Consider the following 144,179-nt stretch of genomic DNA (forward strand, 5'->3'; position numbering starts at 1 on the left):
TGTCCACAACATTAGCAGGTCATTGGATAACTATGAGGGTCTTTCTCCCTCCCATTTTAAAAGGTCAGATTGAACACTAGTGTCTCAGAGTCACCAGGCGGCCCTGGCCTATGTAGGTACAAATTTTAACTACCACTAAACAGCCGCATGACCTTGGACGGGTCTCCCCACCTCTGGGCCTCAGTTTTCTCATCTGTAAAATGAAGGTGAGGTACCTAACATCACAGGATTATGGGGCTGTGTTCAAATGAGAGGATAGAATGTATGGAATTAACACAGTGCCACCATCACCAATGTCGTCCCCATGGTTAAGAGCCCAATGTACACAAGTTCTTGGTAGTGGGGAGGGAACCCAGGGAACCCACCTATATGGCAGGCAATAGCTCTACCACTGAGCTATGTTCCCAGCCCAATATAAAGTATTTTAAAGGTCTTCTTAAATCCCCACCCTGGGGCCAAGTGTGCTCCACCAGGAGGATCCCAAGTTCAAAGCCAGCCTCAGCAACTTATCGAGGCCCTAAGAAACTCATGGAGACCCTGTCTCTAAATAAAATATTAAAAATGGCTGGGGATGATGTGGCTCAGTTAAACATCCCTGGATTCAATCCCCAATACCAAAAATATAATAATAATTTTTTCTTTTAAATTCCCCCTGGGGATACAGCTCAGTAGTAGAGCTGTATCCCCAGGGGTAGTAGTTCAGCCTTCAGGAGGCCCTGGGTCTGATAAGTACCACCACAGAAAGAAAAAAGTAAAGAAAAAAACAGAAAAACAGAAAGCTTCCCTCTAAAAGTCCTGAACTCCCAATATGTGAAAAAGAGAAAAAACGGTGCCTGCACTTAAACTTGGCTCAGCTCTTGATAATAAATGGAAATGCATGGTTTGCTTTTTTACAAGGCCAGAATGGCTTTCTTTCAGAACACTGGAACACAGAAAAAAACCAGGGGAGCAGGGGGAGAAAGGGACATAAGTAAAAAGTCAGAAAACTGTTAGTCCCACCCCCCCACACCAGAGGTGGAAGGGTTGAGCAGAGCTGACTGCTTGTGACCCTATAGGGAGGGATGGGGAATACACTGCAGGCTGACATTAGCTCAGCCTGACACTAGTTCAGCCCAGTGTTTGCAGGGAAGATTCTACTCAGCCCTGGGGTTGCTGGATTCTGCTAAGTGCTTTAGTCTAAATCTTTGTGTCTCCTTCAAAAGTCCCAAGTTGGTATCTTCCAGAAGGCAGGGCCTCTGAGCACTGATGAATGGGCCTTATCCAGGAGGATACCAGAGGCCCTCACCCTCTACCACAGGACACCCTCTATCACACCTCTATCACAAAACACAACTGTGATGGCACCTGATCTCGGACTTCCAGCCTCCAGAAATTCCTGCTGTTGGTAGGTCACCCAGCCCATGGTGCTTTTTCACAGCCAAACAGCTAAGACAATTAGTGTTTATAAGAACCCAGAAATGCAAGCTTTTATTTGAAATCTCACAATCCTCAGAGGTTGGTGACTGACAGAAATCATGACATATTGGTCAAACCAACATATGGGGAAGGGGAGGAAAAGGAAATGTAGGTATCCAGGGGCTGGAGCTGGGGCTCAGCGGTAGAGCTCTCATCTAGCATGTGCGAGGCCCTGGGACCACATAAAAATAAGTAAATGAAATAATGGTATTGTGTCCAAGTACTTCTAAAAAAATTTTAAAAAGTATGTATCCAGTATCATTTCTTATAAATTCCCTATGAGGAAAACAGAGATTGCACATGAAGAATATTGGCCCTACTCTGCCATCATTTAAAAAAAATGCTGTTAGGAATGACAGGGTCAAAGGTCAGGGGCATCTTCCAGTTTCAGTGAAGGTCACTCCATCTTTGCTAACAAAAGTCTCTGGGCCTTTGTGCCTTGGAGTTTTGGGTCAGAAATGCAAACGTGCAATGGACCTTAGGATGTTTTAGTCCAAAACCCTAATTTAGGACATAAACTGAAGCTCAAAGAGAAAGCCACTGATGTGGCCACCTGGTGAGTCCCCCAGATGCCATGAACTGGAAGGATCACGTGTCTAAGAGGAGCACCTCCCCTATCTGTGAATACTGGAGAGGACAGGAAGTGTGCTCAGGCCCTGTGTCCCCCGACCTGGCCCTGCTGTGTCCATGGCCGAGTGCCTTCTGCATCCACAAGTTCCCACCCTGTGGCAACATAGCCCTGAACAGTCACTCAGGCTGTTCTGTCTGTAGAGCCAGGATCTGAGTCTGCTGGTCCAAAGCAGGGGACACCAACTTACAGACACATCAGTTGGTCATGAGGTTTCGGTGCCACAGAAACGGTCTTCACACAGGGTAAGAAGGCAAAGCAGAAAATACCCGAGTGGATTAGCTTCCAGAGGAAAGAACTGTGAGCAAATCCTTAGAAAACTGTAGGGACTCCCACAGTGAGTGTGCATGGGTGTGCATGGGCAGAAGGAGGAGACAGGAAAGGACAGCTTCTGGTCAGGAAGGACATCTGCTCTCAGGACTCCCTGGGAACTGGAAAGGGAGTGTTGGCTCAGGAAGCCAAACTGGTGGTTTAATTAAGGGCTGAGGGTTATCTGACCACCATTTTCTTTCTGATAGCTCTGAGGTGGCTCCAGGGCGACTGCAGTGGGTCCTCACCAGATTCTGGGACAGAAGGAGCAATTCAATCTCTGTGTTTTCAACTGTAAAATGGTGATGCACATGGCCCTTCCTGGCACAAACATTCAGACTGACATAAATGTTTGCAACGGCAGGTGACATGGGACAAATGCTGCTTTGGTATCATCATGAACACTTTTTATTTCCCCAAGTAGTTTTTCCAAGTGCCCCTGAAAACACACATTGGATCCTCCAGTTGCTCCTCCACGGATGGGATCCCTAACTGACAAGGCAGCTACCAGCCATAGGCAGCCACATCACTTTAAACAGAATGAAAAAACCAAGTTGCTCCCTGACACTGGTTGATTTCGAGGGCTCACGAGCCACATGTGACTGGGTTGACACCAGACATCGGGGTCTAGGATACATGTCAAATCATTCTCTGGTGATGGAGCCCAGCTGCACTTTTTGTTTCTGCTCTTGCCCTGTCCTTTAGTCCCATGAGTCTCCATGACAGCCCAGGGGCCTGAGCAGCAGTGCCAAGATACCCAATTCCATGAACGAGGAAACCAGACCCATGGAGGTCCACTTGCCCATAGTCACAGAGCCAAGGGCAGAGCTGGCAGTTCACTCTACAATTTTGAGAATGAAAATAGATTTGCGCTGGACACACGCCTTTCCCAGGCCCGGGCACTTAATGTGGCTAGGGCTCTTCCTGTGAAGGCAGCAGTCTCATCTAATTCAACCTTCCATCTCCAGGGCCCACTCCAGTACCCAATAATGCACAGAACAGATGAGTGGGTCACCAAGAACTGCTGCTCAAGAACCACTCAAGGCCCCCTGACCTTGTAGTCCACACAGGGGTGGACACTTCCGCCAGTGAGTCCACAGTGCTCTCACGTTCCCTATTTGGAATGTCTAAGCTGCACCAGAGAATTTTAAAGCCAGAACGTTCCCTAGATGAGACCCAGGATGGTGAAGAGGTTTTCCTGAGCCTCAGACAATCCTGTCAGCCAAGGGGACAGGGAGCCTGTGCTCAGGAGAAGGGGAGGTGACCCCTGGGCCATGCCTCTACCAGGGGCCCACACCCTTCATTTTACAGATGAGAAAACGTGACCAGCAGGGAGCTATGTTGCCCAGCACTGGTCAGCAGGGGAAATCCTCAGGCCACCCGGGAAAACAGTCCTAAGAATATAGAAACATGAAGCCAAGAAGAAGCCCCAGCCCCTCAAGAACAATATCCTCATCTCCTCTGGGTCATTGCTCTGTCCCCAAAAAGATCTGAGAACCTGCTGGAAACCTCACACAGGCCCCTCTGAGCTGCCCTTTCTACACATGCAAATGACAGGCAGCACCAGGGCAGCCTGCTAAACAGATGCCAACCTAGCTCCAAGGAACAGAGCACTGTTGCCCACTGGCGGCCCGCTGCACGGCCTTACCTGACTCTTGCTATTGCTGCTCAGTAAGCCGGGCTTCTTTTTCTTTTTAATAGGTCTTGTAAAGGTGTCCTGCGGCAAGTGGCCATAGGAAGAATGTGGGGGGTTGGGGAACTTTCTTTTCTGGGCTGTTCTGTCTGCAGAGCCAGGATCTGAAAGAGACACATAGGACCACACATTTTAAAGCACCAGGGTAGCCAGGGTCCCATAGGAGGGTGAGTGTGATGTGGTACATTTTTCCCCAAACTCAAGGTCATTTGAAAGTATACTCCTCCTCCTAGAATATACTTGCCCCCATTTTTATTGTCCAAGGTCAAGGATGTGCATGACTATTTTTTTTGGGGGGGTACTATGGATTTAACCCAGGAGCACTCTGCCATTGAGCTACATCCCCAACCCTTTTTAAAAATTTTATCTTGAGACAGGGTCTTCCCAGGCTGACCTTGACCTTGTGATCCTCCTGCCTCAGCCTCCCAATGAGCTGGGATTACAGGCATGAACCACCACACTCCACTCCTACGTGATATTTTTATGAAATCTTGGTTGGTTGCCAAAACAAAAAAGTTCAAGGCCCACAGGCCGTGATGACACGAGAGAAAGTTGAGCAACAATCCCACGTTGGGGTGAGAATGAGTCTCCACCTTGCACACTCATCATTGTTCCCGACTGTGTCCCTGTTGACAAGGCTGCAACCAAGCTCCTAGGAGGCGTCACATAGGCGCCCGCTGCTGTTCACATGCCCAAGAACTTCTTTTCCACACCCACAAAAATGGCCAATCAGTAAACGATGAAAGGCAGGTCACCAAGGCCACACACCAGGGCAACAACAGCACCTTTCTCTGTGCAGAAAAGGAAAGCTGCTGTGTATACTCACAGCTGAAAAAACAGAATGGGTAAAAAGAATGACACTGCCCACCGGAAAGTTCTCCCAGCTTTCAGCAGTGGGCACTCTGAGACCTTCCTCCCAAGAAATCAATACAAATTACATTCTTATTGATTCTCGCCTGAAAAGTACCAGCCCCGCGTCTTACCAGAACCCCCTCGTTTCCAGCCTTTCTCCCAGTCAGAATCTCAGTGTATCCTTCTACCACCATCCATTCAGTCTTCACCTGCAAGGACCAGAGTCCATCCCATGACCCAAGGTGGCCTCCTCGGCTTATGGACAATAGTGGCGTATCTTGGGACAGCTGGCATCCTGAAGAGCAAAAGCTACAGACACAGGAGAGTGGAGAGTGCATCCTGCACACCAGGGCTGGGACAGGATGTGAGATATGGGAAGATGACAATCCCCAAAGATGTTCCTCCTGCAGCTCAGCACGGGGCAAGTCTCAGCACACACCACCCTGCACCACATCTCCTGCCTTCAGGGTCCAACACCACTGAATGCAAGGCCTCCAAGTGGCTCCCTTTGGTTTGGGAGGGCAGGCAGCCTCTAGCAAGTGCACAAGGCCTGACAATGAGTGGACACTCCTGCCTCACCACCAGGCTTCCAGAAAGTTCGGAACCAATGATCAGCAGAGGAAATTCAATACTAACCACAGGTGTCCTGAGGGTGAAGAGCCCAGGGTCTGGGGGAGCATCCCACAGACACCAATTGGAGGCCCAGAAAGCCCAAAGGGTTGCCCCCAAGGCACAGGAGCTAGTTAGTGAGAAAGCTAAAAGACAGAAACTGGGACAGGCTCCGGGAATAGGGACCGTCCCCAGGGAAAACGGCTTTCCCAGAAGGGTCCGCTCCACTGTCTGATGGGAAAACTCACTTTCTCCACACTGCCTGGCTCCACAGAACCCTCCTGGAGCAGAGCAGGAACAAGAGGATCCCACTCAGACCTGGACAACTTATGTGTCCACAAAGAGCCAGTCCTCAGACACAATGGAATGTTCCAGCCCTTTGAAAAAAACAGGCAGCCAGTTGCCGTGACCCACCCCTGTCATCCCCAGTGACTCAGGAGGCCGAGGCAGGAGGATGGCAAGTTCAAGACCAGCCTCCACAACTTAGTGAGACCCTGTCTCCAAGTAAAAATTTTAAAAGGCCGGGGATGTTCGAGACCCTAGCATGTTCCCTAGCACTGCAAAACAGAAAGGATCCAAAGGGCACCTCCCCATGAACTGAGATTGCCAAGCTTCGGTGCCACATTGTAAAAGCAACAGGTATCCAGCACATTAAGGGACCCGTAAGGATGTGATTATACATCGGTGCTTGTGCATCCTCAGAAGACTCCCACATGAACACAAAAGTACAGCAGGGCTCTACATGGGGACAGGTGGCCGCCTTGGAAGGAGATGTGTAGGGAGCGGAGAGAGATTATTTTTCACTGTACACCTCTGTGTATTGTATTCACTATGTGCCTGAATGACTTTATCAAAATAAGGGAAATTAAAAGTATTTACAAAGTTCAGTTACACATTTAAAAGAAAGAAAGAAAGTCCCTGATGAATGAAGGAGGAGGCCCAATTCAGGATAAAAACATCCCAGGTGGATAAATTTGGGACTGGATTGAGAACCACAGAAGGCACTTGGGATTTGCACTATGTGACTCTAGTACACCCCCATATTCTGCTCAAGTGTCAGAGTATAAATGTTTAAGGAAGGTGTTTTGAGCCAGAAGTGATGGTGCACACCTGTTTTCCCATTGACTCAGGAGGCTGAGGCAGGAGTATCACAAGTTCAAAGTTAGCCTCCAAACTTTGCAAGATCTTGTCTCAAAAAGTATAAAGGAGCTGGGCCCGGTTGCACACGCATATAATCCTAGCGGCTCATGAGGCTGAGACAGGAGAATCGAGAGTTCAAAGCCAGCCTCAACAATGGCGAGGTGAGGTGCTAAGAAACTCAGTGAAAACCTGTCTCTAAATAAAACAGGGATGAGCATGTGGCTCAGTGGTCAAGTGCCCCCCAAGTTCAATCCCCAGAACCAAAATAAATAAATAAATAAGATTAAAAAGGGCTGGGGTACAGCACCCCTGGGTTCCATCCCAGCCACCAAAACACATACATAGAGAGCAATCAGGCAAAGGCTTTGGTTGGTGTGTTTTCAAGTGCATTGTGAGAGAAGAAAAGCTCACCAGAGGGAGAGAGAGTGAAGATTTTCAGTGTTTCTCAAGAGGATTTTGGAAGGGAAGGCTCATCCTCACTGCAAGGACCACCTCAGCAATCTGCCACTCATTTCCGTCAGTCCCCAGACACACAGGGTCTGGTGATCGGACCAGCCCAGCCAGTGCTTAGATGGCTGCTGGGGCCAGAGCAGCGCCAGCTCCCCCTGGCACCCTGTGACTGAGGTCCCCTGGGGTGATGGTAACTAGCAGAAGTAGCAGCAGCAGCACCTGATAATACACTAGAAATGACAATTTGGGGGCCCTGCTCTGGATCTACAGGATTAGAAACACTGGGGCAGGTCCCAGCCACCCTCTTCAATGGCCTTCCAGGACTAAGAGGCACCCAGTTTGAGATGCTCTGGGTGGTGTGTGTCTAGGGGGACTGTGAGGTCTCGGGGCTGGGGAGGCATCTCCTCCACCTCCCATCACCCTGTGGGGGCTGGTCTGGGGCTCCACAAACAGCGCCAGGCAAGGTGACCAGGCCGGAAAATGAGGCTACATCAAAAAGAACCCTAGGAAGTGTCTTTACCTCTCAGGGCCTCTGCGCCTGGTCTGTAAAGTGGGAAAGGAAGAAAGAAAGGGACCCAAGTAGAAGCTCTTCCCTGGAGTCCACCACCAACAAAAGGCACGTCCTGCACACAGACACAATTCCCTAGGCTGTGCGGCCACAGCCTACTCAGGCTTCTCAGAGGTGTCCTAGAGATCAAGACCACAGGGCCAGAAGATCTCAAAGTCCCTCTGGGACTTCAAAATCCTTTAATTCCATGGGAAAGATTCAGATCAACACTAGAAATCAATATTCCCATCAATCATTTAGAGCGCCCAACGCAAGTTTGCCCAAGTCCACCAGAACACCAAGAGGAAACTGGGGTGCTGAACTGTGGAAGGATAGGTCTGGCCCAGGGTCACCACACTGAAGAGTATTCCAAACTTTCCAGTCTCAGCAGAACATTTAAATCCCAATTGTGTGCTGGGATTGTAGCTCAAGTGTTAGAGCGCTTGCCTAGTTTATGCAAGGCCCTGGATTCAATCCCGAGCACCATATAAAACTAAACCAACAAAATAAAGGTATTGTATTCATGGACAACTAAAGACATTTTTTAAAAACATAAATAAATGATTTTAAAAAATTGTCTGTGGTTACAAAGGCCCCGATTCCCCCCAGAGTTAATGAGAGTTGAGTGGCTGTATCCAAGGGACAGAAATTTAATAGCTTCCAATCAGCAGACACATCTGGCAAGAGCAGGGCCTTCTGTGAAGCTTCCGAGGTAGAAACCCTAAGAAACGTCCGCAGGATCCCATACCCTTCAGAGGTCGGAGATGGCGGTCAGCTCTGATGCAAGCCCTTGGCTGAGACCAGACCTCTGGTGGAGACAAGATGGTGGTAGAAATCTGGCTGTCGTCATGGTAATGAAGCCACCACGGGGAGCTTTTCCAAAAGGCTGAGTAAATTTCTTTTTTCTCTTTTAATGATTTAATTCTGACGAGGCCATATTGCTAAGCACATTTCATCCATGAACTTGGAAGGATGACAAACCGCCACTTGGACTGTGGCGTGGGGAAGGGTTCACTTTTGATTTGAAGGGTTTCTTGGTTCTCTTTCGGTCTGGGTTTTTCTGGCCACTTTCTCTGGGTTAGGGAGACTGGTGACTCTATGGGGCTGGCCCACCAGCAACCCTGGGCCCCTACCCGCCCTCCGTGTAGGTCTGGCCTGTGAGGGATCATCTGGGTGAACCCGGCCAGGGAGGGGCAGGGTAATGACTCTGGGGTACACATTCAAACTGATTGGTTCAGGCCCTCTATGCCTAGTGACAAGCTGCACAGGGCCCTAGGCTATTAATCAACTAAATGGTCAGTAGGGTGTTGTCTTAACTGCCTCAGGAATTTCAGGTTCTGGGTGTAGCAGAGGCACTTAATAATACCTGGTCCTTCACTTTTTAACTCAGACCTTGCAACTTAGAAACTTTACAATGCCCAGTCTTTTTTAACTCAGGCTTTGCAGCTTAGAAACTTTACCCTTTCACTTTGTCACATGCAATAAGCACAAGGCACCATTTAAAATGCTTCCCTGTGGTTCCCTCCAGGTCACTTGTCCAAGACGGCACAGCTGCTGAGGGGCAGGCAGGGAACTGAACCCAGGCAGTTGTGCTGGCTCTGAGGCCCACGCTGCCAACCCTGGCACCACAGGGCCTTGCACCAGCAGGGCCTCATCCTTGGCTCCGAGTGCGAGGACTTTCTAAGTTAGGGCCCAGGGTTGAACAGGTGGCTCTGATTTTGCTTTTATTTTTGTTTTTTCCCCAACAGCTGTGGGGGCAGGGAAGGTCCCACAAGGAGTTGCGGGAACTGGGCAAAGGTGGCACACCATTCTCTCCAATGACAGTCGCCCAGGAGCACATTCACCTTCCAATCTTCCAATGGTGGCATCAACCTGCCTGGTGCTACAAAAGAGGCTGGGGGCTCCAGGGTCACCTCCCCTCCCTTTCCTGTCTCCACCAAGGCCTCCCGACAGACCACACCAGGCACCTCATCCCCACCCACGCCCAGGGCCTGACTCAGCACTGGATGCTCTCACATATTACAGGGAATCCTTGCCTCCCTCCAGGGGAAGGGCTGAAGCTCAAAGGCCCAGGCCTCCTGTTTCTGTGGGTGTTAACATCTGCACAAGCCTGCTGGGGCCTGCATGCAAGATGACTGGGAAAAGCAAGTCCACCACTGCATGTCCACCACTGCAGCAGGGTACCCTGGGGAAACTGGAACAACTGGTCATCCTACAGAGTAGAGGCACCAGGTCATAGATGACAAAGACAGGTGGTCAGGAAACTGCTCTCTGGCATTAACAGCCTCCAGAACATAGTTCTACTCTCCCCAGCAGTGTGACTGTGACGAAGTGACTCAGCCTCTCTAGGCTGTTCTGTAAGACGGAGACAAAGGGCAGAGTCACCAAAGGAGGAGATGAGTTGATTTTGCTCAGCTTTCAGGAGAAGACTGGGCACAAAGTGAGCTCAATTAAGGAAATATCTCAATCATTGCTCCTTCTCTTCCTCATCTTCCTCCTCCTCCCCACCACCACCCTGCCCCCAAAGCAGAGCATGCCTTCTCCAAAACACATTATCAAAGACACCAGTCTATGTGGAATGTGGAATGAGCCAGGATGGATTTCTGCATTTCAATCAGACCATAAAAATGCAGGATTCCCAGGTAACAGCAGCAGAGGAGGTCAGAGAAGGCAGCACCAAGGCTCAGACAGCTCTTAGTGACCACAGCCCTTGCACAGGCCCTCGCACAGCCTGCCTCAAAAGGGACCACCCGCACCTGTCCTTCCAGAAGCAGCAAGGTGGAGCATGACTGCCCTTCTGGGACATGGAGCAGGGACCCAACCAGCCTCCCACTTCAGGAACCTTGGGGCCTCCATGAGGAGCAACTACTATTAAAAAAAAAAAAGGCCTGGAATTTCCTCCTGGCAGAGAGCAGGAATCAGGGCAAAGGATGGGGGCAGGGAGTGAAACTGTCCTTAGAGAAAAGAATGTTGAGCCTCCAGAAGCATATGAGTCCCCACAGACCTGGGGAAGACTCAGCCTCAGAGCTACAGGAACCCATGGGGAACACGGCGCCCGCCTGCCTGGGCCTGCCAGGTCAGAGGATAGCAGCCTCCTCCATGGCCCTGGTGGCAACTCCAGGACGCCCTCGGTGACAGGAGCTTCCCACCCAGAACCGGGAGATGAGGTGAAAGGGAAAACAAGGCAGTGGGATAAGAGGGTCACTTCCCCGGCAACTTGGGCACTGTGACCTAAAGTGAGCACAGGAATCAGGGAGGGCATGCTTACTGGCCATGGAGGAAGCCTGGCTTCTCTGAGGGCCTGGCCTGTCCTTTTCCAAAGACACAGAGTCTTACTTTGCAGATATTCCTGCTTCCAGCTCCTCGGCAGCCTCTCCCAGGGGGAGGAGGAAGAAGCAGAGGACAGGCTAAGAGTCACCAGTTACTAGGCCAGCCCTGGTCCTGGACATATTAGGTCACCTGGTGGGGCAAGGACACCATCACCTCTCTGCAACCAGGCCATCTGGGGTAGAGGCTTGCCTTCATGTCCCTGAGCCTTCGTCTCTGATTTATCACCCTCGGCAGCAGCACAGCCAAGTTGCAAGTCCTCAGTGCACTGCACCAAAGAACCATTTATTCAGGTGAAGGTGAATAAACACAAGGAGTCTGAGTTGTTCTGCAGGCCAGGAGTGAGGAGGGGAACAGGACTACGGGCAGTGCCTTGTATTTTCAATGTGCTTTCAGTTGTCCTAATAATTGCTTCAAATTGCCTTTGAGTTCTGATGCACTTCCTGGAAGGGAGAAGCCCATCCTGGTGCTGGAGGAATGACCCTGTCCCTGCACAGCCTCCCCCACCCCACACCCCACAGGGCAAAATGGGATCAAAGGGCAGTATGAATGCAAGAGGTGGACCTGCTTCTGCCCAGGGATGGGGGCTGGTTTCCAAATGGCTTCTGTTTTCAGCTCAGCAACCTCACTTCTCCTTGGAGCTGGATTGAGGCCCTGGGGGAGGAAGAGGCAAGATCACAGGCCAGGCATCTCCTGCTGGAGAACCAACTAGGTGCAGTTTACCAAGAGACAGAGCCCAACTCGCTCCAGGAAAGCACTGACCCCGCCACCCTCAGAGGCCAGGCCTCGAGGCCACTCCAACATGGCACATAGCAGGCAGCCAGCCACCTCGGCCAGACCACACAGGCAATGAGGAGGAACCGGTTGCCTCAGGCCATCCCAAGGCTGCTGGCTCTGCTGGCAGAGACCCATCTGCCTGATTCACGTGGCTGCAGGACTCCGTGCCCACCCCCACTGTGCGGCTGGGCTTCTGGGAAGCTCAGGTGCCCCACGCTTTCAAATGGGGCAGTGCAAGCCATGGCGGCGCGAGGGCCTGTTCAGACACAAAAAGGCAATTCTGTGGCGGCTGCAGCTGAAGCCCAGAAGTGGTTCTGCGAGAAGAAAGGGGAAGAAAGGCGCCTCAGAAAGGAGGAGATGAAGGCCGAGGAGCCGCTGGGAACTGAGCAGTGCTCCGCAGGCCTCTGGAAAGTCCCCTTAATGAAAACAAGAGCATGCTGACCAGGAAGAAGGGACAGCCCTCCACAGCGGGAACCCCTCTGGGGAAGGGAAGATTTCAGATGCAGAACATGGCCTACATTTCATGGAGCTGAGGGAGAGAGGGAGGGAGGGAGGCTTCCCATCCCCGGGACACCAGTGGGGTGATGCTGAGATGCCCTTCCTACCTCCTACAGGCAAGGCACGCTCAGAGCGGGCACCAGGGCAGCCACTGCAGCGTGGCCATTGGAGCCCAAGACAGGACGCACAGCAGTGCCCACCCACGGGGGAAAGCGACACAGACAGAGCACCACGGGCCAGCCACATGGTGGGATGCAGAGACGCCTCTGTGTGCTGTCAGGGCATAAAGCCCTCAGAAACCAGGCAGCCACAAGAACTAGGTGCAGGAGGGGCCAGGCACGCACTGGGTTTGCCAAGACCTAGGACACTCAGTAAGTGCTGGGCCCCTGAATGCTCCGACACTTTAAGTGGGGAATGGGGACAACAGATTGATGGAACACTCAGGACATGCCAGGTGCTCCTACCTTGTATACCCAGGATCCAGTATACAGCAGGAGCTCAGGGCAATTCTCCCCCAACCGCACATCCACCTAGGGCCACCTCTAAGGGACTCAGATGTTTAAAACAGTGTGGAACAGAGGTCATCAACTGGGTTCCCCCAGCAGAAACATCTGGAGATAATTTTGGTAATTGCCAAACCCCTCAGAAACCCCATTTTATTGATACGGTAGACAAAGAGAGGGGCTGCTACTGGCCTGTGGTGGACAGAGACCAGGGACTCTGCCAAACACCCCACAGGATGGCCGCAGGACAGACTGATCAGGTCCATAATGTCCACTGTGCTGAGAAGCTCTGTATCAAGGACCTTCCAGTGAGCCTGCAGGAGGCCTAACCCTGAGTATGCTGCAAATGGCCTGGGCTGAGGACACCCAGCATTTCACCTGCATTTCAAAGGGAAGAAAACAATGGCAACAGTCACAGATAGTCACTGAGCAACTTCCAGATATCCAGGCCACCAGCATCAGGGGGAGGGCCTGCCCTCCAGGAAGGACAGCCAGAAATAAATAGCTGCCTCCTGCTGAACACTTACTAGGGGGGTGGATTTTCTAAATAAGAATCAACTTATTTCCAGCTCACCACAATTTTCCAAGACAGTAGGTTCTCAGAAACTCCACTTTATTGATACAGTAACTGAGGCCCAGAGGAAAAGAGCCCCATGGTAACATGGTTAGTAAATTGAAAATGACTGACTGCATTCTAGACAAAAAAAAAAAAATTAAAAAGAAACATCAGGAATGTGTGATTATGTATGGGAGGAAGGTATAGCAAGGGAAGTACTTCTCTATTTTCTTTTTGTACAGGGCTCATACAATAAGTTACTGCTTATTGAGAAGCTACTTTAAGAATCCTCCACCTCCCAGGGTGCAGGGAGTGTGGTGGCTCAGGCCTGATCCCAGGAAATCAGGAGGCTCAGGCAGGAGGACTGCAAGTTGGACGCCAGCTCGGGCAACTTAGCAAGACCCTGTCTCAAAACAAGAACAGGGATAGAGGGCTTGCCTGAAACATGAAAGACCCTGGGTTTGATCCCCAGTGCAGGGAAGGAAGGCAGAGAGTGAGGGAGGCAGGTTAGGATGACAGGTCTGGTGCCTGGCACCTAAAAGGTGCTCAGCAAAGGGTGCTCCTGCCCCTCCATCACTTCTGCCCTTTCATTCCAACCTTCTTGGCTGCCACTTTCCAATCCCATGACTATCCAACCACCGGCTGGACTGCTTACCTCAACAAGACCAGGAAGGGTGAATCCTCCTCCAGTCCTCCTCTGAGAGCCTCTTATCAAGACCTACAGCACCACCAGTGTGCAGCCCTGTACCGCTCTGTTCTTCAGTCACTCAACTCCAACCTCAGTGGCCCCCTTCTGCTGCTCAAACAAGCCATTTGCACATGGATGCACCTCCATCTAGAATGTTCTCTGCAATCTTTTCCATACTGGCCAACTTCGGCTTTGGCCTCAAATATCAGCTCCCCAGAGAGATCTTCCCTGACCACCCTGGACTCAGCCTCCTCATTGCAGTATCCAGAAGTTGTGGTGTATTCCCTGGGTCGCCGTCCCTCACTGACGACTATCAAGTTATTTTCTGCCAGGCGCTTGGGAGGCCGAGGCAGGAGGATTAGAAATTCAAAGCCAGTCTTAGCAATTTAGTGAGGCCCAGAGCAACTCAGTGAGACTCCGTCTCTAAGTAAAATACCACAAAGGGCTGGGGATTGGGCTCAGTGGTTCAACACCCACAGGTCCAATCTCTGGGACCAAAAATAAAATAAATAAGTAAAATAAGTGATTCTCCTCCTTTGCCAGTTCACTGGCTGACTGTGTCTCCTCCTGACTGACTTCCATCTCGGCATGTCTGTCCTTTGCTGCAGTCCACAGCTGCGCACACAACCTGGCCAGGTGCCCCCAAACACATCTGGATGATGAGGTTAGGACCAGAGGGGCACCAGCCACCTGGACACTCCAGGTTGTCTTCCCCAGCCTTCAGGAATGCCTTCAGCAAATCCAGAAGAGCAGGAATGTGGAATCAACAGCCCAAAGGGGACCTGAAAACAGGAAATTCCCCTCTCCACAGGTACAGGACCATTCGGGCCCATTTCCCCCTAAAAGAAAGGGATTAAGGGAGGATTTATACCCTGAATGTGTCAGGGCTGTGCTCAGACACACCACTGGAAGACCAAAGTTGGGGACTCGGGAGGCTTCCTGGCCCCCACTTCCCACTCATCCCACTCTTGGGGACAGGTATTGTTCTGGAGAATCAGGGGCAGTAAAAAAGAGAAGTGACTTTCCCTGGGGAAAACACACTCCCTGCCAGGAGACCACAGGCACCTGAGGCCCCAGCCTCTCTGTCCTTTGTCTTAGGGGCCTTTTAAGCCTGAAGCTCTCTGTGGGGACAACTCCCCAGGTCCTCAGCCACTGGGATTCTCAGTTCTGCACCTGCCTGGTGAAGCCTCCTGCAGCCAGGACAAGGCCAAAGCTGCCTTTCAAGACTGTCACCCCATCCAAGCCCCGGGGCAGGAGTGAAAGGAGTCAAATTTCTTCCTGCCTCCGCTTGGCCTCCTCAGTCTCCGTTGGGCCTCCTCAGCCTGGCGAAGCATCTGCGGCCCCCAGACTTGGTCCAGATTTCACAGATGCCCACCTACCCTACCACACAGCCCCTCGCTCTCCACAGCCTACTGTTTCTGGCCCCACAAAAATAGCCACTGGTTTGAAAGATGGTCCCCAAAGACTAAAGTGCCACAAAGGGAATTAGGCTCACTGGGGAGGAGGAGGTGACAAACCAGTTCAGCATGGTAAGGAAGGAGAGCCCTACTAGGGTAACAAGGGAACCAGTGATCCAGGATGGCCACCACTGGCACTCAGGCCAGGGAAACCCCCAGCAAGGCCTGGGCCAGAGGTGGCCAACAGAAGCCCCCACAGCTGGACATCACTATTCTAAAATTTTTAAATTGGAAGCTGGGCACAGTGGCACAGGCCTGTGATCCCAGAGACTCAGGTGGCTGAAGAAGGCTGGCCTCAGCATCTTGGCAAGAGTCTCAGCAACTTATTGAGACAAAAAGGTTTGGGGACCTGGCTCAGCAGTCAGGCACCCCTGGGTTAGCCCACAGTATCCCAGATAAATAATTACTTGATTTGATTTTTAAAAATTGGCAGAAACTAGGGTGCCGCTCAGTGGTACAACACCAGCCTAGCACGTGTGAGACCCTGGGGTTCAATCCTCAGCACCACCAAAGAAAATGAGAAAGAAAGAAAGGTAGAAACTAAATTTTAAAAACAAGATGTGAAGTCACCAAATCAGGCCCTGCAGGGCCCCCATTCCACACAGACCACTGTCCATCACTGCCCCTCAGGTGGTACTGCAGACTCCACTGTAAACTGCTCACAGGGCATGGAGAAGATGCAGCCAAGAGGGCAATGAGGAAAAGTGAAAGCCAGAGAAGCAGAAGTGGGGGACATGGAATGGGGAGTTCAGGTTCAGCCTCCTAGGATCTGAACAGGTTTGTCTATATATGGGGTGGGGAGTCCAGATACAAGCACACAACTGTTAACAATGGTCACCTGCCATAGAGGGGTCTTTGCTTTTTCTCTGAGCGGTTTGACTTGTTGTAAGCAGATCTACACTGATTTTATTGTAATTGGTAAAGGAAAAATCCAACGAAACATTTTTCCCTTAAAATTATTTTTAGTTCTAGGAAGATACCCTTCATTGAAAAAGGCATGTACTCAGCAGCTACTATGAAGTGACCGCCCCACAGTCAAGAGATGCAAGGGCTGGACCTTGGGGTGCAGGGACAGGAAGTAGGTCTAGCCCCCTGGGTGCAGGGACAGGAAAAACAACCAAAGCAGGGAAGGAGGCCAGGAGAGGGCAGCTGGCTCTCTCCACACCCCTTGAGGAAGCCCGGTACCGGGGTCTGGCAAAAGGCAGTTGCTCAGGACATGGGCAAGAAATGCCAACTTGGGAAGATGGGAAGAGAGATCTCATCAAGCAAAATATCAACTCAACACAAGGTGGAATATCCACCGAGCACTGGGCCCGGCTGCATGCGTCCCCCTCCAAGTGCAGCTCAGTTCACAATGAGCCCATTCACCTCTGGAGCCGCAGAGGAGGGTGGCCGGACAGCACTTGCTTTAATAGCGGCCCTGTTCTGGGTCTCTTCTGCATCTGTGCCATCCACTATGGTGGCCTCCAGCCCCAACGGGCTGCTGTGCACGTGAAGCGGGGCAAGGACTGCTCAGGAATCAAGGGCTCAGGAGGGAGGGCCTGGGTCTCCAGGGATATGGAAGACCAGGGAAAGGTGTCCTCAGAGAAAGGCAGCTGGAAGGAGCTGAAGGACGGCTCAGTAAGGGTGCATCACAGGACCACAGGCAGCCAATCTGCAGAGCCCTGCGGGGCGTCCCCAACCCAACAAGGATTCTGCCTCAGCACCGCCCAATCTGCAGCAGCCCTCAGACACAAAGCAGGACACACACCTGGATTTGTGTGTTAGAAAAAGTCCAGCAGAAACAGTATGCCAAGAAGGAAAGCAATCAGAGGGAAGGGGCCATGTCTAATAGTCCCATGTTCCTGAAGGGAAAAGATAAGCCACAAGGTGTAGCACACAGAACAGACATCTGAGCCAGGGAAGTATTTCCAGGCACTGAATTTTGCTAGAAACCAAGCCAAAAGGATCAAAGTTCCATCCATCAGATAGACAAAATTCATTCATCCATTCAAAATAAAGATTCATTGCGCACCACCTATGACAGGCACAGTACTAGTTAAGAGGATGAACCAAAACAACAGCCAGAACTCTTCTTCTCCTAGAGCTTTAAATGGTTGGGTGGGGAGGGGCGTCAAGGAGAGAAAGGGGAGGAGAGAATTTCCAGGTATGAGCAAAGGCCCTGTAGCCAGCAGTGACTCTTTCAAGGATCTGTAAGATTGAGTATGAATGAAGAAGAGAGGAATACAGGGAGTAAGGAGGCCAGTGAGGTAGCCAGGAAGATGGGCAGTGGCAGTGCATGAGGATTTGAGGACTGAGATCTTCACCCTAAAAACTAAGGAGAGCAGGGGGTGTAGGTCAGTGGTATAGAACAAGAAGTGGGATTTGCTTTTCTTGACCTAGAACTGCATGGTCCTCAAAGTCCTGTGAGAAGGCGTGTCCAGTATGGAATCAAGCCACACACTGGACAGAAGAGGCAGGGATCAATAAAGGCGTTTCTTTAAGTCTGTGAAATGCTGATCTCTAGGTTCCTAGGAGTGTAGGGGGAGGCAGGGGTTCCCAGGAAGTTGAAGGGGACCTTGGGGACCTTACAGCATTGCACTCACTCCCACCACAAGCTATGGCCTTCCCAAATGTGCTCCATATGTCACTGGTAAAGAATCCACTATACGAGCCAGCTCCCAAGGCGCAGACCTGTAGTTCCAACTACTCAGGGGGTCGAGGCAGGAGAATGACTTTAGCCCCGAGTTCAAGACCACCCTCGGCAACACAGCAAGATCCCATGTCAAAAAAAAAAAAAAAAGAAAAGAAAGAAAAAAATCCACTGTAGCCAAATGTAGTAGAGTTTGAGCATCTCGAAAGTACATCAACCCGAAACCCAAGATACTCTAAAATCTGACACTTTTCATGCTGATTTGACATCACAAGCGGAAAATTCCACACCCGGTCTCATGTGACAGGTCAGTCACAAGAGAGGCCCACTAAAGATAATGCCCAAGATGAGCTACAGGACACTTGTGGAAGATGCATACGAAACAGTAATGAACTCTATTAGACTCTGTTTAGACTCGGGTCCCGTCCAAGATACCCCAGTATGCACACGCAAATATTGCAAAATCTGAAGGAAAAAAATCCCAACTCCAAAACGCTTCTGGTTCCAAGTATTTCAGACAAGGGACACTCAACCTGTAACATTACCCAAAACTTCAAGTGAAAAAGTGTCAGGGTCTCTAAAAGCTCTCGGGGGGCCCTTGGGGTTTACTCAAGGCATTGGGAGGAAGAAAGAGATGGGGCTCCTTTTTACGGCTGAAGAGAGTCTATTTCTGACCATAGTCCCTCAGAGTAGTAATAGTCCCACAAACAAGTCCCAGGGTCATGCTTCAAATGTGGAGCAGGTGCAGGGTTTCTGCAAGTGAACCCCAAAGCTAAATTAAGTCACCCAGGCATTACCAACGGGGATCCCTGCAGGGAGGGTCTCTAAATAAAATACTAAGAGGTGGTGATGAGGCTCAGTGGGTAAGCGTCCCTGGGATCAATCCCTGGTACCAAAAAAAAAAAAAAAATGATACCTTTGTGCACACAGACTTGGGTTCTTGAAGTCTCAGCAACCCAGTCAAGCCCAGGTCACTACATGTGTCACTAGCTCACCTGGTGCCAGTGGCTCTGTGAGAAAGGTGTCCTGGACACAAAAGCCACCACCACAGCCACCCTCCCCAGGAAAGAGCACTCAGCTCTGCCCAAGGACAGCCTCCAAGAAACGCCCAGTAAAGAGGAAGGTCATGCTCAAAACAAGGTGAGCCCCTCCAGGGACTCCTCACCCAAGCAAGGTACAGAGCACCTGGGAGCTCATCCCAAACAGCGGCAGAACAGCTCTCTCCCACTGCATTGGGGCCGCAGGACAGGCAGGTGCAGGGCGGTACCCGGTGTCGGGGTCTAGACAGAGGTCCCAAGCCCTCTGAGGGGCCACCCTACATGATCCTTCCCTGTTGAGCAGGGGTCAGTCTGGATACCGTTTTCCCATCTCCCTGCACACCCTCTTCCCAGAGGCTGAAGATGCGGGGAGAGCAGAACAATGAGGAGGACCTGCCCTGGCAGCCCACCTAGACACGCCCGCCTCTGCAAGCCTGTTCCAATGGGGGCCAGCCCCTTGGCCCTCACCACAGCCCAGCTCCACTCTGAGCACTCTACAGGTGGGCAACTTCACCTCAGCACTAACCCTATATCCTTGTTATCCCCAGATGGGGAAACTGAGCCACAAAGAATAAATACTGAACTAGGGAGGAGGCAACCCAGAACCAGGGAATCTGGCTGGAGGAGTTTGGCTTTTGAAACCTTTGTGGTTCCTGACCCCTGAAGGGAGAGGAGGAGTGAGCATGGAGGCCCAGGCCCTTCTAAAAAAGGCATCTGCACTCTGGCACAAAAACAACAAATACAGTATGAGAGCAATATCAGAGTGATCAAGGAACCTTCTGGATGCTGACGATGCTCGATTATCTTGACCTGAGTCATAGACCCAAGTGTTCACTAGGTCATTCATCAAGCTATATGTCACAGATAAGGTTAACTGAGCAACAGGACATGGTACACAAAGGGCAGACAGCAGGAACCACCTTTCTCACTGCTGAAGGGGGAGATTTCAACTAAGGGGATGAAGCTAGAGCTGATCCGTACAGGAATAGGAAAGCATGGAGTCAAGTGCAGGATCTCATGATCTCACATTTAGCTAACACAGATGGGTACAAGCAGGAGTATGGATAGACAGATGCCTATGCCCTGGTGGCCACATAGGTAAATGTTTCCCTCCTGTCAATCAGAGAACCTAGAAGCACAGACACCCAGGAACTGTGAGCATGCCCAGCACACAGATCTTGATTTCTTTTTCTTTTTGGTGCTGGGATTGAACCCAGGGCCTTGTGCATGTGAGGCAAGCACTCTATCAACTGAGCTATGTCCCCAGGCCCAGATCTTGATTTCTATTACCATTCTCCAATTAAGGAAAAAAAGGAAAAGGAAAAAAAACAGATCTGGGTGAAGTGGCATATGCCATAACTCCAGCTACTCAGGCAGCTGAGGCAGGAGGACCTCAAGTTCAAGGCCAGCCTCCACTACTTAGTGAGACCCTATCTCAAAATAAAAAATAAAAAGGGATAGGGATGTAGCTCAGTGGTAGAGGGATCCTGGGTTCAATCCCCAGTTATGGGAAAGGGGCGTTCAACTTCCAAAATGGGAACAATGTGCAATAAAACAGATATTTAGCATTGTATTACAACCCAAAGTATAAACCAATTATACGTAAATTCACACTCACATGAAGGATTAAATAAACAAATAAACAGGGCAGAATAAACAAAACCTGCCACACAGAAAAGCTCCAAATAATTTCCTGAGATCCTCTGCCCTCAGGAGGTAGAGTGGGCCTCCCACTCTAGGTGTGGCTGGGGCCTTGCGACCTCCTTCCAAAAGACACTATATGAACAGCAAAGGAGCTGTTACCATGGCCAGGTGGCCAAGGTCAACATCAGCACTGATGTAAGTCACTGATAACAGGCACCCTTAATGTGATAAAAATGGCACTGTACCTCGAGGGTTCTTCCCCATAAAACCCCTCACGTCAATCCTGAGGTTGGCAACTCGCCATCCACCCTGAGACTCACCACATGAACCCAGATGAGGGGCAACCTACCAAATGCCTGGCCCACGCCTCAAAACTGTCAAGGTCATTGAAAACAAGGCTGAAAACCTGTCACAGCCAGGAGCCTGAGGAGATAAGACAACCAGGTATGGCGGATGGGAGCCTGGAACAGAAAGGGGCCTCAATGGCTAAACTAAGGAAATCTGAACACAGCAAAGGCTTTGATGGTAATGACATGCCACCCCAACTCGGATTCTGACAAATGCTTCACACCCAGGATGCTAGGAGTGGGGTGGGGTGGGCGCTCAGGCTGGGTGACATGGGAATACTATCACTGTCTTCACAACTTTTCTGGAAATCTAAAGTGACTCTAAAATGCAAAAAGTTTATTTCAAAAAACAACAGAAAATGAAGGAATGACTCTTTAAGGCAGGCGGCCAAGAAAAGTCACCCTCGGGAATGAATCCAAGCAACAAGACACAGGCAGCCAAGTCCTAGGGCAGTGTGTTCCAGACAGATGGCACACAAGCCCCAAGGAGGGCCCAGAAGGAGGCCAGAGAGCTAGAGTGGAGTCAGGAGAAATGGCCCTAGGGGAGCAGGATGTCACAAGAGGAAGGGAGCAAGGCTGTCCCGGGAGGCAGGGCACAGGGACTTCAGACGAACGGAGGATGCTGGCAGGTAGGTGGAGGGGCCAGCAAAAAAGAGACGCTTTTTAATATCCTCCTAGCTCCAGCAGGGAGAGTCCATGGTCACCCAAAGCGGTCACTCAGGCAGCAGAGGGGCTGCCACCTGATGACGAGTCAGGAGCACCCAGGCGTGAGATTGAGAAGAGGTCTCCACGCTTACAGGGCCAGAAGAGGCATCTCCACAGGCAGATGGGGCCTGAGCAGGGCAGCACCCTGCTCTAGATGGTGATCCGTGACTGTCACTGTGAGGGTACTTGGGCCACTGCAAGCACATCGAGGATGGAGGCACCTCCTTGGAGCCAGTCTCAGTTCAGTCCTGCTGTGCTGCTGACCACCCAGGAGACCCCACCATCTGGTGCCTCAGGTTCCTCATCTGCAAGGGGAAATGACAGCTCCCACCTCAGAAGGGGACTGGCGGCTGAGCACACAGGTGCTCGTCTACAACCCCAGCCTCCCAGGAAGCTGAGGCAGGAGGGTCACAAGCTCAAACTGTCCCCCCCAAAAAAAATATCAGCTGGGCACAGTGGCGCACACCTGAAATCCCAATAGCTTGAGAGGCTGAGGCAAGAGAATCACAAGTTCAAAGCCAGCTTCAGCAACTTAATGAGACCCTAAGCAACTCAGGGAGACCCTGTCTCTAAATAAAATATTTAAAAGGGCTGGGGATGTGACTTAGCACCCTTGATTTAATCCCCTATACAAAAAAAATAATAATTAATTAATTAGAAACCAAAGGGAATGTGGTGAGGCTAAGTGGCAAAGCACCTGCCTAACATGTGCAAGCCCTACACCACAAAGACAAAAGATTAGAGGAATTCATCAAGAGAAGGCGCCAGGTATGGGCCAAGCCTTTATTAGCACTTCATAGACACAGTGCCATTTTTATAGTTGTGGGGGAAGAAGGAGCCTTAGTTTCTAACTCAGCATCCCTTTCACAATAAGAAAACAGCAGGTCAGACACAGACAGCAAGCAGCAGAGCAAGGACAAATGCCACCACACCTCTCTAGGCTCACTGCACCCAGCCACAAGCAGGTGAGGGGCACAACTTTCTCCAAACACGGCTCTGAGAAGGCACTTCCTCTGCATGAGGTACTCCGTGACTCTCCCCAACAATGGAACCCAATGGCCCTGCATGGGAAGGAGCTGCGACCTCACCCTACTCCCCAGAACAGGCTACTCCCAGCCAGCCCAGCCTTGCTAGTGATCTGAGCCTCAGCTGGGCCCAAAATGCCATGCTGACCTGTCATCATAGTCCCTAGGGAAGCTGAGGCAGGAGGATCACCAAGTTCAAGGCCAGCATGGGCAGCTTAGCAAATACCCTGTCTCAAAATAAAAAGAGCTGGGGTGCAGCTCAGTGGTCAAGTGCTTGTCTATCATGCACAAGGCCCTGGTCACACCCCAGTACTGCAAAAAATGAGTAAATAAGTGTGTGTGTGCGTGTGTGTGTGTGTGTGTGTGTGTGTGAGAGAGAGAGAGAGAGAGAGAGAGAGGCAGACAGACATGCTGCTTTATAAAAATCCTCAAAACATTTTTGTTGTTGTTGTTTCAGGAGCCTTTAGGGAGTCACTGGTTGTGATCCTCTGGCCAGATTAGAATGTTCTTCTGGAATAATCTGTAAGCACCCTCTCTGCAGCCCCTCCCACCTCCCTGAACACAGAGCAGGCACTCAGGGAGTTTCTAAAGGAATAAAAACACTGATACAGCCATTAAGTCTAGGAACAAGCATTTTCATCAACCAGACATGAAAAGGACTCAACAGCTCACTTCTAAAAGCACAATGAGGAAGAAGTGAGGACCTGCTCCCTCTGCAGAGGCCTGTGAGTCTCACAGACTAGCCGAGGAGTACCAATCCCTCAGCCACCAGCAGAGGAGTCCCCTCACACCCTGAGCAAACAAAGTGGATATGCCCTAATGTGCCACGATTTGCCCTAAATGCAAACACTGCCCCCAGCATTCCAGAAAGCCCAGATCTTCCTTCTCATCTCTGACCCAAGACCACCATTTCCCAGGGCACCAGGCCAACTTCATCCCACTTCTGAGATCCCAAAGAGGCCTGTTGCTAAAATCAGGAAGCCAGCAGCAGCTGCCCATCTCCAGGCCCAACACATGCCGAAAACCTAATGTCAGGACAATTCCTGACAAGTAGGTACACCTATGCATACATGCAGGGGAAAGATAATCAAAAGATTTCTCTAGAAGTTGGGTTCAGCCATTAATGGTTCCACATCTCACAATTCACAGACTGTTGCAATGCCAGCTCAGAGGGCCATCCTTCACGGCTCCCCAAAAATAAAAAGAAATCCCCATTCCTTCCTTTGTGCAAAAGTACATAATGCAAGAATTTTACTCACCTTTGGAGTGAGTAGAAATATCCATGCCCTCTACCACCTCCTGATCTGTTTTTATTTCCTCTTCAGCCAAGCTGAAATAGAGCAAATTATGTTCATGTTTAGGAGGGATAGAACCTGCCTGGGGGCAGCTGCTAAGAATCCTAGCCACAGCCCACCGGTAAGACAAGCCCCCATCCTTCCTCCACCATAGGGGAAAGAACAAACCTGATTTCACAGTGTTAAGATTCCTAAAAGACTCCTTTAAAACATCAGATGCTTCTTTAAGTCAAATTACTATTCCAATTGTCATGTTATTGGGTATGCAAAAAGCAAATCTTTTTGGATACACAATTACAACCCACCCCTTTGGGCTCATAAGAACCCAGCCTTCAAATTAACAAGCTTCTCACTGGCAGAACTGGGTTCAAAGTCAGGCAGCGGGAAGGGTTCGCAGAGTTCCCAGAGTTCTCATCTCTATACTCTGCAGTGAGTATTTCCAAGACCACAAAAATCTTACAATTCTCTGATGAGGCAGGAACACAAGGAGGGGGCAAAAAAGATACAGGTTAAATTACAAAGTAGTAAAATATGCCCAGACTCACTAGAAGAAGAAAGAGCTGGTTGCAAAACAATTCCAACAATCAACATCGACTCCACAAATTAGGGGTCTATGCACCCCCCCACCCCTCTATGGTGCATCCTTGTAGAGCAGGCTTGGCTCCCTCTGGAGCTGTGACTAATTATCCTCCCCAACAAAAGTGGAATGAAGAAAGACCCCGACAAGAGTCAGGGATGGGAGAGAAGAAAGGTAAGCAAGTGCCCTTAGCTGGAAAGTCTTCCAGAACTTTCTCTCCCTCTCCCCTGGAACATGGGCCATTCCAGATCTTCCCCCCATACCACCTCCCAAGCCAAGCCCAGGGAAGAAGTGAAGTCATGAGTTTATAGGTGTGAAGAAGGGCTTGAGGCACAAGAACTTTCCACTCAGGCACCACTCAGAATGCGATTCCATCAGACCACAGTTCCACAAGGAGCAAGAGGTACATCGCCAACCGACAGGGCTGGAATTTTCCATTGGGAAGACTCAAGCCAGGGCAGGAAGAAGGCTAGAGAAGAATATCCTGTCTCTGTCGGGCTGTCTGAGACAGACAAAAGAGTCCAGAAAGGCGGCCTGGGCCTGGAACCCCAGTGTAGGATGGAGATGTGTTTAGAAGTACCCCAGGTTTGCTGGGAGGAGAGTTCAGGATGGGTGTCAGGCAGAAAGGAAAAGATGATAGCTCAGGATTAAATTACAGGAGCTCTGGACCTCCACTAACTAGTCCCAGCAGAGGAGGAGGAGGAGGCTTGTCTGGGTTTAAATCAGGATATTAACACATTTAGCATTCTGATATTGGACTCCATTAACAATTTAATTTACACAGCATCTGTAGAGAAACCAGTGACACAAATCACAAAAGAAACAACTGACATGTTGTCACAAATGGTTTTCGTCAGAAGAGAGCAGCCTGCTAAATTTTAACACCTCACTAACATACAATAACACAACAGTGATAGGTGGCTAAGCTGTTTATGCAGGATTCTTAAAATGGCATCTGGCAACACAGCCTCGATTCCTGGATTGAAGCTAAAATGGTAGCAGTTTGTTCAATAGCTGAGCCTGTGTCTAAGCAGCCCTGCTAGTTTCAAAACCACCTTCCTAAATATCAGAACCAGGAAAAGCTCGACCAAAGTACACCAACAACCCAACGTTTAGAAGCTTAAAAAAAAAAAAAAAAAGAACCTGAGAGAGAGTTTGTGAAGTTGCAGGTTCCTGAGGAAAAGCCTTCCCTTTCAGATTCTGAGCCTTCAACAGGAGGCTCTGGGATGGAGCCTTCTTGCCCTGGAACTAGGTGGATGGAAGGTTAGGAATCACACTGGCAGACATAAAGGTGTCTGTGCAAACAGAAAATGTTCTCAGGAAGCAGAAGTGGGGGCATGGTGGGGGTGGGTAGAAGCCTACTCCCCCTTCTCAGTGCAGGGCAGCCAGCTCTGCATCCTTCCCACATGTTAGGTAAAATGAAAGTGCTTCTGGAACAGCAGGCATCTGGAGAGCTAAGCTGGGGGGCTGCACCCCAGGCTGAGGCCAAGCTAAATTTAAAAGGCTGTTTATAAGCCTGAAAACGGCCACCATCCACCCAGCCCTCTGCAGAGCCACCCCTAAGACTTTAACATCAAGGAAAGACAACCCCAGTCTGCAAAAGAGAAACCCCAAGTCCCACGTTCCCCTCTCCAAGGAACAGGATACTCACAAATTCGGTTTTTGTCCACCCCCAAAAGGGCACTGAGAATGAACAATAGGTTTTTCAAAACCCATTTTCAGAGGCCAAACTAATAGCCTCATGGTGGATAATGTCATTTACTAAGGTCTGAGAATTGGCCTCAGGATTCCTCCAGAGCTGGGAATGAGGAGTCTCAAGGTGAATGCTTTTTTGCTCCAAGGGAGAAAGAGGGCACCGAGCCCAGGGCTAAGCCAGGGAGAGGATGGGCACTGGCTCAGTGCCGGCCAGTATGTAGGTGACTATGATGGGGAGGGCCAGCCTGGCAGGCTCAGGCTGCAGAGCTGGCATGGCCACCGCCTGGTTGTTTGTCTGTAAGGATAACAGGGGGGAAGGGCAGCCCCAGTGCAGCAACCTGAGGCCAAGGGTGAATCCTTACTTGTTTTGTGCATTTTAAGAACAACTTGGAGCCTCCAAACAGGCCAGCTTTCAGGTCTCTGCTGCAGGGTGGGGAAGGCCCCCTTGAATGTATCTTTCTTTTCAGAGTCAACCAGAGGCAAAACAAGATCCAGGACTGACTAATGTTTGGCTGCCTCTGCCAGAGGACAGAAGGGGAGAGAAGGCTGAAGAAACAAAGAAGGTCACCCATTGGAAGTGGCTGGTCCTTCCAAAACCCACCCCTGCCTGTAGGTTTTGCTACGCTATTGTCACCCAGCTTTCTAAAGAGTGACTCAGTCTTCTACTTCTAAGATCTCTACTGGCTCTTCCAGGGAAAGAAAAGGGGGATGTTTTGTTTAAAAGAAAAGGGGTTACAAGAAAGAAAGGAAAATAACTATTGTTTTCTTCCCTAATTTATAACCAAGAGGCCCTCATTGTTTCTTTCTGACTCAAATCTTTGAGCTGTTAATTATAAAAGTAGCTGGACTTGGCTCCAACAGCCTCACTATGTTCATGCTCAGCAAAATTAGAAAAACTCTGAAGAAAGTTTACTGAGTGATTATATATAATTAATTCCTAGTTACAGACTGAACACTGACCATTTTCTGGAGCTAATAAAAGCCATTGCTTTCCCCTCCCCCTCCCCCAGGTGAATACCATTTAATTTCCCAAAGCAGAAAGTACATCCATTCTGGAGGGTCTTGGAGGAAAAAAATAGGAATCAAAAGCTCCAGTGTGTCTGTGTTTGTTCCATGCAGCTGTCATTCTCTTTGGGGACCAAGGAGGCAGAAGAAAAAAAAGAAAACAGCCCATCATTATGTTCCTCCCTCTGCAATTTACCAATGTGGCAGAAGAACATTCTACCTTGATGAGAGAAGCAAGGAGGGAGAAAGGAGGATACCCGAGGAATGAAATGTAGGACTCTTCAGCCTGGGGAGCTGCTTTTCCTGAAAGGAACAAAGATGGTAGTAGAAATTTCCAGAACACCCCTTCTCAGTCCGGCCACTGCAATTGTCAATCTTTAACCTTTTCTCCCAGTCTATTGGTTCAAGAGCGAGAGAGAGGAAGCCCATAGGATGCTCCGTGGGCCCACAATGCTGTCTCTACCTCGTCCTGCTGCAATTCAGACATTCCTTCCCTTTAGGAACTGGGAAATAAGGGCTACTTTGAAAAGCAATTAACATTTTACTGACCCGTGCTTGGTGATGGCCACAGTACCAGAGGAAAAGTGACCAGCTTGATCCAGGGGCTGGGAAAGTGCTGGGGCAGCACACTTGAAAACAGGTCTTAGCTTTCCAAACCTGTGGGAGCCATTTTAATGCAAGCTTTTAGAGGACAGATGCTCTGTCCTTAGTCTCCTTGCAGCCCAACAAACACAGTATTATGCAAACACTGAAGGCACCAAACCAGGTGTCTTGTGATTAGATATTGCTTCTAGGGAGACAATGAGAAGCTAAATATGAAATTTCCATTTAGAGCAAGGAGATAAGATCAAAGAAAATAGCTAAGTGTCTGAACTTAAGTTGGGGATGGGATGTTCCATATAAAATATCACCACCTTCTTCGCTTTGACTCTAAGATGCTGGCCCACCTTAGACTTCAAATTAGAATCTGGTGCATTTCTCCTTATTCAATGCACCTTCATCCAACTGGTGTCAAAAGTTGGGTGGCTGGACACTACTTTAAAAAGAAAAAAAATAGAATTAACTGACTTCATCAAGTTGGCATAACACAGATACTGAATATATTTCTAGCACTTAAAATCCTGCTGAATTGGTCTCCCAGCTGGAAATGTATGGAATGAATTTCCAAGGGAATTCTAAAGGTAACGCTAAGCAAAAGTTGACTTTTTTTCACTTTTAAATTCTAGCTACAGCATCCAGAGATCAGAGGAAAAGTAGAAAAAGACAAATAAAGCCAAGTCAGGCCAGCATGCTTACAGATGTGTGGGTCAGGTGTGGAAAAAGGCCAACTCTGTTGGTCAGTTGAGTCCTGAATGGAATCAAGTTTGGTGGTGGATGGGATTTTGCACTACGTTTAAATAACCCTAAAACTAAGTACTGACACCCCCACACCCACACACACACCAACAGTTAGCTCCCTGCCCCCCCATGTTTGTAGGGCTCTGTGACTCTAAGAACAAGCAGTTGCATTAACTAACAAGAAGCAGACCTCCTACGCAGAGTCCTAAGATCCAAACAAACCCAGTTAAAGGTGTAGAAGCAAGTGACAATGCCCTGAACATTTCTCCCCTGGCTGAGGGTAAACAGGAAGTGAAATCTTCCCTCCTAGCTGCAGGTTATCAGGAAAAACAGTGGATTCAAACAGTCACCTGAACTCCAGACTCTTTTTAAAAGCTTTTATTTTGTTCCTGCTAATGAAGCCCCCAGCTGCTGTAGCCAAGACCCCCACTTCCAAACAGACCCCAAATGTTCACAAAAACTCTGGCTACGTAGTCACAGAGGAAATGGATTGCTTTACTTACCAAATAAATGTTCGAGTAACTGTCTCATTTTTCCACAGTTAGGAAGAGAGAACAGCCTGGCAGACTTGGGACTTGATCAAAAATGAAATTGTTTTTAAAGAGTTACATGGTATTATTAAAAACACACACCAGCACCACAACAATACAACCCAACAACTGGAAAGGGAATGCTGTCAGGAGCCACAAACATGATTTTATTTCCTCTGCACTCTATCACACAGGAGCACAGAGGATGATACAATGTTTAAAAAAATAGCCATTTGAAGGAAGATAAAATTAGATCCATATCTTACATCAACCATAAAAATAAGTTTCAAATGAATTAGGGATCTGAATTAAAAAAAAATAAAACATTACAAATACAAGAAGCAGCCATGGAATAAATTCTACTTTAAACTTAGTATAGGAAAAGCTTTTTAAGGATGATTCAAAATCTAGAATCAACAAAAAGCAAGATTGATAAATTTCACTATATAAATGTCTTTGAATGCTTTGTATAACAAAACCACTATAATGAAAAATCAAGAAGCAACTGACAGAGACAAAAGATTCACAATATATATGGCATAAAGGGATAATAATGCTAATATATGAAGAACTAATCTAAGTAAGTATGAAAGATAATGTTGTGATAGGCAACTTGGAGGCTAAAGAAAAATAACTTTGTATACATGCTTTTAATCCAAAGAATAAAATAAATATCCATATGTTCATAATTATATAATAAATAATCAAATAAATAAATGATGAAAAAGCAAGAGCTCTTTCACACAAGTTCCAATTGATAAACATAGAAGGAAAAAAATACAGAATTACCATTAGATAAATGTCACAGTAATAATTGTTGAAGGCAAGATCCACCAATGGATACTAAAATTATTGGGCAATATTTTGAAGACAAATAGTATTTGCATAGTCTGGAAGTATGTCACCCAAGATGCTTATCAATTGCAATAATTTTATAGGGAATAAAATGGTCAGACACCAACTTAATCAACTGAGAAAGGTAAACATGACCAGCAATAAGACATGTCAATATCATGAACTCAATATGACACATTGAGATAGTTATAATATCATTCTTGTAGTATTGTCACCAAAAAGAAACAGCCTCAATCTAATCATGAGAAAATATCAGACACATCCCAATAGAATTGCATTCTACAAAGTAAGGGAGCAATATTAATCAAAAGTGTGAATATCACAAAAGATGAGGAAAGACTGAGAAACTATTACAGGCTGGACTAGAATAAGGAGAAATAAAACTAAATGTTATATGGAATTGTCCTGGGCCTCTACTATTTAAAAAAGAACATTAATGGAAAAATTGGTGAAATTCATAGAAGGCATGTAGTTTAGTTTCCAAAGTTACCAATGTTAACATAGTGTTCTTAACCATTATATTATGGCTAAGACATTAGTCTTAAGGGACATATGGTAAGGAACAGAAAGTAATTCTGTAATATTTTTCATCTATTTTACAGCTCTAAAGCTGGTTTAAAAGAAAAAAAATATTTTTAAAAATCCTAATAGAAAGTAGAGAAGACTGTTAGGTCTTATGATGTTAGGAATACCCAGGGGAGGTTTCCCAGTCCTTAAAACTCTGGGGACATTTTTGTCTATGTTTATATAAAAAGCTTCAGTCTGGGCCTGCTAGTAAGTTAAGGAACATAGCTTCTACTCTAGTGATGAGGATGACATAATTACTGAGTTACAGGGCTCCCTTTACCATCCTGCCTCATCACAGACCTTGAATAATAATAAGAACCTAATAATCAGTTACTAAATCATAATGAATGACCATCTGACCTGACTGAAATTTCACTGTACAAAAAATTTCTAAGAAAATGTAAAAGATAATGCACTCTTAGCTTGTTGTTTTTTTAAGAAAAAAAAGATGTACATTGCAGAATTACTTATCATAGCCAATGAGTGAAAAATTAATATCTCAAACTAGGGAATTGATTAATAACTTTTAGTATATTCATATTGTGGAATGCCAACAAATAATTAAAATATTGTTGTAGACTAAGTATATTATAGATCATGTTCCCAAAAATTAAATAAGTGATATAAATAAATATCACCTATTATATATATATATATATATATATATATATATATATATATATTACACATATATAAGTACTTCCTATCACTCTACTTAGATAACAAGATTGAGAGAAAATTTGGTGAAAAAACATTCTTTAAAATGTTAACAGTAGACACTATTGGGCTGGGATTGTGGCTCAGTGGTAGAGTGCTTGCCTCGCATGTGTGAGATACTGAGTTCAATCCTCAGCACCACATAAAGAAATAAAGATATTTTAAAAAATAGAGTAGTCACTATTGATTGATGAGAATATATCCTGTTCTATTTTAAATGTTATTATTTTTAAAACAAACTAAGGAGACTTCTGGTTTTAAAATGGTGGAGGAAATACATCTGTACCCCTTTTCTTCTCCAAAGTCACCTTGCTACAACAGGCAGAAAACAAATAGAAATGGAAACTATGTCTTTGACAATACTAGGAAAACTAAATCTGAACCAATATATACAAGTAGGGAATTGCCCAATATAGAGACCAGTAGAGAGGCCCACAGGAAGATAAAGCCAAGACCCACCTGAAAACACAGAGCTCAGACAAAGCCTGCAGAGCACCTATTCTCCTAAGATGTGGGAGAACCCAAGAAGAGCAGCTGATAATTCCTTATCTAAACAATGATGTTGGAACATGCAAGCTTGTAGTTGAAATTCTTTGGTCCTCATTTGGCACTCAGAGAAGTAAGGAATCTGGAGCTGCAGAAAGAACCACACAGACATCTCAACTGAAAACAACCTGTTGTTGAGATGGGGCAGAATAGAGAAAGATTCAAACTGACCCCTTTGGATAAAGTGAAAAAGTAAAGTCCAATCAATTATCTTGTATACAAACCCACACTCACACAATCCTGTGTTGTAAATCTTATTACCATATTAGCTAAGATTAGGTTTACCTATATAACAACCAAAAGAAGCCTTAGAATGATAGATGACTATTTTCTGTCATTGAAAAATTTCAAGAAAAGGATTTGTATGATGATTGAGTTTGTCATCAAAGAAACAGCTCCTAACTTTCTGCGCTGATATTCATGTGGTTTACATGTTCCTGATCACCACACAGTCACCTAATAACTTTCAGAGCACTTTTGGATAGTTGAGAAAGAAGACCCCATCCCCTTCCTACTCTGAAGGTGCTTACTTTGAAGCCACAATCAACACTTATGTATTTTTGGACAGAGTTTAGTCACATGGCCAAAACCAGCAGTAAGGAAAGCTGGGAATTTTAGAGTTTTATGCAGGCACAATGACAATGAGTAGAATTGGTATCTGTTGTTATAGAAGGGAGAAATGGATGTTAAAGAATGTAATTAATAACTTCTGAAATGATTGCAAACCAGATGAAAAGCTTCACAGCTCAGAAGCACAACCTTGTCTTGTCTCCTACAAACAGGTGTCGAAAAGAACATATTCAGAAATAAGTAGTTATTACAAAGGAACCAGTACACAAAATACATGAAGATGTCCCAAGCAAACAAAGGAGATATATAGACAAAACAATTTCCACATAAAAAAACTAAATTTTGACAAAGCAAAAATGTTGCCATAAAACAGATAAAATTATGATTAGGCATATTTCCATATAATCAAAGAACTTAATAAAAACTTTTAACAATCTTGAAGCAAAGATACAAGAGCCAGGGAAAGGATGAATAAATGTTACTAAAAATACTATAAAAAAGTGCTACAAAAGTAAGCAAAATAAATGCAAAAAAGAACATTAGAAGCTCACCAAAGTTAAATAAAATGGGGACAATTAACATCTTTGGATTATATGTGTCCAATTCTATATTCAATCAAGATATCATTAAAAATAAACAAAAATAAAAATCAAATGTATGGTATGCCAAGAAAAGATGATGTGGGATAGTTGAAACTGAGAAGATATTAGGTTCCAGAGTTGAAGGATCTGTTGGGTGCCCGCAGGAAAAAAAGATCAGGTCTTGAATGTGGGCAATAAAATAAAAGTGTCAATGGGAATCTAGTTGAAAACTCCACAGCTTTTAACCTTATATGATAGAGGAGCAATGGCTACAAATATCTTGGAGTCCAAAGATTTTTTAAACTAGCTAAACCAGAGGTCAGAGAACCTTTTTCGTAAAGAATCAGATGGTAAATGTTTTCAACTTCGTGGATCATACTGTCTCTGAGTCACAACTACTCAATTCTGTGGTTGTGAAGTAGCCATAGACATTAGTTAAATAAAAAGGCATGGTTGAATTCCAATAAAACTTTATTTGTAAAAACAGTCTGCTGGATTTGGCCCATGGGTCATAATTTGCTGACATCTAAGCTAAATAATCACTCAAGACAAAAGAGAAATATTTTTGAGGCTGCAGGCTCTTTCTTTAGAGGTACAATCCTCATAATCTAAAATATTAGAGGATAAACTTCAGTGGACAAAAGATAAATGAAGAAACTCAAGCAAACATACTGGCAAGAAATAAAAAGCTAAAATATGCTGTACTACCTGGAGAACAGAAAAAGAGACATACCTTCCGGCTTCTTTTGCAAGTGCTTTAGAGGCCCCATGATGTGAAAGGATAATTCAGGAAACTAAGACGTCTGTTGGAACCATAAAAATTATGATCAGTTCTAAATAAGTAAGGTGATATCACTTTCACAGAGCCCTTTTAAAAGCATCTAGAGATTTACAGGGATATTTGGATTGTTAACTCACAGTGACAACTGAAGTAAGAGGACCTCTATATTCTCACATGTAAAATGAAGGGTTGAATTTAATCAGATCCTCAGTGCTGGCTGCTCATTAGAATCACCTGAGGTTTTTTTTTTTTTTTTTTTTTTTTTTTTTTTTTTTTTTAAGTGCCTCTTGGGTCCCATCCAAGACCACTTAAATTAGAATTCTGATATGCCACAAAGGGAAAGAACCAAGGGATGTGATGGTTTTTGAGGTATTTTAATTATTAATTCAGGCATTTAATGTACATATGTGTACACATATGTAAATATATATTACACTTATATGTAAATATATGTGTGTGTACATATATAAAATTATTCAAAATTTAGAAACTTGAAAATGTTGCATAAAAACATCCAAACTACTTAGTAAATTTTCAATGTGTGTTTCTACAACAGAACACTAAAGTGGGCATTTTGGACCAAGCCACAAAAAACCTAAAAACCTAATGCCATCTAATATTAAAGAAACTGGTAATTTTTTTTATGAATAAAGAAAAAATTGGGTAAGCCCTTCTGACAATGTAATTCATTTCTTACTTTAAAAATAAAAGTATCCCTAGCACACAAGCGTAAAATATCAAAATGTTTTGAAAGTTAAGATTCTTAGGATGTTTGTTTGATTTTAAAGACCATCTCCATAAAATACATCCCTAATTTATTTTTTAAACAGCTCATTTCCAGAACTTAGCAAATCAGAGAGAGATTTAAGAATATAAAGGAAAATTAGTAAATCTCAGGAGAGAAATGAGAAAACAGATAATCATAATTATTATGATGACAACAGTTCCAGTTAGCCCAGGGCAAGTCTAGTGTGCACCTGTTATTACAGATCAATTATGAATGGTGCTTACTTTTAGTCTCAAGCATTTTTCTAGTGTAGGCAAAAAATAATATGGCAACTCTGCCATGGATGATTACAATAACAAATGAGTCATGTCTCTTCATTACATAAGACCCAAGAACCCATGCTAAGAAATATATTGGTGATTAATACTGTACCCTAACAAAAGGAAACAAGATCTTTACAAGAATATGTGATTGGGAATCAGTCTTAGTGTGTAGCATGAGGGGTGGAGCTAAATCATATAGCAGAGTCAACAGATAATATTTTCACAAGGGCACACACACAAGAGATACTGAAGGACAGATACTAGAAAACCAAATTGCATTTGTTGGTAATGGGATTGAAGAAGCTTGGATGGGGATCAGAAAAGACTTCCTAATATGTGGAGAGAAAAGCAGATCCAAGTATTGGGGTGCCAAAGACCAAATCTGGTCAGGAACAATAAGGGGAATGAGAAGTCTCAGGCAAGAGCTTGGGAAAGCTTGGTATAGGATGATTTTGCCAAGGAACTTCTGCTGTTTGCTCCAGTGTTTTATTGAACTGATCTCACCACAAAGATATCTTAATGCATTAAGTTTCTGGCACTCAGATAGAATTATAATTTGTAAAAAAAAATTTAAATGAAATCTACTATAAGATTTTATTAATTCAAACCTTTAATTAATTTGAACTCTTCAATTATTTTTCTAAAAATTTCTTTCCAAATCAGGAACCTTGGTTTTTAAAGAACACTAATCAGAAGGTCATTGTCCTGTACTTATGTTATTTGATCGTCTAAAATTTTCATGCATTAGGTAGAAAATTACAGTCTGCAGAATGCACAAAGATAAAGTATCAAGTCAGTCCCACCCAGGGCAATTCTGATGTGCACAGTCAATGGAGGGGCAGATGTCACTCTCACATCTCTTTCATATCCAAGAAGGAGTGTGTGACAATGCTCTAAAAGTGAATAATAATATTTTTTAACTCAACAAATATTTATTTAGCATCTACTATGTAGATGGCTTTATGCCTGCTTGATAATTTGTGGGAATGTGTGAAAATGTGAAAAATGAACTACAACAGCAAAAAGTATTTATTTAACAGTAATAAACAAACATCCCCCGGGATCCTTCATCTCTTCTTTCTGAGAATGGTTCATTGCTTAGGCTCCTTAAAAAGGCACAGGCTTAATCTCTGAGTAGCCTATGACCTTAGAGAAAGCAGAGAGCAGCCTTTAAGCTCATGGCTTCCTGGGTGCTTCCTTTTCAGACACTCCAAAGCCTCAGCTTCTCTTCTTATCCTAAGGGTTAATGAGCCAATTCCCTTCCAATAAATTCTGCATTTGCTAAGTTAATTGCAGTTTGTTGCAAATAAACAGAATTTTCTGTTGACTAAGACAGATAACAATTTCTGTATGCTATAAATAAACAGAAATTTCTGGTGACTAAGACAGATAACAAAGGTGAATTTGATATTTTAATTTAAGAAAGTAACCAATAACTTTTTCTGACATTTGATAAAATTCATGTCAAGAATATAGCAACCAAAGGGAATTTCTTCTAGAAAGAAATAGATTAAATATAAAAGGAAAGAAAAAAGCCCAGTAATAAATAAGGTATAATCTTAGTGAAAATTCTTAAACCTGACACTAGAACCATAGTAAATCCATTTGGGTGAAAATAAAGTGAGAGGGGAATAGTTAATAACTGTGGCAATATGCTAAAGCCTGTTCAATCAAATGGAAGTTATAATTAACAACTTTCTAAAATATACTAGCAGCCCTGGTTTTCTTAATTATAAATCATTACCCCTGAATTTACATTCATGGGTTGAATTTAGACAATGTAAAGGGTTGAACAAATGTTTCAAACTATCACCACTTGACATTGCTTCTTGCTTAGCCCGAACAGCTTAATTTCAGCAACATAGCCACTTTTCACTTAGTACAGTATTTATGAAATTATTTGAGTATCCTATTTTGCTTCTGTAGTTATTTTCTAAAAAATGAATGGGCAATAAAAAGGTAAACATATCAGTGTTACTAATAAGTAATATATATCTCCCAAGCTTATTATAGTGAAAACCAAAATAGAGATCATTAGTTGTATAAAAAATAGCAGATCTCTGCCATCAGTTAACATCCTTGGGGTCAAGTTCTTAAATTGAAACTTAGTTTTAAATGAATAAAATGATCTTACATAAAGTGTATAAAAAGATAGAACTACCATCATGTTTCCTAAAACTTCCGGTATACTTAAGGATTATTTATTCTTCCGGAAACAGTTATCCATTATAATACCCAAGTGAACAATTCAATGTCTATACATCCAATTTCCCTCACAGTCTCAGGGAACTATGATGTGCTAAGATAATGGACTGTCTCTAGGACGAAACTTGCACAGAGGCAAATTATGGGGGAAAACTCAAGTTTTCTTGATGTCTACTAGAAGTCCTTCACAACACAAAGTGGTTACAATTGTTCTTTACTGGCAATATTGTCTCTTAAGTAATAAAAGATACAGAAAGGATACTGCTGTTTTGGATCATCTTCTAACGGGGAAGAACTGAATGGTTACCATGTCATCCTGGAATTTGTAATGTGAAAAGGAAATACTGAAGCTGATGTTTGCTGAAGATTTTAAGACAGCAAATGTCAAAAACTTCAAAGGTAAGGAGGGAATTACAATACAAATGGGAATAGCTCAGAATACAGACTCAAGAAATGTGTAGGTCTGAGCCTCAGTATGACATTGAGCAAAGTGTTTCAATTCTCTGTTTCAGTGTTTTCCTCTGAAAAGTAAGGACACAGACTGCCTGGGAAAATCACTTAGCCTAATTTTTTTAATGAGAAAAATAATAGTATAGACCACATATTTTTTCTTGGAAAAATTAACTCATAAAATCCATGTAAAATATTTAGCACTGAGTTTAGTATATATTAAGAATGTTTATTATTATTTAAATGTGTCTTTAATTAATCTGAACAAACCAATTGAACTCTGTACTGTATTTTTATGTAATAAAAAAAATAAAGTTAAAAAAAAGAATGTTTAAACCTAAACATAATATTATAATTAGCATTTTATGGACTCTAAAATTCTAAGAAATAATTGAAGGATTTATGAAAGAAACTAGTCTAATCTGATAGCTCAGATTTAAAATGAATAGAAGATGAAATAAAAGAAAATGTGGCTAAGGATGAGCATCAAAGGCTATTAACAACTTCTAAGAATAGAATGTTAAAAGGCAAGAGCTCAGAAAGAAATTAAGTTGTATTTCTGAGGACAAAAGGACTTCTCCACCTACATTTTGAGGAAAGGAGAGGGACAGAATTTACATACCCTTTAGGGATTATTTTGCAAATTCACCAAAGGAAAAAGAGAAAGCAGATCTACTTAATTTCAATTTGAGATCTACATTCTCCAGAAGAATGGTTTTCACCTGAGAAAGAAAGATGATGCTAGGTAGAGAGAGTCTGTATCAAACTGTAGGGATAGAAGAGAGGAAGGAAGACATAGAATAATCCTTACAAGGATCCAGTCACCCAGATGTATGAACTAGGTGATAGCTCACAACTATTTCTAGGATCATAAATGCAATTGCTGGGGTAAAAAGATTTTTTATAAAAAGCAAGCTCTGCAATTGCTCTGACAAAGAAGCATCTGTGAACTAGAGATAATGCTCATTTAGATAAATTGGCCATATAGAGCTTTATAGATTTTGTTGTACCTTATGAAACATACTTCCTTTGATGCCTTCTCATGTAGAATATTTAATTATTAAAATGAACAAGACACTCCTAAAGTCAATCAACCATTTATAGGCATCATCCATTATAAAAATTTGCTTTGTTCTTCTGAAAACTGACAAGAAGGCCAATAAAACTAATCCTAAGCATCCAACAAGGTTTTAAATACTTGTTTGAGTGCTTAGTATTGAGTACTTATGTGCCAGCTGAGTTGGAAATGTAAGGATAATCCCATCTTCCTATGAAGTAAGATACATGATCATGTGAGCAGGTTAGTGGTCAAAGCATCATTTAAAATACTAAATACAGTTTTTAAAAAATGGCTGCAGGAACAGAGATGAAACAATAGTTATGATTTGAGATATAAAAGTAAGAGAAAGGGTGTAGGTGGGATTGCTACAACATAGCAACTTGTATGGCACTACAATCCAGAAGGGGCTCTGACAAATCACAACAGACTCAAGATTTTGGCACAGGGATACTTGTGGGTGCCAGCTGGCTCCTAGCCCTAGTTAGACAGGAGGCTCAAAAGGACAGAGCCTCAAAAAGGTTAATGGAATTTTGATAGGTGCAGAACAGGAGGTAAACAAAACAAAGCAAAACAAAACCTCTAAAGGGGAAAAAAAAAACAAACGGACAAAAATAGACCCCATAACCAAAGACTTCAAGCTCATCAATGTGCTGACATCATTAATTCATAAAATTTACAGAAAGATGTAAAAGATGTGGCTGAAAAACCTATTGAAAATCATAAATAACTTTGAGTATCAGAAAAAGGAGTTGGAATTTAATTCTTAATAGCCACCCTAATAGCTATGATTTACTGAGCACCTGCTCTGTGACATAATGTTGATGTGTATTATCTCATTTAATTGTCACAACTACCCTACAAGGAAGATAAAATTTATGACATTCACTTTACAAACTGAGGCTTGAAGAGGCTTATTAAGCTGTATAAGTTCATAACACTAGTTAAGTGCTAAAATTTAGATTCACATCTATAGCTCTGTAAGTCCAAAACAACCAGAACAACTAAGTTATACTCCCTTGACTGTGGAAAAAAATTGGAAGCAAAGAACATTCTTTAAAGAGAGAGACATGATCAAAACTGCACTTGTGTAAGATAAAGCATAGTTGGGGGTAGATTTCCTGCCACTTATTTTTTCAAAGCTAGCAACAGAACCTCTACTGCTTGGGGGTCTCTCGACTCAGAAAAGATTAAAGCCATTTTTTAAAAGGTTCACCTGATTAGAGCAAGCCCACTGAGGATAATTCCCTTTGGTTAATTCAAAATCAACTGATTAGGGACCTTAATTACATCTGAAAAAAATCCCTTTCACTTTGTCATATGATGTAACCTGGCTACTGGAATGGCATCCTTTGTATTCATAGGTCTTACACCACACAAAAAGGAAAGAGATCACACTAAAAATGGTGTTCTAGGGGGTCAGAAATTGTGGGGACCATCATAGAATTCGGCCTACCACATTCAACAACTTATTTGATACAATGCAGAAACAAAGACCAGTCAAATCTTTTAGCCTGAATAATTAAGAAAATATTGATGTCCTTAACAAACATGCCCATCAGGAGAAGAGGTTTAATGAGAAAGATAATGAATCTTGCATGGGGGTATTCATCTTGCAGTACTGGTGCACATCCATTTATCCTAAACCAATTGCATCTGCTCATTTCAATGGTTCCTAACATTCACTTAAAAGGTGTGGAGAGGGCTTCTTACATCTGGAACTGATTCTAATATAAAGTACACAATTTTCAAAAATGTAACAAATGGCCATGAACTTGAGAAACAATTAGTAAGTTATGTTGAAGAGTCATGTCTTCTCTTTTTAATTCAACAACAACCAGACACAGAAGTTTTTTTTAATTGAGTTTTATTAATAAATGCTTCTTTCAGGCTCTGTTATTTCTGAGAAATATCCAAGCATTGTTTTCCCTCCAGGAACGTTTATCTTAAAACATATCCAGTAATAGCTGAATGAGTTGTTCAGCAAGTAGATAAAAGAAATACCCAAAATAACAAAGGAAATATTCAGGTTATACTGATATAAATTGAAATAAATAATCTAAACTCTCATTTTAAACCATCTGAATCAAGGCTTTGAGATTCAAGCAGATCATGTATTCCATGGTTTGCGCAGTGAAACAGAATATTAGTACAATATAGAAGAGAAATTCTTACTAGATGTCTTCTTAATACCAAGCCTTATGCTAGAAATTTCACATGTGCTCTCTCATTTCATTCTGATAACTCTGACATATCATTAGCCTCATTTTTAAAAATAGATAAGGGAGTTGAAGCTGAGAATTTAAACATTTCCCCCAAGCTAGGAAGTAGGAATAGCTAGGTTCCAGGCCCAAATTTATCTTATTTTTTATATTGTGTTCTTCCACTATTAATCTTTCTTCAGTTCTCAGATAAGCTGAAACTTTCTCTATGAGGCCTTTCATGTTCACCCCCTGGATCTTCCAAGACTATGTTAGCTGCACATTCCCACCACATTTTCCTAGAATAACCAATTAGTGTCCATGTTCAATAAGTACTGGAGCTGTAGAACACAGATAGGACTCAAATCCAAGCTTTGCACTTGCTAAGTTTATAAATTTGCAAAATTGACTAAACCTCAAGACTTTTCAGTAAAATAAGAGTAATACAACTCCAGGGATACTAAGCTTAATGGATAGTTAAGAGAAAAATCTAGTGAATATGATACCCCTGTACTTATCATCCTAAAATGTTATTCCTTTTATCAGACTTTGAGATTGCCCATTTACTTTTCTGTGTTTCACATTGAATTATAAAATCATCCCTAAAACAGAAGCTATGTCTTCTGAGGTGTAATTTTTCCTTGAACTTAGCACTGTGCCTATCTGTTACATGGGAGGGACTCAACAACTTCTTTTGGGAGAGGGAAGAGAGGATGGAAGAAAGAAAGGGAAGGAAATAAAGGAGGAGAAAGAGAGGGAAAATGGAAGTAGGGAGGGAGGGATGAGGCTGCCTATTATACAGGTGTTCTTATTTTCCTTGGCACAGCCTCAATAAAAGTGAGAATGCATGCAGATGAAAATAAACTATTATATCCCTTGAATTATATCTAAGCATCAGAAGCCTTAGAAAGTGGAGTTTGTTAACACATCCTTAATGCCAAATACAGTCTAGAAACCTGATAGTTAACTGGTGCCTAAACAAGGACAGAGCCCAGGCAGTCTTTCAAATGTGAACATTCTCCCTCTTCAAGAGGAATGATTGCCATTCTTAGCCTTACATCTAAACATGAGTGACCTCCCTATAGCCTCAAAACTGCTCAAAGGGACTTCACCACCACTGCATGGAACTCAGTTCTGTTAACCAGTTAGGTGAGTTTAGAAGTGGATCCTTCCTTAGTCTCCAGATGAGACTTCATTCAGCCCCTTTGATTTCAACCTCTGAAAACCCAGCAGAAATCCAGCCCCACCATGCTTGGACTTCCAGCCTACAGAACTTCAAGCTAATAAATGGTTGTTTGAAGCCACAGCCCTGGTAATGTTACCAAGGAAAACCCTAAATAAACACTACAGCTTAAAAAATGCCCCCTCCTAGACAACTACTAACTCCAGTGCTCTTATGGAAAATGCCCAAGGCTCACATTATTTATTTGATTCATCTCAGCTATGACTATTTCCACTTTGTCACCTTCAGCTTCTAGGAGGCCAGTCCCTGCTTTTATTTTTCTGATGGAAAGACCACACTTGGATTTGACTACATGTTATTTGTACCAATTTGAAGGCCTGTGTGCCAGAAAGAACAAAGTATCCAAAAGATTGTGCTTCATTAATACAGGGTTAAGTAGTTCAGGAACTCATAGGCCATGACATTTTCCTATTTCTTATAACAAAGGCCACCTTAAAGGTAAAAATGCAAATTAGGCAGAAGTAACCACAGAGAGGAGAAGGGAATAGATGATCCCTATTTATTTGTGATGCAAAAATCCATTATTAGGAACAAATCTCAGACAGATTTGTGGATGCTGCATTATTCACCAAGCCCCACTGCACTCAGGAAGTGACGTTTAAATATTGAAAGTCTGATTGGGAGACAGAAGTGGCTTTCTGCTCTGTCCTGTGATTGCCTTGCCTGATTTTTCTCATGAACAATGTATCACTGGAACTTTTGACTATGATAGAGTGTACCCTCCTGGGAGTTCTGCCCTTAAGACTAGGACTACAGCTCTGCAGGAGCTACCTGATGGAGTACTTCATACATCTCCTCTGCACCTGTCATCTCCTCTTGCCTTGTCAAGCCCTGGAGTGGAACTTATGAGTCTCTTCCCAGCCTGTCTCCCTCCAACCTACTGCCTCTTGCACATTACAGCAGCCTAATGAGTTGAAGAGCCAGAGCCAGCCCCAGATTCTTATTACAATCACATTCCATTTCCTTCAAATAAACCTTGCTCAGAACAAAAGCAGGGCCTTCTGGGCACAGCCTTTGTTGTGGATGTTTAATCATAACATTTTGGTGGGACCCAGAATATTATGATGATTGCTTTTAAGTAATTTGCAACATACATGCTTAGCAGATGATGTAACTGCAGTTTGGTGCTGTGCTTCTTGTTCCGTAGCTTTATGTGGCATAGCTTTCTATGACAGTATACTTTACAAATGCAAACAGATGTATTTCCCACGACCTTAACCCTGACAAATAGAGTTGTTTTATGTATTTCCCAGTTAAATTTTTTGAGTGTTTCAAAGTCTCATATGATCTCTCAGTACTTGTGTTTTTCAGTTTTAATTATTTTAGATATTTCAAGAATGTCATAATACTAATGAAATGGTAGGATAACAAGAATAGTTTTAAAAATATAGTCTATGGCTTTTAAGAATTTATTTTGAACATGTTAATTTCCCTTAAACTTTCCTCTCAACTAAAATGATAGGAAAGAGCTTTTGAAATATAGTATGCTATCAAAAAGAATACCCGAGGAGGGAAAACATGTACAATAAGGTTTGTCTGAATACAGATGTAAAAATCTAGCAAGGATAATTCAAAATACATTAAGATCACTCCATAACAAATAAGTGAGATTTATCCTAAATGAGCTGATATATAGTCTATTAAAACCATCCCATCTCAAATGCCATAAATGTTTCAACTAACCATTTTCTGTTTTATGAAGTTTTTTCCTCATTCTAAGATCTAAAGAGACAAAAAGAGTTTTGAATAGCTGAGAGTGCATCTTATTTATGCCTGCTAATAAAGGCATTTTTCCAATGGATCCTTACCAGTGTAGTGACTAAGAGTACTGGCTTTCAAATCAGATGGGCTTCAGATTAGCACATTGTTTAAAGCTTGTTACATCTGATTTTAAAATTGCAACTTCTTATTTTGAAATAGTTTTAGGCTTCAAGAATGTCCAGAAATAGTACAGACAGTTCTCATGTACCCATCACCCAGTTTCCCCTAATTATATCATCTCACTTAGCCACAGGATATTGTAAAACCAGGAAGCTGATGTTGGTACAACACAGTATAAAGTGCAGAGCTTATTTGGATTTCATCAGACTTTGCATTGACTATTATTTGAGGGGAATGTGTGTGTGTGTGCATAGATAGTTCTACGATTGGTATAATCATTGCCACAATGAAGCTAAAGAATTTCTTTATCACCACAAAGAAACTCCCCTGGAGTATACCCAAAAAGTCATATCCTGCCCCCAAACTCAACATCTCACAACAATAGACCCATTCACCATTACAGATGTGTCACTTCAATAATCTTACATGAATGGAATCATTCAGTATGTAATCTTTTAAGACTGGATTCTTTCATTCAGCATAACTCCTTTAAGATCTATCCAAGTTGTTATTTGTGTCAATAGTTAATTCTATTGAGTTGAGTAGTATTCAGTATTATAGATATTTCAGTTTGTTGTCCATCCAACTTCTATAGGATATTTGGGTAGTTACCAGTTTTTTTTATTTTGTTTTTGTTTTTTGGTATTGGGGACTGAACCCAGTGATGCTTTAGTACTGAGCTACATCCCCAGCCTTTTTTATTGTTTATTTTGACACAGAGCCTTGCTAAGTTGCTTAGGGCCTTGCTAAATTGCTAAGGCTGATCTTGAACTTGCAATTGTCCTTCCTCAACCTCCTGAGTCTCTGAGATTACAGGTGTGCACCACTGTGCCTTGATTTGTCTGCAGTTTTTGACTGTTTCATGTACAAATGGGTTCAGGGTGTATCTCAGTGGTAAAGTACTTTCCTAGTGTGCTTGAGGACTTGGGTTCAATCCCCAGCAGCACAAAAGAAGAAAAAAGAAAAAAAAGAAAACTATTATGAATATTTATATGCAGATTTCCTTAATTTTGTATTAACCCATTAATTGTATAAATTAATATGACATTTCTATACACGCATGTATCTATCATGCCTTGATTGTATCCATCGTCTCTTGTTCTCTTCTTCTTTCCTGCTCCTTCCAGTTACTAATAGCCCCTCTTCTATATATATACACACACTCTTCTAAATATATACACCCTTCTAAAAGTAGAAATATATTATATTTTATATATTATACTAGATATATATAACATAAAGTATATATAATATATTATGTATAATATATATAAAGTATATAATATATTATATATATATATTCCACATATGAGGAGGAATATGGAATACTTGTTTTTCAGTGTATGACTTATTTTGCTTAACATGATGTCTTTCACCTCCATTCATTTTCCTTTAAATGACATGATTTCATTCTTCTTTATAAGTGAATAATGCTCCACTGTGTTTATATACCAAGTTTTCTTTAACAATTCATCTGAGAGTGAACATGTAGTTTGATTCCACACCTTAGCTATTGTGAATAGTGTCACAATAAATATGGGTATGCAAGTATCTCTTTTGTATGCTGACTTCATTTCCTCTGGAGATATACCCAGAGGCAGTGTAGCTGTATCATATAATAGTTCTATGTTTAGCTTTTTGCATAACCTCCATATTGTTTTCCCTAGTAGCTATACTAATTTACATTTTCACCAACAGGATACAAGTGTTCTTTTTTCCTGTACATTCCCATCAGCATTATTTAATTTTTATTGGGTTTTAGATAATAACCGTTCTGACCAGGGTGAGATGCAATTTCATTGTACTTTTCATTAGCATTTCCCAGAGGGCTGAATATATTGAGCCTTTTTTTCATATATTTATTGGCCATTTACCTTTCTTTTGAGAAGTATCTGTTCAGATCATTGCCCATTTTTTGGCTGGATTATTTGTTCTATTATTGTTGGGGGGAGGGGGTTATTTGTTTGTTTATTTTTGGTTCTTTACACATTCTAGATATTACTCCTCTGTCAGGTGAATACCTGACAAAGATTTTCTCCTGTTAGTTTTCTCTTTACTCTGTTAATGTTTTCTTTGCTGTACAGAAATTTTTAATTTGTAGGCCCATTTGTAGATTTTTGTTTTTGTTTCTTGAGCTCTTTGAATTATATTTAGGAAAACATTGTCTGTGCCAATATCTTAAAGTGTTTTCTATATGTTTTGCTTTGTTTTTCCTACTGCTCATTCCTTCTATCCTTTTCTCTCAGGACTGAAGATGAAACCAGGGCACTCAACCATTGAGTTACATCCTCAGCTCTTTTTTAAAAATAATGTTATTATATTTTTTATCCATTTATTTTTTTTATATGGTTCTGAGGATCTAATCCAGTGCCTCACACATGCTAGGCAAGCACTGTACCACTCAGCTACAACTGCAGTCCCTCAGCTCTTTTTTTAAAATTTATTTGTTCATTTTTTATATGTTTACATGACAGTAAAATGTATGTTGACATGTTATACATATATGGAGTGCCACCTCCCATTCTTCTGATTGTACCTAATGTGGAATTACATTGGTCTTGTATTCATATATGAACATAGAAAAGTAATGTCCAATTCATGCTACCGTATTTCCTATCCCCATTCCCACTCCCTGTTTCTCTTTGTCTATCCAAAGTACTTTTATTTTTCCTTACCCCTCCTGTTATTGGGAATTAGCATCTGCATATCAGAGAGAACATTCAGCCGTTGGGTTTTGGGATTGGCTTATTTTACTTAGCATGAAGTCTCTAATTCCATCCATTTACCAGCAAATGCCATAATTTCATTTCACTTTATGTTTGAGTAATATTTCATTATGTATATATACCACATTTTCTTTATCCATTCATCTGTTGAAGGACACCTGGACTGGTTCCATAGTTTAGCTATTGTGATTTGAGTTGCTATATACATTGATGTGGCAATATTACTATTGTAGGTTGATTTTAAGTTCTTTAAGTACATATCAAGGGATGGGATAACTAGGTCAAATGGTGGTTCCATTCTGAGTTTTTGGAGGAATTTCCATACTACTTCCAGAGTGGTTGCAGCAATATGCAGTCCTACCAGCAATTTATTGTTACTTTATTCTTAATAATTGTCATTCTGACTGGAATGAGGTGAAATCTCAGTGTAGTTTTATTTTGCATTTCTCTAGTTGATAGAGATGTTGAACATTTTTTCATATATTTGTTGACCAATTATATTTCTTCTTCTATGAAGTACCTATTGCCCATTTATTGATTGGGTTATTTGGGGAGGGTTTTGGTGTTAAGTTTTTGAGTTCTTTATAAATCCTAAAGATTAATGCTCTATCTAGGTGTGGGTAGCAAAAATTTTCTCCCTTTCGTGGGCCCTCTCTTCACATTATTGAGTCTTTCCTTTTCTGTGGAACTGAACAGACACTTCTCAGAAGAGGATATACAATCAATCAACAAACATATAAAAAAATTCAACATCTCGAGCAATTAGAGAAATGCAAATCAAAACCACCCTAAGATTTCGTCTCACTCCAGTCAGAATGGCCTCTATCAAGAATATAAACAACAATAAGTGTTGATGAGAATGTGGGGGAAAAGACACACTCCGACATTGCTGGTGGGATTGCAAATTGGTGCAGCCAATCTGAATAGCAGTATGGAGATTCCTTGGAAAACTTGGAATGGAACTACCATTTGACCCAGCTATCCCACTCCTTGGTTTATACCCAAAGGACTTAAAAACAGCATACTACAAGAACACAGTCACATCAATGTTTATAGCAACACAATTAACAATAGCTAAATTGTGGAACCAAACTAGAGGCCCTTCAGTAGATGAATGGACAGGGAAGCTTTGATATGTATACACAGTGGAACAATACTCAACATTAAAAGAGAATAAAATCATGCATTTGCAGGTAAATGGATGAAGTTAGAGAATATAATGCTAAGTGAAGCAAGCCAATCCCAAAAAACCAAAGGCCAAATGTTTTCTTTGCTATGAGGAGGCTGACACATAATGGTGATGGGGGGTGGGGAGCATGGGAGGAATGGAGGAACTTTAGATAGGGCAAAGGGGAGGGAGGGGAAAGGAGAGGGCAAGAAGGGAATAGGAATGATGGTGGAGTGAGACAGATATCATTACGCTAAATACATGTATGAAGACTCAAATGGTGTGAAAATACTTTGTGTATAGTGATTTGAAAAATTGTGCTCTAAATGTGTAATATGAAATGAATTACATTCTACCATCATGTATAACAAATTAGAATAAATAAATAATTTAATAAAAAAGAAGCTTTTTAGTTCTGATAACATCCCATTTGTTGGTTCTTGAATTTCAGACTTCTTTAGGAGTCTTGCTAAGGAAGTTGGTTCCTAAGCTGACATGATAGAGATTTGGGCATACATTTTCTTCTTTTAGGCACAGGGTCTCTGGTTTAATGCCTAGATCCACTTTGAGTTGAGTGCTTTGCAGGGTTAGAGACAGGGATCTAATTTCATTTTGCTGCATATGGGCTTACAGTTTTCCCAGCATCATTTGTTGAAGAGGCTCTCTTTTCTCCAAAGTATATTTTTGGAATCTTTGTCTAGTGCGAGATAACTGTGTTTATGTGGGTTTGTCTCTGTGTCTTCTATTCTCTACCATTGGACTACATGTCTGTTTTGGTACCAATACCATGCCATTTTTTTTTTTTTTGCTATAACTGTGTCGTATAATATAAAGTCTGGTATTGTGACACCTCCTGCTTCACTTTTCTTACTAAGCATTGCTTTGGTTATTCTGGGTCTCTTATTTTTCCAAATGAATTTCATCAGTGCTTTTTCTATTTCAATGAAAAATGTCATTAAAATTTTAATAGGAATTGCATTGAATTTGTACAGCTCTTTTGGTAGTATGGCCATTTAGACAATATTAATTCTGCCTATTCAAGAACAATGTTTTTTCATCTTCTAAGATCTTCTTCAATTCATTTATTTAGTGTTCTGTAGTTTTTATTAAAGAGGTCTTTTACTTGTGTTTTTTTTTTTTTTTTTAGATTGATTCCAAAATATTTTTTTTAGGCTATTGTGAATGGGGTGGTTTTCCTAATTTCTTTTTCAGCTGATTCATCACTGATATATAGGAACACGATTAATTTATGAGTGTTAATTTTATACCCTGCTATTTGGCTGAATTCATTTATGGGTTCTAGTAGTTTTCTGCTGTAGCTTTTTGTGTCTTCTAAATATATATTCATGTCATTGGCAAAAAGGGATTGAGTTTGAGTTTCTCTCTTTCTATTCATACCTCTTTCTTTCTTCTGTCTAATTGCTCTTGCTAGAGTTTCAAAGATGATGTTCCTCGGCTCTTTTTATTTCTTATTTTGAGACAGGGTCTCTTTAACTGTCCAGAGTGGGCTTTGAACTTGTGAGTCTCCTACCTCAACCTCTGGAGTCTCTGAAATTATAACTGTGCACCACCATGCCCAGCTTTATCTGTTTACTTCTAGTAAAAATTCAATGTTTCAGCTGTTACCTTAAGGGTTCGGGGGGCATTTGACTAGATTTTTGTACAGGGAGAGACACAAGGATCTAGTTTCAATCTTCTGCATGCAGATATTTGGTTTTCCTAACACCATTTGTTGAAGAGACTCTCTTTTCTCCAATTTATATTTTTGGCAACTTTGTAAAGAATCATCTGGTGGTAGATAAGTAGGTTTTTTTCTGGGTCCTCTGTTCTGTTCCATTGATTTGTAGGTCTATTTTTATGTCAATATCATGCTGTCTTTGTTACTGATTCTGTAGCATGTTTTAAAATCAGGCATTGTGATGCCTCCAGCATTGCTCTTTTTCTTAGGATTATTTTGGTTCTTGGGGGTCTTTTGTGCTTCCATATAAATTTTAGGATTTAATTTTTTTCTGTGAAGAAAGCCATTTTAATAGAGATTGCATTGAACCTGCAGATCATTTTCAGATGTATGGCCATTTTAACAATATTAATTATCTTCAATCATGAACATGGGAAATGATTTCTACCTTTTAGTATCTTCTTCCATTTCTTTATAGAGTATTTTCTAATTTTCATTGTGTAGGTGTTTTACCTGCTTAGCTAAGTTTATGACTAACTTTTTAAAGAATATTGTGGATGGTATTGCTGTTATAACTTTCTCATACTTCATTTATATTTATATATTTATACCCACACACACACACACACACATATGCACGCACGCGCGCACGCACACACACACACACACACACATACATAGAAAAGCTACTGCATGAAGCCAACTTGATCATGGTGTTTGATCTTTTTAAGATGCTATTAAATGTGATTTGTAATTGAAGAATTGTTGTTAGTTCTTCAAAAGTCTGATGACATTTAGCAGTGAATTCATCTGATCATGGGCTTTTCTTTTTTGGTAATTTTTTCTATTACTACTTCAATTTTATTGATCTATTTAGTTTTTTACATTCTATAGTTTGATTTTGGTAAGTTGTGTGTTAAAAAATCTGTCTATTTCTTCTAAATTTTCACTTTATTGGCATATAGTTTTTCAAAATATTCCCTAATGATCCTTTAAATTTTAGTGATATCACCTCAAATTTTATTTACTTGAGTCTTTTCTCTGTTTCTTTTAGTAAGTTTAGTTAGAAGTTTGTCAATTTTGTTTGTCTTTTCAAAGAACCAACTCTTTTTTTCATTTATATTTTACATTGCTCTATTAATCTCTATTCCATTTATTTGTATTCTGATCTTTATTTTGTTTTTCCATCTACTGCTTTGGAGTTTGGTTACTTCAGTTTTTCTAAGACTTTGAGTACATCATTAGACTATTTAATCGAGATCTCTCTCTTTCTCTTTCTCTTTCTCTTTCTCTTCTCTTCTCTTCTCTTCTCTTCTCTTCTCTTCTCTTCTCTCTCTCTCTCTCTCTCTCTCCCCCCCCCACCACCTCTCCTCACCCCCCACCATATGGGCACTCATTGCTATAAATTTTCTTCATAGTACTCCTTTCACTCTATCCACAGGTTCTGGTATGTTGTGTTTCCACTTATGTTTGATTCCAGGCATTTTTAAATTCCACCACCCCTGATTTCTTCAATGACCCAATGTTCACCAGAAGGGTGTTGTTTAATCTCCACATGTTTGTGTTATTTCTATAAATTCTCTTGTGTTAATTTCTGCTTTCCTTCCATTGTGATCAAATAAAATGCAAACATTATCTCAATGTTTTTGAATTTGTTAAGTACATTTGATCTATTGTATAATGTAACTCTGATGTTTCTTTGTTGAGTCTTTGAATTGATGATTTATATACTGGTGAGAGCCACCCACTATTATTGTATTGGGACCAACTCTACCTTTATGTGTAGTAGTGTTTGTATTATAAAACTTGGTGCTCTGATATTTGGTACATATATACTTATAATCATTATGTCTTCTTAATGAAAATGTAATGATTATAAGTATATATGTACCAAATATCAATATTGATATAAATATTGAACAGTTTGTGGCAACCTTCTGTGGTCTTTTAACTGGTCTTATCTTAATCTAATTTGTCAGACATAAGTATATAAATCAGATATGATCCTTATTTTGGATTTCATTTTCCATTTTGACATTTTCAATCTGTGTATGTTTCTGCAGGTGGGGTGAGTCTCTTGCAGGAAGCATATTGTTGGGTTTTGTTTTTTATTCCAATCAGTCAGTCTATCTTTTAATTGGTGAATTCAGACCACTTACATTTCAGGGTTATTTTCAAAAGGCATGTAGTTGTTTTATTGTTTTGCTGATTTTCTTTAGGTTGTTTGGAATTTTTACATTTATTTCTTCCTCTCTTATTCATCTTAGTTGATGGGTTCCTCTCTTTATTCATCTTATGTCTAAAGGAAAGTTAGTATAGTATATATTATATTATATATAGTATAATGAAAACTATATGACAATGTTAAATTCTTTTCTATTTTTCATTTGTGGGTCTACATTTGCAGTATCATTTATTCTTTCCCATATTCTCAAAATTTTGTTTATCTTTCTTCCTGTTATAGGTGTAGGATTCCCTTAAGTATCTTCTGTAATGCTGGTCTATCTGTCATGAATTTCCCTAATTGATGTCTATCTTATGAAGACTATTTCCTCTTTGCTTCTGAAAGATAACCTTGCTGAGTATAATAGTCTTGATTAGCAGTTTTTTTTTTTCTTTTAGGACTTGAAATATATCACAATGCCCTCTTAGCCTATAGAGATTCTTCTGAAAAGTCAATTATAATGGGTTTGCCTTTAAATGTGACTGAGCATTTCTCTCTTATAATTTTTAATATTCTTTGATATACATTTTGACAATTTAGCTATAATAAGTCATAGAGAGATTCTTTTTTGCTCATGTCTATTTGGGGTTCTAAATGCCTCCTGTGCCTGGATGTCTGTCTTCCTCAAGAAAGAAGAAAAGAAAGATTAAAACTTAAAAAGAGGTGAGAACAAAGAAGACAAACAGCAAAAATGTATTAATAGAAAATAAAACTTTCCCCCTCACTTAGCTACTCAAATGAAAGAGCAAGAATGAATGTTTGCAACTTAAGCTAATCAAAGCTTCTGAGTCTTCTTATGCCCTGTACTGCATCAACAAAGCAAAGGCTGGGGGGGGTACTTGCCCCCTCTTCTTTCCTTTGTAATGCTCACCTGATAACTAGCAGGGTGATCTTTAGCTAAAGCTACTTGAAAATCCTCTCAGTTGCCTTGCTCAGTGAAAAGAACTAATGCAGAAAGCAAAGTTCCCCAGGTAAAATTTCTCTCTGGAGCCTTTTGGTCCTCGCATTAGTTCTTGCATTCCAAGGGCTTAAAAAAATGCCAGTGAAGCAGCATGTCAAGGAACTAGAATGGAATGCAAAACTTCAAAAAGAGATTTCCTCCAGAGGTTTTATTGTTGTTGTTGGTGGTGGTCTTGTGTATTTGTGTTTGGATTTTGAGTGTGTGTGGATCTAAGGATTGAATTAAGTGGTTTTTTTAACCATTGAGCTGTATCTCAGTGCATTTTTATTTTTTTTTTATTTATTTATTTTTAAATTTTGAGACATGGTCTTGCTAAGTTGCTAAGGTTAGACTCAAACACAATTTTCCTGCCTTAGCCTCCTTAATCACTGGAATTACAGGTCTGTGCCACTGTGCCTGACACTAAAGGGCAGGATTAACACTGGTGGTATGGTTTATCAGAGAGCTAGCATAGAATACAAACTCTCCAAAGATTCTCTCTGAGCATTTGGGCAGCGTGTTCTGAGAACAGGTCTGACACCAGCTCTGCAGAGTATATGAGGATGCTCATGTAGCTGGAGAAAGATACTAGAGTCATAAAGGAACTGTACTGGGAAGTGAGAGCAACAGGACTCGCGTACATCTGCTGCCTCTGATGCTGGTGCTCCTGGAAATCATGTGAAATCATACCTGACTGTCACATCCCCAGGTTCACCAATTTTAACGGGAAGCTCTTCCACATCATAGTCCATTTTCCTACTCCATAGAATTTTCAGCAGGTTTGTGTGAAGTCTCACTCACAGGCCAAACTGACTCATAAGGCAGCTATCCTTTGATCTAGTACACTGCCATGGACACAGGGTCTCAAAGAGAGGAAAATCCTGAGGCATTTGATTTCCCGAATAGCAAGGTCAGATAATAGGGCCTTTCTCAAGATGGCTCCTGGTCACAGCACCATGAGAATATGTTGGGAAGTGCAGAGATCTTCTCCAGAGCCAGCTCACTATGCAGATTCCATGTGTCTTATCTATTTAGACTACATGGCTTAATCCTGCAGTAGTGGAGCTCACTAGGACTCTCTCTTTTTTATCTATACAGCAGCCAAAGAGATATGCCCCTTTCCCTGCCCTACTGCTTTTGTGCTATTGGTGCTAGGGTGCTCTATTTATCCCTCTATTTAACTATCCAAAAATCTATGGATTTCTTTGCTCTCCTCCATTGTATTCAGAACTCCCTTGGGTCACCAACCTCAACAAGCAGCTACATTCCTATCCTTTAGATTCTATCTCATGAAAAGCAGGTAGGTTCTGGATGCCTCTGATCTGCAATCTTGGAACTCAAGTACAGATTTCATGCACAAAGGAGATTGTTAGGTCAAATGGTTTTTGTATGTTTAAGACAAACAACTCATATATTTTCCAAAGTGGTTAAACCCTTTTAAACTCTTTGTCAGTGCTTGGTATTACCAGTATTTTATAATTTGCCTTTTCTAGTAGGTGTTTTGTGGTAACAAATGTAACTTTAATTTGCATTTCCCTAGAAGACGATGCTGAATATTTTTTATGTATTTATTTGCCAACAGTATATCATCTCTAGACAAGCATCTGTTCAAGATTTTTGCCCATATTCCAATTGAAGTGCTTATTTTCTTACTACTGAGTTCATAAAAATCTTTATGTATTTTGGATACAAGTTCTTCATTAGATGTGGTTTACAAATATTTTATCTCACTCTATAGCTTGTTTTTTCATCCCTTTAGCAAGTATTTCACAAATCAAAATCTTTAAATTTTGATAAAGTCTAATTTATCAATTTTGTTTCTTCATTAGTGCAGGACAGGGTTAAAGATTAGGTGTCTATGCATAGGCTTAACCTGAAAAGAGAGGACATTACTGCAGCACAGGGATTCAAGGGTTGTTGTGGACTGAATTGTGTTCACTGCCAAATTCACATGTTAAAGCCCTAGTCCCAGTGTAACTGTTGTAGTTTAGATATGAGGTATATACCACCCAACATCAAGCAGCTACACTTTTTTCTCAGCAGCACATGGATCCTTTTCAAAAATAGATCATATATTATGTCACAGGGCAACTCTTAGACAATATAAAGGAGTAGAGATAATATCATGCATCTTGTGTGATCATAATGGAATGAAACTGAAAATCAATGATAAGAGAAGGAAGGAAAAATCTGGCATCACTTGGAGAATGAACAATAGGTTACTGAATGATCAATGGGTTTTAGAAGACATCAAGGAGGAAATTAAAAACTTCTTAGAGTTAAATGAAAACACAGACACAACATATCGGAATCTATGGGACACATTGAAAGCAGTTCTAAGAGGAAAATTTATTGCTTGGAGTTCATTCCTTAAAAAAAGAAAAAACCAACAAATAAATGATCTCATACTTCATCTCAAAATCCTAGAAAAAGAAGAGCAAAACAACAGCAAAAAAGTAGAAGGCAAGAAATAATTAAAATCAGAGCTGAAAGTAATGAAATCGAAACAAAAGAAACAATTGAAAAAATTGACAACACTAAAAGTTGGTTCTTTGAAAAAATAAATAAAATTGACAGACCCTTAGCCATGCTAACGAAGAGAAGAAGAGAGAGAACCCAAATTACTAGCATACAGGATGAAAAAGGCAATATCACAACAGACACTTCAGAAATACAGAAGATAATCAGAAATTATTTTGAATCCTTATACTCCAATAAAATAGAAGATAGTGAAGGCACAGATAAATTTCTTAAGTCATATGATCTGCCCAGATTGAGTCAGGAGGATATAGACAACCTAAACAGACTAATAACAATAGAGGAAATAGAAGAAACCATCAAAAGACTACCAACTAAGAAAAGCCCAGGACCGGATGGGTATACAGCAGAGTTTTACAAAACCTTTAAAGAGGAACTAACACCAATACTTTTCAAGCTATTTCAGGAAATAGAAAAAGAGGGAGAACTTCCAAATACATTCTACGAGGCCAACATCACTCTGATGCCTAAACCAGACAAAGACACTTCAAAGAAAGAAAGCTACAGACCAATATCTCTAATGAACCTAGATGCAAAAATCCTCAATAAAATTCTGGCGAATCGGATTCAAAAACATATCAAAAAAAAATTATACACCATGATCAAGTAGGATTCATCCCTGGGATGCAAAGCTGGTTCAATATACGGAAATCAATAAATGTTATTCACCACATCAATAGACTTAAAAATAAGAACCATATGATCATCTCGATAGATGCAGAAAAAGCATTCGACAAAGTACAGCATCCCTTTATGTTCAAAACTCTAGAAAAATTAGGGATAACAGGATCATACCTCAACATTGTAAAAGCAATCTATGATAAGCCACAGGCCAGCATCATTCTGAATGGAGAAAAATTGAAGGCATTCTCTCTAAGATCTGGTACAAGACAGGGATGCCCTCTCTCACCACTTCTGTTCAACATAGTGGACCAATGGTACAGAATAGAGGACACAGTAACCAATCCACAAAACTACAACTATCTTATATTTGATAAAGGGGCTAAAAGCATGCAATGGAGGAAGGATAGCATCTTCAACAAATGGTGCTGGGAAAACTGGAAATCCATTTGCATCAAAATGAAACTGAATCCCTTCCTCTCACCATGCACAAAAGTTAACTCAAAATGGATCAAGGAGCTTGATATTAAATCAGAGACACGGCATCTGATAGAAGAAAAAGTTGGCTATGATCTACATACTGTGGGGTCGGGCTCCAAATTCCTCAATAGGACACCCATAGCATAAGAGTTAACAACTAGAATCAACAAATGGGACTTACTCAAACTAAAAAGTTTTTTCTCAGCAAAAGAAACAATAAGAGAGATAAACAGAGAGCCTACATCCTGGGAACAAATCTTTACTCCACACACTTCAGATAGAGCCCTAATATCCATAGTATACAAAGAACTCAAAAAAAATAGACAATAAAATAACAAATAATAGAATCAATAAATGGGGCAAGGACCTGAACAGACACTTCTCAGAGGAGGACATACAATCAATCAATAAGTACATGAAAAAATGCTCACCATTGCTAGCAGTCAGAGAAATGCAAATCAAAACTACCCTAAGATACCATCTCACTCCAGTAAGATTGGCAGCCATCATGAAGTCCAACAACAACAAGTGCTGGCGAGGATGCGGGGAAAAGGGTACACTTGTTCATTGTTGGTGGGACTGCAAATTGGTGCAGCCAATTTGGAAAGCAGTATGGACATTTCTTGGAAAGCTGGGAATGGAACCACCATTTGACCCAGCTATTCCCCTTCTGGGTCTAATCCCTAAAGACCTAATAAGAGCATGCTACAGGGACACTGCTACATCGATGTTCATACCAGCACAATTCACGATAGCAAGATTGTGGAACCAACCTAGATGCCCTTCAATCGATGAATGGATAAAAAATGTGGCATTTATACACAATGGAGTATTACTCTGCATTAAGAAATGACAAAAATCATAGAATTTGGAGGGAAATGGATGGCATTAGAGCAGATTATGCTAAGTGAACCTAGCCAATCCTTAAAAAACAAATGCCAAATGACTTCTTTGATATAAGGGGAGTAACTAAGGACAGAGTAGGGACGAAGAGCAGGAGAAGAAGATTAACATTAAATAGGGATGAGAGGTGGGAGGGAAAGGGAGAGGGAAGGGAAATTGCAAGGAAAGGGAAGGTGATCCTCAGGGTTATACAAAATTACATACAAGAGGAAGTGAGGGATAAGGGAAGAATAATACAAGTGGAATAAATGTTTTACAGTAGAGGGGGTCGAGAGAGAAGAGGGGAGGGGAGGGGAGGGGAGGGGGGATAGTAGAGGATAGGATAGAGAGCAGAATTCATCAGACACTAGAATGGCAATGTGTAAATCAATGGAAATGTAACTGATGTAACTGTTGTGATTCAGCAATCTGTATACGGGGTAAAAATGGAAGTTCATAACCCTTTTGAATCAAATTGTGAAATATGATATATCAAGAAAGATGTAATGTTTTGAAAGACCAACAATAAAAAAGAAAAAAAAGAAAAGAATGGAAGTAGAAAGACCATGCTCACAATCGGTGTGAATATACTTTGTATACAACCAGAGATATGAAAAATTTGTGTAATATGAATTGGAATGCATTCCACTGTCATATGTAAATTTTAAAAATTAATTAAAAAACAAACTAAAAGGATGCATAGGCTATGTTGTCATGTTAATATACAGAAGAGACTTCAGAACAAGAATTAGCAGAGATTTAGAATACTGTCCTATGAAAAGGTTTCAATCATAAAAACAACATAATCCTAGAGATGTAGGCAACAAATAATAAAGTTTCAAATGAATGAATAAAAAATTGATAGAAAAGCAAAGAAAAAGAAACAAATTCACAGTTACACATATTTCAGTATTCCTGTCTCAATACTTGACAGAAAACATAGAAAAATTTTAGTTATGAAATACATACCTGTTATAAATACAGTAAATTGACTTGACCTAATTAAATTTATTAAAATACCACAAAAGAGCAGCAGAATACAACTTTTTTACAAGTACACATGGGACATTTACCAAGGCAGACCACATTCCAGGCCACAAAGCCATTCTCCATGAATTTTAAATGATTCAAAGCACACAAAATGTATTCCCTGACCACATAAGAATTAGAAAATTCCAGAAAGGTTCCTGGAAATTTTCCAAAGTTGGAAATTAAATAGCATAATGTTTAATAATCCATGGTCAAAGAATAAATTAATGAGGTTGTTAGGAAATTTTTCAATTGAATGGAAATGGAAATACAACATTTTAATTTTGTAAGAAACCACTTAAAGCATTACATATGAAGAAATTTATATAGAAGTAAACAAATATATAATAAAAAAGAATGATTTTTGATGGCCTATTTCTACCTTAAAATATTTTTAAAGTACAGAAAAAAAACACAAAGTAAGCAAAATAATATTAAGGAACTGAAATTAACTAAATGGAAAACAAGAGCAATAGAGAAAATTAACAAAAAATGAAAAATACTTCTTTAAGAAGATCAATCAAATTGACAAACCTCTAACAATATGAACAAAAAACAAAGAGTTTACATATTAACACTATCAGTAATGTCTTTAGCTGATATGGCTAAAGATACTACATAAAGTAAAGAAATATAAATAACATTTGAAATAAATTTTATAATTTATATTAAAATAGACAATGTTTTGAAGAAATTACCAAAACTCATTCAAGAAGAGATAACCTAAATAGCCTTATACTTATTAAAGAAAATGAATTTATAATTTAAAACCTGCCCAGAAACAAAACTCAAAATCCAGTCAAAATACAGTTATCCCATACTAGACAAAGGTACCATAAACATACATTAAAGAAAAGAGCTTCTTCAACAAATGGTTTGGGGAAAGAGGAAAACCATATATAGCAAAATGAAATTAGACCCCATCTCTCACCTTGCACAAAACTCAACTCCAGGCATTAGACGGGAGACCCTGAGCCTAATAGAAGAAAAAGTAGGCCCAAATCTCCATCAGATCAGCTTAGAAAATGAATTCCTCAACGAGACTCCTAAAACACAAGAAGTAAAATCAAGAATCAATAAATGGAATCAAACTAAACATTGAAGATGGTATCTTCACAGTAAAGGAAAAAATCAAGAACATGAATAGAGAGCCTACAGAATGGGAGAAAATCTTTGCCAACTGCACCTCAGATAGAGCATTCATCTCCAGCATATGTAAAGGACTCAAAAAACTTAACACCAGAGGAAAAAAAAAATAACCCAATCAATAAGTGAATAGCCACTTCACAGAAGAAGAAATAGGACCAGATAATAAACATATGAAAAAAATGTTCAACATCTCTAGCAAATTGGAGAAATGCAAATTAAAACCACACTGTGATTTTCTTTCACTATAGTCAGAATGGCATTTATCAAGAATACAAGTAACAATAAATGTTGGTGAGGATGTAAGGAAAAAGGTACACTCATTCATTGCCAATGGGACTGCAAATGGGTACAACCACTTTGGAAATTATGGAGATTCATTAGAAAACTTGGAATAGAACCACTATTTGTCCCAGTTAGCCCACTCCTTCCTATACTCAAATGACTTAAAATCAGCATACTATAGTGATGTGGCCACATCAATGTTTATAGCAACTCATTTCACAATAATTAAGCTATGGAACCAACCTAGTTGCTCTTCAACAGATTAATGGATAAAGGAAATGTGGTAATATACACAATGGAATATTAGTCAGCCATAAAGAAGAATGAAATAAGGACCTTTGCCAGTAAATGGATGGAAGTATAGACTATCATGGTAAGTGAAATAAGCCAATCCTAAAACACCAAAGGTGGAATGTTCTCTCTGATATGTGGATGCTAACTCACAATAAGTAGGGGGAGGAGGATGGCAATTCACTGGATTAGACAAAGGGAAATGAATAGATGGGAGAGGGGATGGGACTAGGAAGGATAGTAGAATGAACAGGATGTTACTTTCCTATGTTCATATATGAGTACACGACCAGTGTAATTCCACATCATGTACTACCACAAAAATGGGAAGTTATATTTCATGTATATATGATATGTCAAAATATATTCTACTGCCATGTATAACTAAAAAGAACAAGCTAATTAAAAAAAACAGTCAATATTATTGGTTGATGAATGAATGCCAATTCTACAAAAAAACTTCCACAAAATATTGGAATATTCCAGAATTATTTTTTAAAAGGCTAGTATTACCCTGATATGAAAAGTGTTAGACTATTAAGAAAAACTGAAAGTTATACATCTCCTAAAGATCTTGACTTAAGAATACAGGAGAACTCTCAAATCTGTAATAAGAAAATAAGGAACAGATTAAAAATTGGTGAATTTAAACAGATACTAGTATAAATTCTCCTTCAAATATTTTATCAAATCCAAATGGTGGAGAAATTTGGGCCTAGACTTTTCTTTGTAGGTAGTTTTGTTTGGTTTGGTTGGTTTTTGATTTGTTTTGTTTGTTTTTGTTGCTGTTTTGCTAATTCCATCTCTCGTAAATCCATTCAGATTGTCTGTATATTTTTTAGACAGTTTTAGCAGTTTTTGTCTTTCTGACATTTTATCCATTTCTTCTGTGGTGTTTATGACAAAATACCTGAGTCTGGGTACTTTATAAAGTAGATGTTTGTCTCATGATTCTGGTAGCTGGAAAATCCAAATGGCACAGCACTAGCATCCTGGCAAAAGCTCTCTGACTGTTCCACAAAATAGTGAAGAAGCAAAAACAAAATTGATCAGGAACACATTTATGAGCTAGGAAGCAAGAGACTATAGAGAGACCAAGTTTGCTATTTTATAATAACTCACTCTTGTAGGAATCAATCCATTCCTACAAGACCTGACCCATTCCCATAAGACAGCATTAATACATCCATGATAACTGAGTTAACATAGGCTAACTACCTTCCAATAGGCCTGGCCTCTTTAAGGGTTCCTCCTCTTCCACACCACCATACTGAATACCAGGCTTCTACCACATGAACCTTTGTGGGATAAACTTTATCTAGACCATAGCATAGCTAAGTTGTCTAATTTATTGGCATGCCATTTCTCCATAATACATTTTTCTTTTCATAGAGTTGATAGTAATGCCCCCTTTCTAAAATCTGATTCTAGTATTTGAGCCTTCTCTCTCTCTCTCTCTTTTTCCCTTTGTCAATTAAGATAAATATTTTTTTGATACTTCCAAGAATCAGCTTTTGGTTTTATTTACTTTCTATTACCTTTTTATTCTCTGTTTCATTAATTTCTGCTCTAATCATTATTATTTTCTTCCTTTTACTTTATTTAGGTTTAATTTGCTCTTCTTTTTCCATTGTCTGAAGTTTAAACTTTAAGTTATTGATTTGGTGTCTTTCTTCTCTTCTAACATAGACAGTTACAGCTATAATTTTTCATTCAAGCACTGCCTCAGTGCATCCCACAGGTTTTGGTAGGTTGTAACTTTACTTACAGTCATTTCAAAGTATCATCTAATTTCTCTTATAATTTCTTTTTTGACACATTAGCTATTAAGGGATGTATTCTTTAATATCCATATATATAAGAGTTTGCCTAATTTTTCTGTGGTTAGAGAAATACATTGAATTATTTCAAATTTTTTATATTTCTTGAGTTTTGTGATTTAGCATATGATCTACCTTTGAAAATGTTCTACATGTATTTATAAAGAATTTGTTTTCTATTGTTGAAAGGAGTGCTCTAAGTCTCCTTAGCTTATATTACTATCTCACTATTTTATTTCCTTTTTGATTTTCTGCCTTACTTTTCTAACCGCCACTGAAAGTAGAGCAATGAAATCTCCCTTCTTATTCAATCCCTCTATTTTTGTCAGTTTTTGCTTTATATATTTTGATGCTTTATTATCTTGTGCATATGAGCTTATAATTACTATACTCTCTTGATGTACTGACACTTTTATTATAATGAAATCTTCCTCTTTATACCTAATAAGATTTTTTTCATTTTAAAATCTATTTTGTCTGATAATACTATAGTTACCATAGCTTTATTGGAGTTGCTCTCGGTATGATATGCTTTTCCATTCTTTCACTTTCAATGTATCTATCACTTTGAATCCAAAGTGTACCTCAGTAGACAGACACAGTCGATTTTAATTTTTAATCCATCCCAGTAATTTCTGCTTTTTAATAAAAATATTTAACCCATTTATACTTAGTGTTATTATTGTTATTGTTGGAATTCTATTTTCCATTAAGTTTCTTATTGTCTATATTTCATGTCTTTTCTGATCCTCTGTACCTGTTCACTGTGTTCTTTACATTAAGTGAATGTTTTAAAGCAGACTATTTTTAGTATTTGCTCTAAAATTTACTACAAATATCTTAATTTATTAGAATCACCTTTAGATTTATATGAACTTGATTTTAATGAGAAGTTAAGCTCTATTCCCTTTTCCTATTTATGTGTAACATTGCTATACATATTTCATTCTATTAATGCTAACATCCAACATTTTGTCATTATAATTTTTACTATAGTGGACTGAAGTTGTGGCCCAGTGGTAGAGTGCTTACTTAGGATATGTGAAGCCCTGGGTTTGATACTCAGCACCACATATGAATAAACAAAGTAAAAAAAATCCATTAAAAATAATTGTTACTTTAGTAATTTTATACATTTTAAAGATATCAAAAAATAAAGACAAGCATATGTATACTTACAGCTCTTATTATATTAAACTTCTTAGCATTTCTAAATCTATTCAACTCTTTTTGTGGATTTGACTTATCATCTGGAATCATTTCCTTAACCCAGTTGAACTAGATTCCCTCCTAACCTGCTTTACTGTTATTGGTAAATATATTACATTCATTATCTATGTATTGTTTTGCCTTATGCAATTGCATTTTAAATTAGTTAAGAGAAGCATACATTTATACTCCTATAGTTACATAATATATTTATAGGTGGTATATGTGTATTCAACAAAATAGAGGGACATGCATTTAGCCTAAAAAACTTATTTTAGTATTTCTTGAAAAGTAAGTCTGTTAACATCAAATTATCCTACTTTTTACATTTTAATCTTATTTTTTTTCTATTTTCAACTTTGAAAGACAGATTTCCTTGAATCTCTTTGTATTTACAAACTAATTGGAGTTTGTTGAGCTTCCAAAATATACAGGTTAATGCTTTCCAGTAAATTTGGAAACTTTTCAACTATTATTTTTTTCACTTTTCAGCTCTTCAGATTGTATAACCTAATGATTTATCTTCAAGTTAAATCTGACGTGGTCATTCAAACAAGCAGTTTCTAGTGTCTGTTTTCTTGGGATCATATTCTCCTGTTATTTCCATGTCTCCTAAATTTTTGTTAGAAGTCACATTGTAGATAGGATAGTATAGCATCTCTGGATATTGACCCCCCCCAGGGCTTGTTATTGTTATTCCTTTTTACTTTTTTAGTAACTGGCTTGTTTTAGTTTAAGTATAGCACCTACCACACCCCTGTCCATTCCTTTAGGAAGACTTTGATGCTGTTCTTGAGGGGACAAAGCCTTGGATAGCCCACAATCATACTGAGATGAGGGTGATCTTGGAAAATTTCTCTTAGCCTCTTTCCCACACCACACCCAGTTGTTAAACTAATAATTGCCAGATGATTGTTGCATCGTCTTCAACAGTGTCTTAGGGTTTGAACTACTTAGCAGACTGATCCAATCAAATTTGGGCATCTTTGATGGGAGAGCTCTTGAAGTCAAATTCTGTTTGAAATTTGTTCTTGCTCAAAGAGGAATCCATCTGGCTGTTTCTTTTCCTGGTTCTGTCTTACAAATTAGCCAATCAATAGTTTATCCTATATTCACAATGCATAAAGAAATCCACCAATCTGTAGGGTAAAAAGCGCCCAATTGCCTCCTTTCTACAATACTTTAGGCTTAAAATTCTACATATTCTGCTGCAAATAAAGTCAGTTCCTTGGGGGAGAGGTTCAGAGCTTTCTATTTTATAGCCTGACTCTCCCATTGGATAAAATCTATGTGCCATGGCTCTGGAGCTGGAATAGGACAATGGTGTATTTCTTTCTCATGAACAAATAATCTGTTTGGGGAGCTTCTTCTCAGTTTGCCTGTCTCCACCTGGAACCTCCACTTTACAAGCCCAGTACTCTCAGTGATGCGACACCCAAGAAGGTAGAGGGGAGGCTAGAGAGAAGGAAGGCGCTCCGACTTCTGAGTTATACTTACCTTCAACTTAAAAGCATAGATAACATTCTATAACTTTTCAAAAGCCACACAGGTAGTAATTTGCTGAGCCAGGTTTTAAAGATTTTAACCCATAAGTATTTATTAGGCACAATTATTTAATTAAAAGTCACTTAGGAAAAGGGTAGCAAGATATACAGGTATAATGAGCTATTCCTGTTTTAATTGTGGAGGGGCATTTCTTTTAAAATGGATGAAAATTCTCTGAAAAGTCCAAGGAAAGAATCGTCTATCCCCACCCCTTGAATCTGGAGGGCTTGCGACTGGTTTCACCAATAGAGTGATGGAAGTGAGAATGTGTGACTTCTGGGGCCAGGAAACTATGACATTAGGAAGCGTCTCCCTGGTCACGTTAGGAGTTTTTCTCTGGGGAAGTCTTCTTCAATGGAGGAATTCCAACTACCTGAGAGAGTCATATGTAGGTACTATCGTTCATATTCCAGCCACCAGCCAGCATATGAGGGAACCGTTTATTACGTCCAGCCCAATATAATCTTCAGAGGATTGCCGCCCTAGCCCTCACCTGACTGCAGCTTCATGAGAGACCCTACATCACTGCACAACTGAGCCCTTCCAAAATCCCTGACCATGGATTCATGAGCAAAGTGTCATGATGATGGTGAATATTTCTAACTTCTCCCCTCACTGATACCCACATTCAATAGCTTGTCAAGTCTTTTATGTCTACAGTATCTAATCATCAGAGACCTTTTCTCCATCGCCAATGCTACTACTCTATTTACATCTAGTACTATCTTAGTTTGGACAGATGCAAAGGCCTTCTACTTTATTTATAGTTCTGCTCTCCCCCAATACAATTTAGTTTAGATATTAATTCTTCTAAAGTATATGTGTGATGCTAAGATTCACTTTATTGAAAGAGCATCAATAGTTTCATGTATTATCAAGAACATTATGATTTAGTACCTTATACTCTGGGTCACCTGATCACTTACCTACTCAAGGCTGGTGGTCCAGCAATTCTTCCTCTTTTCTTACATCATCAATTTCCCTTTTCTATTGAATGGTTTCTAATAGCTTGCTTGCACACTATTATCTCTGCCATATTAACAGAAGAATCCTTCCTTTGACCTCACAGACCCTTTCCGGCTCCTTCTCCACTCTGATCTTCCTTTTACATTTTGTTTCCCTTGCTTTTGAACTCCTTCTGACTTCTTCCTCTACTATCTTCCTGAGTCTTGTCTTCTGAATTACCAATGACCTCCACTTTGAGAAATCCAATGCCTAATTCTCAAAGCTCACCTCACTTTCTTCTGATCAGTGTTTGACACTGTTGAAGCTCTTTTACTTCTGGCTGCCAAGATTTTACATCCTCCCAGTTACCCTCTCTTTCAATGTTCCCTTCTACTCTGGCTCTTTTTCAAGTTTCTCCTTTGCTCCTCAACCCCCACACAATAGGATGACCCAAAGTACAGACCTCAGACACTTATCTCCTTAGACTCTGCTTCTTTGAGTATCAATTTTGTAACTTTGAATATTATTTATACAGTGATGACTCCCAAAATTACAATTCATCCCAAGAACCTTCCTAACTACCAGGCATGTATACTTAGGCTACTGCCCAATGTATATTTCTATTTTGATGCCTCAGGTATCTCAAACTCAGTATATCTCCAAACCCATCAACTGTCAAAGTGTCCCCAGTCTCAGTTAATAGCAGCAACTTCTTTCCTGATCAACTAAAACTTTGAGGTTGTCCTTCACTCCTCTCTCAGTTATTTCACATCTCACCTATTAGCAGATCTACTGGTTCTGCCTTCCCAGTACATCAGAGTCTTAGTTCATCTTCCTGCATCTATTGCTTCCACCTTTTCAAAGTCCCTTAGCTCTTGACTGAATTATTTCAGTAGCTTTCCAACTGGTATCTGTTTCCACACTAGTTCACACACCCTCCAGTCTCATCTCACTACATCATGTCACTCTTCACAAGACTTTCGATAGAGTTCCTTTCTCATTAGAATCCAAGCCATGATCCTTAGAGAAGCCTGCATCCTGGCACCATCATCTTTCTCACCTCACTTCCCATTTATGTCTCTGGCTAGCTCTCCTCCAGCAACACTGGCTCCCCTGGGGGCCATGAACATTCCAGCCATATTTATGCCTCAGAGCTTCTGTACTAGAAGACTGTGCCCCCAGAGAAGCTCCGTCTCTCACTCTCTTTGTGCAGCACTACATAGACATCCCCCAATTTACCATGTTCAACTTACAATTTTTCAACTTTACAATGTTGCAAAGTGATAGACACTCTGTAGAAACCATACTTGGATTTTGCTCTCTTTCTGGGTTGATGTTATGTGGTTAAATACTCTGTCCTGATGCTGGGTGGTGGCAGCAAGAAGCAGTTTTAAGCCACATAATCACCATGATAAACACCCATATTCTACAGAGTACTGAGTTTCCACACTACCCTATGTAGGTTAGGTATACCAAATGCATTTTCAACTTAGAATAGATTTATCTGGATAAAACCCCATTGTAAATTGAAGAGCTTCTGTTTTCCCCGTGAGGTCTGCGTTGACAACTTATTGAAAGATTGCAATTCCCACCTCTCCCCATACTGGTGCTCCACCCCCCACCCTTTTTTTTTTGTTTTGTTTTGCTTTCCCAAAGCATTTAGCATCAGCAGATATTTCATCATCTCCACCACTGCATGCAGGCAGGGGTATTACCATGCTTTGGTCTAGTCTTCTCAGTGGTGTGCAACTGCATGCTGTTGGTTCCCACAACAATTGCTAGAGTGAGAAGGTGACCCAAGAAGACATGACATAGGACATACCCAGCATAGATGCCAATCAACTAGATCATACAAAAAAGCCAGCTTGGTTTTCACAACCTATCTTTTAATGTACTGCCTCTTATGTACCTCTTAGAAGCGATTGTGTGGAAACAGATTTGAAACAGATTTTCTTTTTTTTCTGTCTGCTTAACCCTTTTACTCAGCCCATTGATCTTTTATTCATCATTTCTTTTTAAAACAAATTTTATTATGCTTACTTTGCTGTACTTTCAGTACACAAGGAAAAAAAAAATTTGACATTATTGATGTTTCTACATACCCCAATCTGCCAGTTTGTTATGTCTCTGGAAAGGTGACTTTTCCTGTGAAGGAACAAGGTCATAAATAATTTTAGTAGTATGTTTAATTATTCTTTTGTTGGGATATCTTAACAAATGATTTTTAAACTCCTATTTTAACAACTTAGTACTAAAAACTAAATACCAAAAAATTATTTCTCAATGTGCATTTGCATATGTACATGTTTTCAAAAATAAAGAGAAAATACATAATATTTGGGAATAAGATATGAAAATCATTTTCACAAGTTACAGATGTCCTGATAACTCATAAGTAGTGAAACTATATAAGGTTATCTCTAATGAGTGAAAACATTCTTCATTTCACACTTCCCACATTTTTTATTCTGTTTATAAAAATTGCTTAAGATGTTTTAACATTTAAAAAATTTTAAGTGGTGGTTTATTTAATTATCAAAACTGCATAAATATCTCTTTACACATTTTGGCATTGCTAAGCTTAGACTTGACAAAAAGGGCCTTTGGATTCTTTAAGTTGGTAGCTAAAACTCATTTCTAATAACTCAAAGCACGCATCACAAATTCTGATGTTCTGATTTTTAATTACTGTAAATAAGTCTACCTTATATTCTTCCATATAATGGAGATCTTTTGTGATTTTAATGATGTGATAAATATCTGAATAAAAAATTATTTTCATTAAAGTACTCACTTTTTAAGGAAGAATTTCAGAGACAGAGTTCAGCAGTAGAAACATTATTTCAAAAATATGTTTATCCAACTTGCAAAATTCCAAAAATCAGTGGGAAAATATAAATCCAAAGTTCATAGCATTCACATTAATTATGTACACATTTAACAATGCTACCATGACCTCCATGTCAATGTGCTCACCTTCTTCAAAGTCCTTCTGTAATACAAACATAACAAAAGAACAGAACCCAGATTTGTTAAGCAATCTACTATTTAACAGTACTCATTTAGTCCTCACAACAGCTTTATGGTTTGGGTATTATTAGTCCACTTTGTAGTTACTGAATTAAGTTTCAATAAACTTAAGACATACTTTTAAGGAAGAATCATAATAGAAAGAAAAGACATGGAAAAGCTAGATCCCCATTTCTTAAGAACTTCAGAAATAGGCGGGAATCCAAGATATCCTCCAAGGCATCTAGACAGGGACAGAAAAGGAAAAAAGAAATGAAGAAACTGGATAAGAATCCAGTTTTTGGAACATGGGTATGTTTCTATTCAATGGTCATCCTATGTATACACGGTCCCTACACCTCTCAAAATTTTCATGCAGATGTTTACAGAAATTATTTCATTTCTGTAGGGTCACTAAATTGGGATGATATGAACTGAAAGTGGTTAAGAACTGTATCACTTGCCATATTGAGAAGGCCTTTCTGGAGCAGCAGAGCATGAAACCAACAGAGACAAGGACCAAGACAAGGAAATTTGGGTTACATTGCTTAAATCTTGTTGATTTTATCCTGGAGTCCTACTTGTGCAAATAATCCCTTTGTTTCTATGACAGCTAGAATCATGTTTGTGTCACTTTCAACTAAAAAAAGCTTGACTAAGAGACAATATAAGAAGTGAAGTGTGATTAGGAAAGACCTCTCCCCCACTGGGCATGTGAAAGGAATATGAGTCCCTTTTCACAATGCCAGGTCTTCCCAATGAGCCACACTTTATGTTCAACAACAAAGAGGATAAGGAGGATTCACAAGATTTAATAATCTCTTTTTGCCTACTGGGAAGATGCACTCTGTCATTAGTGACTGACATAACAACTGTCCTCTCTGTGTGATTAATTCTGGACACATATGGGTATTAACTGGTTCTAACATAGTAAAAATGCAATTGGGCCTTTAAGTGACAACTTCATTCCCGATGTTTCAGGAGTAGGGTCCCTCATGAAAGGCAAATGTACTTATAAGGTCATCCATAGTGGCTGTCAAATACCTGAGGTTAGGGGACTGCTTCTTAAACATGTCATGGGGGAAAATTAAAATTATTCTGCATAGTCGTGAATGAAAGTTACAGGAAATTCAATACAAGAATGCCTCTTTAATATTTATCACCACTACCAGTTTTAAAGTTAGGAAAATTTAGAAATAATTCCTCATTTGGACAGAAGCACAACACAAAGATGATTTAAGTGCCGTTTCATGAACTTCCTCAGTGGTTCCAATTCTGGATCTACACGCAACTGTGCAATATGTAAATCATTTAATAGTAATATAAAACTCTGGATAATTAGCATTTTCTCCATTGTTTCATATTTGTATAAAGCATTCAAGTAGTATGAATAATTAGAATGTGTTAAAGAAATATGTTTTATTGCTTTACCTTCAAAGAAATCATGCTAAACATTTAAAATAAGTGGATGCTATCAAGAAATGGATCTGAAGACAAAAGAATAAATCTCAATGATGAATTCAGGTGGGAAACTTTCATGTACATTAGAAAAGTAGGACCATGGAAAAGTATCTTGCAGAAATTTATATTTTCCCAAAGTTTATTTTAAATTTAAATAAATTAAACTATCTGACTCTGATTTCATGTGAAGAATCACAGAGGGCTCATTTTATCATAAACAAAACTTGTAGTCATTCAAACACTGATGACAAAGAATAACACCACAAACCATGCTGAGCGAAAAACAGGAGCCAAATAGGGAGGAAGATTCCTTGTGTCACTCACAACTTAAAAGTGTCCCCTCTTCTACCACATCACCCTGAAGCCAAAGGGGGGGAAACATTCCTACTTTTATGCACAAACTCTCTATTCTATCCCTTGCATGAATTGTGTGTCTTTGAAACTTCGTTTCTTGTTTAAGTATCTAAAGAAACTTTATTTAAAGAGAAATATATTAAATATATTTTTGAGCATTCAGGTGATGCTCAGGTTTGGGGTTCTCTCTGACCTCAATTAAGAGAACAAAGATGCTATGTGGACAAGGAGAGAGAGGGGAGCACATAACTGCCCTGCTGCCGTTGCTCTGTTCACAGTGAGGATTGAGCCATTTTAATCCCCTTGGATTTTTTATCTACCAAAACAGCTTGGGCCCATCAGCAAATTGCAGTGGCATATGGTCCAGGTTTATGAGTAATCTGGCACATGATTAAGGCAGGGGGGATGTCATCCTTCAGCAAATACTGAAAATATTGTAAAAGAATTTGGTAGGTTTTAGAAAGTCAATCTGATAAAAAATTGTAATGATTAAATACTTCTTAAAATCAACAATTTGCATTCTTCTCCAAGTTATAATTTTCTTTAGATACAGAAATTTACCATGGGAAGATTAAAAAAAATCAATGCCCAGGTGTTAACAACTAGTTCTGCTTCTTAGCTTTAGAATCAGCAGCTTGCATGCCCAACATCCAGATCCCATGTGGCTGCACAGTAGGCCTGTATTTCAGGAAGGATCAAGTTTTTACTTTCCTCCAGTCAGGTTACTATTGTATACACAGATGTTTGCAGGTCCCATGGAAACAATTTGGACCTTTCAAAGAAAGATATGATGTGAATTGAAGAATGCTGTAGTGTCTGAAATGACCTCAGCCCTGTTTCTCAAACTTGATTGTGCATCCAGGAACAACAGTGGGGTTCATCCCTGCAGGAGCACTAAAGTCATCTGGGGAGAGTAAAAGAAGTACTGTGGGGCTGGGGCTATGGCTAAGTGGTAGAGAACTTGCCTAGCATGTGGGAGGCACTGGGTTTGATTCTCAGCACCACATGCAGATAAATGAATAAAATAAAGGTCCATCAATAACTAAAAATACATGTCAAAATAACTTTAAAAAAAGAAATAAAAGAAGTACTGTGGCTAAGAATCTACCTCTAGAGACTTGGATATAATTGTTCTTCAGTGAGACCCAGGCCTTAACATCCTTTAAAAGTTGCCTAGCATAACCAATGGTAAGCCAGTCTCAACCCACTGAATTAGGGCAACACACTGGTGTGCCAGGTGGTACCCAAAATTATACAATTAAAAACAAACATCTTCTGGAAAATCCATCTTACTCAAAACTTAGGGAAGAAAACCTTTCATTATTTTTTTATTCCACTAAGACCAATATAAATATGAAGTAAAATGCAAAACTCACAAGAGATTTTCAGGTAATATTGCATCTCAGATGCTTATTAGAATATGTTTATTCATTCATCTTTTCCTTAATTTGTCAGATATCTTCAAACAGCTAATATACATAAGAGACTACTTTAGTGCTCCAAATTATTCTCATTTGTTTTTTCATATACAGAATCTAAGAGCTACTTCCCTAAATATTTGTCTACTCACCAATTTAAGAATATGTATATGTATATGTTTGTGTGTGAGTTTATCCTATAACCAGTGAGAAAAAGAAATTAAAGATCTTTAATGCCAGCCGACATCTTTGCCCAAACAGCCATGAAAGTCAGAGATATAGTCACATAAGCCTGATTTAAACTCTAATTTTCTTACCCACAATTTAACTTTTATGACTGTGAGGCCCCTGAGTAACAAGTCAAGTAGCAGAAATCAAAAAGGAAAATTGTTATCTTACTCTGCTTAATATCATAATGGTCTTCAGCCTCACACATAGCACCAATAATTTTTCAGGTTTTCTGGACATTGTATTCCTACTCTCTCAAGATGTTTCTTGTGGAATTAAAGCTGGTTAGTATCAAAGAAATTTGTGACTAAATACTCTGATATATGTGTAAAGGGGTTAAATTTTCCTAAACTCTTAGTACCTGCCATTTAAGAGACAGGCCAAGTTTAACTTCATTGTTCTCTAGTCTTTGACCCTGCAAACAACACCAGTTAGATTCCAGAAGATATCAGCAACTTCCCCTACCAGAAACTTTTATCCCATTTTCTCTTCAGAGTTAATCCCAAAGTACATATTAATGTACCTTTACAGAAGCTTTCAGGGGAGGAAAAATGGGTAGGGAGGGGGTCTTATTTTATTTTACTCTCAACAAAGTAATTTTTACAAATCTCCTGCCAGGTAAGTCAACCATTGACTATTTGACCATCTGCAGAATCACCATAGCAACATAGTCATCTCAACATGTCTAGACCCTTATACCACCTGGGCTTTTAGGAGGCCTACTGTACCCAGTGGTACAAACTGACACAGAGAAGCAGATATGATAGATTCATGGCCATGGCTGTTAGAAATCAATGTTTCAAATCTCAATTTAAAATATTAATGTTGAATATTATTTGGAAAATCCTACAACTGTGACCCAATTATAAGTTCTCTGCATTGGAGCAACTCTGAAGAATGGTCAAAAGTTCACTGATAGTTGGGTAGGTGGTGGGGGGAGGTGGGGAGATAAGAGAACTAGCAATATCAAGATGGTTTCCAACAGTGAAAGGATTCAAGTTACCTCAGCTGTTTGGCAGGATCAGAGCAGATTCTGATGACTTGCATGGAAAGTTGTTTAGGTAGGCAAGAGCTTCTTTGCAGTCTGGATATTTGAAGCAAGGAAGCAAAAATATCTTAGCATGAAGAAACTATAGGCTTGGCCAGAGTCAGTGTGAAAAGTCCGGGGAGTGATTTCTGGGCTTCCCCATGAGTCATGGACATGCTAAGGATATTAGAGCGAATTTTGGAGAAGGAGTGAACTACTTATTTCCAACAAAGATATTTTCAGGGCTGAAACACTGGAGCCAAAATTTCAAAGGAACTTAAACTTTTAGTTCAAGTGTAGAGCTAAGAAAGCCAAAAGGCCATGAAGACACAAGATCTCACAGCAAACCCAGAGAAGAAATAAAATACCTGATTTAGGTAAGCTAACTGGGTTTGCTAATAGAGGTCAATTGTTCATAAAACTCTGAGATCTTAAAATCCTATATCCACTCTCTGAACACAGTTTGCTTTATTTCTAGCTTTCTCTTCTGTACCATTAATAACTTTGTTTCCTAACTGCAGTGTAACTTGAAATTTATTGACTCTTCCTTTCTTAACTCACCCTTCAGCCTTCTCCTGACCTTGTTTCTCATGTGGACAATAATCGAGCACTGACTCACTCCTTTAACTCTTCCTCAATTCTTTAGCCTCCTGGCCTTGCATCTGCCTACCAGAACCTCAGTCTAGCCAGTACCACTATCCTGGCCACCTTAAATGGACAGGGTGGGAATAAAACATAAAACTGTGTAGAGGTGTGTCACACCGCCAGTTAATGGTGTCCAGTTGGCCCTTAACATTTCCTGAAAATTCTGCTGTGTGTTCCTAATCAGCTTTTCTCCCTCTCGCCAGATTAATCATTCTTATCTTAACTGCTTTTCACAAGCTCCCCTTCCTATAATCACATCCCAGCAAAATGCCTCCTCTCATATTTTTTTCAGGGAAAATGGATAAAATCAGGTGAAAATGTGTCCAAGGTCACATTCACCTATCAGAATAAAGTCCAACCTCCTTACTATAAGCATAGGTTTCATGTGATCCTATTCCTGTTTCTATCTCCAGTCACTTCGTGACATATAACATGGAAGCTAGTCATACCCAACTGCTCGTCATTCCTAAACAAACCTTACTCTGTGACCAACTAGTGCCTACCAATCCTTGACACTCAATTCTAGGAAGCATTTTCCACAGTACCAAGTTTATTTTTGCACTTCTACTCTACAAGCCTAGAGCACCCTGCCCACTCCTGACACAGTTCTTACACTGTTTGATCACCACAGGTTCATCTCTGTAAGGTCACTATGGGTCCAGAGGATACACTGTGCAGTCTGCTTGCCACCTATACTATTATTTATTTAATTAGTATCCTTCCTTCAGAATAACCCAGCCTTTTAAACAAATTTATTTTAATAGAAATTGATAACATAAAGAAATACTATGTTTGATACAACAAAAGTTTTGTAATACAAGCTAAATATATTACTAAAATTAATCTTAAAATACACTTCTGATCACATCAGTTATGATGAACTAGATTCTGAAGGACACTACCAATGCAAGAAAAGCAGATCTTTGATTTTTAAGAAATACTTTTAAGTAATTTCAGCTCATGGAAATACATTTCAGGAGACCCTCTGCCCCCAAAAAGCAGCAAACTTTTAGACAGGAACTTGGCAACCAAAAGCAGTAAGTAGTAGAAAAGCAGATCTTGGATTTTTTAAAAATACTTTTAAGTACTTTCTGCTCACAGAAATATATTTCAGGAGACTCTCTCAGGACAGGGAACCCTAGACCAGAAGCAAAATGTCAGAACTGAAAAGTGGGTCAAATTAAAACTCCTGTCTCCCAACCAGAGCTAATACAAATGCTTTCAGAAAGAAAAGTAACTTCCAGTTAGGCTCGCAAGACACTCACAAATTTCTACCAAATAGATCTTTAGAGTTTATAATAGGGGATCACCAAGCACTGGAAATAACAAGCCATCATGAGGGACAGACAACAGATGGGGAAAAAAGCAATAAATTTGGATCCCCTAAGGATAGAAACATTGAGATTTCCAGACACAGTCTGTGAATAACTACAAAAATGAGCAAGTAACATGAGACTACAATGAATAACTGTATATATGAAAAATAACCAAGCTGAACTTTGAGAAATTAAAAATATAATTGTTAAAAGTGAAAAAAAATGGGGGATTAGAGAGAAAATTAGGCACACCTAAGAGAAAAACGGCAAACTAGACGACAAGAAGGATGAAATTACCCAGCACTAAAAATTTTATTAAGGAGAAATAAGATGAAAAGTATGATGGGGGAAGAGTAAGTGATCTAGAAACAGTTACACATACATATAGCCAGTTAAAACTCCAGAAGGGGAGAACAGTCCAAATAAAAAAGAGGCAATATTTAAAGAATACAAGGCTCCAGAATCTTCTAGATCTCATGAAAGACAACATTCAGAATGAACATCAAGTATCCAAAATAGAATAAAAAATTAATTTCCATCTAAACTTAGAAACGAAATGATATAAATCAAAGACAAAATCCAATGCAGCTATAAGAAAAAGATATTTTCTTCAAAAAAAAGCATAAATAAAACTAGCAGCAGACTTTGCATAATATTCTCACCACATTCTCTTAAGAAAAGGGTTAAAAAATAGTTTTAAATAAAAACTGAGTTGACCACCAATCAAGAGTTTTGAACTAAAGGAACTTCTAATCCTACCAATTAAAAGACACTGATTGTCTGATGGGCCTGAAAGATAAGACTAGCAATATGACAAAAGTGAAAATCAAATGAAAAGCACATTCTAGATAAATTACCACCAAAGACTCTAAGTCAAAAAAAGCAAAATTAGGAATAGAGAGGATCTCAACAGAGTAGATATGTTAAGAGAAAATATTAAGCTTGTATGCAGCTAATATAAGTACCTCAAAATACATAAAAACAAAAACTGTTAGAAGTATAAAAAGTCTATTAGAAGGTAACAGAGGATTCCAACATACTCTTCTCAATTAATGATATGATAAAAACTAATAAAGACTGAACAACACAATTTCTTATCTTTAATGATTACAGGAAAATTATAGAATTCACTATGGACAAGGTCATAAAAATAAGAATGAAATAACAACAAGAATACATTCTCTAACAACATAGGTGAAAAAAAATTAATGTAGATACACCTGAAAATTAAAATAATGAAAAAATTAATGCAGATACATTTGAAAAGATAAAACATTCCAGGTGCGGTGGCACATGCCTGTAATCCCAGTGGCTGGGAAAGCTAAAGCAGCAGGATAGTGAGTTCAAGGCCAGCCTCAGCAATTTATTGAGGCCCTAAGCAACTCAGAAACAGACTGTTTCTAAATAAAATATATAAAATGGCTGGGGATGTGGCTCAGTAGTTAAGCCCCTTGGGTTCAATCCCCAGTACCAAGACAAAACAAACAAACAAACAAAAAGCATTTCTAAATAGTAAGCCAAAAAAATAAAAATTGAACTTTTTATAAGAACTTAATTTCTGAAAATTAATGAAAGCATTAGAAACTTAGATGAAGAAAATAATGAATTTCAAGAAAATTTATAGCATTACATGCTTATACTAGAAAAAAATGGCTAAAATTGATGTTAAAACTTGCAATTTAAGTTAGAAAAAGAAAAGAAAGGGAAGGAAATCATAAATAAAAGAGGGAAATCAGCATGCACAAGGTCCTGGGTTCAATCCCTAGCACCCGCCTTGCCCCCGTAAAAAGTTAGTCTTTTGTGAAGATTAATAAAACAGACAAACTTTGGCAATAATAAAAGAGAGAAATAGAGACAGAGAGAGAAGACAGACATAAATAATATTCAAAATGAGAAAAGGGAACATCCAAATAAAGAAAAGATAGAAAGGGATATTAAAATATTATTAACTTGATGCCAATAAACTTTAAACATGCTAATGAAAGGACAAATTTCTAAAACTAAAATAAATAGAGAACCTGAACACTCTTAGTACCATTCAACTGCTAATGAGTACTCAGCTTCCACAAAGAAAATACTAAATTTAGGTCATTTTCAAATAGGTTTCACCAATTTTTTAAGAAACAAATCAGACCAATTCAAACCTTCTCAGACAACTGAAAAAAGAAAAACTACTTGCTAATTCAATATATAAGTTCAGTATAAAGTAATACCAGAATCAGGTAGTCAATAAAGAAAAAGAGAATTCTATTTATAAAAAGATTCAAAAACTCTGAAGAAAATATTAGCAAATTCAATCCAGGAGTTCATAAACAGATAATCCATCAATACCAGTTTGGATTTATCTCAAGAAGAAAGAATTTTCAAACCCATAAATTGAAATTCACTATATTTATAACAATTACAGGGGGGAAAAGGAAAAAAACGAGATATGTCTCAACAGATGCAGAAAAACATATGACAAAATGCAGATTTCCTGGACACATTCAAAGATGTCTACAAAAGCTCATAGCAAAATGTTATTCTTTATGGGAGAACACTCTCTTTAAAATTGGGAATAAGATCTGTAAGTCCATTATAATGACTCACTTCTAATGAATAATCATAATCACCTCCATTGAACATAGATCTAAAAGTGTGCTAGAACATTAAAAAATAAAAGAGCAAATAACTGTCAGCATTTGCAAATGATATAATTATTCATATAAAAAAGGAATTCCAGGAAATATATTAGAAATATTAGAAGTTTATCAAGTGGATAACTAAAAAGCAATATTAAAAACATTAAATTGCTAGTTACTAATAATTGTCAGAAAATAGATTGTTGGGGCTGTAGTTGTGGCTTAGTGGTAGAGCGCTTGCCTAGCATGTGTGAGGAGGCACTGGGTTCGATCCTCGGCACCACATAAAAATGAATAAATAAAAATAAAGGTATAAAAATGTTGTATCTGTTAAAATTTCTAAAAATAGATTCTTAAACACTGGCACTTATAATACCAACAACAATTTAAAACATTGGATCAGCATTTAAAAAGTGAATAATCTCTATAAAGAAAATTATAAAACTGTATTAAAAGACACTGAAAACCTAAATAAATAAAAATACTATATTCTCAAAATCCTCAGGGTTTTAATTCTCCCCAGAACTTACTCAATGAATTTCAATTAAGTCCCAAAAGGTTTTTCATGTCTCATGTAACAAACTGATCCTTTAAAGAATCCAAATGTCCAAAACCATCTGAGACTCAAGTCCTCCCCAGATATCAAAATTTCTGGTAAAATGATAGCATTATTGATTAAGACCGTGTGAGTATCAACACAGAAAAAGATTGCAAATGATTCAGAACAGGTGACAAGTGATGCAGAAAGGCAAACCAGAAACAGACCCATCATGCACATAGAAGCCAAACATAAAAGAAATAGTACAGCAGACCACTAGTGACTGAGGGGCTGGAACCACATGAAGGGATAAAATGAATGTGAATCACTAACACCATTCCAAAAAAGAAAAAAAATAAATTTCAGATGGATTATGAATTTAAATGTGAAAAGTGTCATTTTAAAACTTCTAGAAAGAAACACAGGAGAATGTCTTTATAAACCCAGAACAAGGAAGGTTTTCAGTTACAGAACATTAAAATTAAGAAAGAGTGAATGAAATATACCATGAAGCGTAAAAAGACTGGCCAAAAACTGGAAGAAGATATTTACAATGTATATAATCAATAAAAGACCTGTTACCAGTTTTATAAGACAACTCAATAGGAAAAAAATGGATAAAAAAACATGACCAGGTATTTCATAAAAGTAAAATATAAATGGTTCATAAATATATGAAGAGATGTTCAATCTCAATAATCAAACAAATGCAAATTAAAACCACAACGATGTATCATATCATATCCATTCCAGTGGCAAATATTAGGACATCTAACATAAGTATTGGAGAGGATACACATCAACTTACACACTGCTGATGAAAATATCTAAGTTGAAAAATCTTTTGGCCAAAATATAAACTGGTACAACCACTTCAAACCCTGGAATCATTCGTAAAGTTGAATATTTACACACCCTTTGAACCAGCAATTCCACCTCTAGCAAACAGCTTAAGTTTACTATTTTTCTTTTCCCTCTCATAAACCACCAAAAATGCTTTTGAAAAATCATTCACATTTTACAGCAACATCTAAAAAATTCTGGCATCAAGCTTAAATAATTTCAAATGATGAATTTATAGAGTAGTATAGTAGCATTTAAAACTAAAATGAATGTTTCTTTTAAATGCATAATTATTAATAACCATACATTTAATCAAAATAGCTATATATACTGATAATTAAATAGAAAAGTGAAATTTTATTGGACATGCATCTCTTGAAATAATGGAGAGGTGTTGCCTGAATTAAAGATGGCTTTCCCCAATGCTATACACTGTATTTTAAATTACCTCTTTGGTTTCCAGAGTTTTCCTACTTAGGGCTATTCCCTAGTTCTTACTTGTAGGTATGTGGTTTGTTTTATGTAAAACACTACTGTGATGAAAGGGAAGGTGTGAAAGTTGAACCAGTAGGACTCTATTATTGGTCTCAGGCATACAGTTTCAAGAAAGATCATACAGAATTTAATGATCTAGAAATTCATTAACATCTCCTGTTCCCATATACTACTTGGAAAATCATATACCCCAGGATGAAAAATTAAAAGAAATTCTTTCAACTCTGTATATACAAGACTCTTCAAAGTAACAAAACCTCAACAACCAGAACACCCACCAATAGGAGAATGTATAAGCTGTGTTATATTCACCTGTGGAATATTACACAGCAGTAAAAATTAAAGACTTACATCCATTCTCAATATCAGTGACCCTTAGAAATGTAACATTGGATGAAATAAACATGTTCCCAAAGACTACAGTACCCAGTAATTCCTTTCTTTTTTTTCCTCCAAACACAGAAAACATACAATACATTGTTGAGGGATATTTACAAATCTGATAAAAATTATTTTTTAAATGCAAAGAATAACACACAATTCAAGATAATCACCTTTTGGATGAACACATTCAATATTGGTTATTTTGATTCTTGGAATAATTCTGGTCAATTCACAGGTGTTCATTTTACTGTTTTGCTTCACAGCTTGCATATGTTATACATTTTCAATATATCAAATATTACATTAAAATAAAGAGAAAAGATTTTTTAAAACATTCATCTTATAAAAAATGCTTTAATTAATTCCCCTCACCTGCCACTTGAGAGATACATATAACATATCATGGAAATCCTATCTTTACATCAACCATCGCAATATTAGGTACATAATAAATGTTCATTGAAATTAATTTTGAGGATCAAATGCATTAAAGATTGAGATAATTAGCTTGAGACAGGAACTCATATGTTGACACAGGGCTAAGGCAAAAGCCTAGATGACTGCAAGCAAATGCAACAGCAAGCTAGTCATAAGGAAGCTGGTCAGTAAAGAGAAGACAAAAAAATGTAGTATAATGACATAGTGTTAGCAAGGATATGAGGAAATGGGTGTTTTCACTCAATACCAACAGTGAAAATTGGCAAAACCGCTTTGAGAGCTTCTGTAATATCTGTTTAAATTGAAGATGCACATACTTCTACCCAGCAAATCTACTACACAGACATACTTCCTAAAGAAACTTCCAGATGTGTGCACAGCAGACAGGTACAAAGATATTTATTGCAGGACTGTTTTTAAAGAGTCAAAAACTGGAAACAACTTCATAGTCCATCAATAGGGGAATGTATAAATTATGGTATATTCATACAATGTAATTCTATACCAGGAATTAAAATGAATTCACCAAAGATTATTCATAACTGATCATTCAATTTATTCATATAGAAATCTCCAAATGTGATACTGGGTGAAAAAAGCAAGTTGCAAAAAAACACACGTAGTTTAATATCATTAGTTTAAAATTCAACAACACAATGTATGTTTGTAGATTCACCGTGAGCAAAGTATAAAATATGCAAAGAAATGATTTACACAAACCTAAACACAGTGGCTATCTCTAGGTAAGGAGGGGGAGGAACTGAAAGTACCTCCACAATCTTTTAATTTTATTTTTTTACAAAAAAGGTTTGAAGTAAATCTGGCAAAACAATTACATCTGTAAAATCTAAATCATCGATTAGATCTCCATTTATATTCAAAATGCTCCACAAATTAAAAGAATGGAAAATTAGTCAAAAATAGGAAATTGCCGCAGAACAGAGACACACCAAACGCAGCCCTTGAGCGCAAAGCAGGAACGAATAATAGTAGTAGTAGGTGGGTCCCTAATGGGTTTGAAGTTTCTTTTCCCATATATCCTTATAATAAATTCCACTATCCTGATGATAAAATACAAATTTCTTTCAACAAAAGGTGTCCTAACTAGGACTGTAATCATAAGCAAACTGTGATTTTACTCCTCCCAAGGGGAGGAATTAATATTTCTACCTCGTTTCCCTCACCGTTGGGCAGAACAGAAAGGCATTTATGTGAACGTCATAAAACACTGTAAACCAGTAAGTATCATCGAGAACGTCCAGGGATAGCTACTACGCATTTGCAGGGGCACATATTTTGGAAGGAGCTGGCATCTTAACGGCGTTCGGAATCTAGGGCGCCTCTAGAAAAGAAACAACTCACTGGTACCATCCCATTCACCCATGTCTCTGATCAATTTTTCCCCCTAATAGGTCTCCCTATTCTGTCCCCAGAACTGTATGGCTCCACTGGCCAAAATGACATAGCCCGACACTGCAGAGCAGGTGGCCGCCAGACCCTTGGATGCCCTCCCCTTCGCGTTGGCGTTGTGGGGAAGGAGGAGGCTCAGCGAAGGAACCACGGAGCGGGAGCGCTGGGGTGGCGTCCCCCTCCCTGGCCAATCCCCTGCGCACCGGCAGGCTCTGGACTGCCTGCCCTTCTCCGCACACAGGTGTCTAGAACGCGGAGAACGCAGTCATGCAAGGGCGCGCGCGTGCTCACGAACACTCGCAAACGCATCCCGGCACACGAGATGCACGCGACAGGCCCTATGCCGCACCCACGCGAAGACGCACACTTTCGCGGGGGATGCGCCAGGCGAGGGTCGAGACCGCAGCAGGAGCGGCCATGCGCGCTGGGGACAAGCGCCCCAGAGGGAACAGTGACAAAAGGGGGGCCACCCACCGAGGCCGTGAGCGCCCCCCGCTGCCTCCGAGAAAACTGGCCACCTACACAAAGGGGACCACTTACACACCCACAGGCGTGTGCACGCACACCTAGCAGGTGTCACCCACGCAGGAACCGAGAACCGGGCGCGGGGCTGCAGGGGGATGCGCACACAGTGGCCGCCCCTACGTCGCACAGGCACCCTAGGCCCAAGATCGCGAAGGGGACGGACAAAGGGGACACACCCACTGGGACAGACAGAAGCGGCCACACCCCCCCAGGGCCGGCACCGGCCCACGCACACACAGCAGGCACCTCTGCAAGGGATGCGGGGCGACGCACACACACCCACACTCACCACACACCCACGGAGGGGGTGTGGAGGGCCCAGCTCCCGGGGCATCTCGACTGCGACGGGACAAGGTGACACATCCGGGAGCCCTGCCACGCGCTGGCTGTGCACTCACCCGGGCCTGCAGCCCGTGAGCCTCAGACGCGGGCCGCCGCCGCCACCTCAGGCCCTCCACGTCAGCCCGATGGCGGGCGGTAGCAGGCGTGGCGCAGGCTGCAGGCGCGTCACGTGGGCTGGCAGCGCACATGCGCAGTCTGGCTGCACCGCCCACCCTTCTGCAGCCGCCAGCTGGGCGGCCCCCACGCTTGCTAGCTCCCTCCCCGCGAGGGTCGCGGTGCGCCTGCGCTTGGGAGGGGGGCGCCGTCGCCCCCGGCCTTTCCCTCGAGTTCCTCTTTTCCTCCCCCCACTGCGGCTCCCCAGTCGGCGCTTGCGCAGAGAAGTGGGCGCTGAGAAGGCCGTGTGGTCAGAAAGGGCAGGTGGGCGGAGTGGGACCCCGGGCCGAGGGCCTCCGCCTCCTGTCCTGGGGAGAGGAACTGAATTAAGGGCCCGCGGCGGTGGAGCGTCCTCGAGCGCCCCTGACCCCAGTGAGGCCGGGCTCGCCGGCCGGCGCTCCCGCTGCAGGGGCGCGCGTGCCCGCGGGGGCGCGCTTCCGCAGCCGGGCGCGGGAAGGCGGGTCGGCTCCGCTGTGGCCTTGCCCTGGCGGAGCGCTGAGGTGATGACAGACCCACGTTGGAGGGGCGTGACCACTGACGACTGTGTTCCTTCTCCACAGATTGTCCAAAGCCTCAGGGAAAATGGTGGAAAATTCACCGTCGCCATTGCCAGAAAGAGCGATTTATGGCTTTGTTCTTTTCTTAAGCTCCCAGTTTGGCTTCAGTAAGTACTTTCCTGAAGAATGGCCAGGGTCCAAGGACCCTGGTGTCCAAGGACCAGGAAATAATGCACTTGCTTAGAGTGTGCACACAGAAGCTATGTCCCTGTCCAAGAAAACCCGAAGGCAGTCGGGTTTGCGCAGTGCTCTGTAGGCCAGCTCTGCGAGGTGGCCAAAAGTAAACCAGGTCCCTGCCATTAAGGAGGGCACCCATAAACCCCTGGTGAGCGCCATGGTGGTGGGACCTTAGGTGGCAGAACAGATCTATTGAAATCAAGGGGAATTCAGAGTTGGCTTCCTCCAGGGACCATCCCCCTGGCACTTGTATTTGAGAATAAACAGGAGAGAAGGAAGATGGTGGCATGGGCCTGGAATAAAGCATGAGAGGGTTTGGAAGTGAGTTTGGGATGGCTCCAGGGCTGCCTGCAGGAGCTGGGGAGGGAAGAGAACTTGGCTAGAGAGGTCAGATTAAAAGAAATGGCCACAACATCCTGACTCTCACTTAATCCCCTTATTTCCCATTTTATAGGTAAGGAAACTGAGGTTCTAACATACCGAGGTTCACACAACAAGACCCAACTTTCTTCCCAGAAGGATTTGGGGATTACGAGGCAATTATGAATACCCCCAATCCAACTTTCTGGAATTTGGTGAAAACCAGGAAATGGAGGAGTGGCGATACTTCTGAACCCTAATTGAAAACAAATAACCTAATGTCAGAGCTGTTGCCTATAGAGTCTGTGGAGAAGTTATTATAAATGAGTTCAATTCTGACTCCTCCACAGGTTTGCTGTTTGCTCTGGGATCAGTTTCCTTATCTGTAAAAGGATATTGATAATGATGGTTATTGAATGCTTGTTATGTATAAAACAGTCCTGTGGGTAGTACTGTTATTGTTGTCCTTGTTTTAAAAATGAGAATGCTGGGGTTTAAGTAACCTGCCCAAGGTCACTAGGAGATGATAGAGCTAGAATTTGAACCCAGACATATTGACAGATTTCACTCTGTTGCCTCTTATGACTGTTGTGAGTATTAACTGGGGTAATAAACTGTAAAGCACATAGTGCAAAGATACAATAAGAATATAATAAATGTTAGCCCTGGTATCTTTTTTGTAAATGTCTATTCAAATAGTATTTCAAGAATTGCCAAGTGCAATAGCTCACACCTGTAATCCCAGTGGCTTGGGAGGCTGAGATGAGTATAGCAAGTTCAAAGCCTCAGCAAACAACAAAGCACTAAACAACTCAGTGAGACCCTGTCTCTATATAAAATACAAAATAGGGATGGGGATATGGCTCGGTGGTTGAGGACCCCTGAGTTAAAAAAAAAAGTATTTTAAGGATTAGAAACTATATAAATAAATAAAAAATGTCTTTAAGGCTTAAATTCCATGATGCCCACAACCGGAAATTAATTTAAAAAAATTGAGTGCTTACTTGTTACAGGCTTTCTAGTGGGAGGAGCTAGCTGACAGACAAAGTAAATAAGTAAAACATAATACAATGCCAGATTATAACTTGTACTATAAGGAAATATTTTAGCAAGGGGGAACCAAGTACAGTAGGAATGTCTGTAATCCCAGAGACTCCAGAGGCTGAGGCAGGAGGATTGCAAGATCTAGGCCAGCCTGATCCATTTAGCAAGACCCTGTCACAAAATTTAAAATAGGACAGGAGAACTCTGGTTGTGGCTCAGTGGTATAGCACTCACCTGGCACATGTGAGGCACTGGGTTCAATTCTCAGCACCATATAAAAATAAGCAAATGAAATAAAGGTACTGTGTCCATCTGCAACTAAAAAAATTATTTTTTAAAAAATGGACTAGGGAATGTAGCTTAGTGGTGGCACCCCTGGTGTTCAAGTCATGGTATTACAAAAAGAAAAAGAAAAGCAAAGGGAAAGATGATAAAGGAGGTCCTTCTAATATGCTCCTGTGTCATCTCTTATTACTCATTCATTAGCATTCATCACAGTGTAGTGAAAAGATCAATTTACTGTCCTGTGCACAAGATTTTAAGCTCTGGGAGGGCAGAAACCATCTCTTTATGGTTCATTATAACTCACTCCTGACATAGAGACTTGTATAATACATATTTGTCCAAAAAAAATCTATCATCACTGATAAAGTTAGTTTGAAATTTGACTCTGCAACTGTAAATGTCTATAATTACCTCAGCCCTGTGGAGATGAAGTACTGACTATCTAGTATACATAAAGCAAAAAATTAGGTATGGAAAAAAGTACAGTAATTGCTAAGGCATGATTTATACCCTGAATTACTCAATACACTATGAGAGTTAAGATAATAAAAAAATACTACTAAAGAGCTGGGGTTGTGGCTCAGTGGTAGAGTGTTCATCTTGCATATAAAAGACACTAGGTTTGATCTTCAGCATGATATAAAAATAAATAAAGATATTGTGTCCACCTAAAACTAAAAAAAACATATTTTAAAAAATTACTAATAAGGTACTTATGATAAGTAATATAAGAATAGTATAAATGAGGAGCAAGGGGGGGAAATCATTTCTGACGAATCAGGGGTACTTCAGAGGAGCTTTTTTGTACCTGAAACTTTTTAGATTGAATATGTGCCCTACTTAACTTTTTCTTTTTTATTTTCTTCTACAGTACTTTATCTTATGTGGGCTTTTATTCCTGAATCTTGGCTAAACTCCTTAGGCTTAACCTATTGGCCTCAAAAGTAAGTTTAATATTTGTTAAGAGTAAAACTAATGCTGTTTTAAAGGATTATGTTACTCCTTAAACTATCCAGATCTTTCATTATTCTTTTAAAAATCCGTAGATGGACATATATAAATAAAACTTTAAAGATTATGATTAATAAAACCCTAAATTAAAGATGGTAGTGTGAGCCCACATTTATCCCCATTTACTTTCAAAATCTTCCTACCATGAACCCTAGGGGTATAAACCTATATTTTAGAGGTATAAACCAATAGAAAGAAAGAATAACAGATAAGAGGTATCAACAAAATTTTGAATAAATTGAGATAGGGGAGTTTATTTTTTTCATATGACTAGAATAGGGAAGCCATCAAGAACATTTTTGCCCTTGAATGCTACAATGGTTCAGAAATTGGAGGTATAAGTACCTCTTTAACATAGTAATTCTGGTTTTGACAGAAAAAAATATTTAAAGAGCATTCTATCCTTAGTCCTACCTTGTTTAGTCTTCATAACTGGGAGACTGTCCCTACCCTCCCTTGTAGAAAATCATTTTACCCTGTGGAAAGGCTGAAAGTTGCTAGTCTGGGGGGCCTTATATCTGAGTGTGGGAAATGAGGCACCTACTGCAAGCCAGAATAATTGAACATCTGCATGGCTGAATGATAAGGCACACCCCCTCTCCTAGCAACTGCCAGGGGCTCCCAGACTTATACCATCATCTCCGTCTAGAAAAAAGTGAGAAAGAGGTACCTTCCTCAGGAAGCTGACCAGTGTGAAAGAAAAAAACCTATAATTTCTGCCATTTGGAGGACTCCAGTAAAGCAGCCAGGTCTTTTAGAGGGAGGCTGACTAGTTGGCCATCCTTGCCCACTGTGCTTCAGTTAGTTTGTTAGCACTTGGACTGGTATAAGTTATTAGATATTGAAAGAAAGTTTCTATCCGGAGTACAAAAACAAAAGAAAAAAGGGAAATTGAGGTAATGCCGGATACAGAAGAAAACTTTTAAATTAAAAAAATCCTCAAAGATAAGAAAAGATAACAATTATGAAATCAACAGTATATTCTATAAAGGGAATGTTTAAGAAGTTATCATACTTGGCAATTATGATAGCCAAAATTAAATTTTTAATTGAAAAGGTTGGAAGATAAAAGTTAATCTCTAGAAGGTAGAACAAAAAGTCAGAGAAATGGAGAATATTCAGGGCAAAAAATTTAACCACTAGATGTTCGAGAAAGGAAAAAAAATGAAGGAAATTATTAAAACAATAATGCATCAGTAAAATATGCCAAGATAGGACATGCAATGTGCTTACCTGTGTAGAGAGGTAAATTTAAAGGCATATTAGAATTTGGGGCTGGAATATTGACAGGTAGATGGAAAACCAAGTATACATTCAAAATGATGTAATTACTAATTTAAAAAATAATAACACATAAGAAAATATGTGATAGTGATATTCTAAGGTTCTCGGTTACAAACATTATTTATGTAATCACAATAGTTCTTAATAACTAGTGATAACCAGAAATTGTGACATTAGAAGAGAATAGGTTCCTCATCTCCAAATTAGGAAGTCTAGAGAAAATATCTGAAAAAAAATCAAGAAATTAATATGAACATGTTATGTAGAAATGAAGAAGTACCAGAAGAAATAGCTCAGGTGTTAAAAGGTGTCCTTTATGGGGATTGGGATTTCAGGGTCAGGATGGATGGAACAGGGGACTGCAGCTTTCTATGATAACCCTTATAGAGTTATTTGACTGTCATGTACATTTATTACTATAAATTATATTTAATTAAAATGAAATATAGGGCTGGGGATATAGCTCAGTTGGCAGAGTGCTGCCTTGTGTGTCCTAGGTTCAATCCCCAGCACCAAAAAAAGGGGGGTAGGGGTGGGTTGTGGCTCAGTGGTAGAGGGCTTGCCTAGCATGTGTGAGGCACTGGGTTTGTTACCTGGCACCATAAAAAAATAAATAAATAAAGGTATTGTGACCATCTACAAGTAAAAAAATATTTTTAAAAATTGAATATAAAAATTGGTATGTTTTGTCATGACTCTTAGAATGATAACTTTTAAGATATCTATCATATACATTAATATTATCTTCCACAGATATTGGGCAGTCACACTACCTGTATACCTCCTTATTACTATAGGAATTGGTTATGTACTATTATTTGGAATTAACATGATGAGTATTTCTCCACTCAACTCCATTCATACAATCACAGGTAAATATATATAAAAGAAAAGTGTTAGGGGGAAGGAGTAGTGGGGTTTTAGAATTTTAATCAGAAAAGCAATTAAGAATATGCTTCAAGACACATTGGATCATTAAAAAGAATCTAGGAGCCCAGTGTGGTGGTACACACCTGTAATCCCAGCAGCTCAGGAGGCTGAGGCAAGAGGATCAAAGCCAGCTTCAGCAATTTAGTGAGGCCCTAAGCAACTTAGCAAGATCCTGTCTCTATAAAAAGGGGCTGGCGATGTAGCTCAGTAGTTAAGTGCTCCTGGGTTCAATCCCCAGTACCAGAAATAATAGTAATCATCATATCATCTATGAGAAATAAGTACAAAGCAATACAAAAGGAAATGTTTACATTGAGGTACTAAGTTATGATGAATATACACTAGTTATAGTCATAGATTAAATTAGTTCTGATGAATTATACCACCAACTAACAGGTATATTTTCCTGTGCAATGTACAAGTATATAAAGTATGTTCCTCAGTAACTTTACCTGAGAGAAACTTCTTTTATCCTAAATAGTCACTGTTGCTCAAGGGATGGCAAGTAGGTTTAAGACCTTATTCACAAGGGAATTTGGGGTTGGAATCCTCCTCAAATTGTTGTGTACACCACATCTCTAACAAGTGGATAGAAGAGCCATATGTTCTCGGGGGATTTATTTTGTTTTGTTTTGTTTTGTTTCAGGTTCTTTTCTTTCAAGTCTAAAAGTAGGTATACTGATTTGTGAGCTTTCTTAGATTCTGGGAAGTATTTTTTAAGTTCCCTGGTATGATTTTTTCTTGTACATTGTAAAACCTTTATTCATGAATCTATGCAATGTCTCTTGAAAATTAATGTTATTTTTAGTTTTTTTTTTTCCTGATAACCTACTATATTCCCTGCATTCTTGATTGGAATTATAACAGATAGGCAACTTGTACAAAGAGAGGAAATTGTTAATTTTTTATGAATATTTATACCAAAAGATTTAATGAATTTTTGCAGTGTTGATTTAACTACATCTTTAAGGCCTGGGTATAATTCTGTCCCTGTCAGAATTGTGAAATGGAACTTTAATCATCATTGTACAGTTGAATGAGATATTAATTTTTTTCTGAATTAGAAATGAGAAAAATACTTTGCTAATTACATTTTTGTTTTACTGGGGCACTTCTTTTAAAGAGAGAATTAAGTAGTTATTTCATTATTTTAAGCATGTTATTTGTCATTTTCCAAACATCAACCTGGTGAACTGTGGTAGGTCTCCAACAGCCACAAAAACTACAGGAGAAATTGCTTAAGTAAACAGAACTTTTTTTTTCTTTTAGATAACTATGCTAAAAATCAACAGCAGAAGAAATACCAAGCAGAGGCCATCCCAGCATTAAGAGATATTTCTATTAGTGAAGTAAACCAAATGTTCTTTCTTGCAACCAAAGAACTTTACAACAAAAACTGAGTTGCATGTAAAGATGCTAATATCAAGCATGTTTTTGACAGAATAATTTTGACCATAATTATTTATTTTTTCTTATTATTGCTCAATATTGAAATGTAAAAAAATAAAAGTTATTCTTCTCTTAAGTAAATTTTAATTAACATTGTTTTCAAATATTTATTATTAATAGAATAAATAAAGTACTGCATTACCGTTTAGCAGATTAAAAAAAAAAAAACATGTTGATATAATCCTTCAGAGAAGCATTGATGCTATAATTTGCAAAGGAAAATTGTGTCTTTCCTCCTGTTTGTCCTGAGGCGCCCAGAATGCAAACTCCTGGATTTGAGTGAAGGGTACATTTAAAATTTGTGCCATCAGATGCATGCCTGTAACATAAATATGTATTGAGTGCTTGTTTGTGTCAGGTATTTTTCTGGACACTTGGGATAGAATAATGGTAAGATTCTCTCAAAGAGCTTATATTTTAAAGAATTATATTTTTTAAAGAACTTATATTTGGGGGCTGGGGTTGTGGCTCAGCGGTAGAGCGCTCGCCTAGCATGTGTGAGGCCCTGGGTATGATCCTCAATACCACATAAAGATAAATAAAATAAAAGTATTGTGTCCAACAACAACTAAATTTTTTTTTATAAAGAACTTATATTTTGGAGGTAAGTTGAAGCAGACCAAGCAAATATGAAAAATATTTGTGATGAGTGCTGTGCTGAGAAAATGTAGTATAATGTTCTGGAAAGTAAAGGGATGACTATTTTAGTTTGGGTTGTTAAGGAGGGCTTTTCAGAGGAAAGTAGTTGGGGCTGAGATTTGAATAGCAAAAAAAGCAACCAGGCATAAAAAGATTGGAGGGGCAGTATGAACTAAGTTTGAAGCAGGGTGTAGCAATGACTATAATGCAGGAAGGAGCTTGGTGTGTCCTAAGAACAGAGATAAGGCCAGCATTGGGCCTGGAGCACACTGGACAAGGAGAGATGTTGTCCGAGGTACACCTAGTGAGACCAGGCCACCTAGTGAAGGGCTTTGTTGGCCAGTGTAGGAAGCTTGGATTTAAGTCAAGTGTGGTGAGTTTGGGGGCACTTTGAGTACCAAACTGTTGGAGTCTTTAAGAAAAAGAAGTGACGAGGCCTAATTTATGTTTTTTTTTAAAGTTGCTCTGGTGGATGGAGAATAACTCTGAAGAGGAACTGGGAATGGGCCAGGAATAGGGAAGTGAGGATACCATTAGGATGCTTTTGCATTATTCCTGGCAAAAAAACGATTGCTGCATCAACAAGAGTGGTAGTGAAGTTGGGAGGCAGGGATAGCTTTGCAACTTTCATCAGAATTCAGCAGATTAAGTATATAGATCTGATTGTGCAGAGTAGTGAGGGCTGACTGAGAGAAATTGTGATCAAGGGTCATTCCTAGGTGTTTGTGGATTAGGGAACTGGGTAGATGGTTATGCATTTTACTGAATTGTCAATATTTGGAGAAGTGCAGTTGAGGGGCTGGAGGATTTGGTAAATAAATTTATTTGGCACCACCTTATTAATATTTGGATGAGCTTGTATAAGATTAAGAAACAGAAGGTGTTTAAAAGTTATAAAATACACTCAAAACCAGTGGGTCCAAATCTAAATTTATTTAACCCTCAAGACCCTCAAACTTTGATACCCTAAATCTCTATCTGGCTGGTCATTTTTTCTTTAGGGTATCTACATACAAGAGTGAAGTCATACATTTTAGATATGCAAATTTAACTCTCTCTTTGAAGGAAAGAAGGGAGAGAAGGAGGAATTTTAATAGAAGTAGGGCTTCTGTTTCAGTGACCATAATAAGCATGCAGGGGATGATATGAATCTGCTGTTTCCTGTTCCTTCGTTTTTCCCAGTTCTGTATTTTGTGATGATAGTGTCACCACACTAGAGCATTTTAAGAGAACCAGCCAACTCTCAAGTACAGAGAGGTACATAAGTAGAGCTTATATACCATGGAATGCTAAAAGCCATGCATGCAGGAACTAATTTTTGTTATACCTGATGACATGGATGACCATCACAGACATAATGGTGGGCCATAAGTCAGACAAAGAATATACAGTGTGTGCTTCCACTGGTGTAAAGTTTAAAATCAGGAAAAATTAATCTGGTGGTAAATATTAGAATAGTGGTTACCTTTAGAGGAAGGTTAACTAGGAAAAGGCATTAAGGAGTCCATTTTGTGAGCTGCAAATGCCCTACATCTTGATCTGGGTCATGATCATGGGGTATAATATATTTTTAGAAAATCATGAAGTTTTATCTTTGTGCTCTTGATTTAAGTTACACCTCAATAAAAAGGTGGGAAAACAATGCCTATATCCATAAATTTTGATTTCTTAGTCTGGAGTGGGACCTCAAACAGAGATAATTTTTTGAATGTCTTCCAGATAATTCTATATGCAGCCAAGGTCAAGTGGTTGTAGCACTTCCTAGCATGTGTGAGGCACTAGGTTCAATCCTCAGCATCACCTAAAAATAATAAATAAAATAAAGGTATTGTGTCCATCTACAACTAAAAATAAATAAAACAAACAATAAAAAGTGCCTTGCCTGATTAGACTGAACTGAGCCTGCCTGTGGTCAAGCAGGGAACTGGTGAACTACTTTGGAAGAGAAAGCCAGCACTACTAGATTAGTCCCCTTCCCTTCCTATGAACAGTTTTCCTTGTCCTCCCCTGGGGCCAGTGACAGGCCCAAGAGGGCTTTCAAATGGGTCAGAATGGAACTTTAAAACTGCACTGCATTTTAACCTCAAACTGACTTTTTATTCTGTTTCCCAACCACATGGTCTTCATAGCTTTAAAGGGTTATACCATACCAGGGTTTCCAAACTTTTGACTACACTTCTTCAGAAGATTATGATCAGTTTAGTGTAGCAATTCTCCATTATTTAAAAAAAATAATATCAGGACCTCTTTTTACTCATGAAAAGTAAGAGCCTCAAAGAGCTTTTTGTGTATTGGTTATGAGCTCATCCCACAGGCTGTCTAGAAATTTTAATTTAGAAATTAAAATAGAAATTTTTTATACATAATAGTTTTGTCATAAAATTAAAGTTGCTGATCATCTTTCCACATATGAAATGATTTCTGTTACATAAACATTTAACCCAAATCATTATTGTAGTAATAAACTGAATCCAGAAAGACAATGAGATTTAACATCAGTATATTTTTTGTGAAAATTAACTGTAGTTTCCAAAATGAAAAAAAAAAATTAGCAAGATGGGTAGAACTTTTTTGCAAATCTTTAATCTCTGCCTTAATGAAAGACACCTGGGCTCTCATATCTGCTTCTGCATTCAAATCTGTTACACACATTACAAAGCCTCTGGAAAAACTCCACTGCATACTCATGAGAGAATGAGAATGAAAAAAAAGCAACATCTTAGTATTATTTTGTAAGTGGTTTTGATCTTGTAGGCTCCCTGAGATAGGATCTTCCTACCCTAGACTTTGAGAACCAAAGTGTGTGTATGTATGAGAGAATTAGAGTAGAATATATCAGAGTGCATTGCACTTGGTATGTGTAAATAATTTGATTTGACACCTCCCATGGACACTTCAGACCCTTTCTGGTTCCTCCTCCAGCTACTGATGCCCTGAGCAATTTTGTGTATGTTTTGACCAGATCCATGCAGTTCCCTCTTTTAGTCTACCCTGAAAGGGAGAGATTAACATTGTATAGGACCACCTAGAGCCTGACATGGGACAGACATCTGTAGATACACATCCCCCTGTCATCTCCCAAGGAGACTGTTCTGAGCTCCTTTCCATGAGCTGCTTAAAATCTCTCAGCCTGAGCTGGGGTTGCCATGGCATTGGTGAGCTCATCCCACAGGCTGTCTCTGCTCTGTTTTTCTCCCTCTGCTACTCACTTTTCCTTCCTACAGTTGCTTTCCCATTGAACTGCCTACACACAGCCTTTCACAGCCTTTGAACCTCAGCTGTTTTTATTTTCTAAAGATTATGCATCAGATATAGGGCCAGGATGCATAATGAATTTCCATGCTGCATGTCATAATTTAAGAGAGAAGTTTGAAAGATACTGTTTTGGAATGAGCCTAAATAATAACAATAGTCTAAACAGAAAATGTCAGTAGTATAGAAATGTTCTGAATATTAACATAACCGCCTCCAGTGATTAAACTCCTCCTAGGAAGAATTTAAAGTCTCTGTATGAAATCACCTAAATGTAAAGCGAGAAAATTAAACTCCAAAATCTTGCCCTCGCTAGTTTCTTGATCTGCTCTATTTGGTCCAAAATGTCTTAATTGGATACCTGTGTTTCCTCAAGAAACTGCCATGTATAGGGGTCCTTAGAGTGGGTATCACTCTTTAAACAAATTGACCCAACCTAAATTTTTTGGGTGTTCCACTTTTTCAATCAGTAGGACATAAATAATGTCATATTAACAGCCTAAAACCCACAGAACTTAGGAGATCTAGATAAATCAATACCTATAGCAATTATCCCAGAAAACAGCATATTGTATGGTATAGATCCCCCAGCCAGTAACCTTAGTACAGACTGGATGGAATGTGGGTAAGGGAAGCTGGAAAAAGGAAGAGGAAAGAGATTCTTCTTGATTTGTCTCACCAGGACAAAGGTCAGTCTGTAGCAGTTATCACAGTTGTCAGACACTCTGTTTAACTCAATCAGATTAACTGTAGCACCTACTTTGGAGGCAAGAGAAAATTTGCTTATCCCACCTTCTTTAATCAGGATAGGTTAAGTCAGGTGGTGGTAACATATAACCCTACAACTTCAGTTAACTTTTCTTTTTTTTTTTAATTTTAAAGTTGATTTTATTTTTTTAATTGGTTGTTCACAACATTACAAAGCTCTTGACATATTTCATACATTAGATTGAAGTGGGTTATGAACTCCCAATTTTACCCCAAATGCAGATTGCAGAATCACGTCGGTTACACATCCACAATTTTACATAATGCCCAATTAGTAATTGTTGTATTCTGCTACCTTTCCTATCCCCTACTCTCCCCCCTCCCCTCCCCTCCCATCTTCTCTCTCTACCCCATCTACTGTAATTCATTTCTCTCCTTGTTTATTTTCCCATTCCCCTCACAACCTCTTATATGTAATTTTGTATAGCAATGAGGGTCTCCCTTCATTTCCATGCAATTTCCCTTTTCTCTCCCTTTCCCTCCCATCTCATGTCTCTGTTTAATGTTAATCTTTTCTTCCTGCTCTTCCTCCCTGCTCTGTTCATAGTTGTTCTCATTATATCAAAGAAGACATTTGGTATTTGTTTTTTAGGGATTGACTAGCTTCACTAAGCATAATCTGCTCTAGTGCCATCCATTTCCCTGCATTTTCAATGATTTTGTCATCTTTTATTGCTGCATAGTACTCCATTGTGTATAGATGCCACATTTTTTTTTATCCATTCTTCTATTGAAGGGCATCTGGGTTGGTTCCACAGTCTAGCTATTGTGAATTGTGCTGCTATGAACATCGATGTGGCAGCATCCCTGTAGCATGCTCTTTTAAGGTCTTCAGGGAATAGTCCGAGAAGGGCAATAGCAGGGTCAAATGGTGGTTCCATTCCCAGCTTTCCCAGGAATCTCCATACTGCTTTCCAAATTGGCCGCACCAATTTGCAGTCCCACCAGCAATGTACAAGTGTACCCTTTTCTCCACATCCTCGCCAGCACTTGTTGTTGTTTGACTTCATAGTGGCTGCCAATCTTACTGGAGTGAGATGGTATCTTAGGGTGGTTTTGATTTGCATTTCTCTGACTGCTAGAGATGGTGAGCATTTTTTCATGTACTTGTTGATTGATTGTATATCCTCCTCTGAGAAGTGTCTGTTCAGGTCCTTGGCCCATTTGTTGATTGGATTATTTGTTATCTTATTATCTAATTTTTTGAGTTCTTTGTATCCTCTGGATATTAGGGCTCTATCTGAAGTGTGAGGAGTAAAAATTTGTTCCCAGGATGTAGGCTCCCTATTTACCTCTCTTATTGTTTCTCTTGCTGAGAAAAAAACTTTTTAGTTTAAGTAAGTCCCATTTGTTGATTCTTGTTATTAACTCTTGTGCTATGGGTGTCCTATTAAGGAATTTGGAGCCCGACCCCACAATATGTAGATCGGAGCCAACTTTTTCTTCTATCAGATGCAGAGTCTCTGATTAGATATCAAGCTCCTTGATCCATTTTGAGTTAACTTCTGTGCATGGTGAGAGAAAGGGATTCAGTTTCATTTCGTTGCATATGGATTTCCAGTTTTCCCAACACCATTTGTTGAAGATGCTATCCTTCCTCCATAGCATGCTTTTAGTCCCTTTATCAAATATAAGATAGTTGTAACTTTGTGGATTAGTCTCTGTGTCCTCTATTCTATACCATTGGTCCTCTATAGGTTTAATGCAATGCCAATCAAAATCCCAACGGCATTTCAGTTAACTTTTCAAAGAATAACACTTAGAGATAGCCACTAAAGATGAATGGGGCCACGTAGACTAGGACAGTGGATGTCTCAACTGCCTTATAGACTCATAACTGAAGACCAAGTGTCCTCTGCCCTATGCCTTGTTACCAAGTGAGCCTCAAGAGTGCCAGAGATGCGATGGCAACCTCTGTTAACAAAGGAGTCTCGGAGTTGGAAATGACGGCCTTATAAAGAATAAAATTATGGTTCTTTAACAAATACATTTATAATCCAAGTTTTATATGTACTTGATACATGAGAAGTTATTATTCAATAGTTCCACACCAGCCTTGGGCTATTTCTGCAAACTTAGCATTCCTGAACTTTGCTTGTATAGATTGCAGTCACAGGGGAACCATATGTCCAAGGCTGGAAGATGCCAGCCAAAGTCAAGGTGACTCAGATGTCACTCAGGTGTACCATTGACCAAATGATCTCCCCTTGTGTTATTAAAGTCTGTTTATGTGGCCCTAGCATATCATAGGCCTCTCTGTCAGCCTGTGTCAGCTGATATGGCTGTCCCAAGAGTCCCATCTCTCCATGTGACACTTTATCTTCTGATGCAACCCCCTTTGACTGTTCTCAGTGAAATCACCACGAGTCAGCATGTCCTTGGGAAAGCTCAATCAAGGACATAAGTGTCTGTCAAGATGTAAGTGTCTGTCCACCTCAGTACTAATGGAGCCAGATTTTCAAATACTACATAAACCTGAAACCAAAATTATGCCTTCTCCCCTAAATCTAGACCTAGAGATTGAGGTGAGGAGTTCTGGGCCTGTAGACCTGGAGACATGGCCACTCAGCTGCTTGCTCTGGATCCTGGGAGGTCAGGTGGAGAGCAGACCACTCCTGTGCAGTCACCTGCGCGGGCCACTCTGGGTAAGCACACTCCTGCCAGGGTGGAAAGAGTGGGGGAAAGAAAATGCCAGAGGAGGCTTTCCCACTGCATCTCTATGAAGGCAGAAGTAGCTCAGTCACAGAGACAGAAACAGGAGGAGAAAAGCAATGGCTCCCTACACTAGCCACTGGGGTTGGTCTCCATTTGCCCCAATTAAACAGTACAATAAACATCTGTGTGGGTGAGTTTGTGAAATGGGGTCCTTAGGTTAGGTTCCTTATGTCAGGATTATCCCAGGATCAATAAGCTTGAAGATTTCTAAGATACCTAATATATGATACTGGACAGATCTCCCAAAAGCTTCCTCTCTACACCCTCCCTGTACCTCACCAACATTGGGAGTGACCCTCATACCAGGGCTGCCTTGGTTCTTAGATTCAAAGTATATGAAATGTCACAGTGTTCCATTTTTCCGAACCTAACTAAATAACTTTGATTCCCCACTGTCCATTGTTTACAAGGATTCCAGAATCATGTTATTGTGGGGCTTCCTCACCCTCCTTTGGGTTGTTTATGCTCTTTCAGTCAAAGTAGATGAGGCATGCAGGAGCCCAGACTAGAGAACCCTGTCCCTTGCAGCAGGACAGTGAGGAGACCTCAGTTTCTTTTGGACATGCAAAGAGGGAAGGGGGAAAAGTGTGTAGAGCATTTATAAAGTATGTTTAAAAGGGGAACACACTCTTTTTATATCCTAATTCCTACTGCCTGGCATGTGGGTTTAATGGCAAATTGCAGGCATCCTCTTGGACTATGGAGTGTCCTAAGGAAAGAAACCATGCAGTAGCAGAGCAAAAAGAGAGATCTTGAATCCTGTCATCATACCATGACAAGCTATCCCTGGACTTGGACATGAGAGAAATTTGCTTCTATCTTGGTTCAGCTATTGTTATTTGGGGTTATCCTTTCAGAGCCAAATCCAAGGCTAACTAGACAGGCCCCTTCATCAGGCACAAAGATTGATAATTGCAAGGAGGGGGCCCACATGTCTATTCTCCACTTTGAAGTGGCCAGGAACCACCCAAAGCTGTGCAAATGCAGGTTCCCAAGTCTAGTAAGTCTGGAAGGCCCCGCGACCTGCATTTTCAACAGCATCCCCAGAGACAGATGGGGGTAGGACATGGACCACATGTTGAGAGATAGTGGGTCTCCAAACCCAAAAGCCTGGGTAGAGATATCTCTGGGCTATGGAGTCTCTTTCTCTGCACAAAAGCTATTCACTGGCCCCTCCAGCCCACCTCTCCCCAGACGTATACACACACTGCCACTCCTTGCCCCCACAAAGAAAAACTTCACAGTGGGAAGGAAAGTCACCCATATTTCTTTTATTTAAGAGAGAATTTTTTAATAATTATTTTTTAGTTTTTGGTGGACACAACATCTTTATTTTTATGTGGTGCTGAAGATCAAACCCAGAGACCCGTGCATGCCAGGCAAGGGTGCTACCACTTGAGCCACATCCCCAGCCCGTAGACACCCATATTTCATCTTTGATGAATCTTTAGCAGCAAAAACTGAGCAAAATACTGTGAAGTGGCTCAGTTATTACTGCCCATCTCACTTTTGCTAATAAAATAAGTAGAGGAATTGTATGTAATTTTAATTTGTAAATTTGAATACTAATAAGGTTCAACATATTTATTCAAGTAGTGAATAAATATTTGTAGAAATGGCCAACCTCCAAGGAGCAAAGTGAAGAGTTTGGTTTTGGCATCCATCAGTTCTAAGTTTAAATTCCAGCTCCATCCACTCTATGACCTTTGGTAGGGTACTCTGCCTTTCTGAGCTTCAGTTTCTTCATCTGTAAAACAACACTTAGGTACCGGCTACTAAGAACCATGAAATAAATAAGAGGGTTAATACAGTGCTGGCCCACACTCGCCCTTAAGTAATGGCGATCATTGCTATGTCCCCAGCTTTTCCTCCTGCCACTGCCCTGGACCCCATGCTTCATCTCCATCAATTCTTGCCCACCATTGTATCAATGTCCAGGCCGCCCTAATGAATTGCCTCGAGCTGAGTGGCTTACAACAGCAGCAATGCATTCTCTTGCAGTTCTGAAAGTCAGAAGTCTGAGAAGCTTCAGATACATCAAGGTGTGAGCAGGGCTGAGTGCCCTCCAGTGACTCAGGGGAGAACCCTGGCCTTACCCAACTTTTTTCTGGCTGCTGCACTCTTCACCCCAGTGTGGTCTTCTTCTCAGAGCATATCAAATTTCCCTGGGCCTCTCTCCTGTGAGGACACTTCTTGTTGGATTTAGGGCCCACCTGGGTAAACCAGGCTAATTTCCTTCTGATGAGATTCTTAACATATTTTTTTCAGGGGGTGGGGGGTGTTACTGGGGATTGAACCCAGGGGCACTCAACCACTCAGCCTTATCGCAGCCCTATTTTTAATTTTAGTTTTTAGAGACAGAGTCTCACTGAGTTGCTTAGCGCCTCCCAAACTGCTGGGATTACAGGTGTGCACCACCGTGCCTTAACATAATTCTTAACATAATTACCTCTTCCGTGTAATTGAAACATTTAGGAATTAGGATCTTGCTTCTGCCTTCCTCCTCTCCCACCTCTTCGCCCTCCCTGTGGACCTCAATTCCTTCAGAATAGCTTTTTCTGTTTCTCCAGAGTGATTCCAATCCCTGTCTCACAGGCAGCTCCTTCTCTCTCTGTGGAGACTCTCACAAGTGTCATTTCACATGGACCCATTTGTGCAAAAAGCTGCACCAGGCCAGGGACCCTGTCTGGCCTGTCCTTATCCCCAAGCCTGGCTCAATATCAGTACACAGGAGAGCTCTCGAGACATACCGTGGGAGGAACAAATAGTCCAAGTGGAGAAGGAAGTAAAGAGCAGGTAGCTGCCTTCCCCCCAAAGCACTGGGCTGCTGGGCCCTGGCTCAAAAAGGTGGGACAACAGATGGACGGACAGTGGTCTTGACATTGTTTGGATGCCTTATCTCTGATGTTTAATGCCTGAACTGTTCTTCCACTTCTCTTCGAGAGAACTTTAAGGAAGAACCCAAGAGAAGAGAAACCACAGGCCTGTTCAGTCAGAGGGGACACGGAATGAAATAGTGGCATACCCACTAAGTCAACTTTCCAAACGTGCCGCTGAGCTACCAGGACAGGCGAGCAAGTAGATGGGCTTTCAGAACAGTCCCTTCCACAGGGAGAGAAGAAAAATCCCTCCCAATCTTGCAGTGCATGATTTTCAGGCACAGTCAGCCAGTGTCTAGGACTTCTGTGTGGCCTCGTAGGTAGGAAGTGTCTTTCCTCTCTCTGCCTGTTCCCCACCCCATGCTCCTCTGTCACCCCTGTTTGGCTGGACTAACTCCCCACCGGGCCCTTTCCAACTTTGCCCCTCTATGTAGGAAACAGCATGCATGGTCAAGACGCTGAGCTTTGGATCAGAGCAGATCTGGACATCATTTCTCAAGTTCCTGCTTCACCTCCTCCTTGGCAGGTGAGGACTTGGAAGACAGTTCACCCCTAAACCTCTGTCTTCTCATCCATTAGGTGGAGGAAGTTACCTTTCTCAATTATCCCAAGGATTGACTCAGGTTCTGGTGGGAGAAACCTCAAGAATTTCCAGAGCCTGACCCTGGTTATCATTGCTGATCCCTGTACCTTTCCTGCTCCCCAGCACCCCAGAAGGACTCAGCACTCAGAGTGCTCTGCACACACTGCTCCAAAAGCATCCTTGGCTATTTTATTTGCCTTCACAGAGACATGTCTGATTGATCTTGGGTCCCCAGTGCCTATGGTTGTTTATATATAAAGCGGGGGAAAAATCAGAGGTTCTATTTGGAATCATCAGATGTGTTATGGTTAAATTGTTTCAAAGGTGCCATAAAAGAGGTGTAAACTGTTTTTCACATTTTTAGGAAACAAATGGTTTAAGGACCTAAATATTTAGAATTATCCACATGGAAATCCTGTCATAATAATAAATGACTAGAAAGCCATTAGTATTTGCCTTCGACTTTCAAATTTTGATGAGTCCTTTAAGCTTTTTTTCCCTAAAATTACTCAAGTTTATGAAACTAGTCTGATCGTGATTTCACAGCAAATTTTCCCTCTTCATCTAACATGAAGATTAAATTTGAAGTGTTTAAAAGATAGATGAACCGATACAGGACAAAATGGTAATTAGAAATGATAGCCATTGTCCATGAAGGCACACAAATTAAGGGATTGTCACCCAGGACAGCGATTCTATCAGTGATGAATCTGGCATTTCACTTGACTACCTATCCAGTACAATTATGGGAGAGTACCCAAGTTGACCCAGTGAACAGACAGCTTGGGCCATTCGTCTCTGGCAGTATGGCAGAGAGAGATGACCTTTACTTAACCTTGAGAATAACTCTACCCCTTCTCCTGGCCAAAATAAGGAAAATATGCCAATGCCTATTGACAATCCATTTGCAGAAGTTAGTGAATGTTTGGTCTAAGTCAATGATATCTTTGCCTTTTTGAACTTTCTTTTACAAAATAAAGGTCTTCCATAGGCCACCTTGGACACTGGACAGGACCACACACCAAGGATGGATGCATGACAAATTTATAAGTAACTTTTATCTGTTTTTTTGTTTTGTTTTGTTTTTGGTTTTCTTACTCAAACAGTCATCTAAATGAACATAGAGAGATACCAAGTTGCCTCTGCCACTTTCTTGCTGGATAACAATCTACTTTCATTCCTTCAGGTATTTAGAAAATGTTGATTGTTGTCAGCAGTCCAACAGATGAATGGTTCCAAAACAAATCCTAAATCAAGCACTGCTTCTAGATTTAACCCCTTCCCTCCCAAAGAGGCCCGTGGAATGATTTGTGCAAAGATCTGAAGTAAATAATATTGGATCCGATGTCCAACCCTTCAAAGAAAAGGGTTTCAGGGAAGTTAAATCCCCAAACTTGCCCTCCTTTTCACCCCCTCAGTCCGTCCTTATCAGGACTTTCTTGTCACTGACAGGATTAGTGGTCATCACTTCAACAACTAAATCAGAATTTTCATGTTGGGTTAATCGTGACAATGTCATGAGTCAAATAGCTTATGTGATTGAAAGGCACGAACGAAATCCATCAACCACACACGCTGTGGGCAGTAGACTACACCAGAAATGTTCTTGATTAAAAGTTGGCCAGATATTGGCAAAGTTTATTACATGATGAGAGAATTTTAAATCTACATAAAAATGAATATGGAATAGTAACTGATGACTGATTTTTAAGATACTTTCATTGTTCATTTATAAGATTCATTTATTTTAACTAAAAAAAAATTATTGTAGATCATTTTAAAACCACAGAGAATAAACAAAAAAATGCCTAATATCACCCCTAAGCCATCACCCAAAGACAATTGCTCTTAAAAGTCTGATATAAAACCTTCTAAGTTTGTGTGTTTATTTGTGTGTAAGTAGTTAACAAGTAATGATATCATACTGTAAATACAATTAAGTGTGCCTCATTTTTTAGACATTATATTGTGCCATTATATACTTAATAAGGGTATAATATTGCTTCCTATGGATGTGCTGTAATTTATTTAACAAAGTCCTTCTTATTAGACTTCAAGGATGAGTTTAAATTTTCATTTTTACAAATGTCATAATGAAAAATATTCTCATATAAAAGTCTCTGTCTTTATTTCTTATGATATTCTGAAGAAAGATATTCTTAGAGACATAAAGAGATAAAATTCGGGCTGGAGTTGTGGCTCAGTGGTAGAGCATTTGCCTAGCATGTGAGAGACACTGGGTTCAATCCCCAACACCACGTTTTTTAAAAACTGAATAAACAAAATAAAGGTATTGTGTCCATCTACAACTAGAAATATTTTTAAAAGAATATAAATTTCATAAAAGCTCTTGCTGAGATTGTTACCTCAGTTTTACATTCCTATCAGCAAACTAACCATTTGCTTGTCAACATAGAGTGCTGATAACCCACTTATTTATTTTAATATGCATTTTATGCTTGTCATGCTTCAATTATTCAAGAAAGCGATAGTGAGTCTTCCACATCATTTTCAGAATAATGAAATAAGTGCAGAGAAATGACAGACCATGGGTAGATGACAGCCTGTGATTACTTAGGAATTTGCTTAAGACTTATTTAAGTAGCCAACTTATAGGAGGTGCTTTTTCTGACAGCCCAGGAGACAGAAATCAGGTTTCTTCACACATGCCACCTCTCAAGATGTACTTTCTGCTCTCTGAAACCTGAAGTCCTCAGGCCCGACACAGGCTGCACCTGGACTGCGCTCACAGCTCTGTGGCTCACCACCAATGCTGCCTCTGTAATGTGTCAAGCAGAAAGTGAGTCTTGCCTCAGCTCAGGGTCTTAATTGGATCTGTGAGTCATTTTCTCCTCAGGCACCCCAGCTTTTGAATGAGATCACCCCACCTTGATGCCCCTGCCATCTTGAGTGCTACAAGTCTGCCCAAAAGGATGAACCACTAAGTCACACTCAGGAATGAGGAAGAGGAAATGTTGTTACAGTGACTGGAGAGGCTGAGGCAGGAGGATCACATGTTCAAGGCTAGCCTCAGCAACTTAGCAAGACTCTCAGCAACTTAGCAAGACTCTCTCAAAATTAAAAATAAAAAAAGGTCTGGGAATGTTACTCATTAGTAATTAAGGAAAAAAAGAAGAAGAAGAAAGAAGGAAAGAAAAAAGAAAAAGACACAACAATCTCTCATGCCACTCAGAGCAAGGAGGCTGCTGGGCATCAGAAATTCAAAGGAACCAAGAATGAGCTAACAGAACTCCTGTCTGCTTATCTTTCCTCCTCTGACCACATCTGTTTCATTTCATCTCTGCAGACCAGTTACTCTACTCCCTAAGGCCAAATTCTCTCCATCCCCAGCTCCCCAGTGCTTCAGTTATAGGCTCAGTCAGTGACCAGAATGGCTTTGCTTATGAACTGAGTGATGATCTCCAGAGAAGAGAGAACTATTGGGTATATGCTCTAAAAAAGTTCTGCAGCAGGACAAATGAAAGCATTAATAAGAATTCTTCACAGGCTGATGCCAAAATTACAGGTGAATCTCTTTCTTTTCTGGAGAAGTTGCCAGAATAAAAAAACCTATTATGAGGTTGGATGTCACAGCCAATCTACATAAATCATAGTACTTCCTTGACTAATAAGAAACAATGTTTTCTTTTATTTGGACTTGAATTTTGAAGAGATGGTACACCAAATAACAACTAGGTCAGGGGATAATAAAGAAAAGGCACAGTCCCCATCCCTGGGGTCTTCACTATTTAGAAGCTATTTGGAAATTTTTTTATGTTACTTTTACTATACCTGCTGTGTTTTAGATAATTATCTCCCAAGGATCCATGTATTATCTCCAACCCTTGGAGCTATTGGGAGATGGTGGAAGTTTCAGGGGGTGGGACATAATAGAAGGAAGTTAGGTGGCTGTGGGTGTGCCCTTGAAAGGGACACTGGAACCCTAGCTCCTCCTGTTCCTCTCTCTGTGTCCCAGTTGCCGTGGGGTAGTAGCTTGCTTCAGCACTTACTCTCCATCACGATGTCCTGCCTTGCCACAGGTCTAAAGGAAATGGGGTCAAGAGAGCATGGACCAAACCCTCTGAAATGATGAGCTGAAATAAACTTTTCCTCCTAATAAGTTGATTTTCTCAAGTATTTGATTACAGGAACCGTGTTAGACAGCTTTTGCCACTGTGACAAAATACCTGAGAAAATCAACTTACAGGAGGGAAGATTTATTTAATGCTGTCTCCTGGTCACGTTTTGAATGTTTTGTTGACTGCATAAGACAAAGACGGAAAAGACTGCTGAGATGGCTGAGGTGACAATGATGGCTGATGAGGTGATGAGCTAGGTGGAGGTCAGATTATACCGACAGTATTTTGGTAACTGAAATAACTGACAGCAGAGAAACTGTCAGGATGGGATGAGCTTTGTGGCCTTCTTTTGTGTGCAGAAAAATAATCGTGTCATTTTCAAGGTCAATTTTCTTAAAAAAAAAAAAGTTGCTTGAAGAGTGGGAAGAAGGAGGGAGGGAAATGGTTTCAGCATTTCATTTAAAAAAGGGCTGGCCCTGGAGGCATTTGCTATTATGCAGAATTCAAGAATTAGAAGAGGAACACACATAGAAAATCCAGTATTTAGGCCAGAATGCTTTTCTTTGGCAGAAGGCAAATGAAGAAGTAAACATACACTCACAGGTCCCTCGAGAATACTTTTGTTAAACATCAGCCACTGTTTGCAAGGACAAGCTCCTGCTTATGAATAACAGCATTGCAAATCAGAATAAAATTCAAGAAGCTATCCAACAACCCAAGGCTGAGTGGACAAATCTGGGCTGAGGATATAGCTCAGTTGGTAGAGTGCTTGCCTTGCATGTGCAAGGCCCTGGGTTCAATCACCAGCACCAAAAAAAAAAAAGAGTGGAAAAATGAATAACAACATGTGGCATATTCCTGCAATGCATATTATTCAGCCAGATACAGGAACAGTGTACTGATAAATGCTTCAAGTTGTGTGAACCTTCAAAACATCATGCTTATGAAAGAACCAGTGACAAAAGGCTGTAAAGTATATGATTCCATTCACATGAAAGTCAAGAATGAGGATATTTACAAAGACCAAACACACATTCGTGCCTGGCACACATACAGATGGTACATGCCTGTAATTCCAGCTACTCTGGACTCTTGCAAGTTCAAGATGAGCCTTGGCAATTTAGCAGAACTCTGTGTTAAAATAAATAATAAAGCTGAGCACAGTGACGCTCGCCTGTAATCCCAGCAGCTTGGGAGGCTGAGGCAGGAGGATCACAAGTTCAAAGCCAGCCTCAGCCACTTAGCAAAGCCCTAAGCAATTCAGTAAGAGCCTGTCTCTAAGTAAAATATAAAAAAAGGGCTGGGGATGTGGCTCAGTTTAAGTGCCCCAGGATTCAATCCCCAGTACCAAAAAAATATAATAATAAATAAATATTAGAAAGACTGGGGATGTAGCTTGGTGGTAGAGGGTCCCTGAGGTCAAAAGAAAAGAAAAATTTTAAAAAGTAGATTCCTGGCTCTTTGAGGACTGGGGTAGGGACATAGGAGGGCTGATGACTAAATGATAAGGGAGTTCTTTTTGGACATGATGGAATGTTCTACAGCTGATGTGGGGATGGTTTTACACATGACTGTGAAAATCCTAGAGAACAGTAAATTGTACAATTTATATGGTAAATCAGGGAGTATATGAATTCTATCTCAGTACAGTGGCTCTAAAAAATGAATTAATGAATGGGTAAAAACGGAAACGACAACAATAGAAAGCTAAGTCACCCATGTTTAGACCATCCTGAACATCTGCAAAACTAACCCTAAAAATTGAGAAGAACTGGTTGGCCTGGGGGACCTCTTGATAAAGCTCTCCCAGCTGGTGTTGCCTAGTTTTGCCAAGTGAATTTGTATTCATTGTATTACATCTTATGCACCACATGACAGTTTTTAAATGGTATCCCCAAAACATAGGACCCAAAATAATCTTTTTCCCCTTTAAACCCAAGCACATTGGTGATTAGTTGTTCTCTCTCTCTTTCCATTGAATATTTGCCATTTGACAAATGCTGTAACAAGTTTTTTCACAAATCACATTTTGGGACATGTCTATGGTTTATCAAAGCATGAAAAGTATGACCAAATTTGAGAAGCCCATCTGAGCTTGGAAAATATAATTTCTTCTCTACTAATAGCAAATAAGAATGTCAGAAGTTGTGGCAATTTTTAAAGCCAACCAAAATGGTCAGTAAGGAGGATCCAGTAAGTCTTCTGAATGCTAAGAGCTGGGATTGCTGCTGCTCTGGTTGGAGCACCAGACTGTGGCAAAAAAGACGCAAAAGGTGTCATTTGGTTATCATGTACTGTCATTTGCTTATCATGTACTGTTCAAGAGGCTGCTGCTTCTGCATGCTAACAAGTGTCCCAGATTTGGAAAATACGGAGAAACTACAGAAGGAATCAGAACAAAAAGAAGCTGAAGGCACAAATACAGCCCTCCTCCAGCCTGGACCAGGAGCGGGGAAAAGCTCTTGAGGTCTCAGGATCCTCGACTTCCATGGGTAGGCAGCAAACCAAAGGGACCCTTGTTTTCATAGAAAGTCTCCCAAAACAGGGGGACACCCAGTCCTGAGACCAAGAAGCAAAATTCACATGGAAGTCCCATAGGAAGTTTGGTTACTTGGAGGCAAACCTGCCAAATGTTCAGTGTCTTGAAAACACCTTACAGGCAGAGGTGGGGCAGAACCACAGTCCCCTGGTGTGGATTTGGATGTCAGGGATGGACTAGGACAAAGGAGAGCTGCTATTATTATAATAATAATAATAATTATTATTATTATTATTATTATTATTAATGAAAAGTAAACTGATTCCAGACTTTAGGGGGAAATTGGAGAAACAATGTTTTCTTTGAGCCAAAGCTATGTTCATTCAGACTCCACCCAGGGGGGCTGTGGGGATGCCAGGAAACCCCTATGGGGCACATTTCTCCAGGGCTGAGCCGGTCAGTGGTGATGCCTTCCCTGGAAGACCTCTGTGGGGTGTGGCTCGGCAGCTCCATTACTGATCTTCCATTGCGCTGCCTAGAACAGTGTTTGCTCATGTCAGCTCTGAAGGGGAATGGATGTGTGTTTATATTGGGGGAAATTCTGCATTTAGGCATGTTTACACTGAAACCACTTCAAGAGGCTTTTGAGATTTTAGCAAAATAAAATGATTTATACTAAAACTAACCATACACATACCCTGTGACCCAGGAACACTCCTAGATATACTCAGCAGAAATGTGCACAAAAGACATAAAAATGTTCATTGTGTTATTATTCTTAATAGCCAAAAGGCTGGAAGCAATCCAAATGTACGTTAACAATAGAATGGATAAATAAATAGTGATATATTCCTACAACAGAATGCCACAGAACAATGGGTGTCTCTTATGTACAGTGTCAAGTGAAAAAAACAGGCAAAATTGAATACATGCTACATGATTGATACCATTTATATGAAATCAAAATTGGGCAAACTAATTTATAGGATTGCAAGTTAGAATATATAGTTGCTTTGAAGTGGTCTAAATCAGAAAACTATGCTACACGTAAATCAACAATGCCGTCAATAAAATCTGAACAATATAAAAAAAAAGAATTTGGAATAGTGGTTACCTTTGAGGAGAAGAGTAAGGGAAGCAGCTGGTGTTGTGGAAGGTGTGTTATATGAAAATGTAAAAAGCACTTATGATTTGCTTGTTTGTCCGTATCTGTTGTGTTGATAAGAAATATATTTTTAAATAAAAATGTTTAACTGTCTTTTAATGACCTGTGTGGTGACCGTATAGTAGGAAACCGATATACTGTTGTAGAAAGCTATATAAAACCACTGAATTTCCAAGTGAAGTGTTTGATGTACCTGGAGGGCCCAGATTACAATAGCAGGAACCACTACTGCTTGGTATTATTGGTCTCCAAAGCCCATGTCTTAACACCTAACTTAAATTGGGTACTGACCCTAACATATTCTTTAACAACCTCATCTTGAGGAAAAGTCATTTGAGAAATGTGCTTTGAACACAAGACAGAAAGATCTTGTCTAAAGATGGCCTGGGTCTGGGCACCTGGTCTTCCCTGGGTGTTTTACTTTGGAATTGAACTCATTATTCTAAAAGGGACCTCTTTACCTTTGTGTGATGGATGGCTCAGAGGCCATGAGTGCCTGTCTTCAGAAGACAGGATTTGATGAATAAACCCAAGAGAGTTGAAACTAAGAAGTGTCACTTAAGAAACTAAATTCTTTTTCTTTCTTTCTTTTTTTTTTCAGAACTTTTTCCTTTGGGTTACTTTTAAATATTTAAATTTTGAACACACACAAAAAAAAATTACACTATTTCTTTCATGGCTCTGTGGCTAAAGAAAAAGAATTAGGGGGCTGGGATTGTGGCTCAGCGATAAAGCGCTCTACTAGCATGGGCAGGATCCGGGTTCGATCCTCAGCACCACATAAAAATAAAGGCATTGTGTTGTGCCCATCTACACCTAAACAATAAATATTAAAATAAAGAGAGAGAAGAAAAAGAATTGGATGTTGTTATTATTAAGTGTCTAAGCTTTTTAAAAATAACTTTTTGTGGAGTAATTTATATATTATATATTCATTTATTGACACATACAATTTAAAGATTTTCATAAACTTCTAGAACTGGCCAACAATCAATCACCATAATGCAGTTTTAGAACATGTCCTTTGCCTAACAAAGCTTCTATTTGCTCATCTATAGCTAATCTCACTCCCACTCCCAGGTCTAAGCAACCACTGTTTTGCTTTCTGTTGCTCTAAATTTGCCTTTTGTTGCCTTTGTTGCAGATGGAATCACACTGTCTCATCTATTATGTCTGATTTCTTTCACTTAGCATAATGTTTTCACGTTTTAGCATCTATCAATACTTCATTTCTTTTTGTTGTTGATTAATACCCCATTAGACCACTAATATACTCTAGTCCATCCTTATCCTCAGGGGACACCTTTGAAGACCCTCTAAGTGGATGCCTGAAACCCCAGTTAGTACTGAACACCAAATGCAAGCACTGCCATACCACAATAGTCAACCTGACAACTGAGATGGCCACTAAGTGACTAATGGGCAGGTAGCATATACAGCATGGACACACTGGACAAAGGGATGGTTCATATCAGAGCAGGACAGCATGAGATTTCATCACTCTACTCAGAACAGTACTACTAATAACAATGCATGAAATCACAATGCTAGAACAGAACTGAAAACTTACAAACTGTTTATTTGTGGAACTTTCCATTTAATATTTTTGGATTATGCTTGACTGCAGGTAGTTAAAACCATGGAACATAAAACCTTTAATGGGGGGATTACTATACCACATTTCACATATCCATTCACCAGCTGATGCATATTTGGATTGTTTCCAGTTTCAGATTATGAATAGAGTTTCTGTGGACATCTGTTTAAATGTCTCTGTGTGGACAAATGTTTTCATTTCTCCTGGGTATATTCCTAGGAGTGGAGCTGCTAGGTTGTATGGTAAATTTTTCTATAACTTTTTTTTTTCAGGACTGGGGATAGAACCCAGGGGCACTTAACCACTGAATCACATTTCCAGTTCTTTTTATTTTTATTTTAAGACAGGGTCTCTAAATTGTCAGGGTCTTGCTGAATTGCTGGGGGTGGCTTTGAACTTGTAGTCCTCCTGTGCAGCCTTTCAAGTTGCTGGGATTGCATGTATTTAACTTTATAATGAATCTGCCATCTGTTTTCCAAGGTGGTTATGCCATTTTATGTGCCCACCAGCAATGTACAAAGGTTCTAGTTGATGCATATCCCTTCCAATATTTACTATTCACCTTTTTAAAATTGTGACCTAGCAATCCCACTACTGAGTATTTACACAAAAGATTTGGAGTCAGTATGTCAAGGTGATATCTGTATTCCCATGTTCAATGTAGAACTTTCACAATAGCCAAGTTATGAAATCAACTAGGTATCCATCAACAGATAGATGAATAAAGACAAGATGTCATATACATAACAGAATAGTATTCAACCTTAAAAAAGAAGGAAATTCTGTCATTTTCAATAACATAGATGGAACCAGAGAACATACGTTATTTGAAATAAGCCAGACACAGAAAGACAAGCACTTTATGTTAAGTTTTATACCAAGGAATCTAAAACAACTGAACAGAGGTCAAGTTTGGAAAAGCAGGGAGACCATGGTCAAAGAATACAATGCCTCACTAAGAATAAGGGTGATCTATTGCACAGCAAGGGAAATGTAATTAATAATAGCATATTGTATATTTCAAATGGCTTATAGGATTCAGATGTTCTCACCATTAAAAATGACAAAAAAAAGGAAAGGAAATAAATAAATAAATAGATTGCATTTTAGATTTGCCAACAATCCTCTTTTAAGGAAGTCAAAACCATTTTCAGTGTTTTAATATCCATTATTTTCATGGTCATCAAAAGTGCATTGATGGGGGCTGGGGTTGTAGCACAGTGGTACAAGGCACTGGGTTCAATTCTCAGCACTGCATATAAATAAATTAAATAAAAACCCATCAACAACTAAAAGAAGTGCCTTGATCTTTCACTAGCAATTCTATAAAAATGAGTCACGCTGCATGATTCAGACTGCAGGAAGTGATAAATCCTCCCTCTGTTGTTTCTGTGAAGGACAATTTTCCTCTTGCTGGGATATAGCATCTTCCTATCACAGAAAAAAACAAACCGCTTTACCAACCAAACAAAAGCCCAGTTGATTGTTCAACACAAAAAATCAAATAGTGGAAATCTCAGTAAATTCTGTAATCAGCACAGCAGGGCTGCACCACAGAAACCAGCAGGAGCAGTGACAGGTGGCCTGTGGTCAGTGCAAGTCAGTCTTGTGAAGGAAGCGGTCCCAGCCAGAGGAGAGGAGGCCAGGAAGAGGGACCTCTTATAAAATAGGGGTTCGGTTCTCAGAAGTGATGCTTTCTGTGACTGGGGTTTTCTCGGTGTGTCAAGGGATGAGTATGAGAACCCACTGGAGCCTGGCTAAGTTCCTAAAAACTTGATGGAACCTCGAAGAGAATTCTAGACTTCTGCAGGATCCTCTATGGGATTAAGTGTCCTGGGTCTCCTTTCACATTTCCTTTTCACAGGCATTCCCAAATGAAGTAAGCCTAAATCCTGTTACAAGATGCCAGTTCAGCAAGAACGAGGAGTCTTATGACCATGGTCACTTGCTGGCCCCCACGACACCTCTAAGCTCAAACTGATTTTCAAAGGCCTCACAGAAGAGAGTGGCCTTTTTGACATCCTCATTCTTTTCTTCTCAAACTTCTTGGTCCCTGCTCACATCTCCCCAATTCTCAAGTTATTTTCTGTCTAGAGGACACCAAAGCTACAGGTAGACTTACAAAAATGGTTCTCTTGCTTCTACTCCTAGCAACACATCAGCAGAAAGGCCCATGTGTCCACTAACAGCCATAGATAGGACAGGCCAAAGCAGTGTTTTCTAGTATCAATCAAGTGGGAAAGGAGCCAAATATTCATCAACAGGAGAATGAGAGAATGCTGTATATTCACATAGAGCTCCCTCAATCAGTGGATGAGCTATCCACAATTTCGCATTATAATACAGACAATTCTTACAAACATATTAGAGCAAGAAGCCAGAAACAAGAGCACATACCATTTGAATTCATCGATACCAAGTTCAAAACCAGCAAATCAAATCTGTAGTGTTGGCGGGAGTGGAGATTTAGAAGGGAGAACTAGGGGTCATCCTAGGGAAATGGCTGTGTTTATATGAGTGTCTTAACTTGCAAAAATATACCAAGCTTATGACATCTGCAATTTTCTATCAGTGTATTGTTATTCATTAAAGAGTTTACATTGAAAAACCAGCTTAGAAGGAAAAAGGAAGGCTTTATTGTTTTCATAATAATATTTATAGGGCTGGGGATGTGGCTCAAACGGTAGCGCGCTCGCCTGGCATGTGTGCGGCCCGGGTTCGATCCTCAGCACCACATACCAACGAGAATGTTGTGTCCGCCGAGAACTAAAAAAAAAAAAAAAAATTAAAAAAAAAATAATAATAATAATAATATTTATAAAAAAATTGCTATGAATTTTCTTCTAAGAAATCATATTTTTTTCAATATACTCTTCAAATAGACCTTTGGAATATAAAGAGAAATAGTGATAATGTATATAATTCCAGAGAGCAATTTTATGCCTTACTGTAACATCTATCTAAGATAGTCTCAAATTCTTTTTTATGAAGCCCACCAGAATTTAATTCTGAGTCATGAAAAGCACGTTCCCTGGGCCTATTGGCTTGGTGGGGGTGCACATTTCTAACTTTTGTAAGCTTCCTTGATAACAGGTATTCTGTTCTTTCATGAAGATTCCTTTACTGAAAATCTCTGTGCTCAGTGCAGAGGAACATTCCAGTGGGGAGAAAGGAGGTGGGTGCCCTAGGGCCTGCTGGCCCATCTACAAGATGCTATCACTTTTTGGCCAATGACAAACATTTGCAAAACAAATACCTATTTCCTTACTTGGAACAAAATTTCCTCTGAGTCAAGATAACTGGACTATATAGAAATCGAGTCTATGTGGGTGACAACGTAAGCACAATGCTGTCACCAAGGAAAAGTGGTCTCCCCTGTCAGAGCAAGCAGCCCAGCCCAGGGATGTGCAAAGGGACCATGGAGGCTATGAGAAATCCTGGCTTTTTTTTAGTATTTTTTTTAACTTGTAGATGGACACAATACTTTTATTTTATTTATTTATTTTTATGTGGTGCTGAGGATCGAACCCAGTGTTTCATATGTGCAAGATGAGCACTTTACCACTGAGCCCCAACCCCAACCTTGTTTTTTTTTAATCAAAAATGTATATGCTATCCAGTTATCATTAAATTAACATTCACCCAAAAGAAGTTTTGTCCGACCACAAAATGAGAGAAAATATTTGCAACCATATGTCTGGTAAGGGTCTAGTATCCAAAATATGTAAAGAATTGTTATGACTCAAAACGAGAGGGCAAATGCCTGTTAGAAAACGGACAAAGGATTATAATACACATTATACCAAAAAAGATACCCAAATGACCTAGAAGCCCATGAAAGACGCTCAACATCATGTGTTATTAGGGAAATACAAATCAAAACCAAGTCATACCCACAAAGACAGCTATCACCAGAAATGCAGGTGATGAAAGTCTTATTAAGGATAAGGAGGGCTGGGGATGTGGCTCAAGCGGTAGCGTGCTCGCCTGGCATGCGTGCGGCCCAGGTTCAATCCTCAGCACCACATACCAACAAAGATGTTGTGTCCGCTGAGAACTGAAAAATAAATATTAAAAAAAATTTAAAAAGGATAAGGAAAGCTGGAAATTTCCTACAGTGCTGGTGGGAATGTCAAGAGGGTAGCTGCCATGGTGAACAGTTTGGCAGTTCCTTGATTAAACAGTTACCATGTGATCAGGCAATCCCACTGGAAAGTACATTACCAAAGGAAGTGAAGACATGTGTCCACAAAAAACTTGCATACAAATGATCCTGGGAGTATTGTTTATAAGAGCTAAACATATGGATGAGTAAAATCTGGTATATCAACACAATGGAATATTACTCAACACCTTTGCTTTTATGGGGGAAGGGAGGTTCAGATAGGAGGATTACAAGGTCAAGGCCAGGCTCGGCAACTTAGTGAGGCCCTAAGCAACTTAGACTCTGTCTCAAAATAAAAAGTAAATAAAGACTGAGGATGAAGCTCAGATGTTAAGCGCCTCTGGGTTCAATCCCTGGTACCAAAACAAAATGAAAAGAAAAGAATGAAGCACTGACACATGATACAGCACAGATGCAGCCTGACAACTGCCAAGTGAAAGAGCCCAACACAGAGACCACATATTATATGTTTCCAGTTACATGAAATGCCCAGCACAGAGAATCCCACAGAAATAGAAAGTAGATCAGTGATTGACAGGGAATGGGAGAAGGGAGAAATGGAAGCCACTGCTAATGGGTAAGGGGTGACATATTATTATTATAGTATGTATGATATATAATATCACATATCCTCATAAAATATCTGTCTTAATCAGCCCCATGACAAGGTAAAAAGAAATGAAAAAAGCAATAAAAAATTAAAAATAAGTCATTAAATCTTTTACTTTGAGCCCTAGTAAAGCATGTATTATATCTCAGATATTATCAACTGTATGTTTAAAATAACGTGATCATCAATACAGAATTTTACAGATTTTCATTAAACTTGATGATAAATGTTTAGCTGTTTTGTAATTCCTTCTTTAGTAGAAAAGTCCAAGAAGAAACATAACACAGGGAAAACACTTTTTCCTCCTACCACAGTAAGACTGGTTAAAAATAACAAACAGGAAACAATGTGGCAACAAACTGAAATGCATGCTTTCCCAGGCTGCTCCCTAGAGAAAAGTGGCTGGAGAGTTGAAGATTATAGGGCTGAAGCTAGGTTTGCTAGAGGGTCTGGTGAAACTGCAGATGTTTCTAATGGGTTTCAGCTTGTGGTATTGGCAAGATTCTGCTTCAGATAACGAAGTTCATCAGCAGGATTACTTTTTGTGAGCCAGCAAAAGAAGGGTGTGTCAGAGAAGTCAGCCTCAACCATAAATTACTTCTCTAAAAAAGAAAGAAAAAACTCTCTCTCTCTCTCTCTCTCTCTCTCTCTCTCTCTCAGTAATGGTTAGGAGAATATATATTCTCCTAACCATTATTGGAGTGGCATCCTTGGTGACTTTTTTTTGTGCTGGGGATTGAACCCAGGGCCTCACACATGCTAGACAGATGCTCTTCCACTGAGCTACATTCCCAGTCATTTTTAAAATTTTTGAAACAAGATCTTGGTAAATTGCTGAGGCTGACCTCAAACTTGTGATCCTCCTGCCTCAACACCTGCATTGCTGGGACTACAGGTGAGCATCACCACGCCAGACTGGTTACAAATTTTGAACCGTTTCAGAGAAGAGAGATAGGGATGGCACCACATGGGCAGTCCAGGCACTGCATCAGTGTTAGGCCAGCTATTGCAGAAAAGGAATTGAATGGGAAAGAAAATTGGGAATGATGGAGCCTGGAGAACTGAGAAAGGTTGTCCCCAAGGGCAGCCACTGCTCAGATCTGCTGATTGGTTCTCTCCTCAGTACTGGGAATTGAACCTAGAGCCTCCTTTGTATTAGGCAAGTACTCTACTGCCGGGCTACATTCCCAGCCCGAGTAACAATAACCGAGAGATGGGTGAACCTGGCTGCCCACCATCAGGTGAATACATAAAGAGAATGTGGCATCCATACACAGCGGAATGTCATTTGCCATCAAGAATGAAATCCAGTCATCTGCTGTAAAATGAATGGAATTGGGGGACGTTATGTTACGTGAAATAAGCCAGACGGGCAGGTAAGTAGCACATGTTCTTTCTCCTACATGGAAGCTAAAAGTCAACCTGTGTGTCACATGGTGACTCCTAGGGATTCAGGGGGGTGGAGTAGAGGGAGTATGGGTTTGGTTAGGGCTTGTGTGGAAATACCACACTGAACCCCACTTATATGCACAATTTATACCTGATAACCAAAAATAAGTGTTTTTGCAGTGTGGAACTTGGAAGTTTGGGACTTTATTTAGTTAATCCGTGTAACCACAATGTCCAGTGAGGTCTCCAGAGCCCTGAACTTCAACATCATGAATATCAGGCCGGCAGCACTTGTGATTCTGTAGCACGCCAAGGCAAAAGTGTCTTGTTTTCAGTACTTGCACTAAGCTGGCCCAATTTTAAGTAATTTTAGAAAACTACCACACAGTATATTTTAAATTCTGGAGTCTGGTGGCAGAATTCAGACTAGGTTTGGTTTCTTAATGGTGATTGGACTAGATTTTAGTTCACAGTAAAACTGATTTACTAAGAAAACTAAACAAAGGCAGTGTGATTATTTAATCTTCATCTCAATTAACACAGGAAGGAGGCAGGGTAAGACTTCTAGTTCTGTTCTACAGAAACCCTGAAAAGTAGAAGATGAACTAAATTCCTTTCTCGAAGAAGCCCAGGTGTACTTGTTTTGAAGTTTGTTAAAAAAAAAAAAAAAACTTTAAACAGGTTAAAGAAACAATAAATTTAAAAGACTAAAACTGTCTTGAAAAAAAATAAACCTACATTTGTTTAAATACAATAACAAAAAAAAATTGAAAGATCAAAAGATTACCAAAAAAAGGGAGAAAAAAAACAATTGATGTTGGCTTCTTTTAGGCAGAGAAAAGAGAAAACAGAAGGATGACTTTTACTTTACAATGTTTATTTTTCTATACTCTTTAGATTGTTAAAATATTTGCACAAACTTCCCCTTTTTAAAAATATTAATAGGTTATTCAGGCAGTGAGTTTGTACGCCCATTTTGTTTTCTTTCCTATAATTTTTTTTCTACATTCTGAAAAACAATATAATGTTAGAAGTGTTGAATAAAAAGAATCCTGAAAAACTTTAACACAGGAACTAAGGCTAAGAACATCTTAGCCAAAACAGATGATTGTGATATATTCTTTTAAAATATTTATGTTAAGTAGAAATTTATGTAATATACTATACACAGGAAGACAACTATAAGTAGGATAATTAAGTAAAAAACCTCAAGGAATCACTTTTGATCAACAAAAAGTAAAATACAAAATGATTTTATACCAGATACCTTAATTGGAAAATGTTATTTCATTCAAGTAACAAGCTTAAAGCAGTCACCAAGTAAAAATGTTAACCCTCTACAACCTATATATTCATACACACCACCCTTATATAAGTATCACATACATTTTTATCTTGTTCCAGAGAAATTCATATCTTCTTTATTGCTACTCCTGTGTAAATTATTTAGTGTTTTGATTTTTTTGTCATGAGAAAAAAAATGTTTTCAGAATGCTACTGAGCAACCAAATCAACATTGGACTATGAGTTAAAATTGGGATTTAATATTTAAATTATTTTTGCAAAAGCAAAAATAGCTGCATTATGACTCTGTTTAAGTGAGAGGCAAGCATGGGTGACAGTCTATTAATAGGAATCACTTGTAATCTGATGAGGAGCGTGATGACGCTGAGTGAGCTTTGAAATCGGGCCTTTCCTGATAACAACCTGTGTGGACACAGACCTCTTTGTCCTGGCACCTTTTCTGAAAGGGTCTGCGTGAGTGCACCAAAAAAGAATCACCAGGAGAAGAAAAAGTAAAAGCCGCGTTCTCAGCCTGCTAAGCAGAGGCAGCACACGCAGTCCCCAGCCTCTGAATATCCAGTGGAAGATGTCATGTCCTGCCGGGGCTGTCTCTCGGACACAAGCAGGGGTCTTGCAGCAGCCCCAGGGAACAGTGGGGCAGACACGGGAGAGACCCAATTCATTTGGATGAGACGCACTCACTGCCCCCAAGAGGGTCACCACGAGGGAGCTGACCCTTACCAAGGAGGCCGCCCCTTAGACATCCCCTTCTCTAGATGGGTTTACCAGCCCACCTCTGCCCTGTCCCCCTGGGCCATTTTCCTGGTGACCTTCTGACTCCTGGCACTGAAGATGGTAGGTCTGCGTTTCCTCCCCTTGCTCTTCCTCATCTGAATCCAGCTCAGACTCATCGTTGTAGAAATGAAGGGTGGCTTGCACTGGGAAACTGGCCAGCACCTTCTCCCCGGAACTCTGCAGGTATTCTTGATGCTTTGAAATAGGTAAATAAAGTCTAATATTTAAGAAACAAATACATCATTAATCAACCTGAAAACTGGCCTATACTACCAAGACTCTTTTCCCCAGAAGCAGCTAACTCCCCCATCTTCCTGTCTGATTTTGCCTTCCCTACATACAGTGGAATTTAAGTTAGTAGAACATGAAACTGTGGCCACCTAGATAGGGGACTTGGTAATAAACCCCACACTAGATCAGAACTCTGAATGAGCAAATCAATTTTTAGACCTGAATAGGTGCACTTCAACAAAGGGAATATGCTACTGAAAACACTGGATTCCAGAATTAATAGGCCCACTCTGATTAAATGGACAACTTGAGTCCTCTGGGATAATGATGTCCCATTTAGGACCCAGGCCCCATTCCACCCCCATCTTTTGAGCATGGAAAATGGAACCCTCTGGGCTCTGGAGGAAACTTTACTCTGAAATTCTGATCCATGGAAGCAGCTAATTTCCCAAATGTTACTGTAAGAGAACATGGAGGGGTGGATCCCTGGCTTAGACAAAATAGAAAAGATGTGCTTAGGGGGAAAAAAGATAGAAATAAAGCTTGAATATATAAAAATTGATTCCAGGTATTGTGGGATATGGGATTCAAGTTATACACATTTTAAATATCCCCCATAATCTCTTGTCCTTGTACTTCTCATTTATTAATTTTCATGCTTGGTTCCCTGCAAACTTCTCAGGAAGGGTCTTGACTGATTCCTGCTGATTTCAACATCGCCTTCTAGACAGAAGAGCAAAGGCATGGTGTGCCATATAACATAGGGCATGGTGCACACCTGTGATCCCAGCACCTGGAGAGGCTGAGACAGGAGCATTGCAAGTTCAAGGACAGCCTGGGCAACCTAGTGAAAGCCTGTCTCAACAATTAAAAACAAACAAACAAAAAAACATTCTGGTGATGTAGCTCAGGGATAAAGAGCCGCTGGGTTCTATCTCTAGTACTGCCAAAAATAAAAAAAGAAAAGAAAAAAACATGACAATTTTAACTTTTAAAATTTCCAATAGACCAGTGGTTCTCGACCTCCAGGGCATGTCTGACAATATCTGGGGGCATTTTTGGTTATCACAATTGAAAAAAAGAAAGTTACTTATATTTAATTGGCAGAGGCCAGGAATACTATTAAAGATACCATAAAGCCCTGGACAGCCCCAGAACATGGGATTATCTAGCCCAAAGTGTCCACAGTCCTGAGCTAAGAGACTGTGCAACAGAGAGGGTGCATATGGTCTGTACTTCTAGGACAGAATATAAGCAGAGTTCAGTTTGGGGGCATATTAAAAAGTAGGTGTTTATGCTGAAGTATTTGCAGGTGAATTTGTAGGATATCCAGGTTTGCTTTAAAATATGTCAACATCAACATAAATAGTTTGGAGAGATGGTAATGTGATCAGGTTAGAAGAATGTTGATAAAAATTATGAAGGCTGGAGATGGGTGCATGGGTCTTCTGCCATTTCTGTGTGTGTTTCAAAAAAATTTTTTTTCTTGTATTGGGGATTGAACCCTGAGGTGTCTTACCACTGAGCTACATCTCCAGCCCCTCTTTTAAATTTTGAGACTGAGTCTCCCTATAACGCCCAGGTTAACCTGGAACTTGCTTCAGCCTCCTGAGTTGCTGGGATTATAGATGTTCACTACTGTGCCTGGCTGTTTGAAATTTTCTATAATAAAAGTCTAAAATAAAATGAAATACAAATGAAACAATTGTATATCTAGTTTGAAACACACAGTTATACTGATGCAGCTCATGCATTACAACTCGCAGCATTTTCAGCAAATCAAAAATCTGGGGTGGGGCTGGGGATGTGGCTCAAGCGGTAGCGCGCTCGCCTGGCATGCGTGCGACCCGGGTTCGATCCTCAGCACCACATACCAACAAAGATGTTGTGTCCGCCGAGAACTAAAAAATAAATAAAATTCTCTCTCTCTCTCTCTCTCTCTCTCTCTCTCTCTCTCTCTCTCTCCCTCCCTCCCTCCCTCCTCTCTCACTCTCTCTTTAAAAAAAAAAAATCTGGGGTGCATTGCAGGTCTGGGATATGGTAAAGTGATCCTTGCAGGGAACACAGTAAGGTATGACTCTCAACCCCAGCTGCACACTAGGATCAGCTGGAGAGCCTGTAAAAATGCAAATGCTGGGCCTCTCCCTAGCACAGGTGGATCAGCATGTGGGGAGCCATCCAAGCAACTGGATTTTCAAAAACTTCTCCAGGGATTCTATGAGGATTGAAAACCATGGATGTAAAGGACACTTAGAAACATTCCTTCTGTGCCACCATGCCCAGTGAGAAGGAATGTTTCTAAGTGTCCTTTACATCCTGTAATCCTAGTGGCTGTAATTAGTGGCCTGTAATCCTAGCGGCTCAGGAGGCTGAGGCAGGAGGATCCTGATTTCAAACAAAGCCTTAGCAAAAGTGGGGCGCTAAACAACTCAGTGAGACCCTGTCTCTAAATAAAATACAAAATAGGGCTGGGGATCTGGCTCTGAGTTCAATCCCTGGTACTTCCCCCTCAAAGAAAACATTTCCTTTTCTAAAACCACACTAACCAGTCTGATGGGCTCTCAGGTTCATCTCTAGAAAAGAGTGTCTTTGGGTCATATTGAAGTTTTCCAGCCTTCCAGGGTAACTGGGGCAAAAGCACCCCGAGGATGGCTGGAAGAATAGGGTAGGTCTTCTCTGATGAAGGAAGTGAGAGATGGAGAGAGAAAGGCTAAGAGAGGAAGAGAGAGACAGATGGATAAAAATCCAGAACATGAGCCACTTGCCTAAAAATGAACGAAATGTAAGTGGGAAACAGCCAGGACCAGGACCAGGAACAGACAAACAAGAGCTACTGGAGGAAAATGCTCTCACATGCACACCCAGTACCCAGTATCTGCCCCCATATGCAATGCACACATTTTGAAGATCTACTTTGCACTAGACAATATATTAGCTTATATACCAGGAGAGAAATAAAATGTATTTCAACGTCTATGCAAATAACTACCTATGCATATGTAATTCATATATAATTAAATTTAATGCAAAGCATAATATGTGACAGGAAGCATAAAGAACACAGAGAGGTCAATTCTGCCTTGCAAATGAAGCAATAAGTCAATGAATGAATATGTGAATAGATTCCAGAAATCTAACAAAATATCCTTGAGATTCCTTGAATAAGAAAACTAAATAATATTGAAGAATATATTGAATTCCTTTCTACTTCTTTGGAGTGTACACAGTTAAAGATACTAATGTGTATTAATGCTTATGTTAAAAGAAAATGATACATTTCTTACTGTGAAGTCTATATTACCTGACAGGATACTGAAACCCAAAGGCCCCCTTTGATCTCCAAGTCTGTTGTTTCTCCCCAGGCTCACACTGTAAAGACAGACACATACATACACAGAAACAATTAAGGAGCCATTGAAGTTTTTAAAGAAAAATAGAGGTAGTCTGCTGTCAGTACCAATTTCAAACATCTTAGCAATATCAGATAGTTCCTTCTACCACAATGTCCCAGGCATTGTAAGGGCTTCTAACCATGGAGAATACAGACTCAGGATCTTAGCACAGATGTTTTGCAATCTAATGGAGAAAAATACATGTGTATACAAATAACTATGGTATAGCGCAAACCACTGCAACACATTCCTGATTCAACACAGGGAAAGGGACCAGATAAGGGCTCTGGGGCCTAGCAGGGATATCCTTGGCACATGGGTAAGAATTCTGAGACACTCCTGGCAGAGTGGAGCATCATAGTCAGAGAGACAGGAAGATAGAGGACTCAGATGGGAGAGCCCTGTGTGAAATGAATGAGACATTTGTGATTTTCACAGGGGTCTGATGTGAGGCTGAGTCCTGATCCTAGACTCTTTTAAAACCCTCTATTAACTTCGGGTTTGGTCCTGCAGACTGATTTTTTGAGCTGGGGAGCTCAACAATCAAATTTGTATTTTAAGGATAATGATGGCCGCTGAGAGCTGTGCATGGGATGGTTTGAAGTAAGGGCGTGGAGGCACCAGTCTGGGTAGGAGATGGTAAAGATTTGAACAGAAGTTAACAGCCAGGGGGAGGGAGGGAAAGCCGACTGGAGAACACCACAGGCCCTCAGCACCATGCAAAGGGCCTGTGATCACCTGCATATCAGAAACTGCAGAGAGGGAAGCTCATCTGAGACAAGGCAACTAAGGACAATGTTAATAAACAACAGACATGAAGAGAGCCAGGCAAGTCCATGCTGACTGCTGACCAGGAAGTGACATGATGGTCCACTCTGCCCATCCAGGGTGGCACCCCTTCTAACCAAACTCCTGATGGTGCTAGACCCAAGTGGATTTGCCCTGACACATAGCCAGGTTATCCAAAGGTCTAAAGGGCCAGGAGTCACCATGTGATCTCAGGTCTCTGAAAGCTTAGTCACTTTTGAAAAGTGGGATGTGAGGCATTCTGGGATGGATCAGTCTGGGATGATTTGAAAATGGGCTGAAGAGTGGTAAATCAGAAACCCCAAGTTTTTGGACTCCAAAAATATCAGTGACAATCGGATTAGGAATGGGACAAAACTGCTCTGGCATTGCAAAGAAGGACTTTGGGGATTTTGATACTGTCAATTTTCATGCCATTCCTTCCTGTGTAACCCTGGTGTGTGTGTGTGTGTGTGTGTGTGTGTGTGTGTGTGTGTGTGTGTGTATACATATGTGAGGAAACTGGCCTGCTGGATACATCTGAAGACATTACAGCTTATCCAGTCCTATTTTTATAATAAACTGTGATTAGCTGAGGGAAGAAAAGTAAAGCTTTGTGGAATAAAATCTTATGCATACTTTGGAGGCTACAGGAAATTACTTCTGTGTTAAGCTGTGTGGTGATTATAAATTATACCTAATCAACCAGGCACACCCTTCCACTACAAGCAATCCTGTCCTGCTGAGCAGAACTCCATGCCCTGGGACGAGACAGGGTACACACAACAATGCAACTTGCATGCACAGTGGAAAGCATTCCAGATAGCTCCCTTAAAAAATCTGATTCTGACTAGACTCTGAAATGTACAATGTACCTACATAAAATTTAAGAACTGTGCCCCACAAACATACACAGCTTTCAAAATACTAGTGTTAAAATATTCTGATTATTTTCCAAAATATTTTATTCAAGATTCTTTCTCACTGAGGGAAGAGACTCAATATTCACATGTTGATAATTAATGGGAACAGAAATGTACACAAGTTAAACAGTGTGTTTAAGGCATGGGTGTTTTCTGAAAACCCAGACAGTGGATTCCAGCAGAGACTTTTGGATAGTGACGTGAGCCTCCAACCAGCTAAATCTATCTGGAAGATAGGACCCTTTCAAGGAACCACCTCTGACTTCTCCCAGAAATCACCTCCCGGGCAGTGTGGGCAAGTCGCCAGGAAGGAAAAGCAATAGATGTCAAGAAGGGATTAGCTGGGGGATGCAGGTGCAGCCCAGTGTAAAACACCTGCTTAGCATAGGGAAGGCCCTGGATTCCATCCCAGCACCAAAAACATTTTTAAACATTTAGACTGTCTTTCACTGTCTACATGGTCCAGAGGTAGGAGCCCTACGGCCACCACGTGAGGACAACTCCACTGCTGAAGGCACAAGTCCTTGAGGCCTTCCCTCAAATCCAGATTTTATTCTAATTTGGATCTCTGTACGTGCAGCTCGGCCTTAGGTCACCGGGCCTCACCCCAGGCTCCTGACCCCTTCCACTCCCAGATATACTAAACAGGGCCCAGAGACCAGGAGTTCTCCTGCGTTGTCGGGAGAGGAGCCATTGACAAGAACTGTTCCCCTAACGCTCCCCGAAGGGCCCCTCGGATGAGCAGTGGGTACCCTGAGCCTAGGTCTCGGTGGTTCCTGATGTTCTGTCTGTCCTTTCTGCTCCTCACCAATTGAGATTTGCAAAGGGCTGAGCAAGGGTGGTGGGGGTGGGGGTGGGGCTGGGGGAACTTTGTAGCTGGCAAAGTCTACAGCCCAAGGAACTTCTTCCACCTCCATCCAGATCCAAGGACGAACTGCTTCATCCAGTGTGACAGTCAACTAGAGTTGCTGCGGCTGAACATTTCTCTGCAAGGTAGTCTTTACTTTCGTCAAAAAGGGGAGGGGGACCTACTGCCATTAGGCAATGTGCTACAGTATTTTTTAAAAATTAATTTTACTTTTTTTTGTGCGGGAGATTGAACCCAGTTTCGTTTTACTACTGACCTATGTTTCCAGTCCTTTTTTTTTTTTAATTTTAAGACAGAGTATGGCAAAATTACTGAAGCTGGCCTTGAACTTGCAATCCTCCTGCCTCAGCCTCCTGAGTTGGGAGGGTTGCTGGGATTACAGGTATGAGCCACTACATCCTGTGTGCTATTATATTTTTATTTTATTCTTGCAAACAACAAATATGGTACACATATATTTCATTTAAAAGGAAATTGAATGTAATTATAAACATATTTTCTCTCCTATAAAATACTACTTTAGGGCTGGGGATGTGGCTCAAGCAGTAGCATGCTCGCCTGGCAAGCGTGCGGCCCAGGTTCGATCCTCAGCACCATATATCAACAAAGATGTTGTGTCCACCGAGAACTAAAAAATAAATATTAAAAATTCTCTCTCTCTCTCTCTCTCTCTCTCTCTCTCTCTCTATCTCTCTCCTCTCTCACTCTCTAAAAAAATTAAAAACAATAAAATTAAATACTACTTTAAAAACTTGTTTGAAGGCAAAAGAAGGAACTATTTTCCATTATTAGATATTGCATTTAAGAATAATTTAGTAATCCTCAGCACCACATAAAAATAAATAAATAAAAATAGAGGTATTGTTTCCATCTACAACTAAAAATAATATATATATTTTTTTTTAAAAAAAGAGAATAATTTAGGCTAGCTGGGTGTAGTGGCTTCCACCTGTAATCCCAGCAAGTCAGGAGGCTGGGGCAGGCAGATAGTGAGTTCAAAGTTAGTCTCAGCAACTTAGTGAGGCCCTGTGTCAAAAAATATAAATAAAATAAAATAAATGGCTAGAAGATGTGGCTCTGTGGTTACTTCTCAGTATTTAAAAAATAGGCTTAAAAATTATACCACTTATTAATTTGTTATAGATTTTATTTGCTTGATTCTTTAATTAATAATAACTGAATTAAAACTTCTAGTATTCAGATTAGTTAAATAAAGTAGACTAAATATTAAAATATGGTGAAGGTCTATTTTCTCACACCCAAGTTTTCTTACCAGACTACAGATAACTAAATATTAAGCCATATACCACATATGTTATGTAAATCAAATACACAGTTCTTCCTAACCAGATTAACTCTTACAATGTTTTAAAAGCCATCCAATTAGGGCCCAATGTGTGGCCTAGAGAGTGCTCGCCTAGCAAGCACAAGCACAAGGCCCTGGGTTGTATCCCCAGCACCAAAAATAAATAAATAAATAAATAAATAAATAAATAAATAAATAAATAAGCAAACCATCAAGTTACATTTTAAAATATAGCAAATGAAAGGAAGTCATTACTTCAATAAGAATAAAAGCAATTTAGTTACCAGGCTAACAAAATAAAATAGTAGTGGCAATTAATCTTTGTTCACAAAGCCCCTCTGTTGAGTGTATTTGCTCTGACAACATGAGTTATCCCAGGAGTGCTTGTAGACTAGGTGGAAAGTACTTCAGAAAAGGCCAGATGGCGGGTGGGGGCTTTTAGCTGCACCTTCTGGACACTCCATTTGAAGCACTGTCCTTATTTGCTCTGTGGCAAATAATGCATTAATGGTATGACACTCAATTTTTCTCTATGGTGGCAGCCTTCTCCCCTCTCCTTCCTACCTCCAGATTTGCAGAAACCCAAACATGGAAGAATTCCCAAGAAACTGATGTGCCATAAGGGCTTTGCTTTTCAAGAAAGGATAAGCAACCAGGAGTCCGATCTGTATGTAACTCAGGTCTGGTTAACACCTGACTCACACAGACTCCAATTCCCAGCCCTTGAGGCATCTCTAGGTTAGATGACCAAGGGAGGGGCAGAGGAGGAGACCGTTTGAGGTCCTTTCATTTTAGAGAAGGTGCCACTTTCTGCCTGGACTGATTACTTAGAACATCCACACTTAACCTTACCAGGCTTCCAGTTCTGGTCAGTTCTGCATCTGCTGGAGAACTGACCAGGGTCTCCATGGTGTTGGGCTAGAACTGGAAAGCAAGTACAAGGAGAGAATGAATCCCAGGCTCCCCGGCCCACAGTGCTGGGGATTCGGCTGTCCTTTAAATACCATGAGTTATTATCTAGTGTCTGAGTCAACCTAGGGTTGGATCAGTGCTACTTATGTGTTTCTCTCCTGTGTATTTCTCAGTTTTCTGCCTTCAGTTAGACTCTGGGAAAGTAAAGGAAACACATGAGTTGAAGGATTTCTGACTCAGTTAATCCTGGCTGGATTCTTTAGCTCAGGATTTTCCCACTATAGCTGGCTACTTTGTCACTAGTTTCAACTGCACCTCCTCATTGAAGGATCTTGATTCTCAGAGTTGGTTCTGCAGAGTTCTAGAATGACACAAAGGAGATCTGTTTCTCCACTCAGGCTGCCTGGCCTACCCAACCCCATTCCTACTTCCCCAGCTGATCTGATTTCCTTAAATTTTATTACTTTAAAAAGGGCTGTTGCCCAAGGATGGCCAACGCTAAGCCCTGGGCACAGGGAAAACAAAGACTATCACCTTGTGACAGCCAAAGTGCAGGGGATCCCTTTGCAAAGTTCGTTTAGGGGCCCAAGACGTCAGTATTTCCCAGCTCAGTGACTTATAGATCTTCTAGGAACGCAAACATAGGTGCATTTCCTGGCCAGGTACCTTCTGGGGCTCTGTACTTCAGAATTGTGCCTTGGAACCCACAGAGCGTTGTAGCCCTCTAGGTCTCCGGCTAAAGATCTTGCTCAGCATCATCGTCGAGCTTGGGGACTCCGCCAGGGCAGGGGGTTGGGGGGTTCAGCGACGCCAGAGCATTCAGCTTGCTGCTCTCAGAGTTTAAATGAGGCGCGTGCCTCTCCACGCGTCCACCTGGGTCGCGGGACACTCTCACCTCTCGGCCGGTGTGGCGACGACGGCCTCCGGGAATCGTTCCCAGGACAGTGACAGACGCGCCCCAGCCCCTCCCAGGCTCCGGCAGCCGGCTCGGGTCTCCAGGTGCAGGCGGAGCTCGCGTCCTCCAGCGGCGCCAGCGACAGGACCGCGTCGATCCGCCTGGACAAGCCACTCACCTACTCGCGCCATTTGCGCCAGGTTTAAAAACGGGGGCGGGGCGGGGACAGGACAAGGGAAATCTCGGAGAGGGGGGAAAGGAGACGGCAGAAGTCCCGTGAAGGGACAGAGGAAGCAAGGACGGGGTGGGGCCAAGAAAAGCTCAAGGGAGGGCGCCTAGTGGTCAAGTGGTGGCGGCAGGGTGTGGGTCAAGCAGGGGATTCGGGAAGCCCAGGGCAAAGGTGGGAAGGGGACAAAGGAAAACCGGGCAGGGGGCTCTAGGGGCGGGGCGGGGCAAGGAAGCTCAGGGAGGGGACCGTGCGGCGGGAAGTGACACTGGAAGCCGGGAGAGGGAGGGCAAGGCTAACGTTTCCACCGGGCGCGCCCCCTCCGGGACTGGGGGTGATAGGCGCTTGCCGGGCTGGGGGTTCCCGCCAGGTGCGAGAAGAGAAGGGTCCCTAAAATTATGTTTTAATGAAAAAATAAATTTATTGTAAGATAAAATGAGTTTTTTAGAAAGTTTTACTGCAGATAGAGGAATTAAAATACAATAAAAGGCAGCTGGGGGTGGGGGTTAGCTGGGTGGTAGAGTGCTTGCCCTGGGTTGCATTTCTAGCACCACAAAGCAAACAAGAATGAATAAAATACAGTAATAGAAAGAAAAGGTTGTTGAGATGGTTGACTTTGTATCACCAAATAGAATTACTGTTTTGAATCCATGGCACATCTTTAGAATAGAGGAATGATTTGGGGGAAGGGATAGACATGTTAAGAAACTTCATTAGGCCCCTGATTTATAAGCTGGGAAACAGGCAGAACTTGCAGTGAATCTCTGCCTGGGCAGTGATGAGGAAATAATTAAATGGAGATTCTATCTCTTGCTGAACTGTCTTTAATTGAAAATCCTTTTTCATATGCTGACTTTCAGTGGCAGTTTAGAAACAAAGAATAGAGAGTTAACCCTGAGGGTTTCCAGTGGCCTAGGAGGAGGATACCAAAAGTCAAAACATCTAAGAGGGCAGAATATTTTTACATAAACAGTGTTGAAGACAAGCAGGGAAATGAGAATTTCCTTTCCTTCTGTTTAGTGAGGCTGTATTTCCTGTTATCCACTCCAAGGAGTGTTGTGCGGCTCTGGAAAGGGGTTTGGAAGCTACAAGATGTTATTATTGCTCTTGATGTTGTTACTTTCTAAAAGATTTTGTGGTGCTGGGGATTTAAACCAGGGCCTAATGTGTGTGAGGCAAATATTCTACCATTGAACTATATCACTGGCCCAAGATTCTTTAAGAATAAAAAAAAAGTTTGTTCCATGGGCAAAAGAGGTACATTTGTTTTGATGTTTAATTTTTATTTACATATTTTCATTTCTGAAAATTGTGAAAAAAATATAGTTTAAAATTTAATATCCTAACCATTATGAGTGTACAGTTCAGTGGCACTGGACACATTCACATTGTACAACCAACAGTAACCTCCATCCCTCGCACGCTTCATGTAAAACCCAAACTCCTAAACAATGCCTTGGCATCTCCCCTTCCCACAACCCCGCAGCCACCTTTCTTTCTGTGTCTCTGCTTTAGTTGACTCTGGGTCTAAGTGCATCGCTCATGTCAGTGGAATCACGTATGTTTTTCTTTTTGTGGCTAACTTATTTCACCTAGCACCTGTCCTTGAAATCCATCCACACTGCAACATGTTAGAATTCTTTTCTTTTTTAAGGCTGAGTACTATGCGATTGTAGGTACATCATGAAATCTACATTTTGTTTATCCAGTTCTCTGTAGATGGACACTTGGATGACTTCGCCTTTTGGAGACTGAGTAATCATGCTATAGGTACACAAAAGGTGGTACCTGTCCTTATCCATCATAAAAGTCACAGCCAATGGTCCTTCAAAAAGACACCTAACAAGAGAAAAGCATAGCAGATTTATTTAATCAGAGTTTTATATGACACAGGAGGCTTCCGAAACAATGACCTGAGGACCCAAGGAGATGGGACAGATTTTATGCTTAGGCTGGATGAAGTGTGGACAGCTGCATAGAAGGGCAACTGGTCTAGACTGAGGGGGAACCCAGCAAGGCCTGTCTGTTCAGATTCTTTGTGACTGCTCTGGCCGGCATTCCTTCCTCCCACGTATGGGGCAGTGTCCCTCTGGAAGGAGGGTCTTGGGACCTACCATCAACGAGGTAGGCAGAGAATGTCTTTATGGCCAGCTCTTTGAGGAATGGAGGGGAGCAGGAGGAAGGAGGACAGAAGGTCAGAGAAACACTTTACCCCCCAGGCTGCCTCTGGACCTCTGTGTATCTTTTAGGTCAAAGTACTCAGTGTGCCAAAGTGCCATGGTTGGGGGTACCGTTGACTGAGCCCCAGCACTGCTATGAACAGTATTTATATAATTACCTGCTTTCAGTTCTTGTGAGTATATACTCAGAAGTAGTATTGTTGAATGAAATATATTTGGTTTTAAAGTTTTATGTTAAGGCTTGAGTTGGCTTTTGAAAAAAATTAGCATGAAATTCTTATTCACATTGCAAAGGGAAATTGTGAAGGTTTCTATTCCATCTTTTCCCTTTGAGTGCAGATGTCCTAGCTCACCAGATGACTGGAAGCTGGAACCATCTTCAGTTACTCTGAGTTAAAGCCAGGACCATAGCCCTGGCTGCCGGACCCTCCTCATGTCCCCTCCACTCTGTCCTTTACCTCTCCAATCTCACCTCGCACTCTGCCTGCCTCCCCTTGAGTCCCTGGGCCAGGAGCACCAGGCACACTTGCCGTGGGGCCTCTGCCTGAAGCCCTCCAGACACTCCAGTCTTATCTCATCATCTCCTTTGGTCTTTACTCAAATGCCCTCTGGGGATGACACCTTCCATGTTCTATGACACGCGTTAAAGCATCTTCACCTCTACAAACACACGTGCCCACGCGCGCAAACACACACAAACACACACTCCTCAGCATGCCTTGCCTTCCTTTCCTGCATTTTTTCTTCATCTTATTTATTTTTGGTACCAGGAATTGGACTCAGCTTAACCACTAAGCCACAGCCACAGCTCTTTTTTATATTTCGAGAGAGGGCCTCCCTAAGTTGCTTTGGGCTTTGCTATGTGTTTGAGGCTGGCTTTGAATTCAAGAGCCCCCTGCCTCAGTTTCCTGAGCCGCTGGGTTTACAGGCGTGCGCCACCATGCCTCCCTGTTCATCATATTTAACAAACTGTATTTTCCACATCTGAAACTATCACATTTAACGTACTCTTTCTTACCTGATCACTTATATTTTATACATTTATTTATTTATTTATTTATTTATTTATTTATTTATTTATTTTAAGTGGTGCTCAGGATTGAACTCAGTGCCTAGCACATGCTAGGTGAATGCTCTACCGCTGAGCCACAACCTCAGCCCATTTCATTTATTTTCTGTCTCTCCCAGTAAGATGTCAACTCCACAAGGACAGAGCTTTGTCTGCTTCCTTTGTGGCTATGTCCTGAGCTGGAACTGCCTCTGACATATAGCGTGTGTTAGAGAGGGTATACATGTGACCATAGCTTCAGAATAAAATGAAGAAGTATTTTGCAGTTGTCCAATTTAATGATACACTGTCAGCTAACAACCAATGTGAGAGAGTATGGAAAGCAGAAAGTTTTACCCCAGGTGGCACTTGGTTAGTAACATCTCACATCAGGATGTTCTGAAGGCACATGGGATGGCATTCCACCTGAGTGAGTTGAACAGTGGCCTCCAAAAGATATGTCCAAGTCCATTGGAACCTGTGAATGTGACTTTATCCAGAAAAAGGGCCTTTGCAGATGCAGTTCATTTAGGGATCTCAAGAGAAGAGCATTCTGGATTTAGGGTGTGTTATGGTTTGAAAGTTTTGTCCCCTCCAAAATCCACATGGAAATTTCATTGCCAATGAAATGGTATTGGGAGGTGGGTCCTGTAGGAAGTAGGTAGGCCATGAAGGCTCCACTCTCATAGTGGGTTTAATGCCTTCCTGGAGTGGGTGACTTGTCCTTTTCTCTTCCATTTTTCTGCCTTATGGGGAATAGTGTTCCTTCCCCTGGAGAATGAAGCAAAAACCCTCCCTCTTGGAAGTGGAGAGTAGGCCCTTACCAGATGCCAAACCTGTCTCAGGCTCCCCAGACACTAGAACTAGGCAGTCTCAGGTCTTCTGTTACAGAAGCACAAAGTGGATTAAGACAGGGTGGATCCTAAATCCAGTGACAAGTGTCCACGTAAGAGAAAGGCTGCAGGAGATGCAAAACACAGAGACACGTGGAGAAGAGGCAATGGGAAGACAGAGGCAGAGGCTGAAGTGAGCCCGGGAGCCTGGAGGATTGCCAGAGACCACCAGAAGCTAGGAGTAGCTGGTGCTGATTCTCCCCCTGGAGCCTTCAGAAGATAGCACCCTGCAGATGCCTTGATTTTGGACTTCAAATTTCCTGAACTGTGAGAGAATAGAATTCTGTTGATTTAAGTCACCAATTTTTTTCTAATTTGTAATAGCAGCCATAAGACACCAAAACAGCACCCACAGTTGTGTCTAAGATGGTTCTCGAGTTTATCACTACAATGAGATCACTCTTCTGATTGGGCCTACAGGAAAATGGAAGAAACTCCTATTAGTAACCTAGTGTCTGATCATATACAGTGTTGTGTGAAAGAAAATTGGACCAAGTGATATCAGAAAAACCAGAAATCATAGCCAGAGGAGATCTTCTCCAACCCCATGGTCAGGAGATCTTGAATATTGTTCTTAGTTCATTTTATTTTATAGATCAGATAATGGGAGAAGGTGAATAACTTGCCTATTGCACCAATAATACCTATTCTAATAACAATAACTTTAACATTTATGGAGCATTTATTTATTGTGTGACAGGGACTGTGGTTTAGAGATATTAATTCACTCAGTCCTCACAATAAACATAGAAGGGAAACAGTAGTATTACCCATTGTATTACAGGCAAGAAAATCTATTTGAAAAGTTAAATCTTTATTACAAGGTTACCCAGAAAAATCAGGGTGGGCAATAAACCCAGGCAGGATTACTCCAGAGTCTGGGACTGAGCAAGTATGTGCCATAGACTTCCCTTCCAGCTGGGCCTTGGGGTGCATTCCTATAATTCTAGCAACTCGGGAAGCTAAGGCAGGAGAATCACAAGTTCAAAGCCAGCCTCAGCAATTTAAGGAGGCTCTAAGTAACCCTGACTCAAAATAAAAACAAAAAGGGCTGGGGATGTAGCTCAGTGGTTAAGCACCCCTGGGTTCAATCCCCAGTACCAAAACAAACACAAACAAAAATCCTTCACTCCCTCTGTGACCTGTTAAAGAGTTGATCTCATGTCATAGTCATGCTGGCTTTCAAGGAGCGCCCGTGTGAAAGATGAGTTGGAGATGGCTGACCAACATGTTGGAGCTGGCCACTGGTTGCCCCTCTGGAGATTGCAAGTTCATGGTTAAAAAGCCAAACCTGGGCTGGGGTTGTAACTCAGTAGTAGAGCACACACCTTGCATGAGTGAGGCACTGGGTTCAATCCTCAGCACCACATAGAAATAAATAAAGGCATTGTGTCCATCTACAACTACATATTTTAAAAAAAGCCAAACCTATGGTAGTTTCTGGGATGCCTCCTTGTTCTTATCATTGGAAACAGGTAATGAGCAAGACCTCTATCCCATTCTGATCCTCCCCAAATGAAAACTGAGGCTCTGGGCCATGCTGAAATTCAAGTTCTAATAATTCAACTCTGATAAGTTGAATTCAGATTCTCTGTTTCCTCTGCCTTCCTGTTTTTTTTTTTTTAGTATTGAAAGGGAAAATAATTCCATGTACAGTTGACCCTCCCTCTGTATCTGCAGGTTCCATACCTGCAGATTCAACCAAAGTCAGGTGGAAGATATTTGAAAGAAATTATGCCTGGACTGAACACATACAGACTTTTTTCTTGCTATTATTCCCTACACAATTCAGTACAACAACTATTTACATAACACTTACATTGTGTTAGATAGTACAAGTAATCTAAAGATGATTTAAAGTAGATTGGGCATAGTCATGTGTTTTATGGAAATGTATATCATTTTTACTGTGTGTATGTGTGTGTGTGTGTGTGTGTGTGTGTGTGTGTGTGTGTGTAGTGCTAGGGATGGAACCTAGGACCTCACACATGCTAAGCATACACTCTACCACCGAGCTACACCCCCAGCCCAGTACCAGACCATGTTCTATGACTGATTTGAGTGTCTGTGGACATGGGTATCAGAGAGGAGTGGGGTGAGGGGCCGGTCCTGGAATCAATCCCTCGTGGATGCAGAGGGACAACTGTATACATATTTTAAAAGCCCTTGAGATGCACAGAGCACATGAGGAGGAAAAAGCAGTGATGCCTTAGGCCTCTGTGGCTCCTAGAAAGGTACAGAGATTTTTTTTCTAAACTTTGAAATAAAGGCTAGTCAACTTGCGCAGCCCACTACCCATTCCCTATTGGAGAATTCTAGCCCATGGCCTTATGCCACTCTGAGCTGTAACAGTCTAGGATTTCCACAATCACTTGCTAGTCAATATGCCCAACTTGCCCCCATTACAGAAACCTGTTTTCTCCACGTTCTCCTTCTTCATTTTTTAGTTTCATTTTACTGGTAGATTATGTGCTTATAAAAAGCAATGCAGTGAAAAGTTCCCTTTTCTCCTCTGCTTCCACGCACCCCATTCCTCAAAGTATCCCTATTCTTAAAAGCTTCATGTGGGCTGGGGTGTGGCTCAGTGAAGAGCACTTGCCTAGCACGGTGTGAGGCGCTGGGTTTGATCTCAACACCACGTAAAAATAAAAAAATAAAACAAAGCTATTTTGTCCATCTACAACTAAAAATAAAAAAATTTAAAAAGCTTCATGTGACACTTTAAATTATTAATTAAAATGTATTAATATTTTAATTATTAATTAAAATATTAATACATTTGCTTGTGTAGATACAAGCAAATGTATTAATATTTTGTTATCAGCCTTCATGCCTACTTTTTTTTTAATCCGCTCCCCCCAGTGCTGGGGACTGAACCCAGTGTCTTAGGAGAAGAGCTTGACCACTGGGCTCCACTCCCAGCCCAGCCTCCATCCCTTTTACACCAAGGGGGGCCTGTCATAGTCCACACAATTTCACACAGCTTCCTTATTTTCTTCTTGTTCCCCCTCCTTTTTAAGAGCTGTAGTGTTCTAGTGCATGTAGCACCACCATTTATTTACTGTCCCTACCTGAAATCCAGGTAGTTTCCAGTTTTCTGTGTTACAAACTAGGCCTCACTGAATAATCTTAAATATACATGCACCATTTGGCGCATGGGTTGCTGTCTATGTGGGTGTGTTCCTAGAAGGTGTGCCTAAGTTTTTTGCCACTCGGCTAGGTCCCCCATTCTTTGGTATCATCTACAGACCTAGACCTTCTTCTCAGGGACCTGTCACATTCCCTGGGTCCCTTGGAGAGATTTACTTCACAGCAGTTGAAGTAACTGGTGTATCGTATGCATAACTCACACTACACAGTGAATACAACTTTATCTTTTATATTCTCTTTAAAATTCACCCCATAGAGCTAGACACGCAGGTGCACACTTGTGATCCCAGTAGCTGAGGAGGCTGAAGCAGGAGGATCGCAAGTTCGAAGCTAGCCTTAGTAACTTAGTGAGATCCTTTTATTCCAAAATAAAATATTGAAAAAGAGCTAGGGATGTGGCTTAATGGTTAAGTGCCCCTGGGTTCAATCCCAAATACCCACCCCCCCAAAAAAATCCAGTTAAAAGTATCTTCATTTGCACAGAGGAAAACTACTACCCTGTGTTAGCCTCCCAGGGCTTCTGTAACAAAGTACCAGAAATTGGGGGGGGGGCACAACAGATCTTAATTGTTTCTCAGTTCTGGAGGCCAGAAGTTTGAAATCTCAGTGTTGGTGGGGGCATCCTCCTTCTGAAGCCAGGAGGGAATCAACCTCGCATCTTCCTAGGCTTGGTGGACTTCCAGCTCTGCATCATAGGGTGGCTTTCTCCATCTGTCTCCATCCTCGCACAACTAGCTTCTCATAAAAACACCAGTCTATTGGATCAGCACAACCTCGTCTTAATTAACTGCATCCCCAGTGACCCTCTTTCTAAATAAGGCCACACTTTCTGAGGTGCTCGAGGTTAGGATTTTTACATCTCTTTTTCAGGGACACACAATTCAACTCCTCAGAGACCCAAAACTTTCCTGCTGGCTTTAGGGAGGGGACAACTTCAGGATCACTTCTAGAAATTAGTCTGTGCAGTCACAGATATTTAACAGTCCTCCAGGGCCTTCCCAAGGGCAGCTAGGTCAGGGTTTGGGGCTGCCTGCCTGCAGGAAGGGTTGAGGTCCAGGGTTTCCACTAGCTCTCTTGCTGATCTCCTTAGAGCCCAGATGTTTCGCTCCCACCAGGGGAGGGGTGGAGGGAGTGGAGTAGGCTGGGAAGCTCTGAGTTCCAGGTGCCTGCTATTGGTGTCCTTTCTTCTCCTGAGTATTTTTGGAATTTCTCTGGAGATTTCTACCCTGATCTCCTTATTCCAGTGAATGCCACTCAATTTAGGGAAATAACTTATAACTTCTTTAGCTCATAGAAACCTAGCATCCTTCCCTCTGTGTCCTAAGCAGACCTTTTGGACATAACCCTAAATGATCCAATGTCAGCTTCCTTTCTCCTCCCCCATCTGATCCACCTCTGATTCAAGGACTCCTACAAGGAGCACAGGCTGATCAGAAGGCTGCAGCACACTCCTAGATCCTGGTCTTGCTACCAGAGCAGCTGTCAGCCCAATTCATGCTTGGATTTCCTAGGTAATGTCACATGCTCATCCACAGGGTCCCCCAATTGCAAGGACATACACTATCAAGCTCTCCAAGTGGCCTTCTGCTCTCTGGATTTTTCCTGGGGAATGGAGAGACCAGGAGATGAAACCCCAGAGCAAGAAGAGGGTTCTCTCCAAAGAAATCTCACCCCAATCCTCTCCTCACTCTAACCTCCTCATAGTTCCTCACTCTGGCTGAGGAGCTGAGGACTGGCATGTGGGGACTTTTCTGGCATTCCTTTTGCATCTGCTAGGCACGTTATCATTATCCATACTTCACAGAAGGTTCCTGTTCTAGCATTCTCTTCCGTGGTGCCAGGATACCAAACTTAAGTACAACAGCAAAGTGGTTATGTATGAAAAGACTTCCTCTGCCTTTCAAAGAAGGTGAGTCCTCAAAATTGAAAGGTCTTTTAAATTCAAGAAAAAAATAAACTTTGTTAAAAATAGTTTGGGATTTATAGAAAACTTACAAGGGAGTTTCCATAAACCAGTTTCCCATTATTTACATGTATTGCACAGTATTTGTTATAATTAAGAGTCCAATACTGGTGTCTTACATTATTGATCCATATTTTGTATTATTGGCATATACCTCATTCAGATTTTCTCATTTTTCTTTCAGTGTCCTTTTTCTCTTCCAGAATCCATGTAGGACACCACCGTACATTTGACCATGAGGCCTCCTTAGGCTCTTTTTGATTTTAACAGTTCTTCATATTCTTCTTGTTTTCCATGACCTGTACAGTTCTTAGGTAGTTGGGCTATTTTATAGAATGTTCTTCTATTGGGATATGTCTGATGTATTTCTCACAATTAGAGCAGGTTGTGATTTTTAAGAAGCATGGTATAATAAAAAAAACATTTGGTCATTGACCCCAGTTCCTTGCACCGAGCTCCTTAAGCCCTTGGAATTTCCTGAGTGACAAAAGTGTCTGCTTTGCTATCATAAGGCGCACCTTTCAATTATACGTGGGTTTATGCTATTGAGGTGATACTGCTGGGTTTCTGGATGGATTCAGGATGGAGGCTGGTGACCACAGAATAAGGACGTTTAGTTCAGTCGTAAATGGCCAATATTTAATAAAAAATGCCTAAGTAATAAAACCCCAATTAAAAAAAAAAAAAAACCTTAAACAACAGGGTTGAGACCTTCCTAACTTGTGAACATACTGAATTACCAGGAAGATGAAACTCCCAGAGAGAATACGGAAATTCCAAGGGACTTCTGCCATTTGGCTGTTCCCGAATTGTAGAATTGTATCTTAATAATCTGGTAATTCCAATTAACGAACTCTCATGAGTTCTGAACCTGGGGTATAGGGATCCTGGGAATCCCCGGAATCCAGTGGGCAGGCAGAAATGCGAGTAGCCTGAGCACTCTCCCTTACAGCTAATGTCTGATGCGGGGCAGTCTTTCCGGGCTGAGCCTTTAACCTGGGGGTCCCGCTAACCCTGGGGCTGGAGTCAGCCTTGAATTGCTGGACACCAGTCGAAGTCGGAGGATTGGGGAATCAATGGCTGGTGTTGGAAACGACATCTCAGTGTTTGGTGTCACGAAGGAGACACTATCAGGGCGGAAGCCCAAGGAGCCTAGGGGCCCCTCTTTGCTGAGATGCAATACCAGGCTGCAGGAGGGAGGGATGCAAGGAGTGTGAAAAGGGGCAGTGAGGGAGAGAGGACGCTGAAATTCCAAGGGACTTCCCCCATATTTGCCCTGAGAGGTCGAGGCCGAGCTGTCCGTGTCCCCTAGAGCAAGGGCCTGCAGCAAGGGCTGGAGCTGGGTAGCGCAGCCCGGCGCTGAGCGGCCTTCCCGCTGGCTGACGCCGCTGGACGCTAGAGGGCGCAGCGCGTAGGGAGTCGCCCGCTATCACCAGCGGAGGAAACGGCACCACCTCGCGCACAGAAGTAGGTGGGCGCTTCGCGAGACCGGGCAGGTGTGGGGCATCTCCGCGGGGCTGGGCCGGAGCGGGGCTGCCGCAGTAGGCGGACAGCGCCCTCAGTCAGTCAGGGCTGCAGTACTGCAGCGAGGACGGCCAGGTGACCATGCCACTCTGCAGCTCGAACCTCGAGGAACGCGGCTGCGGGTTGCTGCTTGCGCTCCTCCCCACCGTCCCCCCTATGCTGCGCTGGCTGGTCAGTGCGCACGCGCGGCGGGCCCCAGGGCCTTCTTCGAGGGCCCCGCCCTCTGTGACAAGGTGGAAAAAACCGAAACTGTAGCGAAAAGGAAAAAAAAAAAGACAAACTGCGAAAAGATTTTTGCAACATATATCACAGATAAAGTGTTAATATTCCCAGTATGTAAATGACAGAGATCCAAAATCCAATTTAAAAGTAGTCAAAAAGACATGAACGGACCATCTGTACAAAAATGCCATAAGATTGGGTGTTAAATGAAAAGATGAACAGTTTCTCTCCTGAGGAGAGAAATTGCACAGTACCCTGAAATATCACTTCTAATATATTCAATTTGCAAAAAGGCAGAAATAGCAAGAGGCTGTGGGGAGGCAGGCTGTCTCATGCATTGCTGCTGGGAATGCAAGATGGCACAACTTGGGCAGCACGGGAATTTGGCAACGTGTGCCATCTAAGCATTTACCATTTGCCCCGTTTACCTTGAGAGTTTGCCCTGAAGGACCAGTGATCGTGTATATATGTACAAGGTTATTCATTGCAGCATCATTTGCAGTGATAAAATTTTGGGAACAATCTCAATGCTAAAACACGGGGGAAATTGATTCATTAAACTCCAGTGCATCCACACAATGCAGTACTATGCGGTTGTGAAAGAGAGGGAGATTTCTTGAAAGGATATGGAGCGATTTCTAGATATACTGATAAGTTTTAAAAAGCTAAATACAAGAATACTATATTGTGTTATTTTAAAAAAATGCTTTTTTAGTTGTAGATAGACATAATACCTTTATTTTATTTGTGTATTTTTTTATGTGGTCCAGTGCCTCACACATGCTAGGCAAGCGCTCTATCACTGAGCCATAACCCCGGCTCTATATTGTATTATTTTTGTGTAAAAAAGGAGGAATTAGTAAAATATTCAACTATCATTTTATTTTATTTTTTTAAGAAAGGAAAAGTAAACCAGGAAGAATTGATCAGATTACTGGGTTGGTGGGAATGTGGTGGAAGTTTAGGAGGAAATGATGTTTCTCCAAAAATGCTTTTTTGGGGGTAGTTTTGACTTTTAGAAATGTGAATATTTCAATACTTTAAAAATAAAGTTAAATCAACAAAGATGAGGGGGGAAACCCTTAAAATTGAACACAAACATAAATGAAACAATCTACATAGTAAATGAACCACAGAAAAGTAAATCCAAATAACTTTGAAGAGCTCTCTTTGGCTGTAAACCTTCTGTGTGTAAACAGGCTAAGACAAATACAAAGCAGTTTTGAATTTCACTTAGTTGGTAGTGACATGGTGTAGCAATTCTGAAAGTATTTTTTTTTTCCTGAGTTGTAGGTTTAAGCAAATCAGTAAATATATTGTTGGGAGCCAGGATTCTCACTGTGGGAAAAAGGTAAACTCATATGGAGTGAGGGAAGGCAAGGAAGAGTTTTGTGGATTGGAATGAGAGGCTTTTTGTTTTAAGAATCTATTTCTTAGATAGGTCCCTCAAAGAGCCTGGGAACAGGCCACATGAATAGCAATGAGCATTCCTCGTGCCCAGTCTTGGTTTCTAAATGCTACTGTCCATTAAAAGAAGCAGAGGTCCCTGGAGAGATGGCTCAGTCAGGGAGAGTGAAAGATGAGCCAGGAATAGCTTGTGCCAAAAAACAAGGAGATGCTCAAAGAATGATGGAGATAGATCAGAAGGACACAAGGGCTTCCAGATGCCAAACCTGGAATGACTGGAACATCAAAATGATAAATGACAATAATGAATGATCACAATGAATAAAAAAAATCCACGAGTCCAGCATGATACTAAGAAGCAAATGAACTTACAAACAAATAAATATAGGTAGTAGGGACAGCTATTCATTACAGTAGAACAAATGCTGCCAACAAGCAAAAGCTAAAGGAAAGTACTTAGAAAAGTTGTCATATTGCAAATATCATGGTAATCACGGATTCAGGTGGCAATAGATAACGGACACTAAGCCTGATGGATGAAAAATCTTACTGGGGAATAAAATATTACAATCTCAAAGTATCACTCCACAAATTATGTATTACTTACAAAGGCAAAAAAGGAAACTTTATAGTGAATAAATCTAGTAGGTACCACCTGGACCATGTCATCAAGGTCAGCATCACCAGTAAGGGACGAACTGACATCATGCCAAGAATGCATCACCTGCCTTAGATTATGAGAAGGCATCAGGCAAACTCATATTGAGGGACCAGCCATCAAATACTGGCTCTGACTTAATGTCAAGGTCATGGAAGACTAGATTAAAGGGAAATAAAGAGACATGACAACTAAATGGCATTTGTGTCCTTGAACTGGAAAAATATTGCTAGGAAGGGTATATTAGTCTGTTTTCTGCTGCTACAACAGAAAATATAGACTGGGAAATATATAAAGAAAAGTTTATAGCCAGGCGGGTGGTGCACTCCTGTAATCTCAGTGACTCCAGAAGCTAAGGCAGGAGGATCACAAGTTCAAGGCCAGCCCAGGCAACTTGGTGTGACCCCGTCTCAAAACAAAAAATGAAAAGGGTTGGGGATGTAGCTCAGTGGTAAAGCACCCAGGATTCAATCCCTGATTAGAGAGAGAGAGAGAGAGAGAGAGAGAGAGAGAATTATATAGCTGCCGCAGTCTGGCTGGGCACAATTCAGGAGCCACTTGTCAAAAGAAACAAACTTTATTTTTAAAACTACAAACGCCAAACAAAACAGCTCCTCAGGAAAAACCCTCAGAGCCCAACTGCCACCACCGGCTTCCACAAGCCTCTCCCACACACCAACTACCACCTCCCACCATCCTCCTGCTCTTGAGGCCGATTGGCTAGGTCGCGTGGGCGGAGCCAAAGAAGTCCCCCAATGAGCAGTTCCGTAGTCTGAAGGGCAGGGAAACAGCCCAATGAACATGACCGCAGAGGAGCCAATCAGCTAGATGTTGCTGGGGCCGCTGTGAGCCAATCATCAGCTGGCAGTCTGAAGGGCAGGGAAACAGCCCAATGAACATCACCACAGAGGAGCCAATCAGCTAGATGTTGCTGGGGCCACTGTGAGCCAATCATCAGCCGGCAGCTGGGAGTTTGCTGGCAGCTGGAAGTTTTCTGGGGCCCCTTTGGCTGTGGCTCTCAACATCTCCCCCTCTCTGTTTAAACAACAAGCATGTGGCTTAGGGACCGTGCCTGCCTTAGGTTGTCCAATACTACATATGGTCCTTACCCGTCTTCGGATGAGCTGACCTCAGGGCGTCAGCCTCCTGTCTTAGGTTGGAACCATTGTAATTGGATCTTACCCGTCATTGACTACCGGTCCAGTATACAGCCACACCTGTGGAGAGGTACCAGCGGGGGGGTGAGGTTCTTTGCCTCACCTCTGTTGGCCCCCAAATAGCTGAACGATCATGACAAGCAGAAGAGAGGAAGATATACCAAGCCAATTGACAGCTCTTGTTGGAAAAATTGTACCACCGATGACATCATCAGCAAAAATACTCCAACACTACCACAAGTCGCTGCACCAACAGATAGTTCACAATGCATACAAGTGAGTTCACAATGCATACATGTGACACATAGTTTAGGCAAGTTCTGTAAGCGGTTCAGTGATGGCTATTGCAGAGATTGTAGATTAGTTTTATCTTTGTCTTCACCGGCACAGGGATGAAGATAGGAATTCTGGCAATAATGGCTAAAGAAAAAATTATATAACATTCTAGAAGGTACTAAAAGAAAACAATTTTCTTAACAATTTACATTGTCTTCACTGGCACTGGGATGAAGATAGAAATTCTGGCAATAATAGCTAAAGAAAACATTGTGTAACATTCCAGAAGGCACTAAAAGAAAACAATTTTCTTAACAATTTACATTATCTTCACTGGCACTGGGATGAAGATAGGAATTTTGGCAATAATGGTTAATATTAATAATTGTGTAACATTCTAGAAGGCACTAAAAGAAAACAATTTTCTTAACAATTTACATTATTTTGAAAAGAATTATTAAATATAATAAAAAGAATAGGTGAAAGTAAACAAACAGATCTGTTAACCTTCTTAACAGTTATTTACCCAATTTAAATTAAACCATTTAAATCACGTGAATAAAAAAAAAATTTTGGATCCATTTTTTTTTTATGAGTGCTCAATCATATATGATATATGGACATATGTACATTCAAACATATAACACAAAACACAAGTGTGCACACATAATATAATACATACAACACATAACATAATAGTAAAGGCCTTATAACTTTTTACAGGTGAAATCTCCATTGCAATGTTTAAAAACTCTATAGTAAAAATATATATATATATATATATAGAACTGATCAGCAAAACATTAACCTAGGTCTATATGAGCTCAAAAAACAAAATAGAATAAAATAGATATTGAAAAAAGCATCCTGGTTCTGTTGCAGATGTAAGGATAGCCAAATTGGAGTTTTGGATATCAGCTGTTATGGATTTGAGCCAAATCATCTTCTTTTTGGTCTGTAGAAATTGCTTTAATTAATCTCTCTGGAATCCAAATCGGCTGCTGTTCTTCCTGTGGAAACACACAAACAGACCCCCGACTCCAGACAATTACTGGGTCAGGACCTTTCCATTGTCCTGTTAGAATATCTTTCCAAAGTACCTTGGGCTTATGTACATTTTTTGGACACATATGCCTTTCTGCAGCACTAAGTCCTGATGAATCCAAATTTAAAAAGTTTAGAGTAAAAAGGGTTATTTTAAGTTTATCTTTGGGGAATATATACCCCTTCCCAATTCCGTCTTTTTGCTTTAATAAGTACATTTTAATAGTTTGATGAGCTCTTTCAACTATGCCTTGTCCCTGTGGATTGTATGGGATTCCTGTTATATGAGTAATGCCAAATGATGAGCAAAATTGTTTAAAAGAAGTAGATGTATAACCAGGGGCATTATCTGTTTTTAACTGTTTTGGAATGCCCACAGTGGCAAAATTTTGTAAGCAATGAGCTATAACATCTTTAGTTTTTTCTCCGGCATGAAGGGAGCCCATCAAAAATCCAGAAGAAGTATCAACTGTAACATGCAAATATTTTAATTTTCCAAATTCTGGCAAGTGTGTGACGTCCATCTGCCAAATATGGTTAGGTATCAATCCTCTAGGATTGACTCCAAGATTAACTTGTGGTAAAAAGGTCACACAATTTTGACATTGTTTTATTATTTGTCTAGCTTGTTCCTTAGTTATTTTAAAACGCTTTTGTAAAGTATTAGCATTGACATGGAACCTTTTATGAAAATTTATAGCTTCTTCTAGTATAGAGAAAATATGTACGTCATGTGTAGTTTTATCTGCTAAATCATTGCCCAAACTAAGGGCTCCAGGCAATCCTGTATGTGCCCTGATATGTCCTATAAAGAATGGATCTTTTCTGTCCCAGATTAAACTTTGTATAGTGGAAAACAAAGAGA

The 144,179-nt window shown here is 40.6% G+C and overlaps 1 protein-coding gene and 1 long non-coding RNA gene across 3 annotated transcripts; one reads left to right on the plus strand and one right to left on the minus strand.

Annotated features, from left to right (window-relative positions):
* Positions 1-33,888: 33,888 nt before the first annotated feature.
* Positions 33,889-82,742, minus strand: LOC144252952 (uncharacterized). The gene is made up of 3 exons (XR_013343086.1): positions 82,552-82,742; positions 59,241-59,355; positions 33,889-33,958 (listed from the first exon to the last, which is right to left on the minus strand). It is a non-coding gene; the product is annotated as an uncharacterized LOC144252952 (long non-coding RNA).
* Positions 82,743-82,816: 74 nt separating this feature from the next.
* Positions 82,817-89,855, plus strand: LOC144252950 (phosphatidylinositol N-acetylglucosaminyltransferase subunit P-like). 2 transcript variants are annotated; one of them, XM_077794963.1, is made up of 5 exons: positions 82,817-83,021; positions 83,318-83,421; positions 86,052-86,124; positions 88,229-88,347; positions 89,675-89,855. In XM_077794963.1, exons 2-5 carry the CDS (start codon positions 83,340-83,342, stop codon positions 89,803-89,805), a joined length of 405 nt encoding a protein of 134 aa, XP_077651089.1. In that variant the 5' UTR covers positions 82,817-83,021; positions 83,318-83,339; the 3' UTR covers positions 89,806-89,855. The 2 variants fall into 2 exon arrangements, with proteins under 2 accessions (XP_077651089.1, XP_077651090.1); XM_077794964.1 differs by having other exon boundaries at positions 82,817-83,007.
* Positions 89,856-144,179: the final 54,324 nt, after the last annotated feature.

The sequence above is a fragment of the Urocitellus parryii genome, unplaced genomic scaffold (genome assembly GCF_045843805.1).
Source record: "Urocitellus parryii isolate mUroPar1 unplaced genomic scaffold, mUroPar1.hap1 Scaffold_71, whole genome shotgun sequence".
NCBI classification, from domain to species: Eukaryota; Metazoa; Chordata; class Mammalia; order Rodentia; family Sciuridae; genus Urocitellus; species Urocitellus parryii.

Coding starts and splice junctions, on each gene's coding strand:
- LOC144252950 (XM_077794963.1), top strand. CDS start 83,340: ATGGTGGAAAATTCACCGTCGCCATTGCCAGAAAGAGCGATTTATGGC. Junction 83,422..86,051: donor AAGCTCCCAGTTTGGCTTCA/GTAAGTACTTTC, acceptor TTTCTTCTACAG/TACTTTATCTTATGTGGGCT. Junction 86,125..88,228: donor TTAACCTATTGGCCTCAAAA/GTAAGTTTAATA, acceptor TATCTTCCACAG/ATATTGGGCAGTCACACTAC.